Source organism: Notamacropus eugenii, chromosome 2 (assembly GCF_028372415.1).
Source record: "Notamacropus eugenii isolate mMacEug1 chromosome 2, mMacEug1.pri_v2, whole genome shotgun sequence".
Lineage (NCBI taxonomy): Eukaryota > Metazoa > Chordata > Mammalia > Diprotodontia > Macropodidae > Notamacropus > Notamacropus eugenii.
The window spans coordinates 181,610,959-181,755,137 of record NC_092873.1 but is presented as its reverse complement, the minus strand read 5'-3'; the positions used below and the strand labels follow the sequence as shown (position 1 = coordinate 181,755,137).

At 35.8% G+C, this 144,179-nt stretch overlaps 2 pseudogenes; both read left to right on the top strand.

Annotated features, from left to right (window-relative positions):
* The first annotated feature begins 66,550 nt into the window (after positions 1-66,550).
* Positions 66,551-66,939, top strand: LOC140523763 (activated RNA polymerase II transcriptional coactivator p15 pseudogene; annotated as a pseudogene).
* A 1,589-nt stretch (positions 66,940-68,528) lies between these two features.
* On the top strand, positions 68,529-69,420 carry LOC140526588 (coiled-coil domain-containing protein 124 pseudogene; annotated as a pseudogene).
* Positions 69,421-144,179: the final 74,759 nt, after the last annotated feature.

The following is a 144,179-nucleotide window of genomic DNA, read 5'->3' as shown; positions in this document are numbered from 1 at the left end:
GAGAGAATAGAGTCCAGGGAAGCTAATAAGTATGAGATAAACCAAAAAGTTAGAAAACAGAACCAAAAGTTTGAAAAAATAGAAGGTAATGTGAAACATTTCATTGGAAAAACAACTGACATGGAAAATAGATCCAGGAGAGACAATTAAAAAAAATGGGACTACCTGAAAGTCATGATCAAAAAAGAGCCTAGACATTATCTTCCATGAAATTATCAAGGAGAACTACCCTGATATTCTAGAACCACAGGGCAAAATAAATATTGAAGGAATCCACTGATCACTTCCTGAAAGAGACCCTAAAAGAGAAACTCCTAGGAATATTGTGGACAAATTTCATAGTTCCCAGGTCAAGGAGAAAATATTGCAAGGAGCTAGAAAGAAGCAATTCAAGTGTTGTGGAAATACAATCAGGACCACAAAAGATCTGGCAGCTTCTACATTAAGGGATCAAAGGGCTTGGAATAGGATATTCCAGAAGTCAAAGGTAGGATTAAAAACAAGAATCACCATCCAGAAAAATTGAATATAATACTTTGAGGGAATAAATGATCATTCAAAAACATAGAGGACTTTCAAGCATTCATGATGAAAAGACCAGAACTGAATGGAAAATTTGACTTTCAAACATAAGAATCAAGAGAAGCATGAAAAGGTAAACAGGAAAGAGAAAGCATAAAAGACTTTCTAAAGCTGAACTGTTTGCATTCACACATGGAAAGATAATAATTGTATCTCATGAGACTTTTCTCAGTATTTAGGTAGGTGGAGGGATTATACACACACACACAGAGTACAGGTTGAGTTGTTGAATCAGAAGAGATGATATACATAAAAAACTTATAAAATAAAAATTAACGGGTGAGGGAGGAAAATGCTGGGAGGAGAAATGAAGAAATAGAATGGGGCATGCTGTAACTTATAAAAGAGATAATAAAAATCTTTTTCAATGGAGGAGGAAAGGGAGAAGGTAAGAGGTGAAGAGTGATGCTTACCCTCTTCATATATGGCTTAAGGACGGAACAACATGTTCAATAAATTTGGTATGAAAATCTGTCTTACACTACAAGAAAGTAGGGGAGGAGAGGACAAGTGAGGTGAGGGGGATGATAGAAGGGAGGGCAAATGGGAGAAGGGAGTAATGAGAAGTAAACACTTTTGGGAAGGGGCAAAATCAAGTGAGAGAATAAAAATGAGGGGGACAGGGTAGGATAGATGGCAATAGAGCTAATATTATACAACATGATTATTATGGAAGTCTTTTGCAAAATGACACATATATAGCTTATATTGAATTGCTTGCCTTCTCAGTGGGGATGGGTAGGGAGGGAGATAGGGAGAGAAGTTGGAATTCAAAATGTTAGAAATGAATGTTGAGAATTATTATTGCATATAACTGGAAAATGCAAAACACAGGTAATAGAGTATAGAAATTTATCTTGCCCTACAAGGAAAGAGAGAAGATGGGAATAAGGGAAGGGTGAGGTGTGATAGAAGGGAGGGTACATTGAGGGAAGGAGTAATCAGAATGCAAGGTATTATGGGTTGGGGAGTGGCGAAAGATGGAGAGAAAAATTGGAACTCAAAATTTTGTGGAAGTGCCGAAATCTAAAAAAAACCAAATATAATAAAAAATAAAATAAAAACAAATAAAGGAAAACAAAAACAAAAAATAAGTATGCAGTTTCCTTGAGATCAGGGACTGTTTACCATTTGTATTTGTACCTGCAGCATATACCCCAGAATTTCACTTGTAGTTATGATTTATGAAATATTTTTTAGTTTGCAAAATATTTTACAATTATTATCTGATTTTTTTTCAAAACAATCCTACATAATCGGTGCTATTCTTATCTTCATTTTATAGATGAAGAAACTGAATCTGACAGAAGTGAAGTGAATTGTGAAGGGTTACACAGCTAATAAGTGTCTGCTACTGGATTTGAATTCAGTTCTTCACCACTCCCATTCCATGACTGTATGTACTGTATCATTTGCCTATCTGTGAGTTTGATGGGGCAACTTTCATAATTTTGGTTTTAAACTCTGGTGAATTTAAGTTAACAGATATTCTTGATATATTACCCAGCAATAGAAGAAATAGAACCAGTATACTTAACCCAAGTCCACTTCTCTCCAACACGGTGGCTGAGGTAGCATAACATTCATATTTGGATTCTGAGTTAATTATAAATAATAATCATAAGTTCTATAAATAAGAAGGTATAAGTATCCCCTTTCTTCCCCCTCCAAAAGAAGTGCCGTGTTTTATTTATTTTCTATAATAAAATGATATGGTCTCATGAAGTAGTGGGTTCTTAATTATGTGAAACAAGAGATAATTCTGGGGAATCATCTCTGTTCTATAGATACATTTATAGGCAATACTAATAAAACAAACAAGAAGCAGCTATGCATTTAATATATGCTCTTCCACAATCTATATTTATGTCCACTGGAAATTCAAGCAACTCTGTTAAATTAAGGGGAGTATAAATCTCTCTTCCTCTGAACAACTTGCTGGTGTTTGTGATCAGTCTTAATAGACCATTGAACTGTATTTACCATTGTAAATCAATTTGTAGTATAGTTTGAGTATAAAATCAGTTGCCAACACCCTACTTATGCTTGGCACATAGTATCTGTTCAACAAATTTCCATCTATTTGAAAGAATCAGAATCTCTGAAACCTTAAAATATGTGATTTTTGTGCAATTATCGAATTATATAAAAATGTGAGAAAACATTCAGATTAATCTTGAAGTTGCAAATATCTAAGAGTCAACAAACATTTGTTAAGTTAAATTGCATTCCTGTCGTGATCCAAATACCAACATTCAAATAATGCACTTTCCTTTTTTAAGTCCTTCCAAATACATTATCCAAGCTTGAATTCAGTATATAATTAATAGTTTGTACTGTCATTAATGGGTAAACCTGGGATTCAATTCAACAATTCCATTCAAGAAAGATTTATTCAACATTCAGCAATCACAGGGCCTTGTCCTAGGTACTAGGTGTACAGAAACAGTAAGAACAAAAACATAAATATCTTTGCCTTCAAGGAATTTACATTTTTTAATTAAATTTATTTATTTAACTTTTAACATTCATTTTTATAAAATTTTGGGTTACAAATTTTCTCCCCTTTTATCCCCTCCCCCCCAAACACCAAGCATTCTAATTGCCCCTATGACCAATCTGCTCTCTGTTTTATCATCCCTCTCTGCCCTTGTCTCCGTCTTCTCTTTTGTGCTGTAGGGCCAGATAGCTTTCTATACCCCTTTACCTGTATTTCTTATTTCCTAGTGGCAAGAACATTACTCGACAGTTGATCCTAACACTTTGAGTTCCAACTTCTTTACCTCCCTCCATCCCTACCCCTTGCCTTTGGAAGGCAGGCAATTCAATATAGGCCAAATCTGTGTAGTTTTGCAAATGACTTCCATAATAGTTGTGTTGTATAGGACTAACTATATTTCCCTCCATCCTATCCTGTCCCCCATTACTTCTATTCTCTTTTGATCCTATCCCTCCCCATGAGTGTCGACCTCAAATTGCACTCTCCTTCCCATGCCCTCCCTTCTATCATCCCCCCCACCCTGCTTGTCCCCTTATCCCCCACTTTCCTGTATTGTGAGATAGGTTTTCCTACCAAAATGAGTGTGCATTTAATTCTTTCCTTTAGTGGAATGTGATGAGAGTAGACTTCATGTTTTTCTCTCACCTCCCCTCATTATCCCTCCACTAATGAGTCTTTTGCTTGCCTCTTTTATGAGAGATAATTTGCCCCATTCAATTTCTCCCTTTCTCCTCCCAATATATTTCTCTCTCACGGCTTGATTTCATTTTTTTTTAAGATATGATTCCATCCTCTTCAATTCACTCTGTGCGCTCTGTCTCTATGTATGTGTGTGTGTGTGCATGTGTGTGTGTGTAATCCCACCCAGTACCCAGATACTGAAATATTTCAAGAGTTACAAATATTGTCTTTCCATGTAAGAATGTAAACAGTTCAGCTTTAGTAAGTCCCTTAGGAGTTCTCTTTGCTGTTCACCTTTTCATGGTTCTCTTCATTCTTGTGTTTGAAAGTCAAATTTTCTTTTCAGCTCTGGTCTTTTCATCAAGAATACTTGAAAATCCTCTATTTCATTGAAAGACCAATTTTTCCCCTGAAGTATTATACTCAGTTTTGCTGGGTAGGTGATTCTTGGTTTTAGTCCTAGTTCCTTTGACTTCTGGAATATCCTATTCCATGCCCTTCGATCCCTTAATGTAGAGGCTGCTAGATCTTGTGTTATCCTGATTGTATTTCCACAATACTTGAATTGTTTCTTTCTAGCTGCTTGCAATATTTTCTCCTTGACCTGGGAACTCTGGAATTTGGCCACAATGTTCCTAGGAGTTTCTCTTTTTGGATCTCTTTCAGGTGGTGTTCTGTGGATTCCTTGAATATTTATTTTGCCCTCTGGTTCTAGAATCTTGGGGCAGTTTTCCTTGATAATTTCATGAAAGATGATGTTTAGGCTCTTCTTTTGATCATGGCTTTCAGGTAGTCCCATAATTTTTAAATTGTCTCTCCTGGATCTATTTTCCAGGTCAGTTGTTTTCCCAATGAGATATTTCACATTATCTTCCATTTTTCCATTCTTCTGACTTTGTTCTGTGATTTCTTGCTTTCTCATAAAGTCCTTAGCCTCCATCTGTGCCATTCTAATTTTGAAAGAACTATTTTCTTCAGCGAGCTTTTGAATCTCCTTTTCCATTTGGTAATTCTGCTTTTGAAAGCATTCTTCTCCTCATTGGCTTTTTGAACCTCTTTTGCCAATTGAGTTAGGCTAGTTTTCAAGGTGTTAATTTCTTCAACATTTTTTTGGGTCTCCTTTAGCAGGGAGCTGATCTGCTGTTCATGCTTTGACTTCATGTCTCTCATTTCTCTTCCCAGCTTTTCCTCTACCTCTCTAACTTGATTTTCAAAATTCTTTTTGAGCTCTTCCATGGTCTGAGCCCATTTAGTGGGCTGGGACACAGAAGCCTTGATTTCTGTGTCTTTGCCTGATGGTAAGCATTGTTCTTCCTCATCAGAAAGGAAGGGAGGAAATGCCTGTCCTCCAAGAAAGTAGCCTTCAATAGTTTTATTTCTTTTCCCTTTTCTGGGCATTTTTCCAGCCAGTGACTTGACCTCTGAATATTTTCCTCACAGCCACTTCGCCTCCTGATCCTCCCAGCCGGTGTTTGGGGTCTGAGATTTAAATGCTGCTTCCAACCTTAGGGCTTTTGGCGGGGGCAGGGCTGCTATTCAGTGTCAGATTAAGTTCAGGTGGTCAGGTGAGGGGGGGCCGCCTCTCAGGCTCAGTTCCCTCAGGGGGTTTATGCACAGACCTTCCACAATGGATCCAGGTTCCCGCCCTCTTGGGGAGCCCCAGTCTGCAGCAGCCTCTCAGCTTCTACCTCCCAGGGGGGCCTGAATTATGGGGGCACCCCACTCCCCTCTCGACCCACCACAGAGACTCTCTCGCCGACCCTGTCACCTGTGAGTGGAGGGACTTGTGTGGCCTGGAGATCCCGTCCCTGACGCCTGCTGGGATCTGTATCTCTCGGTGCTGTGGCCATGGCCATGGCCACAGCGGGTCTGGGCTGGGCTCCGCGTCTGCAGTGCAACGGACCTTTTGCAAGAGGTTTGCAGGTCCCTCTGTGGGTGGAGGGACCCGTGTGGCCACTGGAGATCCCGTCCCTGAAGCCCCCTGGGATCTTTTCCTCTCGGTGCCATGGCCGAGGCAGGGCTGCACTCAGCTCCCAGTCCCGGGCCCGGTCCGCAGCGCTAAGGACCCCCCGCGAGAGGTTTGCAGGTGTCTCCGGAACAGAAATCTCCCTCGCTCCAATATTCTGTGGCCTCTGGGTGCAGAATTCGCCGTGAGTTACTTCCCTGTAGCTGTTCTATGGGTTGTGGGTTCTGAGCTATGTGTATGTGCGTCTTTCTACTCCGCCATCTTGGCTCTGCCAGCAGGAATTTACATTTTAGGGACAAATGAGGAGGGGATATTCAAGATATGCATATAAATTACATGTCAAATATGTAAAAAAATATATGGAGTCACTGGACTGGAGAGTGTTACTGAGAACTGAAAGTGGGGCCAGGGAATATCTGCTTTGGAAAAGGTTGAACCTTGAATCAACAGGATGAGGAGAAGGGAGAGAGCATTCTAGAAATTAGAGAGAGTCTGTGCAAAGACAGAAAGATACTAAATGGCTCCCTTATAGCCTGATATTAATGATATTTTTTTGAGGCAAATACATGTTTGCTTCCCTCTGTGTGAGCTTTCAATCTCAGTCTAACTAGAGATCTAATGAGTTGTTATCCAGTCATTTTTTTATCAGTCATGTATAACCCTTCATGATGCTATTTTGGTTTTCTTGGCAAAGATGTTAGAGTTCTTTGTCATTTCTTTCTCTACTTCATTTTACAGATGAAGAAACTGAGGTTTGTACATGTTTAAGGCCAGATTTGAACTCTGATTCTCCTGACTGCATGGCCACCCCACCTTATTAATAGCTATATAAGCACTAGAGCTTAGTAACCGACTTCAATGTTCTTTCCAGGAAGGTTAGCATAGGGATTTGAGTTTTCAGTTTCCTATAAATTCTATGAATAATAAGAAATACCATCTTCTTTGATCCCTCCCAAAAATTACTTCTTCCATTTCCTATCATCTGCATCATTCCCCTCACCCCACCTCCACACACATAACAAGATCAAGAAGAGAGATTGGACATAGATCTTGATCCTCATAGCAGCTCCCATTCTGTTCTTCTACCACTATTCCTCTACTACCTTTCTGCCACTCAGGACTGTGACCTAGATCCAAGCATGGGCAAAAGCCTGCCCCTGGTTTTCTGTGGCTGATCAAATGCTGGGACCAGTACTGGACTGTATTCCCTTCTCACCAAGGTCCGACATCCCTTTCCTACTGTCCTTCTAAGTTGTCTTTGGCATTTGTGAGTTGAGAATTATGAAAACTAGCACAACTGCTAGTGATTCAGTTCCCAGAGGCCTGCTCTGGAGCTTGATCTATGTTGGTATGGCCTGTGCTGGACTGCACTTCTTTCTCAGTCTGGTGCAACAGACCTTTCCCATCCACCTTCCTGGTAGTTTTGGGTTGGAAATTTGTTTCACTATGTCTTTTTGTGTGCTCTTCTGTTTTAGTATTTGTTTAGAGTTGTATTTTGCAGGTATGTGGAAGAGCTTGGAGGAGAACTCAAGCACATCCCTGCCTTCACTCGACCAACTTGACCTTACCACTCCCTTGTTTTGTTTCTGAATAATCTACTCCAGGATGATATTCCATACATCATTGCAACTCTTGTAATACAACTCTCATAATACCTTAATGACTGGATACTTTCTTTCCATCTGTCAACATACTTGGATTTTTCTTATTTTTAATATATTTTTTTCTAAAATCAGAGCTAATATGACTTTTTTAAAAAAATTCAAATTGAAGAATGGCTATCAGAATTTAATTATGTTTTAAAAGCTTTACAGCACATGTTTATTCTAATTTTTGTAATTTCTTTTCAGTGTATATGTTACTCGAAGTTATATAGTCTTTTAAAGTTTTACACACATAATACACATATATACCACATATACATACACACACAAACAATGTGGTTTAATAGGCAGAATAGAGGACTTGAAATTGAGATCTCTATTGTAATCCTACCTCTGATAAAAGGCTATGTGGTCCATTCAATTACTTGCCCTTTCTGAGACTGTTTCCTTATGTAAGAAGGGCATTCCATGCTCTGCCTCAGTTAATATAGTCAAAGAAGGACCAAAATGTAATCCCAAGGTGCCAATGAAGTATGTGATTAACTACAAAGCTATGTCTAGTTTCAATGAATAAAAAAGGGAATGGCTAAAAACCAAATTAGCCACTTTTCTGGGCCCTTAAATAGCAAAACAACTATATTAATTTCAGAATTCAAAAAGCTGGAGAAATTTCAGGCAGGTGCTCCTTGGGTAAGGGATAGGGTAATAATGGAATTTCTCTTTCTCATATACCACCATCACCCATGTAACTTTTTTTTATTTCTTTAAATATTTTTATTTTCTGTTTTCAACATTCACTTCCACAAAATTTTGAATTTCAAATTTGTTCCCATTTTCTCCTTCCCCCCAACCCAGGACAGCATGTATTCTGACTATTCTTTCCTTCAATCTGCCTTCCCTTCTCTCACCCCGCCCACCTTTATCTCCTTCCCTTCTATTTTCCTGTAAGGCAAAATAGATTTCTATACCACATCACCTATATATCTTATTTCCTAGTTGCATGTGAAAATGATTTCTAAAACTCATTTTTAAAGCTTTGAGCTCCACATTCTCTCCTTTTCCCACTCTCTGCTGACCCTCATTGAGAAGGCAAGTAATTTAAAATAGATTATATATGTGTAGTCATGCAAAGCACTTCCATACCCATCTTGTTTTAAAGACTAGATGTATTTCCTTCTATCTTGTCCCACTCTCCATTCATTCTATTTTCTCCTTTGATTTGTCCCCCTACCAAAGTGTTTGCTTCTGATTACCCTTTCTCCCAACTCCCATTCCTTTTATTATTACTCCTTCTCTTATCCTTTTCCCACCTGCTTTCCAGTAAGGTCTGATCAACTTCCTTACACAATTGATACTCTGTGTTATTCATCTTGAAACCAAATCCCATGAAAGGAATGCTCACTTGTTACCCTCATCTTACCTTTCTTCCCCTGCATTGTAAAATCTCTTTATTGCCTCTTTTACATGAGATTTATTTCATTTTGCCCCTCCCTTTTTCTTTCTCCAAGTACATTCCTTTCAACACTTAATTTTCTTTGTTAGATATCATCCCTTCGTATTCAGCTTGCCCTGTGCACTCTCACTCTCTCTCTCTTCTTGCATATGAATATATATATGTATATATACATATATATAAACATGCACACATATATGTATATATGTACATACACGCATACACAAATGCACACACACACATACACACATACATACATTCCCTTCAGCTGTCCTAATATTGAGAAAGGTCTCATAAATTCCAAATATCATCTGTCCTTTTAGGAATGTAAACAGGTCAACTTTAATATGTCTCTTTTGGTGTCTCTTTCCTGTTTACCTTTTCATGCTTCTCTGGATCATTGTATATGACAGTGAAATTTTCTATTCAGCTTTGATCTTTTCAACAAGAATGATTGAAAGCCCTCTATTTCATTGAAGTTCTTCTTTTTTCCCTGAAGTATGATACTCAGTTTTCCTAGGTAGGTGATTCTTGGTTTTAATCCTATCTCCTTTGACGTCTAGAACATCATATTCCAAGTCCTCTAATCCATTAATAAAATAGCAGCTAAATTTTGTGTTCCCCTGATTATTTTTTCCTTAATATTTGAATTGTTTCTTTTTCTGGCTGCTTAGAATTTTTCTCCTTGACCTGAGAACTCAGGAATTTGGCTACAGTATTCATAGAAGTTTTCCTTTTGGAAACTCATTCAGGAGGTGATTGGTGGATTCTTCCCATTTCTATTTTACCCCCTGGTTCTTGAATATCAGGGCACCATGATAATTTCTTGAAAGATGATGCCTAGGCTCTTTTTTTGATCATGATATTTATGTACTTCAATAATTTTAAAATTATCTCCCTTTGACTTGCTTTCCAGGTTAGTTGTTTTTACAATGAAATACTTCACATTGTCTTCTTTTTTTTTTCTTATTTTCTTATTTTTTAATGTTTAACAATCACTGCCATACAATTGAGATTTTATCCCCCCCCCACACCTACCCCCTACTACCACCCTCCCTCCCCTCGACTGCATACAATTCTGTATAGGTTCTACATATACTTTCCTATTGAGTATATTTTCACTATAGTCATGCTATGTAGTCAGACTAAAATAAATGAAAGAAATCATACAACAAATCAAAACATGATACACAAACACATACACATACACAAACATGATCTGCTACATTTTGCGAATGACTTCCATATTTCTTTCTCTCAGTGTGGAAGGCATTTTGCCTTCAGAACCATCATTGGGATTTTTTTTTTTATAAGAAGTTCTTGCGTTATTACAAAATTCCAAGTCTACCAGAAAAAAACTCTCGCTCACTGTGGTCGTTGCTGTGCACAAAGTTCTCCTGGTTCTGCTCCTTTCACTCAGCATCAGGTCATACAAGTCCTTCCAGGCCTCTCTGAAGTCTTCTTGTTCATCATTTCTTATGGCACAATAGTACTCCATTACATTCATATACCCTAATTTATTCAGCCATTCCCCAATTGATGGACATCCCCTTGACTTCCAGTTTTTGGCAACTACATAGAGAGCTGCTATAAATATTTTTGTACATGTGGGACCCTTTCCCATTTTTATGATCTCTTGGGGATATAGTCCTAGTACCGATATTGCTGGGTCAAAGGGTATGCACATTTTTGTAGCCCTTTGGGCATAGTTCCAAATTGCTCTCCAGAATGGCTGGATGCGCTCACAGCTCCACCAACAATGAATTAGCGTTCCAACTCTCCCACATCTTCTCCAGCATTTATCATTTTCTTGTTCTGTCATGTTTGCCAATCTTATAGGTGTGATGTGGTACCTCAGAGTTGTTTTGATTTGCAACTCTCTAATCACTAGTGATTTAGAGCATTTTTTCATATGATTATAGATATCTTTAATTTCTTCCTCTGAAAATTGCCTGTTCATATCCTTTGACCATTTATCAATTGGGGAATGACTTGTATGATTATACATATGAGTCAGTTCTCTATATATTCTAGAAATGAGGCCTTTATCCCCGAACTTAGCTGTAAAAATTCTTTCCCAATTTATTACATCCCTCCGGATTTTGGTTGCATTGGGTTTGGTTGTGCAAAAACTTCTCAGTTTAATGTAATCAAAGTTATCCATTTTGCATTTCATAATGCTTTCTATCTCTCCTTTAGTAAAGAATTCTTCCCTTCTCCATAGATCTGATAAATGCACTATTCCTTGCTTCTCCAGTTTATTCATGGTATCAATCTTTATACCTAAATCATGTACCCATTTGGACTTTATTCTTGTGCACGGTATCAGGTATGGGTCTATGCCTAATTTCTGCCACACTGTTATCCAGTTTTCCCAGCAATTTTTGTCAAACAATGAGTTCTTATCCCAGAAGCTGGGGTCCTTGGGTTTATCAAACAGAAGGTTGCTATATTCCTTGCCTACTGCATCTTGAGTGCCAAGTCTATTCCACTTGTCTACCTCTCTGTTTCTTAGCCAATACCAAGTGGTTTTGATAATTGCTGCTTTATAGTACAGTTTGAGGTCTGGTAGCGCTAGGCCACCTTTCCAAGCATTTCTTTTCATTAGTCCCTTTGATATTCTGGACCTTTTGTTTTTCCAAATGAATTTTGATATTATTTTATCCAGCTCTAGAAAATAATTGTCTGATAGTTTAATTGGTATGGCACTAAATAAGTATATTAATTTAGGTAGAATTGTTATTTTTATTATATTAACATGGCCTACCCATGAACAACTAATGTTTTTCCACTTACTTAAATCTGACTTTATTTGTGCAAAAAGTGTCTTGTAATTGTGTTCATATAATCCCTGGGTTTGTTTTGGCAGGTTGACTCCTAAGTATTTTATGCTGTCTACCCTAGCTTGAAATGGGATTTCTCTTTCTATCTCTTGCTGTTGTACTTTGTTGCTAATATATAGGAACGCAGAGATTTGTGTGGGTTTATTTTGTAACCTGCAACTTTGCCAAAGTTGTTTATTATTTCAAGTAATTTTTTACTTGAATCTCTGGGATTCTCTAGGTAAATCATCATATCATCTGCAAAGAGTGATAACTTAGTTTCTTCTTTGGCTATTCTTATTCCTTGAATATCTTTATCTTGTCTAATTGCTACAGCTAACATTTCTAGTACCATATTGAATAGTAGTGGTGATAATGGACATCCTTGTTTCACCCCTGATCTTATTGGGAATTCATCTAGCTTATCCCCATTGCATATAATGCTTGCTGAAGGTTTTAGATAGATACTGCTTATTATTGTATGGAAAGTTCCCTTTATTCCTACGTTCTCCAGTGTTTTTACTAGGAATGGGTGTTGTATTTTGTCAAAAGCTTTTTCTGCATCTATTGAGATAATCATGTGGTTTTTGTTAGCTTTGTTGTTGATGTGATCGATAATGCTAATAGTTTTCTTAATATTGAAAAAGCCCTGTAATCCTGATACGAATCCTACCTGATCATAATGTATTAATCTCGTGATAAGATGCTGTATTCGTTTTGCTAAAATCTTATTCAAAATTTTTGCATCTATATTTATTAGGGAAATTGGTCTATAATTTTCTTTCTCTGTTTTGTCTCTTCCTGGTTTGGGTATCAAAACCATATTTGTATCATAGAAAGAATTTGGGAGGGCTCCTTCTTCCCCAATTTTCAAAAATAGTCCATATAGTATTGGAATTAACTGTTCTTTAAATGTTTGATAGAATTCATTTCTCAATCCATCTGGCCCTGGAGATTTTTTCCTAGGGAGTTCATTGATGGCTTGTTCAATTTCTTTTTCTAAGATGGGTTTGTTTAAGTATTCAACTTCCTCTTCTGTTAATCTGGGCAATTTGTATTTTTTAAATCATTCATCCATCTCGTTTAGATTATCGAATTTGTGGGCATAAAGTTGGGCAAAGTAGTGAGTTCACCCCTTTCATTTATAATATTAGTAATTTGAGTTTCTTCTTTCTTTTTTTTAATCAGTTTGACCAAAGGTTTATCAATTTTATTAGTTTTTTCATAAAACCAACTATTGGTTTTATTTATTAATTAAATAGTTTTCTTAATTTCAATTTTATCAATCTCTCCTTTGGTTTTCAGTACTTCTAATTTGGTATTTATTTGGGGATTTTCAATTTGTTCTTTTTCTAGCTTTTTCAACCTCAAGCCTAAGTTGTTTATCTTCTCTTTCTCTATTTTATTTATGTAAGCATTCAAAGACATGAAACTTCCCCTAATAACTGCTTTTGCAGTATCCCATAAGATTTGGTATGTTGTCTCACTATTGTCATTCTCTTGAATGAAATTGTTGATTGTTTCTATGATTTCTTCTTTAACCCAACCCTTCTTTAGAATTATATTATTTAGTTTCCAATTGATTTTTGGTTTCTCTTTCCATGGCCTTTTATTACATGTAATTTTTAATGCATTATGATCTGAAAAGGATGCATTGATTATCTCTACCTTTCTGCACTGGATTGTGAGATTTTTATGTCCTAGTACAGGGTCAATTTTTGTAAATGTTCCATGTACCTCTGAGAAAAAGGTATATTCCTTTCTATTCCCATTTAATTTTCTCCAAAGATCTATCATATCTACCTTATCCAGAGTTTTATTTACCTGCTTAACCTCTTTCTTGTTTATTTTGAGGTTAGATTTATTGAGTTCAGAGAGGGGGAGGTTGAGGTCCCCCACTAGAATAGTTTTGCTATCAATTTCTTCCTTCAACTCCCCCAACGTCTCCTCTAAGAATGTGGATGCTATACCACTTGGAGCATACATGTTTAGTTATGATATTGCTTCATTGTCTATGGTGCCTTTTAGCAGGATATAGTTTCCATCCTTATCCCTTTTGATTAGATCTATTTCTGCTTTTGCTTTGTCTGAGATTAGGATTGCTACTCCTGCCTTTCTTACATGAGCTGAAGCACAATATATTCTGATCCATCCTTTGACCTTTATCCTATGTGTGTCCCCCTGTTTCAAATGTGTTTCTTGTAAGCAGCATATTGTTGGATTATGGCTTTTAATCCATTCTGCTATCCGTCTCCGTTTTATGGGAGAGTTCATTCCATTCACATTCACAGTTATGATTACAATCTGTGTATTTCCCTCCATCCTCTTTCCCACCATTTGTGCTTTTAGCTCTCCCGTCTCCCTTCCCCTCCTCAATAGTATTCACTTTTCTCCCCCTCCTCCTGCAGCCTTCCCCTCCTTCTTTTAGCCCCCCTCCCTTTTACTCCCCTTTACTCTTATTGCTTCTTCCCTCCCTTTTAGCCACCCTCCCCTTTCTTCCCCCTTCCCCTCCTACTACCTATAGAGCTAGTTAGTATTATCTACTTAAGATTATTGTTCCGTCCTTTAAACAAATCACATGAGAGTACCTCTCAAACAATGCTCATCTCCCTCCCCTCCTTCCCTCTACTATAGTTTTGTACTTCTTCCTGTGATGTAATTTGCCATTTTCTGCTTCCACCTTTTCACACCTCCTATTACAATCCCTTCTCATACTTAAATCATATTTTTGACATGACATCATTTACTTTATACCCTTTCCCTCTACATGTATCCCTTTTATCATAATAGCTGCACAGTTCTCAAGATTAACAGGTATCATCTTCCCTTATAGGGAGGTAAACAGTTTGCCCTAATTGAGTAGCAAGTTTTTGTTTTTGTTTTTCCCCCCTGTTTACATTTTTATGATTCTCTGGAGACCTGCATTTAAAGATCAAATTGTCTATTGAGTTTTGGTGTTTTGGTCAATATTGTCTTCTTTTTAAAAATGTTTTTTATTTTGTTTTATAATTTCTTGATCTCATAAAGTCATTGGTTTCTATCTGTTTCATTCTACTTCTTAAGAAATTATTTACTTCTGTGAGCTTTAGGACCTCTTTTTCAATTTGACCCATTCTGCTTTTTAGGGCATTCTTCTCATTGACTTTTTGGACCTCTTTTGCTATTTGGGTTAGTCTAATTTTAAAGGTGTTGTTTACTTCAGCATTTTGGGGGTTTCCATTAGCAAGCTGTTGAAATGTTTTTCATGAATTTCTTGCATCACTTTCATTTCTCTTCCAAATTTTTCTTCTATGTCTCTTACTTGATTTTCAAAGCCATTTTTGAGCTCTTCCATGGGCTGAGGCCAATTTATATTTTTCTTGGAGGCTTTGAATGTAGGAACCTTTGCTTTGTTGTCTTCTTCTGGTTGTATGTTTTGATCTTCCTTGTCACCAATGATGTAAGAAAATACCTTTTTGAGGATGAAAAGATAGAAGGACTACCTGTGGAAGCTCTCCCTCCATAGCCCATAAAACATCTGTAAAAAAAATACCTCTAAACAATTTCAAAGTCATCAGAAGCCACAAAGCGACAGAGAGAAAGAGATTTCCAGCCCAAGATAGCCCAGAAGGCTGACAGGAAAAGTCTTTCACACTGGGATCAAAGCGGAGCACAGCCTGGCCTTGGCTAAGAGGCATGGCAGGGACAGGATATGAGCAGGTTTCAGAGCACCACTGGCAGCAGCTGAGGTTCCCAGATTCTCTCACCCACAAATGCCAGAGACAGCTTCAAAGGTCTGTGAGAAAGCTCTCTCACCTGGATGAGAAGGGAATAGGGTCCTCTCCTAACCCTGGCCCTAGGCTGCAGCAGGGTCTATTTTTGAAGCTCATGGCCCAAAGACACTGGAAGTATGAAGCCCCTGATCGTTATCTCAGTCTTGAGTGGTAGTCCTGGGGTGAGAAGAAGCACTGGCAAGGTGGACCTGGTGGAGGTTCTGGAGAGGGAATTCTACTCACAGATCCTGGACAAAAAAGCTTGCAGTGGCTCCCAGACCCGAGTTCAGACCAGGAGAGGAGTAATTCCTCTCCTTTGATTGTGCCACCTTGGAGGAACTGAGAACTTACAGTTCCCCAGAGTGTATCCTCCTCTTGACAAAGAACTCAAAAGTAACTGGCTGGGAAAATGTCCAAAAAAGGGAAAAAATAAGACTACAATAGGTTTCTTTCTTGGAGAAGAGTTATTGTCTTCCATCCTTTTGGATGAGGAGAAAAAATGTATACCATCAGAGGAAGACAAAAAACTCAAGGCTTCTGCATCCAAAACCTCAAAAATAAATATGCAAAGGTCTCAAGCCATGGAAGAGCTCAAAAAGAATTTTGAAAATCAAATAAGAGAGGTGGAGGAAAAATTAGGAAAGAGAAATGAGAGTGATACACGAAAATCATGACAAATGAGTCAACAGCTTGCTAAAGGAGACCCAAAGATGTGCTGAAGAAAATAACACCTTAAAAAATAGACTACCAAATGGCAAAAGAGGCCCAAAAAGTCAATGAGGAGAAGAATGCTTTAAAAAGTAGCATTAGTTAAATGGAAAAGGAAGTTCAAAGCTCACTGAAGAAATAGTTCTTTAAAAATTATAATGGAGCAGATGGAAGCTAATGACTTTATGGGAAAGCAAGAGATTACGAAACAAAACCAAAAGAATGAAAAAATAGAAGATAATGTGAAACATCTCACTGGAAAAACAACTGACCTGAAAAATAGATCCAGGAGAGACAATTTATAAATTATGGGACTACCTGAAAGTCATGATCAAAAAAAGAACCTAGAAATCATCTTTCACGAAATTATCAAGGAAACCTATTCTGATATTCTTGAACCAGAGGGCAAAAGAAGCATTGAAAGAATCCATCAATCAACTGATGAAAGAGATCTGAATATAAAAACTCCTAGCAATATTGCAGACAAATTTCAGAGTTCCCAGGTCAAGGAGAAAATATTGCAAGTAGCTAGAAAGAAACAATTCTAGTATTGTGGAAATACAATCAGGATAACACAAGATCTAGCAGCTTCCACATTAAGGGACTGAAGGGCTTGGAATATGATATTCCAGAAGTCAAAGGAACTAGGATTAAAACCAAGAATCATTTACCCAGCAAAACTTAGTATAATACTTCAGGGGATAAAATGACCATTGAATGAAATAGAAGACTTTCAAGCATTCTTGATGAAAAGACCAGAGATACAAAAAAAATTGACTTTCAGACACAAGAATAAAGAGAAGCATGGAAAGGTAAAGGGGAAAGAGAAGTCATAAGAGACTTGCTAAAGTTAAACTGTTTACATTCCTACATGCAAAGATAATATTTGTACCTCTTGAAAATGTTCTCAGTAGGAAGGGATGATATGTAAAAAATAAAATTAAGGCATGAAAGAGGAACATATTGGGAACAGAAAGGAAGAAATTGAATGGGGTAAATGATCTCTCATAAAAGAGAGAAGAAAAAACTATTTCAATGGAGGGAAAAAGAGGGGACATGAGAGGGAAAAAGTGAAGTTTACTCTCATCACATTTGGCTTAAGGAGGAAATAACATGCATACACAATTTGGTATGAAAATCTATCTTACACTAAAGAAAAAGAGGGGAGAAGGGGGAAGTGGGGTGGGGGATGATAGAAAGGAGAGCAAATGTGAAGACAGAGTAATTAGAAGTAAACACTTTAGGGGAGGGGCAAGGTGTAAAGAGAGAGTAGAATAAATAGGGGGCAAGATAGGATGGAGGGAAATATTGTTAGTCTTTCACAGCATGACAACATGTAGTTTAGCTAAACTACACATATATAGCCTATATTAAATTGCTTCCCTTCTCAGGGGAGATGGGTGGGGAAGGAGGAAGGGAGAGAAGTTGGAACTCAGAGTTTAAGGAATGAATGTTGAGAATTGTTTTTTTCATGCAACTGAAAATAAGAAATACAGGTAATGGGGTATAGAAATCTATCTTGCCCCACAAGAAAAGAGAGAAGAAGGGGATAAGGGAAGGGAGGTGTGTGATTGAAGGGAGGTCATATTGGGATAAGGGGTAATCAAAATGCACACCATTTGGCAGTGGGGGAGTAGAGAGGTGGGGAGAAAATTTGGGACTCAAAATCTTATGGAAATGAATGTTGCAAACTAAAAATAAATGTTAATTAAAAAAAGAAAATTCCTCTTCACTGAGAAAGTAAGAATCTATAATCTATTCCTTGTCCCCTATTTGCTCATTTTCCCATTCAACTACTTGACTTTTGAGCTATTTGTTAAGTGTAAGCCTGCAGAAACACCCTCCTCTTCAGCAGTGGCTGCCACCACCTTGGGCCTTTGACCAGAGCTCTCGCTGGATCTGGGGCTGGAGCCAGGCCATGCTCTCCTCTCAGTCAGGTGAGAGACATTTCCTACCGACCCTAGAAACTATCTTTGGCATTTGTGAGTTGTGAGGTCTTGAAACTGCTGCGACCTTCAGCGACATAGTCCCTAAGGCCTGCTCCAGCTCCACTGGTGCCTGGGGCACAGCCCACACAGAATTTCACCCTTCTCCCAGCCTGCTGTGATCCACTTTTCTTGTTGATCTTCCTTATTGTCTTGGGGTGGATATTTGCTTCAGTGTGTCTTTTTGTGGCATCTGCTGCTGTAGAATTTGTTTAGAGTCATTTTTACAGGTTTTTTGAGGAGTGTAGGGGGAGAGTTCATATAGGTCCCTCCTTTTATGCTGTCATTTAATATGACATTAAAAACTCCATTTCAGAGATGAATTTCTTGAAAAAGTTGTATATAAACACTAGGTTCAATTCATTACTATCCATTCACATTTCTTTTAAATTTTATTTCAGTAAATATTTTCTAATTATATGTAAAAATAAATTAACAAACTTTCAAAAATTGAGTTCACATTGTTCCTTTCCCTCCTCCTTGAAAAGGCAAGCAATTTGATATCAATTTTACATGCAAAATCATGAAAAACATTTGCATATAAGCAATGCTGCAAAAGAAAACACACCCCAAGAAATAAAACAATGAAAGTAAACTTTAAAAAATGTGCTTTAAACTACCTCGCAAGTTCATCAGTTATTTTTCTGGTGGTAGGTAACATTTTTCATCTTGAATTCTTTGGAATTGTCTTTGGATCACTCAGAGCAGCAAAGTTTTTCACAATTTTTCCTCCTTATAATATTACTGGTATTGTCTACAGTGTTTTACTGGTTGTGTTCACTTATTTTGCATGAATTCATATGAGTCTTCCCAGGTTATTAAAAACTATTCTATTCATCATTTATTATAGCACAGTATTATTTCATCACAGTCATATTCCACAATTTGTGAAGTCATTCCCCAATTGATGGGCATCCAATGGATTTTCAATTCTTCGCCCCCACAAAAATACTATAGATATTTTTTGTGTAAATAGGGTCACTTCTTTTTTCTGTGATCTCTATGATATACAGACATAACGGCAATATTGGTGGATCAAAGGTAAGCATAGCTTTGTAGCCCTTTGAGTGTAGTTCCAAATTGTTCTCCAAAATGATTGTAATAACTCACAACTTCACCAGCTTTAAATTAGTGTCTCATTGTTTCCCTACTTTCTCTCCAGCATTAAGGATTTTCCTTTTCTATTATGTTAAAAAAAAGTGATGAGGATGATGTAATATTTCAGAGTTATTTTAATTTGAATTTCTCTACACAACAGCTATTTAGAACATTTGATGTGAGTATTGTTATCTTTTCATAATCTCTGATCAGTAATTACATAAGAACTAGATAGTTTCTCAAAATTCTTTTTGTGCTGGCATATTATTTTGTACATAGGTCTTTTTGGACTCTGATTGGTATTTATTTCCATCCCAATCTAAAGTTTTCTTTAGAAAAAAGCATGTATATACTGCTTTTTCAGGTTTTGGAATTCTATCATAATTTGTTATTAGATTCTGTAGTACTATTATTCTATGATCACTGATATTGTGAATATTCTTGCTAGATCACTAATATGATTTCTCATTGTGTCTGAAATTTTTGCCCTTTTACTCCTTCTATGAAGGAGGACTACAGGTTAGGAGAAGTTTTGAATCATTAGAATATGTGAAGAAGCCTGATACTTAGCTGAAATTAGAGTAGAAATGCAAAATGATGATACAGTAATGGAAGAAGTTGTCAGCTGTCAGTCATACTTCATATATCTAGAAAATGTTTTAAAATATCGTTTGCCACACAGATTGCATTCACTTTAACCATATTTCACTTTCTAGCTTCTGGCATGCCCATATGTTTCTTTCCATGTAACTCTATTATAAAACTATAATTAGCATATTGAAAGTAAATTCTCTAAAAATTGGTATGAACAATATGAAAGCTCCACTAAATAATTTTTCTAAGAGAATAAAATAATGGTGCATGTTTTTCAATTGAAGAAGCTTCATAGAAATAAATCTTTTACCTTTAAAAACTTTGACCCAGCCATCTGTCTTAAAATTCATACTATGTATCATGGAAATTAGGAACAGATTAGGTGATTAATAAATGCTAGTAGAATAGAATGAAATTACATTTGTGGAGCAATTCAGAGTGTTGATATCTCAGTGAAATCCACCATCTTCAAATGGGAAAACAGGTCAAATATATACCCTAGTTTAGACATTACAAAACACTATCTGTTAACAAGGTGTCTCAGAGTTTTCTAATGAAGTGACCTACCAAATAATTAGATGGTGAGCTCAGTGGGGGTAGGTACTGTCGTTTGCCTCTCTTTGTATCTACAGTGTCTAGCACAGTGCCTCAGTCATAGTAGATACTTAGGAAAAGCTTGCTGATTGATTGAAATTCTGGTAAATAGGGCTATTTAGCAAGGAATTGAGCCAGTCAAGATTGTAGAAAATTGACCAATGAGAAAGATGCTATCAATTTATCTCTTTCGACCAGAACTAAGATTTTATCAGGGTAGGGAGCACTTTGTTAATAATGTATAGACTTAGAGAATAGACTGGGACATAAAGGGCTAAATGATTTGACCAGGATCATAGAGTCAATGTGAATCAAAAGTAGGACTTGAACTATGATAACCCCAATTCCAAGCCCAGCACTTTATCTTTTATGTCATACTGATCCTCATCAATAACAGAATCCATTAAAATCACTTCATTTGTTTTAGCTGAGCCCAATCAATGAGTGCGCCTGTCAGACAATCTACAATAGTTGAGGAAAAAGTTTTCTATGGAGCCTATTGCATTTTCTTCTTTCACAAGACTTCTTCTACTATGCTATTTGACCTCAAGGAACAAAGATGCCATGGTTAGTGCCTCACTGAACTAAAAATACCACTTTCAAATGTTCTTTGAATGGCTGAAAAGTCAAAGCAAAAAATGAAGTGGTCACAAGTACTCAGTCCACAGCAAAAAAAATCAATTAAGGGAAAACAGTCCATTTTTACCTCATTCATTATCTGAGGTAGGCTGTTTTAGCCTCATCAATTCCTTTTTACAATACTCAATGACTTGAACTCATATGTTCAACAGGGGTTGTATTTTTCACTTCTATGCCTTCTATTTCAAGAGTTCCGTACTTCCAGGTATTCGTGTTTCACTTGTCACCATGAAAACTTTATCAAAGATCTAGTAACTTAAAAACAATGAAAAAGAAGGTCTTTATAGTTATTACATTAACAAATTTGTTCTGTAATTTACATTTTCTCCTGTTACGATTTATCTTAAACTTTGTTCATATGGATTATAGCATTACAGATTCAGAGCTGGAAATGATCTGAGAGGTCATCTAGACCAAACCTCTCTAAGGAGAGAAGTTTATAAATATAATAAACGATATGATAGCCAAAGTCACTTTATACCTATGTTAACTGTATCCATATCCAATGGATTTTCAGTTTCATTTGCCTATATCTTCTGTATGTTTTCCACTGTTCTACTATGTTATGATGGTGATGGTGATGATGTTCATGCTTATTTTGATTGCTATTATTATTAGTTCCAATTCATTTTTTTAGGATTTGAGAACATACTCATATCAATGTTTTGACAAATATTTCATCAGTGTAGGTATATCTTCAGATGATAAAGATTATAGCTTTTTCACTAATTCTGAATACATCATTTTTTTCACAAATACTTTATGATGCATTCACACTGTCCACTGAAGGCATTCCTTTTTCTTTTTAAATATGCACATGTTAATAATGAATTTTTCTAGCTATCTAGCTGTTACTTCTCATTTCCTCTACATTCATTTCCACATGACTTTCCAATTACATGTTGTCTTGGCATTTTTAATGCTATTTTCTTATACAAAATATCTTTGGTGAATGATAACCTTACTTTTGAACACCACGAACCTTTTCATTGCTTGTTGAATTTGTTGTAACGTTGTTTGTTTTATTTTGTTGGAAAATACATATATATATATATATACACACACATACACACACACATATGTCTTTGAAGATGCTAAAAACATCTAACAGACTAAGATCATTGATATTCTGTGATGTCAGCAAACAGATATTATAGTTCAGTTCCTTTTTCATCTGCTATTATAGTTCCAGGACACTGTTCATCTACCTGTCCATGGTAAACACAAACACACACACGCATTCATGCATGCATCCTTGCATACCCATGCATGTACAAAAGTATATGTTTATGTGTATCTTTATATATATACGTAAGTCTGTGTACACATATCGATATAGGTATGTGGGTGTACTACACATGTACATATACACATATATTTAACATGATATCCATGTAGTTTCATGTTACAGTCAATGAATTTTTTTTTCATCCATTTCATTTTTCCAAACACCTACCCTATGTTGTGTTTGCCACTGGTGACAGAGCACCAAAAAAAGAATTAATCTGTGCCTTCAAAAAGCTTACATTCTTCCAAAGCAGAGAGGGAAAACTCATCCACACAGAAAATAACAAAGTGAGACATGATCTAGGATTTAAAAAGAATGACAAACTGCGCAAATTAAAAAAAAATTGCTTAATTTCTTTTTTCCTAAAATACAGTATATGAAGAGAAAAATGGAAAACAAGGCTCAGTGGATCAAAATCATGAGTTTCAAATGCCACATGGAACTTTTTTGCTTTATCTTTGAGCAAATAGTAACATTTTTAGAATAGTTGGTTAATAAGGTCACATCTAATTTAGAAAGATCAATTTGGAAATTGTGTAAAATTTGAATTGAATAGTTGACAGACTAGGACCCAGGTGACTAATTATGTCTCCATTAGGAAGAATTAATTTGTTTTAGTCTAGATTAATTGAGAACCACTCAATACATCATTGTGTGGAAACTTGGAGTTTCTATTTCCAGCGATGAATGACTAAGAGACTCTTCATGTCTGGTGACAAAATATCTTCTAGTTAGCTTAGGAACCAGAAGGACTAATAACTCATTAGTTACTAAGCTGTAACTGAAAGAGAGTATAAAAGGAAAGATAAACCTCTATTTCTGGCTGTAGTTCATTTCCTTCCTGATGGAAAGGCTGGACACCCATGAATTTCCAGATGGGAGAGGAGAAGCAAACCACCTTCTCCCATGCAGGAACTATGTTTTCATAGGCACTTTTTCTCTCATTCTTTTATATTTCTTCTTTCCCAAGATTAGGCAATTCCATATTCAGAGATAATTAACTGGGTTACAACCTTGTGATAATCAAATGGTTGGAGAATCTTCAGAATTCCATCAAAACTAGTTAGTAGCAGAGTCTGTCAGAGCTGGAAGCAGTAGAAGACTACAGAGGAAGAGTCAGGAGATAAAAGCGGAAAGATACAACAGCAGCTTTAAGGATCGTGACTGCTATAAAGATAAACAAGTGGGAAGGGATGACTTGTCTCTAGAAAGTCAATACTTCTCATAAATTACATCTAAATTCAAATTTCATGAGAACTTTGCAAAATGGATGGGGGAAAGAAAGGGGCCCAAGATTTTGAAATACTTCTCTGTCACTTGTTCTCTTTTCTCGTGTCATGTTCTGTACTTTAAATTTGAGTGCAAATTTGACCAAGGGACCTTCTGCATGCAAGGGGAGATTTTTCACCCAGTTTAGGCAGCTTGTTTTTTTCAACAACTTTTTTTTTGCAATATAGTCTTAATATATCATTTTTCTAAAAATTAAAAGAAGATCATTGGTTGTATTACATTCTACAAGAGAACCAAAATGATACCACTATTTTGGCATTAAGGTTCTATGCATCTGGCTGTGGCTGCCCAGACCAATATGAGTTTAGAATTCTTTACCATAAGTCATACACAAATAGTCCATATGAACACTTAGGAAGGAAGTATATTTAAATTTGAGCACCTCATATTTCTTTTGAGCTACTGGGATTCTGCTTCACTCATAGATAGCAGTGCCTTCTTTGGAGCAGACACATCATGCTAGGCAGTCTTTACCAGCATCTCCTAGGTCGTGCAATACATCCCAAATTTCTTCAGAGAAACATTGAAAGTGTCCTTCTACCACTTCTTTTGATCACCATGTGAATTCCTTCTTTGTGTGAGTTTTTCATTAAAATGGTCTTTTGGGAAAATGCAATTTTGGCATTTCAAACAATGTGACCATCTCACAAAAGTTATACTCTCTACAATGGAATTTGAATGCTTCTCAGATTAGCTTGAGAAATGACATCAGTATCTGTTACATTATCTTGCCAGATTATCTTCAGAATCTTTCTAAAACAATTTAAAAGTAAGTGATTTAGTTTCCTGGGGAAAGCACTGTTACTTTGTCTAAGTTTCATAGGCATACAACAATAAAGTCAGCATATCGGCTCTGTAGACTTTCAGCTTGGTAAGCATTATAATACTTCTTCTCTCCCAAACTTTCTTTCAGAATCTCTGAAACACTGACCTAGCCCTGGCAATGTTCACATCAACCTCATTATCAATGAGTACATCCCGGGAAAGCATAGTGCCAAGGTAAGGGAATTTATCCACAGCATTCAAAATTTCTTCATTTGCTGTAATCAATGGCTCCATGTATGAATGGTGCCATGCTTGCTGGTGGAGAAGCTGTATTGTCTTTCTGTTCATTGTTAAACCAAAATTAGTATAAACAGCAAGATATCTGTATTTTGCTGTATCTCAGGTTCAAAGGCTGCAATGAATGAATAATCATTTGTGAATAAAAAGTCATGTACTAATTCTCCCTTTCCTTAAATTTTGGCTTATAACTTTTCAAATTTACCTTCAGTGCAGTAGCTAACCTTGATGTTGTTTTTATCCTTGTAGAAGTTATCTGAAAATGTTATTTTTTGTCTTTTTTTCCCCATCAAACCAATCTTCATGTTTGCAAGTGTTCTGGGCCAGAAGAGTAAATGTTCTGTAATCCAAATCTCTGAAAGCTGCCCACTTCCTTTTTGCTTCCATTTTGCCAAATGCATGTTGCCTTACCTTTTTTCAGGGTTAACAATGTGTTATTCTTGCTTAGAGAAGTGCCCTAATCTATTGACATTATTCTGGTATTTCTGGTAATCATCTTGTCTTGGGACCCTACATTTGTTGAAAGTTAATAGTCAGCTTGGAGACTATATATTTATGATGACTTTAGCACTCTGCAAAACACATTGCCTTCATCACTTTCATTCTCTTTTCTTTACAGTGACAAAGTCCATTTAATGACAGCATTTGCTGTGAGAATGTCTCCACAAGGTTTTTCTGCATTTAGGTAAATGGAAGACAATGTTGGTGATGAGGAAGTCATGTGACAGAACTCTTTAGTAGTAAGTGACCATTTCTGTTGCTGTTTCCACTTTCATTCCTCCCATGTACTCTGTACCATATCTGGTAGTCAATGCCTACTCTAACGTTTAAGTCACCCAGAATTATAACCTTGTCCTCTTTCAGCACACTGATGATGAGGATCAGTAGCTCTTCATAAAATTTTTCTCTGACTTCTCCAACATTTGCCATGGTGGGAGTATATGCACTGATGATGGTGATTTGCTACTTTTCTGCATGTTGCAAATGCATTGTCATGAGTCTGCCATTCACTTCTTTTCATAGGCATACAGGCTTCTTGAGGTTACTTTTGGTTGCAAAACCTTGGTCACTCTTTTTCACTACAGTCACTCCAGTAAAACTTGCATTCAACTCTGATTTCAGTAACTGATCTTCATGTGTTAGTCTTGTTTCACTCAGGGTTATAATTTAGATGTAATAGCTGCTGAATTCTCTTGTCACAGGAACTGTTCATCTCTTTAAGTCTACTGGATTTTATGTTGTCCATAAAGGTGCACCTATCTCATGAACCAATGTTGAATGGAATGATTTTTTTTTAATTTATTTATTTGTTTTCAATTTTCAACAATCACTTACATAAGCTTTAAGTTTCCCCCTTTTCTTCCTCCCTTACCAAGACAGCATGCAATCTTATATGAGCTCTACACATACATTCTTATTAAACACATTTTCACATTAGTCATGCTTCATAGAATTAAAATGAAGGGGAGAAAGTATGAGTAAAACTAAATGAAAACGTAACAGAAGAAAAAATAATCTACTTCATTCTGTGTTCTGACTCCATAGTTATTTCTCTGAATGTGAATTGCATTTCACATCATGAGTCCTTTGAAAACATTTTAGAATTTTGCCTTGCTATGGAGGACTAAGTCTACTCCCTCTTTCTATGTTTATCTCTTTTAAATATAATGATACATGTATAATTCTCAAGAACAGAGACTATCATCTTCTCTCATAGGTATGTAAACAGTCTGCCAATATTGAAGAACCCGTTATTTTTTATTACTCCCATTTACCTTTTTATGCCTTTCTTGAGATTTTTATTTGAAGATCAAATTTTCCATTGAGTCTTTTCATCAGGGAGTTTGGAAATTCCTTATTTCACTGAATACCCATCTCCTTGCCTGGAATATGCTCAATTTTTGATTGTAGTCCAAGCTCCTTTGCCTTAGGTAATATCATAGTCCATTCCCTCTGATCTTTTAATGTAGAAGCTGCTAGGACATTTGTGATCCTAACTGTACTTCCTAGATACTAGAATTGATTCTTTCTGCCTATTTACAATATTTTCTCCTTAACTTGCTAGTTCTGGAATTTGGCAACTATATTCCTTGGTGGTTTTAGTTTGGGATCTCTTTCAGGAGGTGATTGGTAGACTCTTTCAATGACTATTTTGTCCTCTGAATATAGGATCTCTGGAGAGTTTTCCTTCATGATTGCTTGTAAAATATTGTTCAGGCTCTTTCTTTCACCATGACTTTCTAGTAGACTAATAATCCTCATATTTTTCTCTCTTAGATCTATTTTCCGGGTCACATGTTTTTCCAGTGCAATATTTTACATTCTCTTATGTTTTTTTTTCATTCTTCAGATTCTGATTGACTGATCCTTGATGTCTCTGAGAGTCATTAGTTTCTATTTGCACAATTCTAGTTTTTAATAGATTGTTTTCTTCAGTTAACTTTGGTATCTCCTTTTCCATTTGTCCTATTTCAATTAGTTTTTTTTTCTTTATTCATTTGTCCAATTTTCTTTTTAATTTCTTCCCTGAATTTTTTTCATATTTTAAAAATCATTTACCAGTTTTTCTTCTACCTCTTTAATTTGGCTTTTAAAATCCTTCTTGAGCTCTTTCAAGAACGTTTTTGGGCTTAAGACCAGTTCATCTTCCCTTCTGAGGTTTCAGATGGGAGTACAATCTCAATTCTGACCACTTCAGCATCCATGTTTTGGTCTTTGTCCCAATAGTAAGATTCTATGATTTTGTCTTTTCTGATTGCTTCCTGCTCTTGAATATAGGCTTTTTCCTGGCTTTTACAGTGGATTTCTGCTTCTGGAGCATAGGGGATTCTGTCCCACAGTTCCTGTGCTCGGAACCTGAGACTTTGTGTATTGTGTCCTTTGGTTCTTTCAGCTAGAATGCTACTGCTTACCTGGTGTTGAGCTGGCTGGTGTGCCAAAGCAGAGGCCAGGAAAAATCTTTCTGAATTTCCCTGGAGTTACCTTAGAACTTGTTCCAGGAAGTATGGGGGAGGGATTGTTTGACTGCAGGACGTATCCTCTTCTGAACTAGAGTGCAGACAGGTTTAGTAGTTGGTGAACCCTGTCTGTACTGGTGTCTTCCTAATTCCCTTGGTTGTTCTAAGGCACACTTGGGGTACTGGTGTTGGTGTTCAAGGGCTCCACCCTCTTGCAGTTCAGGATCTCCTAATGGTTCACTGAGGTGGGGCTGTCTGGGAGAGTTCTGATCCTGTACTGGTCCCCTTCAACCACAGCAAGAGGGACCCCATCCCTTGCCATTTTACTGGCCTCTAAGGCTAAGAGACGGTTACCCCTTTAACAGATTCCACTATTTCAGGATTTTTTCCAGGGAAATATTCTCTGGGTTTTTCAAAGTTAGCAAGAGGAGGAGGAGAACTTTTAGAGATCAGTCTGCCATATTGGCTCCCATACATTCAAGTAGGTGACATATAGACATTTAATCTTCAGGCTGATTATCTCAGTAGCTGTTCTTGCTGTTACTTGGGGTTCTGTGCTTCTCTCTCACTCTCTTCCACTGGACTGTTATCCTGGGATGATATGTTTGAGAGTTAGCACTACTACTTCTGATTCAGATTGCCTGGCGTTTCCTGCTTTTCTTTGCTATGGTAGGATCTGCACTGGTACATCCTGTGCACTGTACGTTCTGCACTCCTCCAGCCCAGTGCAACAGCTCCTTCCTGTCGACCTTCCCAGGTGTCCTGGGCTGGAAATCTGCCACACTCTGTCTTCTAGTGGATCCTGCCACTGTAAACTTTGTTCTTTGAAGAGCTATCTGAAGGAGTTTATCTTAGAGCTTAGATGAGTACATATTCTCACTCTGCCATCTTGGCTCTGCCCCACTTTGACTCACTTCCTAAAGAGACCGATTTACTGAATGGGTGTTGCCTAACTCAAAGTGAGGATTTGAAAAGACCATAGCTTAAAAAGCCCAGGATCTCTTACTGCATCCTCGGCCACTGGCAATAATTCTTTTCTACATCTGGTCACTGGACTCAGATGGCTCTTGAGGAAAAAGTGAGGCTGGTGATTTTGCAAAGCCCTCCCTCCCACAAATCCAATTCAAAGCAATCTTGTTATTATCTCCTTGTTGTCATGGTCTTCTTTAAGAACAAAGAACAAGACACAACCTGTTGAAATTTTTTAATAGACTTCATGTATTCCAGAATTTGATACAGTTATTAGAATATGATGTGATGTGAAATATTTGGAGAACTAGACATCAATAGGAAGTTTATTGTAAAACAATTTCCATTATACTGATATGCATCTTAAGTGGCCATATGTCTTAATGTTTGCAAATTGTATGCCATCAAATAAAGACTTATCCTTAGCAATTTTATTTTACTATACATACCAAATATGAATCAGAATTTGTTATATATGGAAGACTTTAAATCTAAATGAAGATAAGTCTATGATAAGGTCAATTACTTAATGCCTTTCAGATGCTTACCTTCTAGTAGAATCAGTTAATATCTCCAAATGCTTATTTTTAAAAAATAAGTTGGGAGGGCACTTTAATTGCACTTTCATTATATTCGGAGGTATAGATATCTGTAAAATATTAATGGAAATTATTCAACTTTTATTTTAACACCTACCCTCAAATCCAGTAAGAATTTATGTCTATGAATTCAATTAGCAAAATTTGTGTTGATAAAAATGTTATTATTTTATTATTTTTAACTAGAAAATATATAAAATTGGGGTATCAAGTTATTTTTCCAAAAATGATATTTTCTCCAAAAATAGTTAAAAGCCACAGAGCCAAGATGGTGGAGCAGAAGGATGCAACTCTAGAAGTTCTCCTCCCAGAGTCCATAAAATACCTGTAAAATGACTCTAAAGAAATTCTACAGTAGAAGCCACAAAAAGACAGAGATTTCCAGCACAATGCAACCTGGAAGACTGACAGGAAAGGTCTATGGCAGCACACATGGAGTGGAGCCCAGGTTGGCCTTGGCTGCACTGTGGCAAGGACAGGACTGAAGAGGGCTTCAAGGTGTCACTAGCAGCACCTTCAGATCTCAGATTCCTCAACTTACAAATGCCAAAGACAGGTTCAAAGGTCAGTGAGAAAGCTCCTTAACCTGAGTAAAAAGGGAGTGCATCTGTTTAGCTCCAGACCCAGGCAGCAGCAGCTTCCATTGTTGGAGTCCTGGTCTAAAGACACTAAAGGAATTGAGCCACTGATCTGAATCTCAGTCCTGAGCAGTGGTGCTGGGGTGAGGAGGAGCACTGGCTGGTACAGCTAGTAGGGATTTTGTAGAGGGAGTTCTACTCAAAGAAAAGAAAGCCTGTAGATCTCCCAGACCAGAGTGCAGGTCAGGAGAGGAGTAACTCCTCTCTCTTGATTGTACCACCTTGGAACAGAGAACTTACAAGTCCCCAGAGTATGCCCTGCTCTTGACAAAGAACTCAAAATTAAAGAACTGACTGGGAAAATGCCCCAAAATAGGGGGCAAAATATTAAGACTATAGAAGGTTACATTCTTGGTGAGCAGGTATTTTCTTCCATCTTTTCAGATGAGAAAGAACAATGTATTCCATCAGAGGAAGACCAAAAGTCAAGGTTTCTGCATACAAAACGTCCAAAATAGGTATGCAATGATCTCAGACCATGGAAAAGTTCAAAAAGGATTTTGAAAATCAATTAAGAGAGGTGGAGGAAAAAATGGGAAGAGAAATGAGAGCAATGGAAAAAAATCATGGAAATCAATTCAACAGCTTGCTAAAGGAGACCCAAAAACTGCCGAAGAAATTAACACCTTTAAAAATGAACTAACTCAAATGACAAAAGAAGTCCAAAAAGCCAATAAGGAGAATAATGTATTAAAAAGCAGAGTTAGCCAAATGGTAAAGGAGGTTTGAAAGTTCACTGAAGAAAATAATTCTTTAAAAAAATAGAAAAGAACAGATGGAAGCTAATGACTTATGAGAAACCAAGCTATTGCAAAACAAAACAAAAATAAAGAAAAAAATAGAAGACAATGTGAAAAATCTCACTGGAAAAACAACTAATCCAGAAAATAGGTTCAGGAGAGACAATAAAAATTATGGGGCTACCTGAAAACCATGGTAAAAAAAAGAACCTAGACATCATCTTTCATGAAATTATCAAGGAAAACTGCCCTGATATTCTGAAACCAGTGGGTAAAATAAATAATGGAAGAATTCACTGATGACCTCCTGAAAGACATCCCCTTCCCCCCAAAAAACTGTTAGGATATTAAAGCCAAATTTCAGGTTTCTCAGCTCAAGCAGAAAATGTTGCAAGCATTCAGAAAGAAACAATTCAAGAACTGTGGAAATACAATAAGGATAACACAGGATCTGGCAGCTTTTACATTAAGGGTGTGAAGGACTTGGAATATGATACTGCAGAAGTCAAAGGAACTAGGATAAAAGCAAGAAGCAATTACCCTCCCTTTGACCCAGCAATATTGCTCTTAGGACTGTATCTGCAAGAGATCATAAAAATGGGAAAAGGTCTCACATGTAGAAAAGTATTTATATCAGTCCTCTTTGTTGTGGCCCAAAACTGGAAATCAAGGGGATGCTCATCAACTGGGGAATGGCTGAATAAATTATGGTATGTGAATGTAATGAAATACTATTGCACTATAGGAAATGATGAACAGGAAGACTTCGGAGAAGCCTGGAAAGACTAACATGATCTAATGCTGAGCAAAAGGAGCAGAACCAGGAGAACCTTGTGCACAGCAATTACTACAGTGTGTGGGTTTTTTTTTTCTTCTGGTAGACTTGGAACTTCATTGAAATACAAGGACTTAAAAAAAATTCCCAATGGTCTTTTAAGGCAAAATGCCTTCCATACCCAGAGAAAGAATTTTGGAATTAATTGAAGAATGTAGCAGATCATTTTGTTTTGTTTTATGTTTTGGTTTGTTTTCTGATTTCTCCCATTCATTTTAATTCTTCTACATAACATGACTATAGTGAAAATGTATTTAATAGGAATGTATATATGGAACCTATATAAAATTGTATGCTGTCTTGGGGAGGGAAGAGGGTGGTAGAAGGGAGGGAGGGGAAATAATCTAAGTTATAAGGTAGTCATTTTAGAACACTGAAAAAAATAAAATTAATATAAAAAAAGAATCATCTACCCAGCAGAACTAATTATTATACTTCAGGGGAAAAATGGTCAATCAATGAAAGAGAACTTTCAACCATTCTTGATTAAAAGACAAGATCTGAATAGAAAATTTGATTTTCAAGCACAAGCACAAGCACAAGAATCAAGAGAAGTATTTTCCTGTTTAGGAAAGAGAAATCGTAAGAGATTTACTAAAGTTGAACTGTTTGCATTCCTCTTCGGAAAAAAAGAAAAATATTTGTAACTTGAAATTTTTCTCAGTATTTGGGTATTTGGAGGGATTGCACATACATACACACACCTATACATGCACATAAACACACACACACACACACACACAGAGGGCATCAGCTGTTGAATAGGAAGGGATGATATAAAAATATAAAATTAAGTGGAGAAAGAGGAATATAGCGAGAGGAGAAAGAGAGAAGTAGAATGGGGCAAATTATGTCTCATAAGAAAGGGAAGAAAAAGGGGAGGAGCCAAGATGGCAGAGTAGAAAGACACACATATGCTAGCTCTGAACCCAAAGCCAATAAAATATCTGTAAAGAAGAACTCCCAACAAATTCTGGAGCAGCAGAAGCCATGGAACAATGGAGTGGAGGAGATTTCTGTTCCAGAGAGCCTTGAAAACAGACACCAAAGGTCCATCGTGCACCAGAACTGGAGCAGAACCCAGCCCTGCCTTGGCCACGTAGCACCGAGAGGAGCAGATCCAAGCAGGCTTCAGGGACAGAATCTCCAGCAGCCTCACAGGTCCCTCCACCCATAGGTGACAAGGGTTGGTGAGAGGGTCTCTTTGGCTGGTCAAGAGGGGAGTGGGGTGTCCCCATAACTCAGGCCCCCTCTGGAGGCAGTAGCAGGGGCAGTGGTGGACAGGGGCTCGCCAAGCAGGCAGGAGTCCCGATCCATTGTTGAAGGTCTCTGCATGAACCCCCTGAGGGAACTGAGCCCTGTGTGGCGACCCTGCTCCCACCTCAGCACCTGAACTTAATCTCACACTGAATAGCAGCCCTGCCCCACCAAAGCCCTAAGACTGGGAAGAAACACTTGAATCTCAGCCCCTAAGTTCTACCTGGGCAGATCTGGAGGCAAAGTGGGTGTGGAGAGGAAACTCAGAAGTCAACTCACTGGCTGGGAAAATGCCCAGAAAATGGAAAAAAAAAATAAGACCATAGAAGGCTATTTTCTTGGTGAACAGATATCTCCTCCCATCCTTTCAGATGAGGAAGAACAATGTTTATCATCAGGGAAAGATATAGAAGTCAAGGCTTCTGTATCCCAAACATCCAAAATAAATATTCAATGGGCTGAGGCCATAGAAGAGCTCAAAAAGGATTTTGAAAATCAAGTTGGAGAGGTGGAGGAAAAACTGGGAAGAGAAATGAGAGAGATTCAAGAAAAACATGAAAAGCAGGTCAACACCTTGCTAAAGGAGACCCAAAAAATGCTGAAGAAAATAACACCTTGAAAAATAGGCTAACAATTGGCAAAAGAGGTTCAAAAAACCAATGAGGAGAAGAATGCTTTCAAAAGCAGAATTAGCCAAATGGAAAAGGAGGTTCAAAAGCTCACAGAAGAAAATAGTTCTTTCAAAATTAGAATGGAACAGATGGAGGCTAATGACTTTATAAGAAACCAAGAAATCACAAAACAAAACCAAAAGAATGAAAAAATGGAAGAGAATGTGAAATATCTCATTGGAAGAACAACTGACCTGGAAAAGAGATCCAGGAGAGACCATTTAAAAATTATGGGACTACCTGAAAGCCATGATCAAAAAAAGAGCCTAGACATCATCTTTCATGAAATTATCAAGGAAAACTGCCCCAAGATTCTAGAACCAGAGGGCAAAATAAGTATTCAAGGAATCCACAGATCACTGCCTGAAAGAGATCCAAAAACAGAAATTCCTAGGAACATTGTGGCCAAATTCCAGAGTTCCCTGGTCAAGGAGAAAATATTGCAAGCAGCTAGCAAGAAACAATTCAAGTATTGTGGAAATACAATCAGGATAACATAAGATCTAGCAGCTTCTACATTAAGGGATCGAAGGACGTGGAATAGGATATTCCAGAAGTCAAAGGAACTGGGACTAAAACCAAGAATCACCTACCCAGCAAAACTGAGTATAATACTTCAGGGGAAAAATTGGTCTTTCAGTGAAACTGGGGACTTTCAAGCATTCTTGATGAAAAGACCAGAGCTGAAAAGAAAATTTGACTTTCAAACACAAGAATGAAGCGAAGCATGAAAAGGTGAATAGCAAAGAGAAGTCATGAGGGACTTACTAAAGTTGAACTGTTTACATTCCTACATGGAAAGACAATATTTGTAACTCTTGAAACTTTTCAGTATCTGGGTACTGGGTGGGATTACACACACACACACACACACACACACACACACACACATACACAGAGACAGAGAGCACAGAGTGAATTGAATAAGATGGAATCATATCTTAAAAAAACTGAAATTAAGCGGTGAGAGAGAAATTTATCGGGAGGAGAAAGGGAGAAATGGAATGGGGCAAATTATCTCTCATAAAAGAGGCAAGCAAAAGACTTTTTGGTGGAGGGAAAAAGAAGGGAGGTGAGAGAAAAACATGAAGTTTACTCTCATCACATTCGACTAAAGGAAGGAATAAAATGCACTCTCATTTTGGTATGAAAACCTATCTTACAATACAGGAAAGTGGGGGAGAAGGGGATAAGCAGGGTGGGGGGGAGGATGGAAGGGAGCGCAATGGGAGGAGGGAGCAATCTGAAGTCAACACTCTTGGGGAGATTCAGGATCAAAAGAGAGAATAGAAGCAATGGGGGGGCAGGATAGGATGGAGGGAAATATAGTTAGTCTTACACAACACGACTATTATGGAAGTCATTTGCAAAACTACACAGATATGGCCTATATTGAATTGCTTGCCTCCCAAAGGGATGGGGTGGGGACGGAGGGAGGAAGAGAAGTTGGAACTCAAAGTTTTAGGAACAACTGTCGAGTACTGTTCTTGCTACTAGGAAATAAGAAATACAGGCAATGGGGTATAGAAAGTGATCTGGCCCTACAGGACAAAAGAGAAGATGGGGATAAGGGAAGGGAGGGATGATAGAAGAGAGGGCAGATTGGTGATAGGGGTAATTAGAATGCTTGGTGTTTTGGGGTGGGGGGAGGGGACAAATGGGGAGAGAATTTGGAAGCCAAAATTTTGTGAAAATGAATGTTAAAAGTTAAATAAATTAATTTAAAAAAAAGAAAGGTAAGAAAAAGCTTTTACAGTGGAGGGGAAAAGGGTGAGGTGAGAGGGAAAAAGTGAAGCTTACTCCCATCATATTCCACTTAAGGAGGCGATAATATACACACTCAACTTGATATGAAAATCCAGCTTACACTCTAGGAAAGTAGGCTAGAAAGGAATACGTGTGGTGTGAGTAGGGGGCGGGCGATGATACAATGGAGGACAAATGAGAGGAGGGGGTAATTAGAAGTAAATACTTTTGGGGAGGGATAAGGTCAAAAGGGAAAATAGAATAAATGGGAGACCAGGATAGGATAGAGGGATGTATAGTTAGTTTTTCACAACATGATTATTATGGAAGTATTTAGCAAAACTACACATATATAGCCTATATTGAATTGCTTGCCTTCTCAGTGGCAATGTGTGGGGAGGGAGGAAGGGAGAGAAGTTGTAACTCAAAGTTTTAGGAACGAATGTTGAGAATTGTTTTTGCATGTAACTAGGAAATAAAAAATACATGTAATGGGGTATAGAAATCTATCTTGCCCTACAAGAAAAGAGTGCATATTGGATAAGGGAAGGAAGGGGGTGTTATAGAAGGGAGGGCACATAGGGGAAGGGGTAATCAGAATGCATGGTGTTTTGGGATGTGGGGAGGTTAGAGAATTCGAAACTGAAAATTTGGTGGAAATGAATGTTGAAAACTAAAAATAAATAAATGAATTGAAAAAACAAATAAAAATAGTTAAAAGGCAATACAACTTAATACTTAATGTGCTCTCTTAGTAATCAGAAAGACCTGTGTCAACTTCCCACAAATATCAGCCATATGAATATGGACACATTGCTGAACCTCTCAGTGCCCCAGACTATTACTTTCTAAGGCAATGAAATTCAATAAGGTTGCAGATCACTTGAGTTTAAAGTATTTTCTCAGTCATTAGCTCCCCATATGATCTGGATCCCTTGGTGGGGTGAGTTTTTGGGATTGCACAGGGTGGTCTTCAATTTAAGATCAATTTATATCTACAAAAGCTAAAAAAATTACATCAAGGCTTTGGACTACCCAGCCTTTTCAGAGTTCTGCTTAAACATGGTGAAAATAACATATACCTCTGAATGAAAGTTGTGTAAAAATGTTTAGAATTATCATTAGAATATCATATGGCAGATTACTGACATCTTTCTCCATCCTTCATTTTTTTTACTATCCCAAGATTCTCAACAGTACAGTCTGACAGGATAAATAGATAACTTATTTTAGTAAAAAAAAAGTCCTGAGAAATAATTTCTTAGGGAATTTTAAAGCTTTAATGAAGCTGGTATCATAAGCGATATCAGCCAAATATATTGTATATTTTTAATGAATATTTTAGCTTAAAGTATTGATCATGAGTTAAATATACAATGTTGGGAATCTATAAATGTCTTTCAATTATTATAGTTATTAAATAAGATTTTTTTCTAAATTGATTCTCCTATTATAGGTGGTATTGAAATAATTTCACTTTACTACAAAAATGTGTAAAGAGTTTCATATTTAGTTAATGATATCTTACCAAAGCAGTTTTATTTTTAGTACCATGCTGAGGTTTTATTATGTCAAAAATCAATTCTCTGATGCCATTTTGTGTCTGGACCACCTCTTTGATTTTATGGCATTTTATTTCACAGAATATTTATGGATTTAAATACATTTTCCTATTCTTTGATTTGTATGCTCCTTAAAGGGAAGGGATGTTTCCTATCTCATTTTGTGCTCTTGAAAACCTGGAAAAATAATCAGGATAGAATGGGTATTTAATAACTAGTCAGAGGTGAAATGGACTTCTTACCTTTGGACAGGTTTCCTCCCAGACTTGGACTTGTCTTGCATAATCACACCTCTGCCTTTTAGAACTTATAAATACATCCAAGTCTCAGTTATTTGCAAAAGGTGAGCTTATTAAGCACTGTGCTTAATAAGCACTGCATTAAGTATTGTACCTGGGAAGATAAATTAAAAAAAAAATCAGTTCCTGCCCTTAAGGAGCTTACAGACTAATGGGGAAACACAATACACAAAAGAAAATTGAACATGAGTAGAGAGGGCACTCCCAGAATAATGAAGTAATGTGAAACATGAGAATTTGAGTTGAGTTCCCTCTAAGAAAGGAGATTTAGGAGTTATGGCTCTACACTCCAAAAAGAGGAGCAGCAAATAGTAATAAGATAGAATAAGTAGGCTGATGGAACCCTGCAGGATGATGAGGTTTTCCAAATAATGAACTTCTTGGGTCATGATAGAGAAGTCAGTAAATTTTTATAGTAATGTTAGAAGAGAAATTATATAAAATCCTATAGAGTTATTCCAGGAAATTAGCCAGAATTTCCTTAAAAGAGGATATATTGAAGAGAACATGGATCTGAGATAGTATAGTTTAAACATTTCACAAACTATAGCTGTTCTCTCAGAGCAACCACAGTGTGACGACACTGAGGGATACTTCAGATGAAGGGCCTCCTGCCTACAATGTCCAATCTTTAATGATTTATTACATATCAGAACAATTTCTGGATTCTTTTTTCTATTGTAATTTTATCTTGAATGCTACAAATCTCTCCTTGCTGTGAACTAAAAATTCAAAATGCTCAAACTAAGAATCTTTTAGGGATTGTAGTTTCCAGTTGAATTCTATTGAAATATTATGAACTGACTTGCATAGCCATGCTACAGTGTTGTGGGTGAGGGGATGCTAAGTGAATGTGTTAAAGATTAGATGCTAGTTTTCCTTTCTGTTGTCTCGTATTATTACATTTTTAGTGATCTCAGTGTATTAGACCATGAAGACAGATGAAATTGTTTACTTTTTGGGCATAATTCCTACTTTGAAGAAGTCTGAGAGGTAGTGAAGTTTGGAGAAAATGCATAGTCCTCCATCTTGTTGGTCATATAGTCTAGAAGAGCTCTTACGAAGGAACAATCTTTATAAAGATTTTATATTAGTATAAAAAATCCTGTAAAGTAGTAGTATGTACTTAATCTGCCATTGTCATATTTTGAAGTTACAATTATGTAAAATATGATATTTTCAGAATAATAGCAAAATTATCAAAACAGAATAATGTAATCACTTTACAAGATTCTTTATTCACACTAATTGGGAACTACCTAAAGTGTGAGTTCTCCTAAAATGTATATTTCTGTAATTTTAAGATCATGTTATTTGCATGGAGTTCAATACCTGTAAAGTTGGGAACTCAATAAAATTATGGTAAACAAAGCATAAAATGTAAATTATGTGATAAAAATGAAAATTAAGCACTATGATTTAATGAAGTTAATGATATTTTACTTCAGTGAATAGCACTAGATACTGTTGATATCTACAAATCAGTCTTCTGTTATGGTTGTGTTCCTATCACAAAAGGATTTTTAAATTTTTATTTAAATATATAGCTGAATGAAAACATTGATTACCATATTTTATTTTAGTGCGATAAAGCATTTAAAAATTCCATGAAATGAATAAAACTTCCTAAACTTAAAATAAGTGTGGGGGAGGGCATTAAAAGATAAACATGATAAAAAGAAGCAGAGTCATTGATTCATTATTATCACCCAGTGAGTACATAAATATTAAAGAAGGGTGAATATTAATGAACTGTTGGTTTTATTATGGATTTCTCAATCCACACATCTTTGGTCAGGAAGTAATGTAGTATATCATGATTAATAAATTCAGTATTTAAACAACTGGACATTTATGTTGGTCATTACACTCTCCTCAAGTTTTATGAGTTAATTTATAGCTTGGTTCACTAAAATAGATGCTAAATTCATTTTCATCTCTAAAGTGAAATGTAGGAAATTAAAAAGGAATAGCAGAAGTGTGCATAGAATCACAATTAGTGTGTAAGCAATGCTCTGAATTTTTCATGTGTCCACATAACTATAGAGAACATGTAAGTTGTTGACTTTCCTTCTCTTCTTCATTAACAAACTCTGGAAATTACAAAATGTTCTAAGATATATTAATTTAATGGATAATTTTCTTTTTGTAAATAAACCTTAAAATGAACAACAGCAACCACAGTAACAGCAAAAACCAATATTACCCACACCAACCACTACTAATTCTAACACCAATACATGACATTAACAACTCATTATTCATTTTTTGCTTGTTTCTTTTCATTCATTTAATCTTAATGTTCTATATAAAGGATATTATAGCCATTATTTGTAGTTTCATCTCCTTGGGTTACTCCCCACAAGCTTTCTTACATTTTTATCATTGAGTTTGAGGTTCAAGTCCAAGATTTGTAGTAATTGCCCATCTGATTGTGGAAGGTCATTTCAGCATGCAGAATCTCAGTCGCTTTTTCTAAAAAGACTTCTTGGATAAAATAATGTTTAACCTGTGACACCTGATGCATAGTCCATGACCCAGGCCAGTCTCCTCATAATTGAGATATCATACTGGAATAAAAATGACACACTCCTAAGTCATTTAATAATTAATCAAAGAGTGATTATTTTTTAGCTATAGTTAAAAGGATATTTGAGAACAGTAGGCATAGAAGATGATTCAGTTGCTTCACTTGAATGAGTCTCCCTTGCCACAGTTTTTCATTGTTTCACCAGCTTAGAATAAATGGAATCTTAAGGCTCTTTCTAGATCCTTTGCACTCAGGCAAACAGAAAGCTATGTTGACAGTTTGAGTCTTTAGTTTCTTGAGCCAGTATTTTCTTACAGATCATTTCAATATCTTCTAATAACAAATGAATTTAATTTACCTAACAGAAGAGGTTAGAGTCCAGGGGTGAGGAAGTGGCAGCCTCGAGGCCACATGCATTCCTCTAGGTCCTCAAACACTTGAGAACCTAGAGGGTCACATGTGGCTTCCATGCTGCATGTTCTCCACTCCTGGGTTAGGCTGTGGCTCCTAAAACACTCCACATTTTGCTGATAAAATCTTTAAGGTCGTCTATAGCAGAGGTGTCAGACTCATGGGCCAGGGCAACACGAGGCCTGCAAAACTACTAAATATAGTCCATAATTTATCAAAATGTAATTGCAAGTCATGTCATCACCTACCCAATGTCACTGGTCATCTTCAAGAACCAAGAAACGGCAATACTGTGATAACGGGGGTGCTGTACGGAAAGGAATATGAAAGTATCTTTTTTTGACACTATAGGGAGCAATGGGTTGCAGAACATCTTTTGACACCACACATGCCAGTGCTCACTCTTCTCACTGGGATGCCATTGTCCCAGGAAGTGCACCTGAGGCCCACATCAGCATTACTACCTGCTGTACTAAAATTAGTTGGGTGGGAGCAGCATAATTTAAAGAGCTAGGTTTTGAACTACTCTGCCTTAGGCTGGGATAGATTGTTGTCATATGACTGAACACAGGCTTGTGCCCTATTTTCTGACTGCTGGGGAAGACTGCCCTCCTCTGCTAGGGCTTCAGTCCAGAGTGTAACTGCCTTTGACTGGTCTACTACAATCGATAAGGTCAGAAACAGCCACACAGGGTGAATTCGGGAACTCCAAAAGATTTTTTGCCAAACGTGTGAGAGCACGGTTCTTTTTCATTCTGGTGGTCATATTGCCAAAAGCAGAAATTCCTCTTGATTTCAGCTTACCCTTGATTAAGGATCCAAGAGTTCTTTTTATCTTAATTTTACAATATTGCTACCAAGCTGCTATCTGGCTGAGAATTGCCACCTATACTCAAAGAAAACCAAAAAGGAAAAAAAAAAAAGCACCAAGCTAAAGAATTCTGGGCTAGTACTTATATTCTATTTGCCATGTTTGGTCAGTAACTGTTCATGCTGTGGTAGGAGAGTGTGCTTTGGGCCTCAACTCAGTTAGGGTTGTCCCTGGAAATTCTTGAGGGAAAGATTTACAGTTCATAGTTAGGAGTCCTGAGTAGGTTGTTTTTAAACTGATGTCTCTCTTCTGAATGTCCTCAATAAATTTTCTAGGATATAATATGTTAGTCATATCCCCAATTCAAGAATATCTCAGGGATTCTGGAGAGAATTAAACTGTCTTTTCAGTGATCTCTCCTGATGGCTTATGCCAAAGAATCTCAATAAAGTTAATGAGGACGTTCTGGATGGTCTCTTAAATGTAAAATTACAACCAAAAAGCTCTAACAATTTGTTAATTACAGTTGTTTGATAATCTCAAAATCCTAATGATATGGTTAATTTGCAATCTGTCAATATTGCGAACTTTCATGCCATTCATTATATTACCATCTATGTCCACATATAATTACAATTCTTAAGGACAGCTTATTCAGGTGTGCTGTCATTTCAAAAAACCCATTAAAAACCAAACAGGAATTTTAATCTAGAAAGGTTTTTTTTCACTAGGTCTCATAATAGCCAATTGGGTAATGATGACAAAGACACTTAGTACAACAAAGGGAATTGTAGAACTCTTCCACCATTAAGAGATAGTATGCAAATGACTTTCCATTCATCATATTCAACCGCTTCTGAATGAGTTAAAGGTAAACTTCATTCCGAGCATAACTTCTATTAAAAATTAAAGGAGACATAAAAAGGACAATTTATCAAAACTATCTTCAGGGTGCCTCTTTTAAAATATAAGAGATTCTCAGAGCAACTTTTCCTTGGTGGATGGCCACTGGTGTTTACTCTGTTAAGTCCTCGGAGGAGAATGTTTTGATGGGTTTGTGAACCCTTACTCAAAGAACTAGAAGCACAAGGACAAATCCAGGCACATCCTCATTTGTGTTCTTCATTTCCCAATTTCAGTCATCATTATGTTTCAATCTTGAATGATGAAGAGAAATCCCTTGATAATTCAGACATAATGCTAAAAATTGCTAGAAAATGAGACATTCATAGATCATTCAGCAGTTATCAAAAAGTGATTTACTAAGCCATGACAAGAGAGGGATAATTAAAAAAGGATTGCCATTGAGAACGTCAAGTCAATTCACTTGAGTGAGATTCCCTTATCTATATTGCTTATCAAAGATTAGAGAACACTATAACGGTAATTTAATGGGGTGATCTTCCCCATTCATTAATAGGTCTATGTGACCTGCTTGGGTCACATAGAAGCCTGAGTTACATGAGTCTATGTCACATGGAGCCTGTAGTGAAAGGAGTTTGCTGAATGGGTGGAACAGGAAGGATGGGACAGGAAGAGGTGAGAGAGCTGAGAGCTGAGCAGAGCTGAGAGCAAATTTGGTGAGAGCACTCAGAACTGAAAGATGCAGGCAAGCAGGCAACTGGCTAGTGTAAGCAAAAGAGCTCATTTGTGATTGTGTTTAAGAGAACCTGCTTGTGATTTGTTTAATGGATTTGGTTTGTGGAAAGTCTAGCAGGGGTAACACTTGGGCATCATGTTATTGTGTATAAATTTTTGTTACTATGATGGATTTGGTTTTCTTGTGTCTGAATAAATATTTTGGTTTTGTCTTCCAGGTGAAGTCTGTTGTATTTCTGGAGCAGAATTGCACTGAGGTATTCATGGCTCTTACAGGCACTGTGAATATCACATTGGCACTACAAACACACCTGGATCTTTTAATGATTTCTTTGTGCTGATGTGACTGAGAAGTGATATTAACAGCTTACACCCTTAAGGCTTAAAGTCCACTACATCATGGAGATAGTTTCAATGCCATCTCTAAGGAAAAATTAGCCAAACTTATGTGGGGGAATTTGGGGGATATTGTCCCTACCACAATATTCTTTTTGGACTTGATAATACTTTGTTCCACTTGACTTCCCACTGCATGATTTCTCATCCTCTTTTTCTTCACACTTAGCTAGTCAGCTCAGTTTGCACCTGCCATTTTCCCCAAAGTGTATTTTATTCAGCTTGTGTACCTTGCCTTTTCCTCTGTTTTCTGTCTTGTGCCTTCAGCAGTAACCAAGTGTCATCAATAAATCTGTCATATTCATTAATCTTATCATACTCCTGTGGCAATGTTAGTTTTAGAATTAAATAATTAAGTAGTTTGGCATAAAAAAGACTAAATGCCATGTGAGCAGAGAATTTAGAACTACCAATAATGTATATGATGAAAACAAATTAGACTAAAATTCCCTATTGGGTTCTTTTTTAAAAAAGTTTATGAATATTTTTCTTAAATATCAAATGGAATGTGAAATACTCTAAAGAATATTCAAGATACATTACTATATGTGTATTAAACATTTCCTTTGAATATGAAGCAATATCCTTTGTATATTTTTTATTGTTTTTCAATTATTTCAATTATGTCTGACTCTTCATGCCCCCATTTGGGGTTTTCTTGGCAAAGATATTGGAGTAGTTTGCCATCTACTTCTCCAGGCAAACAGGGTTATGAGACTTGTTCAGGGTCACACAGCTAATAAATGTTGGAAGCCAAATTTAAATTCATGAGGATGAGTATTCCTGATTGCAGGACAGGTGCTCTATCCATTGTACCACCTAGCTGCCTTTCTTTGTACATTAGCTACTGTTAAATATTTTATCATAGTTCCTTTGTATTTTGTGCAGCTATGGAAAACTAATAAAGCTAAAACATCATTATAAATTTGCTCTGTTTCTCAATGGATAATTCTGAATTAATAAAACATATCTTTTTATACTTTATATCTTGCAATCTCTTGGTAATTATCCTTCTTTAAGGATCATTGCTCATCTTTGTGTATTTGAACATATGAAAATAGGGAGAAAATTACAACTTCAAAACTGAACTGTTGTTATTTTGTCTCAGAAATAAAACTTAAGAAAATGAAATATATAAATTTACCAAAAAGTATAAAATTTGCTCAACAGCACAAAACTTTCAAATCTTCTCAATAAAATATCAATGTGTAAAGACAATCAAATAAAAGGGTTGACACTTTTGAACTGTGGTTGTTACATTGGAGACATTATATAATATTATCAGTTGTGAATTTTAAAGCCAATGACAACTGTTAAGAATGAAATAATAAAATTATTTGCACTGAGAATTTTAAGCATATTTATGTCTGAAGCCAGAGAATGTACATTATTTGTGGCAATGAACCTTTTCTTCCCCCCAGCAAATCCTGTTTCCTTTAACTTAACAATTGGTGTGCATATGTACTGAGAGAGAATGTATCTTCTCCTCCCTGGACTTACGAGAAAAAGAAATGATTCAAAGATGAAGAGGAGACCAAAAAAGAAATACATATATACTAGAATGAGAGAAAAGATTACTGCTTACCAAGAGAAAGAGAGAGAGAGAGAGAGAGAGAGAGAGAGAGAGAGAGAGAGAGAGAGAGAGAGAGAGAGAGAGAGAGAGAGAGAGAGACTTTAAAGAAGGTGCATGTTATGAAAAGCAATGAGGACTAACATGATCTGTATGTTCCTGGTAATATGCTTATTTCTCTTCTTTCTACTTAGGATGGTCAGGACAAACAATAATGCCAGGGGATAAGATAAAAACTTCAGGTTCATGAGAAATAAGACTGAAGACTACACAAGCTATTGACCAGTGTGGGATAGTGTTGCCACCAGCTTTTACTAGAATCAATTTGAATCTGGGATCTGTTATGCTAAGCCTTTTGTCTACCATCACACTGCTGAGCTTGAATACATTTTGATTTCTTTCCTCTTTCTTTTAGTTCATGAGGTTGAGGCAAAGGGAATTTAATGTCCTCCACCCTTCCTGAAAATTCATACATTCACATGAAATTATGGTATTTTAAATATTCACAAGAGTTTATCTATTTTAATGATATATTCTTGTAACATTAACAAATAGGAAAAATTCAGTATGCAAAAAGAAGAATAGATTTAGATATGAAACTCTAATTTTATGTTATGTACTTCAAGTGAACAGTAAGTTTGAAACAGTCTCAAAACTTTCCTGCCTGGCTGCATTCCCTCCTGAATTACATTTTTCTCTCTTCTATTTATTTTAAATGAATATTTGAAGACTGATTATACTTCTATTTTTCATGTAAAACATATTTCCATATTAGTAACTTTGCAAAAAATAAGAAGAGCTAAAATGAAAAAAGTATTCTACTCAGAGTTCATTTCTCTCTGTAGAGGTGGCCATCACTTTTTATCTTTTGTATTGTTGCATCATCATGTCAGTTCAGAGTAGCTAAATCTTTCACAATTGATCGCTGTAAAAGTATTGCTGTGACAGTGCACAATGACCAACTTTTTCTACTCTTCATCAATAAATCTGTCGTTTATTGACTTCACTTTATATAAATTCATGTAAGTATTATGTATATATGTGTGTTTGTGCATGTGCCTATATATTTAGATGTATACGTATACAAACTACAAACAATTACATATATAATAATCAATGAAATTGGGAGGAGATTTTATGAAACAAAGCCTTAAACAAAGAAAAAGCTTTTATAATTTGATTTGAAATAGAAAGAAAACAAAAATAATAGTAAAAAAAAAATGAAAAGAGTGAATGCAACACCAGTGAAGACAAGATTAAAGCTATTACTAGGTTTATTTGACCAAATAATATGTTTGTAGAATTGACAATCTAATTGAAATCAATGAATATTTACAAAAATAAATAATAGACTGCAAAGATTATCGGAAGAAGAAATAGAATATTTAAAGGATCTTTTTGCAGGAAAAGAAATTGAATAAATAATCAATTAGTGCCTAAGGGGAGGAAACTCAGTGAACAGATGAATTTATAAGTGAGTTTTACCAAAAATTTAAGGAACAACAAATTCAATATTATATAAACTGCTAAAATAGGTAAAAAGGAAATCCTACCATATTTTTACGACAACAACATAAGTTCAACATCTGAGAAACGTAGTTCAAAAAAGACAAAAATACCTATAGACAATTTTTCTTGGTAAATATTGATAAAATATTTTTAATTATGTAATATTTTCACAAAGAGGTTACAGCAATGTATTCCAAAGATGATACATTATGACCAGGTCAGATTTCTACAAAGAATATAGGAGTGGTTCACTATTATGAAAACTATCAGCAGAATTGACCATAGCAATAACAAAAATGATAAAATTCAAGTGCTTGTGTCAAAAGATGCGGATAAAAACCCTTTCACAAAATATAGCACCCATTCTCAGTGAAAAACAGGAAAGTATGTGAATCTTTCTTAAACTGATAAAAAATATCTATCTAAAACCAAGAGCACGTAATATCTTTAAGAAGAATAGGCTAGAAGGCTTTCAAACAAGATCTGAAGGATTACATATTACCACCATTATTATTAAATATTGTATTAGAAATTCTAGAGACAAGAAAAGCAAATTGGAGAAATAAAAATAGGCAATGAGGAGACACAACTTTTACTCTTTGCTGATGGTGTGATGATATACTCAAAGAACTCAGGAGAATCAACTTAAAAAAAAAACTTATCAAAACAATTTACATCAGGGAAGTTGCGGGATACAACATAAAGTCCCCCCAAATGTTAGAATTTTTATATGCTGGCAACAAAATGAAGCAGCAACAAATAGAGAAATTCCATTTAAAAGAGCTGTAGACAACATAAAGTATTTAGGGGTCTACTTCCAAGACAAGAGCAATTTTTATCTGAGCAGAAATACAAAATACATTTCACACAAATAAAGACAGATCTAAACATGTAGAGACATCATAATTCATCATGGATAGAGTGAGCCAATGCATTGAAAGTGATCATTCTACATAATTTATTTATTCAGTGCCATGTCAACCAAATTACCAGAAGATTCTTTCATAGGGCTAGAAAAAAATAGCAAAACTCAAATGGAGGAAAAAAAAATGTCAAGGGAATCAATTTTTATGGGTATTTCTTATTATTTTTATTTTATTCCAACTTATTTGTTTATTTTTAGTTTTAAACATTCACTTCCACAAAATTTTGCGTTCCAGATTTCCTGCTGTAATCCCACCACAAGACAAAATGAACTCTTACTAACCTTTTCCTCAATCTGCCCTCCCTTCTACCACCCACCTTTCTCTTATCCCCTTCCCTTCTATTTTCTTGTAGGGCAAGATAGATTTCCATACCCTATTGTCTGTATGTCTTATTTCCTAGGTGGATATAAAAACAAATTTTTTTCTTGTTCTGTAATATATTTATATATATATTTGTGTATATATATATGTATATAAATATATACATTATATATATTTCTTTTTCCCTGTTTTTGTTTTATTTTATTAACATAAAATTCACTTATTTTTCAGTTTTCAAAATTCACTTCCACAAGAATTTTAATTCCAAATTTTCTCCCACTTATCCCCACCCCCCACCCCAAGAGAGCATGGAACCCATCCACCCTTTCTTCTGATCTATCCTGCCTTCTAACACTTCCCCCCTACTTCAATCCGCTTCCCCTCTATTTTCCCGTAGGCTAAAATAGACTTCTAAACTCAATTGCCTACACACCTTATTTCCCAGTTGCTGGCAAAAAGAATTTTTAACATTCATTTGTATAGCTTTGAGTTCCACGTTCTTTCTCTTCTTCCCTCCCCTCACACTCTCATTGAGTAAGCAAGCAATTCAGTATAGGTCATACATATGTAACCATGGAAAACACTTCCATAGTATTTATGTTGCAAAAGACTAACCACATTTCCCTCTGTCCTTTCCAGCCCTCTTTTTATTCCATTCTTTCCCTTGGCCTGTCCCCCTAGAATAGTGTCTGTTTCTGATATTCCCTTTCCCCAATTTTCTGTCCCTTCTACTACCTTCACTCTCCTATCCCCTTCCCCTCTGCCTTCCTGCAAGGTAAAATAGATTTCCATACCCAGTTGAGTGTGTGTTATTTCCCTCCTTAAGCCAAATCCCATGAGAGTAAAGCTTACTTATTACTATTCATCTCCTCCCTCTTCCCCTCCATTGTAAAAGATCTTTCTTGCCTCTTTTATGTGAGATGATTTGGTACCTTCTACCTGCTTCTTTCTCTTAATTCTAGTGCATTCCATTATCCCTTCATATTCAGCTCACACAGTGCCCTCTGTATATATAGCTATCTATATCTATACATACAGATATAGATAGATATGTATATGTATGTGCATATGTGTATATATGTTTATACACACATTACATATACATACCTACACATGTACATACATATATAGATAATATACACATACATACATACATACGCATACACACATGCACACACCCATACACACAGACACACATACATATACGTATATATATATATACATGTAATTTTCCCTCTTACTACTTTAATGCTAAAAATGTCTTATGAGTGACAAACATCATCTTTCCATGGAGGAATGTAAACAGTTCACATTTAATGAGTTCCTTATAGCTTCTGTTTCCTTCCACTCTGATTGCATTTCCACAATACCTGAATTGTTTCTTTCTGGCTGCTTGTAGTATTTTCTCCTTGACCTGAGAACTCTATATCTTGACTGCAATATTCCTAGCAGCTTTCCTTTGGGGATTTGTTTCATGAGATGTTTAGTGAATTCTTTCCATTTCTATTTTACCCTCTGGTTCTAGAGTATCAGGACCATTTTTGCTTTATAATTATTTTGATCATGGCTTTCAGGTACACCAATAATTTTTAAATTATCTCTCTTGGATTTATTTTCCATGTCAGTTGTTTTTCCAATGAGATATTTGACATTGACTTTTATTTTTTCATTCTTTTGGTTTCATTTTATAACTTCTTGATTTCTCATAAAGTAATTGCCTTCCATCTGCTTTATTCTAATTTTTAAAGAACTATTTTCTTCAGTGAGCTGTTGGACCTCCTTTTTCATTTCACTTATTCTGATTTATAAGACACTCATCATTGGATTTTTGCACCTTTTTTGATGTTTCAGTTAGTCTATTTCTCAAGATGTCATTTTTTTTCAATATTTTTGGGAATCTCCTTGAGGAATACATTGACTCATTTTTCACAATTTTCTTTCTTTGCTCTCATTTCTCTTCCCTATTTTTTCTTCACTTCACTCACTTGATTTTCAAAATACTTTTTGAGCTCTTCCATGGTCTGAGACCATTTAATATATATTTTGGAGACTTTGTATATAGAAGACTTTTGCTGTTTTCCTCTTGTTGTATGGTTTGGTATTCCTCTGATTATATGCTTTGCTCTTCCTCACAGGAAATAATAGAAGAAAATAACTTTTCACCGAGAAAGTAACCTTTTCTATTCTTACTTTTCCCTTTTTGGGGCATTTTCTGAGCCAGTTTCTTGACTTTTGAGTACTTTATCAAGTGGAGGGTATACTACCCCAGGTTTTGTGCAGCTTTTCTCTGAGATATCTCTAGTGACCTGTAAGGTTTTAGTTCCTCCAAAGTGGCATAATCAAGGGGGAGGTTTTTGCTCCTCTCCTCGCCCATGAGGAACCACAAGCACTCTTTCCTGCCTTAGAATTGTGAGTAGGATTCCCTCTCCACAGCCACCACCTGCTCTGCCATACCAGTTCTCCTCCTCACCCCATGACAGCCACTGAGAACTGAGAGCCAGATAAGCAGCCTGATTTCCCCAGGGTCTGTGGGCATAGAGCTTCAGAAGTCACTGCTGATGCATCAGTGACTGCTGCTTCCCTGGTACTGGGGCTGAGATTGGGCTGGGACCATGCTCCCCTCTCACCCAGATGAAAGAACTTTCTCACTGACCTTTCAAGTTGTTTTTGGAATTTGTGGGTTGAGAAATTTGGAAACCGTGGTGGTTTGCTGTGATTCAGCCTCCTGAATCCTGCTCCAGTACTCTCTATGCTAGCGTGCCCTAATCTGGGCTCTGTTCAACTCTGAGCCCATTGTAATAGGCCTTTCATGTGATTCATCCAGGCTGTCTTGCACTGGAAATCTGCTTCACCTCTCTCATTTTGTGGCACCTGCTGTTCTAAAATTTCTTTAGAATCATTTTTGTAGATATTTTAAGGGTTTTGGGGGGAGAGCTTGAGTAGGTCTGTGCCTTCATCTTGACTGTCTCCTCAAAAACTATTTTAACATTCATTTTTTAAAACTTTGAGTCCCAACTACTCTCCCTTCCTTGCTCTTCACCCATCACCCATTGAAAAGGCAAGAAATTCAATACAGGGAATACATGTATTGCCATGCAAAATATTTCCATATATCATGCTGTGAAAGAGTAACTATATTCCCCTCCATCCTTTCCTGCCCACCATTTATTCTTTTCTCCCCTTTCACTTTATCACTCCTCAAAAGTGTTTACTTCAAACTAACACTTCCTCCAATTTGCCCTCCCTTCTATCATCATGCCCCCACTTATCCCCTTTCCCCCTCCTTTGCTGTATGGTAAGATAAATTTTCATATTCCATTGAGTGTGCCTGTTATTCCCTCATTTAACCAAATCTGATTACAGTAAGATTCACTCTTTCCCTCTCTCCTCATTCCTCTTCTCCACTGCAGAAGGTTTTTCTTTCCTCTTTTATGTGAGAGATAATTAACCCCATTCTATTTCTCCCTTTTTCCTTCTGCTCGTCTATCTGTCTGTCTATCTATATACCTATTTATCTATCTATCTACTGATATAAATGTAGATATATATATATATATCTGCATATATAAATGGATAGATAGATATGTAGATATATCTACATATATGTGTATATATGCATATGCATATATGAGTATATATACAAATGCATATATGCAAGTACATACACATAGCTACATATACATGCATATATGCATATATATACATATACACAATATGCTTATATACTCACATATACACACATGCATATATACATGTATGCATATATATACACATATACATATATACACATAGACATACATACACCAATGAATATGTGTACACATACACATGCATGCATACACATAGACATGCCTACATGCATACATATATGTACATACACACATAAATGCATGTACACATGTGATATAGCTTCCAAGTTCTTAGAGGAGAAGTTAAGGGAGTTACAGGAAGAAGTAGGCAGCAAAATGATATTAATAGGAGACCTCAACCTCTCCCTCTCTGAACTTGATAAAACTAAGCTCAAAATAAACAAGAAAGAAATTAAGAAAGTGACTAGAACTCTGGATAAGGTAAATAAACAAGAAAGAAGTTAAGGAGGTGAATAGAACTCTGGATAAGGTAAATATGATAGATCTCTGAAGAAAAGTGAATGGGGATAGAAAGAAATGTATCTTTTTAACAGCAGTATATACCACATATACAAAAATTGACCATGTGCTAGGCCATAAAAACCTCTCAATCCAGTGCAGAAAGGTTGACATAATCAATGCGTCCTTCTCAGATCATAATGGAGTAAAACTTATATGTAATCAAAGGCCATGGAAATATAAACCAAAAAGTAATTGGAAACTATGTTGTTGCTGGTCAGGTCACACTACTCTTTCATGCAGGTCAGACACATATTTTCTCACTGACCTCCCAAGTTGCCCTCAGCGTTTTGGGTTTGATTAGTCTCGAAACTGCCACAGCTGTCAATGATTCAGCCTTCCGAGGTCTGCTCAAGCCCCATCTTTGCCACATCGCCCTCTCTGGACTGTGCTCCACTCCCAGCCCTGCATAATAGACACTTCCTGTAGATTTTCAATGTTGTCTTGGGCTGGAGACTTACTTCATACTGTTATTCAGTAGACACTGTGACTCTGAAACTTTTTACCATCATTTTTCACAGGTGTTTGGCAAGGTTTGGGAGGAGCACATACAAGTCCCTGCTTTTACTGGGTCATCTTGGCTCCATCCTCAGGTATTAATTTAAAAAAAAAAAAACAAAACGTTAAGAAACGTTGCCTAATAAGTTCAGATTTCCACCTGTATTACAAAGTTGTAGTCATCAAAACAATCTTATAGTTCCTAAGAAATGGAGTGGTGGGTCAGTGGAATAAATTAGGTACAAAATACATTACAGTAAATGACCAGTATAATCTAATGTTTAATTAATTTAAAGATACAGATTTTGGGGGTAAAAACTCACAATTTTACAAAACTTAGTCTGGAAAAAACAAGTTTGCAAAAACTACTGATATACCAACATCTCACACTATATGCTAAGACAATATCAAAGGAAATCATTGATGACAAAATAAGATACATAACATAATGGGAAGTAAAATAGTGAATTTTGATTTCATGAAGTTGAAGAAAAAACTTTTGCACAAACAAAACTCATGAGATCAAAATCAGAAAGAAAAGATGAAGCTAAGTGTGGGAGAGGGGTCTAGCTAATTTCCCTGATAAAGAGTTTGCTTTTCTTTTTTTTTTTTTTTAAGAGTTTGCTTTTCAAATAAAAATGAACTGATGAATATTTATGATGATGATATTTTTGCTTTTCCTCCAATAGGAAACTCCTTTTCTTGACTTGAGGCATATTCATAGAATATGCTTAATGTTCCATATTCATCCCCTCCCCTTAATTAATTTAAGATGCTGAAAATCTCAGAGAATATTTCCCCAAGGACAATCTTGAAATAATGGTATCAAAGGGGCAAGCAGTCTCTTAGTCTGTGAGGTTAGAAAAATCGCAAAGGGGCATCCCTCTTGCTGGGGCTTAAGGGGACCAATGCAGGACTGGAGCTGTCCCAGATAGTCTCACCTCAGTGAACTGGGAGGAGATACTGAGCCCCAGGGGGTGAAGCCCAAAACATCAACACCAGTACCTCAGGAGTGACACAGCACAACCAGGGAAATAGAGAAGACACTAGTGCAAATGGGTTTCACCAACTGCTGAAGCAGCCTATGCTCAGAAGAGGAGACCTCCTGTGGCCAGACCACCCCAACCCCACACTAAATGCAGTTAAGTCCAGGGCAACTTTAAGGAAACTCAGAAAGACTTCACCTGGCCTCTGCATTGACACATCAGCCAGCTCAGCACCAGGTAAGCTACAGTATTCTAGCTTCTAGCTGAAAGAACCAGAGGCCACAATAGAAAAACCTCAAGTTTCAAACACAAGAATGGTGGGACAGAGCCCCCTGTGCCCAAGAAGAAGAGATCCACTTTAAACGGCAGGAAAAGGGTGATCATCATGAGCAAGAAGGAAACCAGGAAAGATAAGACCATAAAATCATTATATGGGGACAAGTACCACAAAATAAATACCAAAGAGGGCAGCATTGACACTGCACTCCCATCTGAAAATTCAGAAGGGAATATGAATTTGTCTCAAGCACAAAGAGCATTAGCGGAAGAAGTCAAGAAGGATTTTAAAAGCTAAGTTAGGGAAGTAGGAGACAAAATGACCAACGATTTAAAAAAAATATGTAAAAAGAAATCATGGAAGAATTTAAAAGTGAAATTGGATTAATGGAAAAGAAAGCACAAAACCTAACTGGGAAAACTAGACAAAGGGAAAAGGAAGCATAAAAGCTAACTGGTAAAATTGTAAAAATGGAAAAAGAAGTACAAAAAAATAACTAGAGAAAATAACTCCTTGAATGGAACAATTGGACAGATGGAAAATGAGATGCAAAAGTTAACTGAAGAAAACAGTTTGATAAAATTTAGAATTTGGCAAGTAGAAACTAATGACTTTATGAAACATCAAGAATCGGTAAAACAGATTCTAAAAAATGAAAAGATGGTAGAAATGTAAAATATCTAAGTGGAAAAACAACTGCCCTGGAAAAGAGACCAAGGAGAGGAAATCTAAGAACTATAGGTGTACCAGAAAGAGAAGATGAAAGAAAAAAAAGCCTGGCCAATATCTTCCAAGAAATCATGAAGGAAAACTATTCAGAAGTACTAGTTGCAGAGGAAAAATAGTCATCAAAAGAATCCACCATTCACCTCCTGAAAGGGTTCCCAAACAGGAAACAGTAAGAATATCATTGCCAAATTCTAGAACTATCAAGTAAAGGAGAAAATACTGCAGACAGCAAGAAAGAAACAGTTCAAATATCAAGGAGCTACAGTCAGAATCACACAGGACCTTGTAGCTTCTTCATTGAAGGATCAAAGAAATTGGAATATGATATTCCATAAGGCTAAGGAGCTGGAACTACAGCCAAAGAGCAATTACCCAGCAAAATTGAGCATAATATTTCTGGGAAGCAGATGGACATTCAATGAAATAAGGGATTTCTAAACATTCCAGATGAAAAGGTGAGAGCTCAACAGAAAATTTTATCCTCAGACACAAGTCTGAAGAGAGGCATCAAAGGCAAACAGGAAAAAAAAAATCTTTTTATTCAGTAAAGGCAAACTGTTTACATATATATGAGGGAACATGATACTTTTCAATCTTGAGAATTGTATATTTATTATGAGATATAAAAGGGATATACATAGATAAAGAAGTGGGTATAAAGTAAATGAAGTGATGCTAAAACTATGATTTAAGGGTGAGAAGGGATTGTAATGGGAGATGTGAAAAGGAGACAGAAAAATGTCGATTACATCACAGAAACAGGCACAAAACCATACTATAATAGAGAGAAAGAGGGGAGATAAATGAGCATTGTTTGAAATTTACTCTTTTCTGATTTGCTTCAAGGAGGGGGCAACAAATTAAGTTGAGAATTCTAAGTAGCTCTAAAGGTAGTAGGAGGGGAAAGCAGAAATAAAAGGGAGGGGAGGCTATAAGGGAGGGAAGAAGTAATAAGGAAAAAGGGGGGTAAAGTGAGGGCTGCTGAAAGTAGGGAGGTAAGCATGAGGGAGGTGGTGCTCAAAAATTAAAACTATTGTGTAGGGGAAGGGAAAGCTAACAGCATAAATGAGGGAAAGAGGATGGAGGAAAAGACACAGATAGTAATCACAACTGTTATTGTGAATCATATGAACTCTCCCAGAAAAGTGAACAGAAAGCAGAATGGATTAAAAACCACAATCCAAAAATATAATGTTTACACGAAACACTTCGGAACTGGGGGGATTCAAACAAGGTACATGTAAAAGGTTGAAGTAGAATACATTGTACTAAGAGAAGATCAATGAATTGATGAGGCAGCTGAAAAAATCAGAAGAAAAAATTTGAAAATTCCCAAGTAAATAACAAATTAGAAAAACTGAAAAACAAAGGAGAGATAAATAAAATTGAAATTAAGAAAACTATTGAACTAACTAGTAAAACTAAGAGTTGGTTTTATGAAAAAGCCAATAAAATGGATAAACTTTTGGTCAATTTGATTAAAAAAAAAAAAGAAAGAAAGAAACCAAATTACCAAACTCAAAAATGAAAAGGGTGAACTAACCTTCTTTGAGGAGGAAATTAAACAATAATTAGAAATTACTATGTTGAACTGTATGCCCATAAATTCTATAATCTAAATGAGATGGATGATTATTTTCAAAAATATAAATTGCCCAGATTAACAGAAGAGGAAGTTGAGTACTTAAATAACCCCATCTCAGAAAAAAAAAATTGAATAAGCCATCAATGAATTCTCTAGGCAAAATTCTCCAAGGTCAGATGGATTTACAAGTGAATTCTATCAAACATTTTAAGAACAATTAAACCCAATATTATATGAACTATTTGGGAAAACCAGGGAAGGACTCCTCCCAAATTCTTTTTATCATACAAATGTGGTTCTGACACCTAAACCAGGAAGAGACAAAACAGAGAACGGCAGTTACAGACCAATTTCTATAATGAATGTAGACGCAAAAATTTTAAATAAAGTATTAGTAAAACTAATACAGCAGCTTATGAAGAGAATAATACATTATGATCGGATAGTATTAATACCTGGAAAGCAGGACTGGTTCAGTATTAGAAAAAACTATTAATACTATAGATTGTATCAACGACAAACCTAACATAAACAACATGAATATATCAAAAGATGCAGAAAAAGTTTTTGATAAAATGCAACATCCATTCCTATTGAAAACACTGGAAAGCATAGGAACAAATGGAACATTTCATAAAATAATAAGCAGTATTTACCTAAATCAACCAGCAAGTATTACATGAAATGGGCACAAACTAGATTCATTTCCAATAAGATCAGGTGTGTAACAAGGATGTCCATTATCACCACTGATATTCATTATGGTATTAGAAATGTTAACTATAGCAATAAGAGAAGAAAAATAAATTTAAGGCATTAGAATAGGCAAGGAAGAAACTAAGTTATCATTTTTTGCAGATGATATGATGATAAATTTAGAGAATCCCAGAGAATCAATAAAAAACTACTTGAAATAATAAACACCTTTGGCAAAGTTGGAAGTTGCAAAATAAACCCACACAAATCATCTGCATTCTATATATTGCTAACAAAGCCCAACACCAAGAGATAGAAAGAGAAAATCTGTTTAAAGCTACGGCAGAAATTATAAAATATCTGGGAGTTTACCTGCCAGAACAAACCCATGGACTATAAGAACACAGTTATAAAACACTTCTCACAGCAACAGTGTCACATCTAATTAAATGAAAAAAATATCAAATTTTCATGGGTAGGACAAGTTAATAAAAATGATAATTCCACCTAAATTAGTTTACTTTTTCATTGCCATACCAATCAAACTATCAGATAATTATCTTCTAGAGCTAGGAAAAATAATATCAAAATTCACCTCAAAGAATAGAAGGTACAGAATATCAAGGAAACTAATGAAAAAAAGTACTAGGGAAAGTTACCTAGCCCTAACAGATATCAAATTGTAACATAAAACAGTAATCATCAAAACCACATAGTATTGACTAAGAAACAGAAGGGTAAACCAGTGAAGTATGTTAAGTACTCCAGAAACAGTAGTTAATGAATATACCAAGCTCCTGTTTGATAAACACAAGTACCCCAGCTTCTGGAATAAGAATTCAGTGTTTGACAAAAATTGCTGGGAAAACTGGATAACAGTGTGGCAGAAAATGGGAATATATCAGTGCCTGATGTACACCAGAATAAAGTCCAAATGGGTACATTATCTAGGCATAAAGATTGATATTATAACAAATTAGTGGAGCAAGCAATAGTGTATTTGTCAGATTTAAGGAGAATGGAGAGACTTATGACTCAACAAGAGACAGAGGATATCATGTAGTGCAAAGTGGAAAATTTTGATTACATTAATTGAAAAGTTTTTGCACAAATAAACTCTCTGCAACCAAGATTAGGAGGGAATCAGAAAACTGGCAGAGATTTTTTGCAACTAGTGTCTGTGATAAAGGCCTCATTTCTAAAATATATAGAGAACTGAGTCAAATATACAAGAATACAAGTAATTCTCTGATTTGTAAATGGTCAAAGGATATGAACAGGCAATTTTCAGAGGAAGAAGTTAAAGCTATCTATACTCACATGAAAAAATGTTCTAAATTGCTATTGATTTGAGAAATGCAAATCCAAACAACTCTGAGGTATCACATCACACCTATCAGATTGGCTAACCTGACAAAACGGGAGGATGATAAATGTTGGAGAATTGTGGGAGTGTTAGAACACTAATTTATTGTTGGTGGAGCTGTCAGCTGATCCAACCATTCTGGAGAGCAATTTGAAACTTTGGCGAAAGGCTACAAAAATGTGCATACCCTTTGACCCAGCAATATTACTTTTGGGATTGTATCCCAAAGAGATCATAAAAATGAGAAAGGGTCTCGCATGCACAACAATGTTTACAGCAGCTCTCTTTGTGGTGAGCAACAAGTGGAAATCAAGGGGATGCCCATCAACTGGGGAATGACTGAAAAAGTTGTGGTATGTGAATGTAATTGGATACTATTGTGCTAAGGGAAATGATATACATGAAGACTTCAGAGAAACCTACAAAGATTTATATGAACTGATACTGAGTGAATGGAGTAGATCCAGAAGAAGTTTGTACATAGCAACAACCACAGTATGTGTTTTTCTGGTAAACTTAGTAATTCATTGAAATGTATGGACTTAAAAAGGTTCCGATAGATGCTTGAGGGAAAACGCCTTCCACATCCAGAAAAAGAACTATGGAATTGGATCACAGATAGAAACAGATCATTTACTTTTATATTATGTTTTATTTTGTTTTATGGTTTCTCCCATTCATTTTAATTCTTCTATGTAACATGTATTTAATAGAAATGTGTGTGTAGAAGAAGCGAGGGAGGGAAAAATCTAGGATATATGAAAGTGATTGTCAAACACTGACAACAAAATATTTTAATTTAAAAAAACAATGTATTTCACTTCAGGTGGTGTAAAAAATCCAGGGGTAGCAATCCTAATCTCACATCAAGCAAAAGCAGAAATCATAATCTAAAGAGATAAGGAAGGAATCTCTATTCTGCTATAAGGCACCACAGACAATGATCAGTGTCATTACTAAACATATAAGCTCCAAGTGGTATAACATCCAAATTCTTAGAGGAGAAATTAAGGAAGTTACAAGAAGATGTAGACAGCAAAACTATACTAGTGGGCGACCTCAACCTCCCCCTGTCTGAACTTGTGGTATGTCTAATCCAAAATAAATAAGAAAGAAGTTAAGGAGGTTAATAAAAGTCTGGGTAATGTAGGTATGATAAAACTCAGCAGAAGATTAAATGGAGATAGAAAGGCATATACCTTTTTTCTCAGTGGTGCATGGCACATATACAAAAACTGACCATGTACTAGGGCATAAAACCCTCACTATCCAGTGCAGAATGGTAGAGGTAGTCAGTGCATCCTTCTCAGATCACAATGCAGTAAAAATTATATGTAGTAAAAGGCCATGGAAAGGGAAACCAAAAATCAGTTGGAAACTAAATAATCTAATCCTAATGAACGAGTTGGTTAAACAACAAATCATAGAAACCATCAACAACTTCATTGAAGGGAATGACAATAATGAGACCATCTCCAACATCTTATGTCATACTACAAAAGCAGTTCTTAGGATAAGTTTTCTATCTTTTAATGCCTACTTTAATGAAACAGAGAGAGGACATCAATAAATTGGGCATATAGCTTAAAAAGCTCAAGAAAGAACAAATTGAAAATCCCCAAGTAAATACCAAATTAGAAACACTGAAAGGCAAAGGAGAGTTTAATAAAAGTGAAATTAAGACAACTATTCAACCAATAAGTAAAATTAACAATTGGTATTATGAAAAAAAAACAATAAAATTAGCAAACCTTTGGTCAATATGATTAAAAAAAGAAAGAAGAAAACTACAACACCATCGTAAAAAAATGAAATGGGTGAATGCATGCCCAAGAAGGAGGAAATTGAAACAATAATTAGAAATTACTTTACCTAACTACATACCCATAATTTTGACCATCTAAATCAGATGGATTAATATTTTAAAAGTTAAAGGTTGCCTAGATTAAGAGAAGAGGATTTGAATACTTAAATATCCCCATCTCAGAAAAAGAAATTGAAAAAGCCATCAATGAACTCCCGAGGAAACATCTCCAGGGTCAGATGGATTTCCAAGTGAATGTTATCAAACATTTAAACAGCAGTTAATTCCAATACTATAAAGAATATGTGGAAAAATTGTTGAAGAAGGAATCCTAGCAAATTCTTTTTTAAGCTACAAATATAGTGTGATACCTAAAGTAGGAAGAGACAAAACAGAGAAAGAAAATTGTAGACCAATTTTTCTAAAGAATATAAATGCAAAATTTTAAAATAAGATATTAGCAAAAAGAATAAATCAACTCATCTACAGAATAATACATTATGATGAGGTAGAATTTATGCCAGGTTCAATATTAGAAAAAATATTAGCGTCACTGATCACATCAACAAAAACATTAAAAGAAACCACATGATTGTCTCAACTGATGCACAAAGAACTTTTGACAAAATACAACATTCATTCTTTTTTTAAAATTATTTATTTATTTATTTATTTAACTTTTAACACTCATTTTCACAAAATTTTGGGTTCCAAATTTTCTCCCCTTTTGTCCCCTCCCCCTAGCCCGAAACACCGAGCATTCTAATTGCCCCCATCACCAATCTGCTCTCTCTTCTTTCATCCCTCTCTGCCCTTGTCTCCATCTTCTCTTTTGTCCTGTAGGGCCAAATAACTTTCTATACCCCTTTACCTGTATTTCTTATTTCTTAGTAGCAAGAACAATACTCAACAGTTGTTCCTAAAACTTTGAGTTCCAACTTCTCTTCCTCCCTCCCTCCCCACCCCTTCCCTTTGGGAGGCAAGCAATTCAATACAGGCCATATCTGTGTAGTTTTGCGAATGACTTCCATAATAGTGGTGTTGTATAAGACTAACTATATTTCCCTCCATCTTATCCTGTCCCCCAATACTTCTATTCTCTCTTTTGATCCTGTCCCTCCCCATGAGTGTTGACCTCAAATTGCTCCCGCCTCCTCATGCCCTCCCTTCCATCATCCCCCCCACCCAGCTTATCCCCTTATCCCCCACTTTCCTGTATTGTAAGGTGGGTTTTGATACCAAAATGAGTGTGCATTTTATTTCTTCCTTTAGTGGAATGTGATGAGGGTAAACTTCATATTTTTCTCTCACCTCCCCTCTTTTTCCCTCCACTAAAAAGTTTTTTGCTTGCCTCTTTTATGAGAGATAATTTGCCCCATTCCATTTCTCCCTTTCTCCTCCCAATATATTTCTCTCTCACTGCTTGATTTGATTTTTTTAAAATATGATCCCATCCTCTTCAGTTCACTCTGTGCACTCTGTCTCTATGTGTGTGTGCGTGTGCATGTGCACGTGTGTGTGTATAATCCCACCCAGTACCCAGATACTGAAAAGTCTCAAGAGTTACAAATATTGTCTTTCCATGTAGGAAAGTAAACAGTTCAACTTTAGTAAGTCCCTTATGACTTCTCTTTGCTGTTCACCTTTTCATGCTTCACTTCATTCTTGTGTTTGAAAGTCAAATTTTCTTTTCAGCTCTGGTCTTTTCATCAAGAATGTTTGAAAGTCCTCTATTTCCTTGAAAGACAAATTTTCCCCCTGAAGTATTATACTCAGTTTTGCTGGGTAGGTGATTCTTGGTTTTAGTCCTAGTTCCTTTGACTTCTGGAATATCCTATTCCATGCCCTTCGATCCCTTAATGTAGAGGCTGCTAGATCTTGTGTTATCCTGATTGTATTTCCACAGTACTTGAATTGTTTCTTTCTAGCTGCTTACAATATTTTCTCCTTGACCTGGGAACTCTGGAATTTGGCCACAATGTTCCTAGGAGTTTCTCTTTTTGGATCTCTTTTAGGCGGTGAACTGTGGATTCCTTGAATATTTATTTTGCCCTCTGGTTCTAGAATCTCAGGGCAGTTTTCCTTGATAATTTCATGACAGGTGATGTCTAGGCTCTTTTTTTGATCATGGCTTTCAGGTAGTCCCATATTTTTTAAATTGTCTCTCCTGGATCTATTTTCCAGATCAGTTGTTTTTCCAATGAGATACTTCACATTATCTTCCATTTTTTCTTTCTTTTGGTTTTGTTTTGTGATTTCTTGGTTTCTCATAAAGTCATTGGCCTCCATCTGTTCCATTCTAATTTTGAAAGAACTATTTTCTTCAGTGAGCTTTTGAATCTCCTTTTCCATTTGGCTAATTATGCTTTTGAAAGCATTCTTCTCCTCATTGGCTTTTTGAACCTCTTTTGCCAATTGAGTTAGCCTATTTTTCAAGGTGTTATTTTCTTCAGCATTTTTTTGGGTCTCCTTTAGCAGGGTGTTTACCTGTTTTTCATGTTTTTCTTTCATCTCTCATTACTCTTCCCAGTTTTTCCTTCTCCACTCTAACTTGATTTTCAAAATCCTTTTTGAGCTCTTCCATGGCCTGAGCCCGTTGAGTGGGCTGGGATACAGAAGCCTTGACTTCTGTGCCTTTCCCTGATGGTAAGCATTGTTCTTCCTCATCAGAAAGGAAGGGAGGAAATGCCTGTTCACCAAGAAAGTAACCTTCTATAGTCTTATTTTTTTTTTTCCCTTTTCTGGGCATTTTCCCAGCCAGTGACTTGACTTCTGAGTTTTCTTTCCACCCTCTCCACACCTCCAGATCCACCTGGCCAGCACTTGGGGTCTCAGATTCAAATGCTGCTTTCCAGCCTCAGGGCTTTGTGTGGGGGCAGGGCTGCTATTCAGTGTGAGATTAAGTTCAGGTGCTCACGTGGGGCCAGGGCCACCACAAGGGCTCACTTCCCTCTTGGGGTTTATGCAAAGACCTTCAACAATGGATCCAGGTTCCTGCCTGCTTGGGGAGCCCCAGTCTGCCCCCACCTCTGCTGCTGCCTCCGGAGGGGGCCTGAGTTATGACGGCACCCCATTCCCCTCTTGGCAAGCGTAGAAAACCCTCTCACCAACCTTTGGGACCCGTGGGTGGAAGGACCCATGTGGCTGCTGGAGATTCCATCCCTGAAGCCTGCTCGGATCCGCTCCTCTTGGTGCCAGCAAAGGCAGGGCTGGGCTCGGCTCCCAGTCTGGGGCGCGATGGACTTTTTGTGTCAGGTCTCTCTGGAACAGAAATCTTGTCCACTCCGTTGTTCTGTGGCTTCTGCTGCTCCAGAACGTGTTGCTCCAGAATCTTTTTTACAGATATTTTATGGGCGGTGGGTTCCGAGCTAGTGTACGTGTGTGTTTCTACTCTGCCATCTTGGCTCCGCCCCCTACAACATTCATTCTTATTGAAAACACTGGAGAGCATAAGAATAAATGGAGCATTCCACAAAATAGTAAGGACTATCTACCTAAAACCACTAGCATGTATTATAAGCAATGAGGATAAGCCAGATGCATTTCTCGCAAGATCAGTGCTGAAACAAGAATGCCTATTATCATCACTGTTGTTCAATATGTACAGACGTTAACTTTAGCACTAAGAGAAGAAAAAGAAATTGAGGGAATGAGAGTATGCAAAAGTTATCACTCTTTGTGGATGATATGATGATATGCTTAGAGAATCAAGTCAAAAACTACTTGAAGTAATAAACAACTTTGGCAAAGTTGCAGGTTCCAAAATAAACCCAGATAAATCATCTTCATTTCTATATATTACTAAGAAAACTCAACAGCAAGAAATAGAAAGAGAAATCCCATTTAAAGCTCAGGTAGATAATATAAAATATCTGGGAGTCTACTTGCCAAAAGCAACCCAGGAACTATATGAACACAACTTCAAAATTATTTTTGTACATATAAATTCATATCTAAGTAAGTGGAAAAATAACATTAGTTTCTTGTGAGTAGGCCAAGGTAGTATAATAAAAATTGGGGTTCTATGTAAATTAATATACTTATTCATTACCATACCAATCAAACTATCAATTATTTTCTAGAGCTAGTAAAAATAAGATCATAATAAATCTGGAAGAGCAAAACATCCAGAATATCAAGGGAATTAATGAACAGAAATGCTAGACAAGTTGGCCTAGCCCTAACAGATCTCAAATTGTGTTATAAGGCAGCAATCATCAAAACAACTTGGTACTAGCTAAAAAACAGAGGGGTAGACTAGTGGAATATGTTAGATACTCAAGACAAAATAGTCAAAGAAAATAACAATTTATTATTTGATAAACCACAGGACCTCACCTTGTGGTATAAGAACTCACTGTTTGCTAAAAATTATTGGGCAAACTGGATAACAGTGTAACAGGAACTGGACATTGACCAATGCCTGACACCTTACAGAAGAACAAAGTCCAAATGGATACATGATCTATGTATAAATACTGATAGTATAAACCAAGTAGTAGAGCATGGAATAGTGTATTTCTCAGACTTAGGGAGAATTGAGAAATTGTTCACCAAACAAGAGACAGAGAAGACTATTATGTGCAAAATGAAAAATTTTGAATACATCGAATTTAAAAGTTTTTCCACAAACAAACCCAATTCAATCAAGATTGGGAGAAACACAGAAAATGGAAAAACAAATTTCAAGCTAGTGTCTGTGATAAAAGCCTCATTTCTGAAATACATAGAGAACTAAGTCAAATGTACCAGAATACAAGAGATTCCCCAATTGATAAAAGGTCAAATGATATGAATATGCAGTTTTCAGAGGAAGAAATTAAAGGTACCTATAGTCATATGAAAAAATTCTCTAAATCACTATTGGTTTGAGAGATGCAAATCAAAACAACTATGAGGTACAACATCATGCCTATCAGATTGGGCCATGTGACAGAAAGATGATAATTGTTGGAGGCGGTTTGGTAGAGTTGAAATACTAAATCATTATTGATGGAGATGTGAGTTGATTCCACCTTTTTGGAGTGTAATTTGGAAATGCAACCAAAGGGCTGCAAAAATGTGCATAGCCATTTACCCAGCAATGTCACTTCTAGAACTGTATCCTCAAGAGATCATAAAAATGGGACAGGGTCCCACATGTTCAAAAACATTTAAATAATCTCTCTTTGTGGTGGCCAAAAAGTGGAAATCAAGGGGATGCCCATCAACTGGGGAATGGTTGACCGAGTTGTGATATACAAATGTAATGGTATACTGTTGTGACATAAGAAGTGATGAATAGGAACACTTCAAAGAGGCCTGGATGGACTTATATGACTTGATGCTTAGTGAAAGGAGCAGAAACAGAACTTATTTTTACACAGCAACAACAACAGTGTGCAAGAAATTTTTCTGGAAGACTTAGTCCTTCATGGCAATGCATGGACTTAAAAAATTTCCAATAGACTCTTGAGGCAAAACACCTTCCACATTCAGAGAAAGAACTATGGAATTTGATCCCAGAATGAAGGAGACAATTTTCTCTTCTGTTATATTTTCTTTTGTTTCATGGTTTCTCCCATTCATTTTGATTCTTCTATGCAATATGACTGAGGTGAAAATGTATTTAATAGGGATGTATGTGTAGAACCTATGTAAGATTGCATGCCATCTCAGGAGGAAGTTGAGAGGGAGGGGGGATCAAGGGGGCTGGAGGGGAGAATATCCATGATATATGGAAGTGATTGTAGAAAACTGAAAGCAAATAATACATTAAGAAAATAACTAATCATAAAGAAATATCTCCTACCCTGTATTTTACCTGCTAGATCTGTGGAAAACGGAAGAATTGATGACCAAACAAGAGATGGAGAATATTATGACATGCAGAATGGGTAATTTCGATTAGATTAAATTTAAAAGGTTTTGTACAAATTAAGGCAAAGCAACCAATATTAGAAGGGGACCTAGAAGTTGAGAAACAAGTTTTACAATGAATGTCTCTGCTAAGGGTCTCATTTCTAAAACAATTAGAGAACTGATTCAGATTTATAAGAATGCATGCAATGTTCCAATTGATAAAGAGGAAGTTTTCAGAGAACGATATTAAAGCTATCTATAGTCATATGAAAAAAATTCTATAAATGGTTATTGATTAGAGAAATTTAAATTTAAAAAATTGCAATAGCACTTCAAATCTATAATACTGGCTAATGTGACAGAAAAGGACAATGATAAATATTATAAATTGGAACACTAATGCATGTTTCATTGGAGTTTTGAACTGATCTAGCTACTCTGGAGAGCAATTTGGAATTTTGCCCAGAGAATTATAAAAATTTGCATACTCTCTGAATGAGCAATGCCACTACTAGATCTTTTCCCTGCATAGATAAAGAAAAGGAAAAAAAATAATATATTTCTACAAAATATTTATTGCAGCTCTTATTGTAGTAGCAAGTAATTGAAAATTGAGATGATATCTTTCAAATTGAGGAATGGCTGAACAAATTGTAGTATATATTTCTAATGGAATAGTATTGTTCCAAAAGAAATAATGAGCAAAATGATTTTAGAAAACTCTGGAAAGGTTGAATTTAACTGATGCAAAGTGAAGTGAGGAGAACCAGGAGAAAATTGTACAATACAGCTATAGCAATATTGTGAGATGATCAAGTGTGAATAAGTAAGGTATTCTCAGCAATGCAGTGATCCAAAACAATTCCAAAGGACTCACGATGAAAAATATTGTCCGCTTCCAGAGAAATACCTGATGGAGTCTGAATGCAGATCAAAATATACTACTTTACATTTAATTTGTTATTTTGTGTTTTGTTTGTCTTTTAACTTATGAAATGACTAACATCCAATATATTTTCATTATTGCACATCTAAAACCTATATCAAATTACTTTCTCTTTCAAGTAGTGTTAAGGGAAAATAAAGGAAAATTTAAATATAAAGCATTAAAAGTAAATGTTAAAATTTTCCACTTGCAATTGGGAAAAGCTTAACGATTTCTCAGATATTTAAAATATTAATTGGACTAGTTGAAGCTAATGTCTCCATGAGACATCAAGAAACAGTAAAACAAATTCAAATAGATAAAACAAAAGTATTTTAAAAAGGTGAAATGCTTCACAGGAAAAAAAGCTGTTTTCAAAAGATGTTTTTGGAAACAATTTAAAAAATTGATGGTTTTCTTGAAATTCATGATATAACATATATTTTAAATCATGTTTCAAGAAAATATAAATGAAAACTGACAAGATAATTTAGATCCACAAGGCAAAATATAATTAAAAGAATTCACCTATCATCTCCTCAAAGTATTCCAAAATATAAAATTTCCAGCAATATTTTAACCAAAATTCAGAGCTACGAGAACAAAGAGAAAATGTTGTCAGTAATCAGAAAGAAAAAATTTAAACAACTTGGAAGCACAGTAACCAACATTTATCATCTGTCAATATAAAGAAACAAAAGGAGAGAGTGTGCAGCTGCAGGAACGGAGTGATGCTGATATCAAAGGAACTTATTCCTTTAAGCTCATCTCGGAGTGATTCTGACAGTGAAACTGACAAAAAGGCAAAGAGGAAAAAGCAAGCTCTTCCAGAAAACACAAAAACCTATAAAGAAGAAAAAGATAGGAAAAAGTTCTAAAGCATCAGCTTTTTCCAAGCAAATCAGCAGCCGAAGATGATCATATGTTCCAGATTGGAAAAATGAGATATGTCAGTGTTCAGGACTCTAAAGGAAAAGTCCTAACTGATATTAGAGCATACTGGAGGGATCAGGAAGGTGAAATGAAACCTGGTAGAAAAGATATTTTTTTAAATCCAGAACAATGGAGCCAGCTGAAGTAACAGAATTCTGATACTGATGATGCAGTAAGAAAACTGTAAAATCAGGGCCATTAGAAACCTGTACTGTTTTAGCTGTTTTAATCAGTCTTTTTATATTGGCTTTTGTTTTCTAAACTATTTGTTTTCCAAGCTATTGTATATTTGGATTGCAAAACAATTTGTGAGATGAATCCTTTTCCCAGCAATATTGCTTCTAGGACTGTATCCCCAAGAGATCATAAAAATGGAAAAGGGCCCCACATATACAAAAATATTTATAGCAGCTCTCTTTGTGGTGGCCAAAAACTGGAAACCAAGGGGATGTGCATCAATTGAAGAATGGCTGAACAAGTTGTGGTATATGAATGTAACCGAATACTATTGTGCTATGAGAAATGATGAATAGGAAGACTTCAGAGAAGCCTGGAAAGACTTATATGAATTTATGCTGAGTGAATGGAATAGAACCAGGAGAAATTTGTACCCAGCAACAACCACAGTGTGCAAGGAATTTTTCTGGTAGACTTAGTAATTCAACAAAATGCATGGACTTAAAAAATTTCCAATGGATTCTTGAAGCAAAACACCTTCCACATCCAGAGAAAGAACTATGGAATTGGATTGAAGACAAAAATAAATCATTTTCATTTGTATTATATTATGTTTTGTTTTGTGGTTTCCCCCATTCATTTTAATTCTTCTATGCAACATGCATTTGACAGGAATGTACATGTAGAACCCATATAAGATTGTATGTCATTGCAAGGAAGAGGGGAGAAGGAAGGGGAAATATGGGGGTGTGAGTGGAAAAAAATCTCAGATATATGGAAGTGATTATCGAACATTGAAAAGAAATAAAATGATTCAATTTAAAGAAAGAAACAAAAAAATAAAAAGGCAAAAATATTTGCATTAGAAGTGTATTCTGAGTGAAGCTAATTGTCTATACTTTAACAAAAAGAAATGCTTTGCAATACACCACCTAGCGTAAAATAAAATCAAGTAATAAAATCTAACTCTTGTGACCTTTTTGATCAGAAGTGTTGGTTACTGGTAAGGCAAATATTAAAAATTTGTAGATCTTTTAGTTTCAGCTCAACTAATGTTAAAGAATCATTGAACAGCATTGAATTTAAAAATAAACCTTTGATTTGTGAAAACTAGAGCTTATCATCTTTTCTCTTCAAAGTATATAAAACTGATTTTTCATTATAATAGTTTTACCCCTTTCCCTCTTTATTTCTTTCATTTTTCCTTATGGTGGCTTCTCTTTTGAAACTAAAATTTCACTTCCTTCCCGTAATGATGTAATATTAATTTTAGAGATTTCAGTGGTGTTGAGATACTAAGGTATCACTCACTAGCGAATTGATTGTCAATTTAAATACGGTATATGGAAGGCTTAGAATTAATTCTAGTGTAATAAATATTGCATTATACTTAAAAATGAACATTGCTTGTATTTACTCTAAGCATGTGTATGTTAATTACTCCAGAGTTCTATGTAGTTGCCAAGTCACCTTGTTTAGTCTGCAGAAGATCAAGATATAAAAACCTTAATTTGCCTTTAGTTTTGAAAGATGTTTAGCGCTTTTGGGATGCTGTCTGTGAAAGCAGATACTATTGTTAAATTATCTCAGATTAGGCGGTCCTGAGCTCGGGGAAGGAGTCCATGCTGAGGGATGCCCAAGAAGTTCCAGGGCGAGAACACCAAGTCGGCCGCTGCTCGAGCGAGGAAGGCCGAGGCCAAAGCAGCAGCTGATGCCAAGCGGCAGCAGGAACTGGAGGATGCCTATTGGAAGGATGATGACAAACACGTCATGAGGAAGGAGCAGAGGAAGGAGGAGAAGGAGAAGCCCCGTCTAGAGCAACTGGAACGGAAGAAAGAGTTGCAGAGGCTGCTGGAAGAAGAAGACTCCAAGCTGAAGGGGAAGTCGCCCAAGCCCCTGACCCCCGGCAAAGTGACCCGGACCCAAATAAAGGAGACGCTCCGCCGAGACCAGCAACAGAAGGAAAATGAGGAGACAGTGGACAAACCAAAAAGTCCCCTTGAAGTACCTTTAGAGGAGAATGTCAACCGCCGCATCCCTGAGGAGGAGAGTGTGGAAGCCAGAACGATTGAAGATGCCATAGCTGTCCTCAGTGTTAATGACGACTCTGACCGCCACCCTGAGCGCCGCATGAAAGCTGCTTTAACTGCCTTTGAGGAACTGCACCTGCCAAGACTGAAGAAGGAGAACCCCAACATGCGTCTGTCCCAGCTGAAACAGCTGTTGAAGAAGGAGTGGATGAGGTCCCCTGACAACCCCATGAACCAGCGGACCATGGCCTATAATGCCCAGAAATAGAACTTGGGGAATGGAAACAGGCAGGGGAAGAGAGGGGACCCATCCTACTCTGTACCACTGGCTCCCAGACCCTCAAATTCAGGGTTTGGGGGACAGAGAAGAACAGCCCCAGATAGAACCAGTGGAATTTTTTTTTTAAACACATTTCCCTCCCCTGTTTTCAGCACTACTGATTAAAAGAGCAGTCACCACCCGTCCAAGGTTCCTGCTATCTGGCCTCTCCTGCTGCCTCCCTAGAAACGAGGCCCTGCCCTTCTCTGACTTCAAGGCAGAAAGTCCCCATCCCAGCTTCCCTGACCCAGCATGGCAGCACTGGTCACACACACACACACACACACACACACACACACACACACACACACACAGAGTCTCTCCCTCTCTCTCTCTTCCCCTCCCTCTCTCTCTCTCTCTCTCTCTCTCTCTCTCTCTCTCTCCTCCCCATCCCCCATTTTGGGAGTGGAGTGGGAATATACAGCTTTAGCTTTCATCTGCAGGGCCCTACAACTCAGCATCAATTTCTCAGGCCTCAATGACTTTGGCAAGGCAGTTAAGGGGCCTTCTTCCTCTCTTCTTAAACTGGGAGGTTGAGTCTGTCCCAGGTGATCAGGGCCTTTACCAGAGCTGAGGTCTAGATCCTAATTCTCCCTCTCAGCAGTTGGGCACCTGCTCCTCCTCCATAAGGCCCCTTCAAGCTAGTTGGATGGACCAGTTACCAGCACACCCCACATCCCCTTCACTCTGGTCATCCACTTTCCACAGGATTTCTGCCAACTTGACTCATGCCCAATTCCTCCTGAGCAGGTTCAGTAATAGGTGAAGCTTGCCTCCAAAGACCTTCATCGTGGGGCTCACTTATTCCCACTGTGGGGTTGTGAGCTGAACTACTCTAGCCAAGAAAAGATTTGGGGGGGTATTTTAATTTAATTTTTTTCATAACAAGTGATTTTAACTTAATTTTGCATAATTCCCACTCCAATATCAGTAACCAGAGACTAAAATCTTAGAGGTAAAAGTATGTCCTCTACCCAACCCCCCTACCACCCCTAGTGATGGTCCAAAATTCCCAGTTCTTGGCAGCACTGAGTTACTGACTTAACTGACTGCCTTCTCCTTCCACCTCCCACCTCCCCACCAAAACCTAAGGGACACAGTCCTGGGCATAGTCCAGTGTCCACCACTTGCCAAGGGATAGCCCCCACCTAGAGTTTTCCTGTTCTGGTTTGGGCCTAGGTAGTACCAGGACCTCCCTGGCACTAGAGAGATCCTGCTCCCAGCAAGAGCTTCCTCCTTTCTCAAGGGCTTGGTGTGTGTGTTTGGGGCTGTAGAAGGCTATGTCTGCTGCTTCTAAAAAGCATTTGCACTTTGGGATCCTCAAGTTTTTAAGGGCATCAGACTCTCTCACTCTTCTTGCAAGGTCACCTCCAGCAGCAGCAGAAGGCCACTAGGGAGCTAAGCAAGTAGGTAAAGGTGGGGTGACCACTCTGCATAGCCCTCAGACTCCATCTCAACTTTTCTCCCTTTCCCCTCATCAGAGGCATAAAAACGTTTGTCTTTTTGGTTTTAACTTGCAGACAATTGAACACCACTAAAGGACAAGGCCGAAGCCTACCCTGCTTAGTGTCAGGAGACTCCTCCCCTTTTGGCTCCCACTGAGAAGGACGTAGACTGTTTGGAGGCTTAACCCTGAAAGAACCAGGGAATTTGGAGCAAACCTTTTACTCCCCAGGCTGAGAGGGACTAGAGGGTCCCCAGGGGAAACTGGAAGGGTAGAAGGGGTAAAAAAAAATTTTTTAAAGCCTTTTGGTTTGAGTGGGGAAACCTGTTCTCCACACCCAGGAGATTTCTTTCTTCCATGCTGAAATCCTATCCATCCTGCAAGGTACATGCCTAGGAAGTTCTCCAATTACCCCACTCCCCAACAAGAAGTAAACTAGATCCCCAGCTCATGTCTTGCCCTTCCTGTGATCTTTATCCCATCTTTGTTGTAGTTTTTACATGGGCCCCTGTCTTTTCCCAACTAGTTTGGGTGCTCACCCGAGGACTCACGGTGGAGGGTCATCCATTCTCTCTCTCTTCCCCTCACTATGTAGCCCGTAACAGGTCCCCGCACACAGTAGGTGCTCAGTGTGCAATCTATTCGTTAAATAAACAACTGGGTCCAAAAAAAAAAAAAAAATTATCTCAGATTAGGATTTAATAAAAATACAGAAAGTAACTGGTCCTAACTTTTTGTTATAGATATGGAGAATTTGATATGTACGATAGTATATTAACTTTGTCATCAGAGAAGTAGTTATGCTTAACCATGGTGCTATATTATTATGGTAAACTTTTATAAAAATAGGCTGACACTTGTTTTCTATAGTTTCTCCCACAGTAGTCTGTTAGGAATGACACTATTTTGGTCATGTACTTAAGTGCCAACATGCAGCTAAGTGGATTTGATTGGCCTACACTTAGCTTTCTGCTCTTTTACCATATTGTGTCTAAAGAGGGAGGCACAGAAATGGTGACATAGAAAATGCATGAACACTTTGGTAGCAGGCATAATAGAATAAGATCTGAAGAGGGCATTAATAGAGGTGTTTGTGGAACCATGCAATGCTTGTGAAACTGTTGTGTGTGTTAAAGGGAAATGTAACTGAGTAGTCAGAAAAAATGAGAAGACTAATAGTCATACAGCTTTAGATCAAAGGCAAGTAGGGATAAGAATACTTATATTTTGAATGATCCAAACTTGATTACATTTTTATAATAGAATATACATTCAGGTAGGACTATGAAAAATGTGATTCTTTAAATGTGGTGGCACTTTAAGATCAATTCACATAACTATGTGATTATGATTTACTCATATATATTGTTTCTTTAAGACCTTTTATTGATAAATTCTTGTAACGAAGTGGATTTGAATTTGGTAGCAAACGACAAATGCTTACTGCTATCAGTCAGCTCAGATTTTTGATAGTGTTTCATTAGTTCCCTGCCTAAGAACTCCGCCCTTTCAATTAAATGTATTCATTTCATTTGCAGCCCAGAAAACATTTAATAATAGAATAGTCAGAAATTAAATTTTAAGATTATCTGGCAAATGATTATAGTTACTAATTCTTAACTGAAAGTTACTCTTTTTAAGTAAGAATTTTTTCCTTTTTTAAATGAATTCTTATAGTACGCTTCATTGTATTTTGATTAAGTAAATACTTTGGGGGAATAAGGAAATTTTGGTATATAATAGTATCTATGATATAGACCAAAATATTCAAATTGTAGTCCTCTAGATTGAAATTTTGCCCAATTTTTGAGGGAAGCATTTTACCCTTTGAACTTACATGATAGATGATTTAAAAGCAGTATTCCTTTCTAAATAACAGGAATGAGTTGAAGCAAAGGACTTCAGTTTGGTTGGTAGGGAATAATGAAATGATGTGTTTCAAATCTTTAAATGGATTAAGCTAGCATATTAATATACTTTGCTATGATGAAGGTGGTGCTGAAATCCATCAGTAATCTAGATGTTGAGTAGTTTGTTAAAATACTTATAAGTATACTTATAAGTATAAGTATAAGTAACATCAATATTAGTAACAACTTGTTATCTTTTAAAATGACACATCAAGTATCCCAACTTAGTTTTCAGTACATAGTTAATTTTTATTATTGTTTGTATGGGTTAGGCTGTTGGGTCAAATTAAAGGGACATGTTACCTTATTCTCATTCTTCAATTTAAAATCTCTTGACAAGTAAAATTTTGCCCTGGAAGTAAGCATGATAGTTAAAGAACTGATGTATTGACATTTAGGCCTCAGTAAATTGCGCTATTACTCCAGTGTGAAAACCTGTTATTAATGACCAAAAAATTCTCTGATGCATTGTTATTTTATGCTTTACAAGTACAAAATATCTTCTAGAGAAAAGCATGTACTTTGTCAGCTCTTAAAGATGTTGTGATGATGTTCAACCTTTTTTTAAATAGAAGAATTTGGGAGCCAGAGCCAAGATGGCAGAGTAGAAAGACAGACCTGAAAAAGCCCCCCCCCCCCCAACCATAGCCCATCAGATACCTGTAAAAATGACTGTAAAAAAATTATAGAGCAGTAGAAGCCACAAAACGACAGAGTGAAAGAGATTTCCATACCAAGACAGCCTGGAAGGTCAACAGGAAAGGTCTATCCCACTGGGTGCAGAGTAGAACACAACTCAATGTGGGCCATGCATCATAGATAGCACCTGAGTAGACCCTTGGGGGCAGAATCCCCTGCATCAACTGCCTGTTCCCAGATTGCTCAACCTATAAACATCAAAGACAGCTTCAAAGGTCAGTGAGAAACATCTTTCACCTGCCTGAGAAGGGAACACAGTCTGGAGCTGACAGCAGCAGCCATTGCAACAGCAGCATCCATTTTTGGAACTCTCCACGTAAAGCACTTGGGGGAATTGAGCCACTGAACTGGATCTCAGCTTTGAGTGGTTCGCCTGAGATGAGAAAAAGTGCTCACAGTGGAGCTTGGAGTAGCTCTGGAGAGGGAGCCCTGCTGGAATATCCTGGGCAAAACAGAGTACTTCCATTTGCTCCTACACCAGAGTGCAGGCTAGATAGGAAAGAGTAAACTCCTCTCCCTTTATTGTGTCACCGCAGAGGACCTGAAAACTTACAGACACCCAGAGTATGTCTTCCTGTGGACAAAGGACTCAAAAGTCAAGTAACTGGGAAAAAAATAAAATTATAGAAGGCTACATTCTTGGTGAACAGGTGTCTTCTTCCATCCTTTTGGGTGAGGAAAAACAATGAATAACATCAGAGGAAGATTTAAAAGTCATGGCTTGCAAAGTAAATATGCACTCCTCTCAGGCCATTGAAGAGTTAAAAAAAGGATTTTGATAATCAAGTAAGAGAGTTGGGAAGAGAAATGAGAGCGATGCAAGAAAATCATGAAAAGTGATTCAACAGTTTGCTAAAGGAGACTCAAAAAAACACTGCAGAAAATAGCTCCTTTATAAATAGGCTAACTCAATAGGCAAAAGAGGTCTAAAAAGCAAATGAGGAGAATAATGCCTTAAAAAGCAGAATAAGTCAAATGGAAAAGGAGGTTCAAAAGATCACTGAACAAAATAGTCTTTAAAAATTAGAATGGAGCAGATGGAAGCTAATGATTTTAAGAGAAATCAAGAAATTACAAAACAAAACCAAAAGAATGAAAAAAATAGGAGATAATGTGAAAAATCTCACTAGAGAAACAACTGACCTAGAAAACAGATCCAAGAGAAACAATTTAAAATTTATGGGACTACAAGAAAACCATGAACAAAAAAGAGCCTAGACATTACCTTTCATGAAATTGTCAAGGTAGATTGCCCTGATATTCTAGAACCAGAGGGCAAAATAAATATTGAAAGAATCCACTGATCACATGCTGAAATGCGTTAAAAAAGATAAACATCTGGAAACATTGTAGCCAAATTCTAGAGTTCACAAGTCAAGGAGAAAATATTGCAGACAGCTAGAAAGAAACAATTCAAGCATTGTGGCAATACAATCAGTATAACCCAAAGATCTAGCAGTTTCTACATTAAGGTTCTGAAGGGCTTGAAATATGGTATTCCAGAAATCAAAAGAACTAGGATTAAAATCAAGAATCACCTACCCAGATAAACTGAGTATAATAATTCAGGGGAAGAATGGCCATTCAATTGAATAGAGGTCTTTCTTGATGAAACATTCTTGATGAAAATGCCAGAGCTGAGTAGAAAATCTGACTTTCAAACACAAGAAACAAGTGCAGCATGAAAAGGTAAACCAGAAGAAGAAATAATAAGGGACTTTTTAAAGTTGAACTGTTTACATTCTTACATGGAAAGATAATATTTGTAAATCTTGTAATTTTTCTCAGTGTTTGGGTAGTTGGAGGGATTACACACACACACATTGACACAGAGCACAGGGTGAGTTGAAAAGGAAGGGATGATATCTAAAAATAAAATTAAGAGGTGAGAATATATTGGGAGAAGGGATGAAGAAATAGATTGGGGTAAATTATCTCTCATTAAAGAGGCAAGAAAAAGTTTTTCAGTGGAGGAAAAAATGAATGAGGTGAGAGGCAAAAAGTGAAGCTTACTCTCATCACATTTGACCTAAGAAGGGAATAACATGCTCACTCAATTTGATATGAAAATCTATCTTACACTACAGGAAAGAAGGGAAGAAGGGGATAAGTGGGGGTGGGGGGATGATAGAAGGGAGGGCAAATGGGAGGAGAGAGTAATTAGAAGTAAACATTTTGGGGGAAGGACAAGGTCAAAAGAGACAATAGAATGAAGGGGGACAAGATAAGATGGAGGCAAATATAGTTAGTTTTACACAACATGACTGTTATAGAAGTCTTTTGCAAACCTACAATTATATAGCTTATATTGAATTGCTTGCCTTGTCAGTAGAGATGGGTGGGGAGGGAGAAAATTGGAGCTCAAGTTTTAGGAATGAAGGCTGAAAATTGTTTTTGCATACAACTGGTAAATAAGAAATACAGGTAATGGGATATAGAAACCTATCTGGCCCTACAAGAAAAGAGAGAAGTTGGGAATAAGGGAAGAGAGGGTTGTGATAGAAAGGAGGACAAACTGGAGGAGAGGGTAATCAGAATGCATGCCTTTTTTGGGTGGGTGGAGGGAAGAAATGGGGAGAAAATTTGGAACTCAAAATTTTGTGGAAATAAATGTTGAAACTAGAAATAAATAAATAAACATTAAACAATAAATAGAAGCAGTAGCGTGTAATGGAGGACATGTTAAACGTTACTTTTCTCATTCATAAAATTAGGGAGTTGGGCTAGATGATGACATATTAAATCCTTCTAAATTTATGATCTAAATCTATAATCCTATAGATTTTTGGCTGACACTTACCATGGGCAAGTCACATATTTGTATATCAGTTTACTAGTCTGTGAAATGGAGATTATAATAGTTCACTTCTGGTTGTGAGGAAAGTGCTATGTAAGTCTTAAAGGTGTATTTATATAAAAGAACTAAGGATATTTAGAAAAAAATAGAAGCTATTTGACTGATGAGGAAGGACAGAAATATCTTTGTCACTTTATTCCAAGGTGGAAGAGGTTATATGCAATTTTAAGCAAATTTCTGAAGTGTTCCTTGCAGTCTGGAAGACATGTTTGAATAGCTCCAAAAAACTAAAAACAAATATGCTGCAGGTGACTAATGCACATTGTCTATTTTACTGAGTTTTTAGGCAATGTTGTTCCTTGATAGCTGTGCATTGTATTTGATGGTTTAAGATTTGATATGTAATCATAAAAATTAAAGCTTATCAATATTAATAAAATTCAGTGTTCAAAAGGATCAAGAGTTGACTAAATCAGTGTAGTGGATTGACAACTTAGAAACCATATTTGGAATTTGGTGATACAGAATAAAGTCTTTGAATAAAATATTTAAGTCCATTGACTGGTTCAATATACTACTTGATGTCGTTAATGGTTCACACTGGTCCAATTGCTTATCATTGATGTATACAGTATGATTTATATCTATGTCAATAGGGTGAAAAATCATTAGTGCAAAATGTAAATACAATTGAGTATGCCTGTACCATATACTCCTTTTAAGCTATTTCTTCTAATGAAAATGAGGCCAGCACAATAATCAAAACTGAAAATTTTTTTTGGATAAAACGTGATGAGAATGCTATCTCTGGAGAGTAAAAATTCACAAATTATTAATGCATAATTCTGGTAACTAAAATCAGTTTGTTAAACATTGTGAAATGTCTGTATTCTTTGGTACTGTCTGCCATGGAGAATATAATGCTCCATCTGAGAATATTTTAAATGTTGAAGTAACAATTAGAAATGTGCAGTTTTGCAGGTGGGAAAGGAATTGAGATTACAAGAAAGAATAACCTATCCAAGAAAGATAAGTATAATTCTAAGGGGGAAAAAATGAACATTTAACGAAAAAGAAAAATTTCAATCCTTCTTGATGCAAAAGCCAAGATGAAATAAAAATTCGGCATTCAAGTACAAGAGTAAATACAATTATACAAAGGTAAATATAAGTGAGAAATCATAAAGGATTTGATAATTGCAAACTGCATGGGAAAAATGATTCATGAGTCTCCTGTTAATATTATTATCATGGGTTCATCTATAGCAAATAATTTGGTTTTTACTTTGGTTATCAGGAAGCTGATATTATCAAAAATTATGTAGCATATCAAGAAGGCAAGCAAAAGCATTATACATCCTCACAGTATGATGTTATAAACAGACAGAGGTTCTACCCAACTGCAAGAAAATCACCTCTCATGAGAATGAAGGAAATATGTCAGGGAGCAGATATGCTCATATTTGGGATTTAGGTGCAAATTATATATCCTAAGATTGACTATGGTTGAGAACATGTAATGGGTAAAAACTATAATAAGGGGATTCCTAATCAGAACCAGACATGATACTAAAATTTTCTGTGTCACTTACTAATAGCAGGCTTGAATGATAATTGGTTAAGGGGGATTTCCGTTTTGGGAACTCAACCTGGGGGAATTATCTAATGCTATGTAAAGAAATAGTAAAAAAGAAAAAGTCTAGCTCAGAACCTTGCAGTCAATCAAGAATTTCATTCCATCAAAATGCTGCAAATCTTATCTGACATAGACTTATAAATATAAAACTGCAAGCTGTCTTTTTTTATTTGAAATTATGGATATTAGGACTACTTAGCTTATGGGTATCCATGTTTGAGTTCTTCTGTAACTACATATCAAACAATAACCATCCCATCCAATAATAACTATACCGTCAAACAATAGAAAATTTATGATTATATTTTAAAGAGGCATTACTTGGCTTTCTCTTACACCACAGAAATTCTTCTTTATATTCAGAAGTTGTAAATTATACCTTGATATGTGCTTTGTTCTATTTGGTTTTCTTTTATTTTGCTTTTGTTTATTATAAGTTCAGATTCAATTCCTAGGTTGGTACTTTCTGTCAGCAGCAATCTCTGCTTTAACCCCCAATTGGATGGATTGGGAAGGTCTTTACAGGTCCTATCCCTTCTACAGACTGGATACTACTTTCATTGCCTTGAGAAAATTCTGTCTAATAAAAAAATATATTAATTTAAATTGAAACTTCACTATTTAGAATGTAAGCTCCTTGAGTACAGGGCCCAAATCAATTATGTCCTTTTTCCCAGTGCCTAACACTTTGTCTGACATAGAAAATACTCAATAAATTCTTATTTAATTGAAATGAATTACATAAATGAATTGAATTTCAGTTGAGTTGAATTACAGAAAAGAACAGTGAACATAGATTTGGAAGGGAATACAAAATAAGGAAATTTAAGAATCTCATGGCAACTGAAAAGAGATATTTTAAATTTAGATCATTTGTAAACTGATGAATATACCAGTGAGATAAAATGAGACTAATTCTCATTCATGTGCTGAAAAAAGGGTGTGTGTAAATAAATTCAGTTAATGTTATACTAACAGGAAACTATTTTGGAAATGTTGTATACAGCTAAAAAACAAACGTAGGCCAACCCCCGGAAACAAAACTTCTGATGGAAATGTCAACTATTAAAGCAATTGGAAGATGTCATTGAGAGAATAACACAGACATTTCTGGTAGTGCAGACAATTCTGGTGCTGAAACTGGCTATCAGCCAAAAGGAACAGGTACGATATTAACTAGATTAAAAAGAAAGCAGAATATTAAGAACAGAAATGAAAGGTAATAGGTGATGCATTTCCTCTAAGAAAATGGGTCAGAAGGGTCATTAAAACTATTACTATAGGAATTAAGGAAACAGAAAAAATAAGTCCTGCTCCGCACTTTCAAAGATAGTAGCTGAGATTGAAACAAGAGATAAAAGAGGGAAGACCTAGAATGAATGCCAGGTAGTCAATCACTAAATAATATTGGCTGAGTCGAAAGAAATATTCAAAATAATTTGTTCAAGTAAATAGGAATTTCATGAAGTGGTCAAGATGCTCAAACACTCTCCAAACCGGTATTTTAATTCTATAAGTTGGTAAAATAAGAAAGATTGGTTCGTAAGTCTGCCAATAGTACGTTATATTACCGTCTACTAGTATCCACACAATCCAGGGGAAAGTGTGTTTAGGTTTAGAGAAAACATGCTGAAAAGGTGTAACCCAGTTCTCAGAAGTCTCATCTTAATTTAGTGTTGCTCTTCTACATGAAATCTTTTAGAATCTTTAAACTTTGCCCAATCCATCTTTAGCTCTTGACGCCGCCATCAATTGGTCTGGTGATCTAAGTAGGACAGTGAAGGGAATCTGAGAAGTCCTTTCAACTTTTAAAATTTATGAGGCCTCACACTAGACAAAGGTTAAGGAAGGAACTAGACCAAGATAGAGTCCTTATCTTCTGCCTCTTTCCATTTACAATTTATTCCTTATCGTGGAGAGTAGCTGGAATATCATCTCCTCTTCATTGGCTCAAAACTCATCAGCCTGATCTGACTTCATAGTTTGTAGAATTTCATGGGAGTTTTAAAGCAAATTTGAACAAACTGCTTGTGAAATATCTCTCCAGTTTATCCAAGTCATTTTTCTACTTCTTCTAAAAGCTATTATTTATTACTTCAATAGACAAGTGTTCTCATCTGGTTAAGATAGCAAGGATTAGAATTTACGTAATATTTAACTTGATATTTGCTACAAAACTGAAATCGTGACTTGCTTCATTTACTTATTTATATTCTACTTTAAGTCATAGGGCAATGGGAGAATTTCAGTGTCCCAGTCATACATTCAGATTTTGCCCCTACAACTTTTATAATTACTGATACTCCTCAGGCTATACTAGTCAATCACTTATTCTTTGTGTACTCCCATGCAGCACCCTATATTCTGGTCACATTTAAGGATTTATATATTCCTGTTACTGGAGCAAGATTCAGTCCAGTTATATAGAACCATTTCTCAAAGAATGTGTGCTTATAATGTACAAACAAGTACCTATATAAACTATCCATGTGGTAGAAATTCTACACAGAAGGCACTCCATCTCCAATATCTGGACCTTTGTATCTGGTATCTCACATATCTGAAATAAGCTTCCTATTTTCCCTCTCCTCTTTGAATACCTCTGTATGAAGCCTTTCCTATTTGCCTTATTTGCATTTGCCTCTTCTTCCAAGGTTACCTTGTATTCATTGAATTTATTTTGTATGTAGTCGTATATACTTTTCTCTCCCTTTTTCTGTCTCCAGTGATAATTATAATAGTCAAGTACATAGTAGGTGATTAATAAATTTTGGTGGTTGTTTTTTTCTGCTAATTAATGAAATTGCACAATAGGAAAAAAGTCACATCTAATTTTGTTTTTTACCATATCATCCTCGATAACATATTGTTACCCTAAATGATATATAATGCAGTATTTAAAAGTGAGATTTTCTCAAGTTCCTTTATAGACTCCTTAAATAGGTTTTTGTTATTGCTTCATTCACTATTCTCCTTCATTGGAAAATTAAGATCATCTCACCAATGGAAAACTTATTTATGACAAACTAAGAATGTAATAAAAATAGCAACTCATTTATATAGCACTTGACAATTTCAAGAGTACTTACGTCAATTTTTGCAAATGCTGTTAACCACGTTTCACTAATGATAAAATGGAGGAAAAGAGTCAGTGTTGAGAGAAATATTTGAAACAAAATTTCAGCTTCAAGTCTGGACTACAATTCTACTACATTTTTCTATTTAACCAGGCTTCCTTTTCAGATAGTATAAATGAAGAGTTGTTCCAGGTTAGAAATGGCACAGTGAATATATCCATGTCCATTAGTGGAGGTTTGGGGGGAAAGGAGATTGGTACATGAATAGTTGCTGAAATACCAATATTAAAAATAGGGAGATTTAATCTCAAAACAAAACAAATTAGAATATATCATAAATTTTTATTAAAAAAAAATTGTCCAAACCCTTTAGTTTCTACTTTCGTAAGTATGTTATCATTTAAATGCTACTGTTTCTAAAATCTTTGTTTTTGTTCATAGGTTATGTGGTGGCCTAAAAAATTCTGAAAGGTGAAATTGTGTTTGATAAATTTATGTGACAGGGTTTTTTTTTAATTGTAAACCTAGTCTGCAACTTGAATTTATTTTCTCTTTGTTTCCTTTAAATTGACAGGGGTTGAGATGTTAAGTCATGAAGACACAAGTTCAATGGAAAACCTATTTCTCTTCTTGAGAGGCAGCAATATGTATTAAATACAGTGTTATATTTGTAGTCATGAAGACCTTGTTTTGAAATCTGCCACTAACTTTTAATAGACATATTTAAACTGAGTAAATCATTTAGGTACTTTTAGTATCAGTTTTCATATGAATAAAATGAGTGTAATAATAGCATCTATCTCACAGGACTGTTCTGAGAATCATGAGATAATGTCTATAACTTGCTTTGCAAAATTAAAATGGCATTTAAATATAAAGTTTATGATGGTGGCAACTTGTTTTAAGCATAATATTTTCATGGATTTATGTCCTTGCTTGGACAATTGTTAGCTATGTAACCATGAGCCAATTACTTGCCTCTTCTCTCTTATTTCACTTATTGGTTCTTTTATTGTGATAAAGGCATGAACATCTCATAGAGATTGTTTGTTTGTTTGTTTGTTAGCTTTTGGAATTTGTATCCTCAACAATTAACAGAAGGTTTGTTGAATGAAAGTCACTTAATCAATGTTTGTTGGTAGAGTGATTCACTTTTTTGAGCTTCTTTTCGTTATAAAAGATAATCATTAAACAACATGATAAAAATATTAGTTATTATGAAAGATAATAATTGTGAAACTTCATCATTTTATTCTTGTGAGGAATATCCCTTCAGAATTTTTAAACTATAGAAATATAAATTAGCATTACTCCATTTGAGACACTTTCTACTATTATATTTGTTTAAAAATGAAAATGTGATAGTATAATTACATATTATTAAATGTTCTTTATTAGTCTTCTGTGTGTTTGAGTAGGTACATATATCTGTGGTGTCTTTCTCTTCAAACTTGAAAAGAGGTTAAATGAAAATAGGATGTCAGATATTTGCTCTCTTCCTGCCCTTATTGCTTCTTGTGTCATTCAGTGAATTCAAGTGTACCAAGGAAACATAGTTTTGGTCTGGAAACAGATTATTTTTTCTGGTGAACTGATATTTCTACATGGCAGCTCTTTGAAATTATAGCTGGTTAAGCAATGTAAAAGGAACAAGGTTTTTTTTTTGTTTGTTTTTTGATATATACAATGAAGAGAAATTTCTTCAAAATATTTTATGTGTTCCAACTTGTTCCATACAGTCATTGAGTGTGTTATCAGTTTCCAAATCATAAATACTTGAAAGTAGATTGATGCCTGAAATGAAATATGCACTCATTTACATTTTGGCTGAATTTCAAGCTATAACATGAAATTATAATTTTATTCAAGATCATTTTAAATCACCTCAAGGAAATAAAAGAAAATACACTAAAAGATTTTTTAAAGGTTTTTACTATACTTAGCCACAGAACCTTTTGCTCTTTTTAATGAATGAGGAGTCATACTTTCTGATACAGATGAAGAAACTCAGGGTAATAGAGCAAAATTTTCAGTAACAGAAGGGTGCAAATTGCAATCTTATATTCAGTAAACTAAATATAGAATGTGGAAAATAACAGAGGAAACTACATCTAATTATTATACAATTTCTGTTTATCAGGATCTATTCCTGTCTGAGGCCTTAATTTAGCTAATCATTTTGAATTTGTCATTAGTTATAAAAATACATAGCAAGGGAATAGCTACCAGTTACTTCCTAAGGAAATAACTATTTTTTAGAAAGAAAGGAAAGGGGCAGACCCAAGATGGGAGAGTAAGGCAGAGACTTCACCTGAGTTATCCCAAATCTCCTTTAAAAAAACAAACATTAAAATAATACCTCACAAATGAAGTTCAGAGCAGTATAACCTAGAAAAACATGGAGTAAAACAATTTCCCAGCACAAAACAACTTATAAAGTAAGCAGAAAATATTTAACTCACTGAGTAAGAATGGAGTTCAGTTCAGCACAGTCTAAATCCATTAAAAGCCAGCAGCAGGCACTGGGGAAGACTGAATTCACAGCAACAGAGGGTTCTGGAGCTCTCAGACCACAAAGTGATCAATATACTGGTCAGAAGGAGATTACAGGGGATTCTTTGCTGGCACTTGGAGCAAGACTCAGTTGCACTGCTCATATGTGGTTTTGATTGCAGTCCCAGTGAAAGAAGTAGTACTAACATGATCAAGGATCCTGGTAACACTTCAAAATAAATGAGTGCTCATGGTCACTCATACACCAGAACACAGGCCAAGATAGCAATGGCAACATACTTCCTTAGATTATTTCACCTGGGAATAACAGAAAACTTCTAGATCCCCCAAACTAGCTCTAAAAATAGCTGCATGCAAAAGTTTGAATCTTGGAAAGTGTCTCTCCACCTCAAAGTGAGCAGAACACAACTTCAATTTTAATTCAAAGTAAAAAAAATAAGCTAGAAAAAATAAGCAAAACCTAAAATAGAAACTGATTATAAAAATAGCTGTGATACTGACAGGGAAAATGAAGAGACAAATTCAGAAGAAAAGAATTTGAAAACAGCTATAAACAAAGTTTCAAAGAAAAATGCAAATTAGACACAAACTGAATAAGGATTCCTGGAGGAAAGAGACAGAGAGAGAGACAGAGACAGAGACAGAGACAGACAGAGACAGAGACAGAGACAGAGATAGAGACAGAGAGAAGAGGGAGGGGAAAATGGAAAAAAAGAAATGAGTGATAGAAGAACTTATGAAAAGATAATTAACAGCTTGATAAAAGAGCCAGAAAAATACATAATAAATTAACAACTTAAAAAATAGCATTAGAACTAGGACTTATGGGAGTCAAGGAATAAGTGCTAGAACATTGTCCCTCTCTCGTTCTCATCCCTGACCAACCATAAAACAATACTCCAGAACAGATCCTGGAATAGTGGAGTCAATGGAAAGATGGAGTGGAACAATCTTTTGATCCACAAGACTTAGAAGATATGCAAAAAGGTCCATATCACTTGACTAAAAGAAGAGTGCAGTCCAGGACAAGAAGCATTTCAGCAAGCCAGAATCAGGCTCCACCTCAACAAAACAGTGAGAGATTATAAGCCTCAGATGAGTAATGCATGCAAAAGCCAACACCATGACAACGCCCACAAGCCCACATGCCTTAGTACAGCCAGGGAAACCAACAGCCTCCAATTCCAAAAACTATGATGTACACAAGTAGAGCACTGGGTGCACAGTTGTCTTCCAGCAGCTGACCTCCTTGTGTTTCAGTGCAGCTCTGGGAAGGCAGGTTTCCTCCAGCTGCCTAACATCCCCATACTTCAGCACAGCCCATTGAAAATGCAGAAAAACATCACCTGGCCTCACCACATGCCAGACATCACCACCAGGAGATTACATCAGCTCCAGGTAAGCTCGAAGACATGCACAGCTCCTAGTGGCCAACACCTGAGACCCATGGGCAAAAAGCTAGTGACCAGGCTCCTGAAATCCAACACAAAAAGTCTGGGATAGTGCTCACCTGTAGGAGAGCTCAACTTCAAAAAACCTCAAAACAGGCAAACAAAATGAGAAAAAAGAAAAAGAGAACACTAATTGCAGACTGTTTCTATGGGGACAGGGAAGATAAAAACACAAACTCAGAAAAGGATGACATTGCCAATATACACAAATCTGAAATCTCAAAAGGGAATATCAGTTAGTCAGGAACCCAAAAAGTGTTTTGGGGAAAGCTCAAGAAGGACTGGAAAAATAGCTCACCAGAAAAGCAACTGACCCAGAAAATAGATCCAGGACAGATAATTAAAGAATTATTGGACTACCTGAAAGGCAAAATAAAAACAAAAAAAAGAGTCTAGACATTATGTTTCAAGAAATTATTAAGGAAAACTGCCCTGTTGTTCTAGAACCAGAGTGTTAAATAGAAATGGAAAGAATATACCAATCATATCCTGAAAGAGATACCAAAAACAAAACTCCTAGGAATATTGTAGCCAAGTTTCAGAGTTCCCAGGCCAAAGAGAAAATATTACAAGAAGCCAGGAAGAAATATTTCAACTATTGTGCAAGCACAATCAGGGCAACATGAAATTTAGCAGCTTCTACACTAAGGGATTGGAGGGCTTGGAATACGATACTTCAAAGGGCAAAGGAGCTAGGATTAAAACAAAGAATCATCTACCTAGCAAAACTGAATATATTACTTCAGAGAAAAAAAGTGGAATTTCAATGAAATAGAGGACTTCCAAGCATTCTTGCTGAAAAGACCAGAACTGAATAGAAAATGTGACTTTCAAATACAAGAACCAAGAAAAGTATAAAAAGATAAACAAGACAGACATACCATAAAGGACTTATTAAAGTTGAACTTCTTACAGTCCTACATGAAAAGATGGTATTTGTAGCTTATGAAACTTTTTCAGTATTTAGGGTAGTTGAAGGAAATATATTTATGAGTATGTGTATACACACATATACATATATGTATGCATGTATATGAATATGTGTATATATGTATGTAGGTATATATGTGCATATATGTATTTATATATGTATTCATATATATATGTATATATGTGTGTGTATCTGTGGGTGTTTGCATACATAGAGAGAGAAAGAGACAGAAGACACAGGGTGAATTGAGTATGAAGGGATGATATCTAAAACAATAAAATTAAGTGTTGAGAGAAATATACTGGGAGACAGAGAAAGGGAAAGGTAGAATATGGTGAATCATCTCACATGAAAGAGTCAAGAAAGAACTTTTACAGAAAGACAAGAGGGGGAAGGTGAGAGAGAATAGATGAGCCTTATTTCATTGGATTTGGCTTCAGGAGGGAATAATATACATACTCAATTAGGTATGGAACTCTATCTTAACAACAGGAAAGCAGGGTGAAGGGAATAAGAGGGGGGATAATATAAGGGAAGACAGCTTGGGGGAAGGGATAATCAGAAGAAAATACTTTTTTAGAGGGACAAGTCAAAGAAGAGAATAGAATAAATGGACAATGGGAAAGGATAGAGGGAAATATATACATATAGTCTTTCACAAAATGACAGTTTTGAGAGTGTTTTCCATGACTACATATGTATAGCCTATATAGTCCTGTTTGGCCTCTCAATGAAGGGAGGTGGTGAAGAGGGAAGGGAAAGATTGTGGAACTCAAAGGAAGGAAAGATTGGAGGAATGGGTAATCAGTATAAACACTTTCCTACAGTGGGTAAAGGGGGAGATAGTTAGAAAATGTGATATTAAAAATTTGGTGGAAGAGAATGTTGAAAACTGAAATAAATTAAAAATAATAAAGTGAGGCTGACACTATAAATATATTAGGGGAGCAAAGAGTAGTTTATTTGCCAGATTTATGAGGAATGGAGGAATTTATGCCCAAACAAGAGATAGAGAACATTATAAAACGTAAAATGGATAATTTTGATTACCTTAAATTGAAAAGTATTTGCAGAAACAAAACAAATGCAACCAAGATCAGGAAGGAAGAAAAAACTGGGAAAGAATTTTTGCAACTAGTTTCTGTGATAAAGACCTCATTTCTAAAATATGTAGGGAACTGAGGCAAATTTACAAGAATACAAGTCATTATCCAATTGGTAAATAGTCAAAGGATATGAGCAGGCAGTTTTCAGAGGAAGAAATTAAAGCTATCCATAGTCATATGAAGAAATACTCTAAATCACAATTACAGAGATGCAAATCAAAATAAGTCTGAGGTACCACATCACACCATCAGATTGGCTAACATGACAAAACAGGAAGATGATAAATGTGACAAGGCAATGGGGGAGATTTGGAACACTAAGACATTGTTGGTGGAACTGTGAACTGATTCCACCATTTTGGAGAAAAATTTGGAACTATGTGAAAAGAACTATCAAAACATGCATACACTTTAACACAGAAATATTGCTTTTAGGGCTGTATCCCAAAGAGACCATAAAAATGGAAAAGGGTCCCACATATGCAAAATTATTTATAACAGCTCATTTTTGTGGTATCCAAGAACTGGAAATTAAGAGATACCCACTAATGGGGAATGGCAGAAAAGTTTTGGTATATGAATCCAATGGAATACTATGATGTTATAAGAAATGATAAAGAGGCCGAGTTCAGAAAATCCTGGAAAGATTAATATGGACTGTGGCTGATTGAAGCGAGCAGATCCAGAAGAACATTATACAAAGTAACAGCCACAGTGTGCGAGGACTTTTTTTGAGATACTTAGCCCTTCACAGCAATGCAAATACCTAGAACTTTTCCAGAGGAATCATGATGCATAATGCCATCCACATCCAGAGAACCATACAGTTAGAATGCATAATGAAGCAGACTATTTTCTCTTTTACTGTGTTTTGTTTTATTTTTCTCATGGTTTCTCTCATTCATTTTAATTCTCCTATCCATCTATCTATTTATCTATCTATCTCTATATAAATATCTATATAGATAGAGAGATATTGATATATACTGACAATTATAGAGAAGGATTAGAGTGTCACTATGCTCTGTGCATAATGGTACAAAAAGCTTCCTGTGATTCTTTGACTCATAATATACTTATCAACTTTATCCCTAGCATAGGGATTTGATTTTTCCTACATTAAAATGAAATAAAAGTAGCTCTCTAAATATAAGATTTTCTTTCTTTTTCATATTTGAATACCACATGATAAAATGTTGACTACCACACTAAAATTTTTAGATGCCCAGATAAGTAATAAGCATAAATGCTTATTTAAGTTCTATTTGATGAGCTCTAGTTCTCTGTCATAATATATTAGAACATCATGTTAGAAAGCACTATTCTAATGTATCAAGTCTCATGCTCTTTCTTCTTTTCCTTTTCAGATTCCATAGAAAATTCACATGAAGCCTAGTGAATTTGGATACACTGAAGGAACATTAAAACAAATAAACAATACCAGCAATTATTTCGAGTGCTACTCCACATTTTATTAAAGGGTAAATTGGTAGCGCTCTTTCTTTGTCTCTTTTTCTCCCCTTGCATGTATCAGTCTTGTATTCTTTCTACCTAGCAACCATAAAATTATTGTTTTTCAGAATTGGAAATACCCTTAGGTATCATCTAGTTCAGCCTCGTAATTTTAAAGATGAGGAAACCAAGGTCTTCAATGGTTAAGTGACATGCTTAAAGTCCCACAGTGATTTCAACCTTATTCCTTAAAACCTGCTCTCAATTCTATTTCCTCTCAATTCCCATAATATCAACCCAATCATTTCTTATCATGACATTTACAGTTTTTCAAAAGAAAATGGTTCAGTTGCTATAAATAATTTAAGAGACAACATTTGCAATCTAAGAAGAGAAATCGCTTATAATGAATAAGATATTGTTTGTCCTTATTTATCTCTACTTTGAATGCAAAGTGTGAGAGAGGTGAACAAAAGTCAGCAGATGGAAAAGAATCAGATTAGAGAATTTGAATGGTAAGTTTCAGTCAAGTTTAAAAAAATCCTTAAACAATGACAATTGTAATGAAACCATTAAGAGACCTTTTGCTAAGTAAGATAGCAGTGGTAACAAAGTTAACTTTGATGTTTCTAAACAGTCAGGAATTGATTTATAAATGGCACTGTGATATTTCTAATTGAAATGGCTAAGATGTATGAATTTATTAAAATAGTCTATGAAAATTGCATTTATTAAACATCATTTGTCACCTTCTGCGGAATTAAAGTGAAAAACTGGATAAGTTTTGCTGTTGATAATGATGATGATGATGATGATGATGATGATGATGATGATGATGATGATGATGATATTTAAAATCCAGTTATTTTATAAGTTCTTACTTCAGTTCAGGAAATAGCCCATCAGTTGTTTCTATATGAACTTCCTATTCACTGTGAGTGAGAAGCTTGCTACTCACAGTAAGAAAAAATTATTGATTTTGTATGGTTTTACTGACCCTATTCATAACTGATTTTTGTCCTATTACTGGTTAAGTCATGGCTTTTTTATCTGCACATAATTCATAAATTCAGCTGGCCTGTAATGATTGAAGCTTAGAAATCCAGTTCTCCTAGTAATCACTGACCTATTCTTGTCTCAAGGAAATCTATCCTTGAGGGAAGCATATGGATGGTAGGGAGTCTAATCTACCATTTGGTTCCTTGTAGGTTGACTGAAACAATGAACATTTCATAGCCACAGCAGTTCAGCTACCCTTCCGAGTTAATTAAAAGAAAATTTTGTTATCCCTCATAATGTAAAATCCTGAAAAACTTTATGACATCTGTTTGCTGCAAGCTCACCTAGTAAATTTCTATGAGATATAATGTCCATCTCTGCCTAATTAGAGAGAGTCTTATCTCCTTTCTAGGAACCTGGAAGCCCATTTTCCACTATCAATATCTCTCCTATATGCACTGCTTCTTTTATAGCCCTCCCTCCTCCTCCCTAAATTAGTCCCTTATCAAATCTTGACTTGATTAGTATAACTGTTGACAAATTGAAAATTATGTGCCTTTTCCCTTAAATTAACCATATTATTCTTCTTAAATAACTACTCTCATTGTTACTTCTATGATAAAAAAAAACAAACAAAAAAAAACAAAACAGACAAACAAAACTGAATAGCTCCCATTTTCTAAAAAAAAAAAAAAAAAAAAAAAAAAGCCCAGAAGATTTAGCCTAACATTCATACTTTACTACCAGGTTTCAATTTCTTTCAGCTTTACTCTCAGCCTTTCTAATAACATTAACTCATAAACATATATAAATTTAAAAATGGATTCCCTCAAAACAGTCATGTGCAAGAAGTGTTGAAAATATAGTAGAGTTAGAGTCAATAATGCCCCAGTTAAATAGAGCCACTGAGTTTTACTTAAACTTTTTTGTCCCACAAAGGGAATGTAGGGAGACCTAGATAGGAAGAAATAAAATGAGGGAAGGTAAAGAAGAGCAAAAATAGATCCAAAGATGCATTCCAATTTGAGCTGGTTGGCAGAAGTTCTCACATGAGCAAGTCCTCATATAAACAAAAATAAAATTCCTTGAAATTGAGAAATTTAGCACAAGTGCAGGGTCATATACTTTTAAATATCGGCGCTAAGATCAGAACCCATAATTTCTCAAATGAAGTGTTCTCCACTTCGCTTGGCTGCTTTTCTTGAATGCCACGTTCTTCATATATTAAGTGATTAAACATTCCCTGACCTTGGTTAAAGTTTCTTGACTTTGGGTTTTATTTTGTTTTTACTATTCATCTTATTTTCCCTATCTGGAATACTTTCCCACTCTACTATCTAAATAATTCCTACTTTTCTAGTAGGGTCTAATTCAAATGCTGTCCCATCCATGGATTTGACACTTCAGAGCTAAATCAATTCTATGTCTTATGAATTTAATTGAATTATCACTACAGTCCTAATTTGCCATTTGTTTTATAGTCATAGTGTTCTTTTCATGTGTATATTCAACTTCTAGAATGTAAGCTCTTTGTAGCAGTGACTAAAGTCTTAAAACTGGCACTCAGACCTATTGAGGGATATACATAATTGTCAGCTTAAGGCTTCATTTTAAGCTTTTTAAAAATATGTGTTTTTTTCTCCTAATTTCCATTCCAAATAGCATATAATAATTTCCTAATAAATATATCAAGATAATTTATCTGGTCTGCAATATTGTCCAGGTTTTAAATATCTACAGTCATTAAAGTATTTTCCTCTGCATATAGTAGATATTTAATAAAATATTTTACTAAGCAAAAATGAATATTATCTCATAATCTCCAGCAGTTTTAATTTTTATATAAAAACTTTCACACACACATATGCATATGTGTTTATATATATGTATGTATGTGTGTATATGTATGTATATGTATATGTATACATACACATATACAGTTTTGGTCCATCTATGGTCATTTAAAATAATTGAGATAATTAATTTGGAGCTATTATGTCACCTGAGTGACCCCTGATTCTAATCCCTTCTTTTTATATATGAGGTCCAAAGAAAAAGAAATAATTTGTCCAAAGGAATAGATTGGTGAGTACCTACACCACACTACTTCAAGCTTTTCTTGTACTAAACTCCAGTACATGACAGTGAGACAAAAACTTTTATTAGGTAGGCCCCTAAAACTAGATTCTCTTCATGCAAACCCAGAATCTTTTGGCCACTGATTAGAATAGCATATGGATTGCAGTCTCTCAGACAAAAGATGATATCTATGTGCTAACAAGGTACATATTAAGCTTAAATCCCATATGAGGGAGTAAGCTTCCCCTACTTGAGAAATGGCCACTTTGAATTATTGTAGTTTCATAAAGATTATATAATATCCATATATATATATATATACATATATATATACATATAGATGTGGATGTGTGTGTATTCAGTATTGAGCAGAATTTGGTTGCAAGACTGCTTAAAATGAATTATGAAAGGAGATGAAAGATGTTTCCTTAGATTACCCTGCTTAATGCTATTTAATGTAGCAAAAATTATCATAAACTTAAGTCAGTATCAGATATATGTAGAAAGAGGTTAAAAATTGTTGGGGGAAGGGGGAAGGGGAGAACTCTAACTTCAAGTGTAGGAAGGAAATGTATCCCAAAGACATCCTAATCTAGCAAAAAAGTTATGGCATGATTTTGACTATAAAAATATGAGAGTTCTTCTGAGCTAATTTGACCATTACACCACATTACTACTAGTTTAAGACAGCCAAGTTTAGACATTTGTTGTTTTGAAATGTCAAACTTCAAATTCAAAGAAGAGTAAACTGCTGTTGTTGCAGAAGTTAAATTAGATTGCTTGAGATTTAAGGTGAAGTAGATTAAAGCAACTGGAATTTTGGAGCTGAAAATAATCCTCTAAATTTTTCCCAGAAAAAGGCATCTAATGACCGTAGAATCATGGGTTTAGAGGTTGAAAAAATTGCAAAAGAAATTTAATCCAATGGTCTCATTTCATATATGGGGAAAGTTAGTCTTGAATTGTCATGGTTTCAAGGTAGTGTAGATGATCTCAGAGTTGGAATTTGGACTTGGATCCTCCAGCTCTAAAGTCACTCCACACCATGTCATGCTTGTTAGATGCTATACAAAAATATATATATATATATATGCTGATCAGAAGGTGCAGTACCTAAGAGTCTGACTTGGGTAGTCAGAATAATAGTTGACATTTATGTTGTTTTTGTTAAAGAATTTAAAAACTTTTATGTACATGTATCATAGCCTGTGCCCATAAACTCTCTATGTGTTTTTATCCCAGTATACATCTGAGAAAACCGAAGCTTAGAGAGTTTAGGTAGGATTTATCAAGGTAACACAGTTAAAAAATGTGTAAAGGAAAGTTCAAATCTAGGTCTTCTTGACTCCAGTTCAAATATCTTATCCCTTATGCCATAATCTTTCATACATACAAATCTACATGTAATATATAGGTTGGTAAATAGAAATTAGATAGAACAATGCACAGCTGTAATTTTCTTCACATCAGACTTCCCTTTTCCTTAAACTCTTACAAAAACAATTTAGTTTTAGCTTCTTACCTTTTCTAATACCAACAAGTTTCTGAAAAACTTTAGTAGGTACTATTTTCAAAAGCTGCAAATGCTTCCTGAAAGATTCCTCCCATCAAGCTGAATTCAGTATATTCACACCAGAGATCACTTTTGAGGACTAAGTAAGAATTTGGTTATATTTTTATAGAGAAATATTGTGTTGAAGGAAACTAGTATTCACTCAGCAATTTGTTTTAATTCAGAATTATTGAAGTACAGTTATTTGGGGCTCAGGCCCAATAATATCAACCAAAACTATGGAATATATTGAAGTCTGTGTGGAAAAAAAATGATTTTAAATCAGACACAGAGAAGAGAGTTTTATAAAACCTTCACAAAAAATGCTGTCCTTGCAACTTGTTTTAGCTTGCCTACGAGAGCAATTTCAAATCATTAAAAGTGTACAAATATTAACAAACGTAAAAAGCAAACAATGCTTAAATCTGAATCATAATTTTCTAATGATTGAAACAATTTTCTGCCTTTTAAGTGACTGTCCTGAGTAAGGAGGAAGTGAAGTCCTGTATCGGTAAGTGTTGTATTGGAAACTGGAAGAGGTTTCACTTTTGAGGGGATAAGAGATAGGAAAGATAGGTAAATAATTTGTTGCATCTACAGATCTCCTTCTTTAACATTTGGAAATTGGAGATCTGTGATTCACCTAATAAAAATGGGAAAACTAATTTGGAAACTCTGCTGTTGCACAACAGTTATATTTAAGTACAAGGTTCTTTTAGAGTATTACTTTAGTATAATGACAATCTAATAGGCTTGCCCAAGGACACACAGTCGGAATGCCTCAGAGGCAGGTCTTGAACCAAGATTTTTCTAAGTTGAAAGCCAGACATTTTTATTCACTAAACCCTTTTTATTTTATTTCACATTTAATTTTTAGGCTTAAATACTAAAAGTTAAATACACAATAAAGAAAAACAAAAGAAGCATTATAAACATAAGTAATGAAAGAAATACAAAACTAGAAAAAAAAAGCGTGTTCTGTGCACAGCAGAAGATAAGAGAGTATTCAAAACACATGACAATAAATTTCCATTTAAGGAAAGCTTATATAATAAATGCTATGCAGTATGTTGAGAGCTATCCATCTTTACTTCTCTTGTAAATTTTCTTTTATTCTCTCCTGTGCACTTTTTACTTAGTTCCTTTTCCCCACTTCCTCCCTTACCATCCCCAGAAGGCTATAACTAAGCATGAATACATTTACATATAGATGTATACATACATTTATACATAAATACAAATACATACAGGGACATATACTTTCCCTGACAAATTCTACTCTCAATTTTTGTTTTCATGTTTCTGTTCTATTACCTATCCCCCATTACTCCTCTATTTTATTTCTATCTACTATCTTGCTCCCCATTACTTAATTGATGCCCCCCCTTCCAGGGATCCCTCCTTTATCCTCTCATTCCCACAAATCTAAATACCCTTTCATACCCACCTTTAAAGTATTCTTTCACCCTCTCCTCTGAAGAATCATCCCTTATCCTCCCAGGGATTCACTGCTTATCCTTCCATTCTGATTAATCTAAACACACTTCCATACCCAATTTAATCTATACCTCTCCCTCCCCTCTAGAGATCCCTCACTTATCCTCTCCCCCCCAATCCCCTTAGCATTTTATTTCTTTCTGAATTTAGAAGACATTTGTTCTTTTCTAGATATATATGTATTGCTCACTCTTGAACTCATTCCCAATGAAAGTAGGTTTGCAGAGCAGCCCTCTGCCCCCATCTATTTCATCTGTATATGTTCTTTCTGTCAGACATCATTTGTATAAAATAATTGCTCCTTTTAACTTCTCTTATAAGATTTTACTTTCTGAATTAATATCATACTCAGGTCTACCCCAGTCTTTCTTATGAACTACTCAATTGCTAATAATAATCTTAAATATAGGTTTTACACATCACATACATTGAAGTTAAATAGTTTATTCTTATTGAGTCCCTTGCAATTAGTCTTCGATAGGTACCTTATATTTTTCTTCTCTCTTATATGTGAAATGTTCTATTTAACTACGATTTTATTTCTAAACAAAGTCCTGGAAGTCTGACAATTCATTGAACATTTATTTATTTTCATTCAGATTATGTTTGAAACCTTGGTTCTCTAAATCTTTGCTATATAGTGTTCCAAAACCTGTGGTCTTTCAATGTGGCCGCTGCTAGGTTTTGTGTGATTCTAGTTGTGGTACCACCATATTTAATTTTTTTTTTCGTTTCTCATAACATTTTATCCTTGAGATAAGGCTTTCAGAACTTGACTATAAAATTTTTGCAAATTTTCCTCATAGCATCTCAGTCAAGTGGTGATTGGTGGATTTTTTCTGTTTGCGTTTTTCTGTCTTGTTCTATTGCTTCAGGACAGTTTTCTCCAAGTATTTCCTATATTGTTGCATCTAGATTCTTTTTTATCATAGCTTTCAGATAGTCTGAATATTCTTATGTTTTCTCTTCTTGCACTGTTCTCTTGATCTGCTGTTTTTCTTATGAGATGTTTCATGTTCCCTTTTATTTTCTCATTCTTTGTATTTTGTTTTATTACTTCTTGATCATTTATAACTGCTGGCTTCCCCTTGTCCAACTCTGGTTTTCAAAGAGTCATTTTCTTTTTTAAGATTCTGTATCTCCTTTTTGAATTTATTGACTTTCTATTCATAATCATCCCCCCCCTTTGGATTGTTTTCTTTTCTTTTTTAGTTTTTCTTCAATCCCTCTCATTTGATTTTTGAAGTCTTTTTAAAGTTCTTCTATGAATTTGTTGTGAGCAGGTGAAGATTTGATGTTACTCTTTGGGTAGAAGAGGGTTGCTTTGCTTCAGTAACCTCCTCTGCAAATGAACCCTGGTATTCTCTACTTCCATAGTAACTCTCAGTGGTTACATATTTTTTTTATTTGTGGAAGCTTATTTTTTGTAATGATCTCTAATCCTGGGGTATGGGGGAATGGTCCCTCTAACCTTAGAAACTCCTTCAGTTCTCCCCTCTGTCCTGGAACTGAAACCAAGTCTTCCAGATCCCTGTAAGTAATCACAGCTAGTGGCATCCTACCCCACATTTTCTGCACTGATCAGGTGTGTGCTGGTTCCTGTTCAACCCTGGCCATGGCAAAACTGTATCTGGCATCCCTTGATCTTTTCCAGCTCATACACCCAAATCTTCTCACTATGAGGAGGGAGAGTTAAAAATTCTTGTGGCTGGGGCTAAGGCAGCCTCCTAATACAGCTAAACTCAAGGCTTGTTGCTTGTTGTTTAAGCAGACCATGATCTGGAGGTGACTATTCTACACAGGGACAAAAACTCATCCTGGAATTGTTTTTCATACCTACTCCTGGTTGTCCTAGGAGGACTGTTGTTTTTATCACTACTTTTACTTATTTTCACTAATTTATGTTTGCTTTGAGGCACTATTTAATCACTTTTGTGATGGAAAATCTTGAAAGCTTAGAATTTTCTGACCTGTTCAACCGTCTTCTCAGAACTCCCTCCTCCTATTGTCTATTTGAAAAGGGAAACTAGAATTATAACTTTTTTTAAATTATAAAGATCTTTGAAGAAAAAAGAACATTTCCATTAAAATAACCCTGTGAATTAGATAGGAAAATTTTTAACCCAGTTTTGCCATGAGGAAACTAAGGTTTGGAGAGGTTATGATTTACCCAAAATCACTGAAATGGTTTCTGAACCATGATTCAGTCAACTCTCTCTGTATCCCAAGTCCAGCAATATTTCAACTATATCTCCAAGATTCTTGTCACTCCATAGACTCTGAAACTTGAGTTCATTATCATAGAATTCCTATTTTCTCCTTGATCACCATGCATTGTTATAAAATGTAGTGAACTTCCTAAATAAATTCATGGGAGTATACACATTAAGTCAGCAAAGGTTATTATTTATTGATGAATTGTAACCTTCACTTTTGGAGGGCATCCCAATACTGATGAAGTTACATGTCTACTGAAATACAGAAATATTTCTGCAGCAATGAAAGCTTGACAAAGGGAAGATGCAATGTTTTATAAAACTTGAGTATGAAAGGTAGCATTCATCTTTTCAAGACATATATAATTAACTTTTCCCTTTCTTCTTAAAAATCAGCATGGATGACTTCTGGTTCAGGAAGCCAAGATTGTGGAGTGATTGGAAACTGCCATCTCCTTTCCCTTGTTGACCTTGACCAGCTCAGAGATTATTTCTCCAGAAATGAACCCTGGAACGAGGGAGGTGGAAGCAGAAGGGGCAAATGTACTCTCAGAATGGGAAGCTAGAAATATTGCTAAGGAGGGTTCTTCCTGCTGTGACAAAAGGCAACCAGTGCAGGAACAGAGCTGTCCCAGATAGTCCCACTTCAACAAAGCAGGTAAAGATCCTGAACCTCATGGGAGTGAAGCCAGCAACTGCCAACACTAGGACTGCAGGCAGGGATCAATGCCCCAGTGGAATTGAAAAGACACTAGCACAGAAAGCTGAGCTTGTCAATGCTCTAGCTCAGTAGAGGAGACTCAAGCACCCCTCTCCCACACTTAACAAGCTAACTCAAGGGAAAATATTAGGAAACCCAAAAAGACCTAACCAGCCTCTGCTTTCACACACCAGTGAGCTCAGCACTAGGTAAACTGCAGCACTTAATTTCTAGGTGAAAGAACCAGAAGCCACAACACATAATGCCTCAAATTTTAGGCACAAGAACTGTAGGACGGAGCTCCTTGTGCCACAGATGCAGAGATCTACCTTAAAAGCCAGGAAAGGGGTTATTATTATGAGTAAAAATCAAAGCAGAAAAGAAAAGACAATGCAATCTTCTATGGGGACAAGGACCAAAACACAAATACCAAAGAGGTCACCATTGAGATTATATTCCCATCTGAAACTTCAGAATGGAATATGAACTGCTCAGAAGCATAAAGAGCCTTCTTGGAAGAGCTCTGGAAGGATTAAAAAACCCAAATTAGGGAAATGAAAGAAAAATTGACCAATGATTTTAAAAATAAAAAAATAGAATTTACTGAAAAGAAAATCTCCTTAAAAAGGAAAACTGGACCAATGGAAAAGGAAGTACAATACCTAACTTGGGAAAATAACTCCTTAAAAGGAACAATTGAACACATGGAAAAGGAGATGAAAAAGTTAACTGAAGAAAACAATTTCATAGAAAATAGTACCAGCAAGTAGAAGCTAACGAATCTATGAGGCATCAAGAATCAGTCAAAGAGAATCTAAAGAATGAAAAGATAGATGAAAATGTAAAATATGTAATTGGAAAAACAACTGACCTGGAAAATACATGCAGGAGAGAAGAATCTAAGGATTATTGGTCTACCAGAAAGCCTTGATGAAAAAAAGAGGCTGGTTAATACCATCGAAGAAATCATCAAGGGAAATTGCCCAGATGTCCTAGATCCAGAGGGCAAAACAGTGATCGAAAGATTCACCTGCTGAAAGGGACCCCAAGCTCAAAACACCAAGGAATATCATTGCCAAACTTCAGAACTACCAAGTGAAGGAGAAAATACTGCAGACAGCCAGAAAGAAACAATTCAAATTTCAAGGAGCTACAGTCAGGATGAACTTGCATCTTCTACACTAAAAGACTGAAGGAACTAGAATAAGATAATTCATAAAGCAAAGGAGTTGGGATTACAAACAAGGATTAATTATCCAGCAAAACTGAACATATTTCAGTCAAGGAGATGGCCACTCAATGAAAGAAAAGATTTCCAGACCTTTTTGATGAAAAGTCCAGAAATCAACAGAAAATTTGATCTTGAAATGCAGGTCTCAAAAAGGCATAAAAAGGTAAATAGGGGGGAAAAAAACTTGTTACACAATATAGGCAAATTGTTTGCATCCCTATAAGGGAAGATGATACTTGTTAATTTTGGAAATTGTATATTTAGTATGAAAAGTATAAGTGATATACATAGATACAGGGAGTAGGCATAAATTAAATGATGTGATGATAACAAATGTGATTTAAGGGTGTGAAGGTATTGTAATGGAAGATGTGAAAAGGAGGAGGCAGAAAAATAATAAATTCCATTACAAAAATTGACACAAAAACATATTACAGGAGAATGAAAGAGAGGAGGGAGATGAATATTGTTTGAGAAGAACTCTCATCTGATTGGATTCAAGGAGGATACACCAAATTCAGTTAAGTATACAACTTCAACCAGATCTACAGGCAATAGGAGGAGATGGGGAAAGAAAAAGGAGGGGAGGCTAAAATGGAGGGATGAAATAGTAAGGGAAAAGGGGATTAAAAGGGAGAGGGTTGAAAGAAGAGAGGGAAGACTGAGGCAGGAGATGTCAAAAATTAAAACTCTATTGGAGAGGGGAAAGGAGAAGGGAGAACTCAAAGCATAAACAAGGGAAAGGGATGGAGGGAAAGATAAAAATAGTAATCATAACTGTGAATGTGAATGGGATAAACTCTCCCATAAAAGGGAGACTGATAGCGGAATGGAATAAAAACCATAATCCAACAATATGTTGCTTACAAGAAACACATTTGAAAAGGGGAGATACATGTTGAGCAAAGGTAGAAGATTGGAGCAGAGTTCATTGTGCTTAAGCTGATGTTAAAAAAAAAGCACGGATAGCAATCTTAATCTCAGACAAAGCAAAAGCAGAAACAGATCTAATCAAAAGAGATAAGGAAGGAAACTATATCCTACTGAAAGGCACCATAGACAATGAAGCAATTTTGTTACAAAACATATATGCTCCAAGTGGTATAACATCCAAATTCTTAGAGGAGAATTTAAGGGACTGACAGGAAGAAACAGAGAGCAAAATCATACTAGTGGGGGCCTTAAACTCCCCCTCTCTGAACTTGATAAATCTAACCTCAAAATAAGCAAGAAAGAAGTTGAGGAAGTGCATAGAGCTCTGGATAAGGTAGATATGATAGATATTTGGAGAAAACTGAATGGGCATAGAAAGGAATACATATTTTTCTCAGTGGTCCATGGCACATATGCAAAAATTGACCATGTACTAGGCCATAAAAACCTCACAATCCAGTGCAGAAAAGCAGAGACAGTCAATGCACCATTCTTAGACCATAATACAATCAAATTTATATGTAATCAAAGGCCATGGAAACATAAACCAAAAACTAATTGGAAACTAAACAATCTAATTCTAAAGAATGAGTGGGTTAAACAACAAATTATAGAAACAATCAGCAACTTCATTCAAAAGAATGACATTAATGAGACAGCCTATTGCATTTTATGGGATACTGAAAAAGCAGTTCTTAGGGGAAGTTTTATATCTCTGAGAGCCTACCATGAATAAAATAGAAAAAGAGGAGATCAATGAATTGGGCATGTAACTGAAAAAGTTAGAAAAAGAACAAATTGAAAATTCTCAAGTAAATACCAATTTAGGAATACTGAAAACCAAAGGAGAGATTAATAAAATTGAAATTAAGAAAGCTATTGAATTAATAAATAAAACCAATAGTTGGCTTTATGAATAAACCAAAAAAATTGATAAATCTTTAGTCAATTTGATTAAAGAAAAGGAGAAAACCAAATTACCAATATCAAAAATGAAAAGGCTGAACTCACCTCAAATCAGGAGGAAATTAAAACAATAAGAAATCACTTTCCCCAACTGTATGCCCACGTATTCCACAATCTAAATGAGATGGATGATTATTTTAAAAGATTTAAATTCCTCAGACTAACAGAAGAAGAAGTTGAATACATAAACAACCCCATCTCAAAAAAAGAAATTGAACAAGCCATCAATGAACTCTCTAGGAAAAAATCTCCAGGTCCAGATGGATTCACAAGTGAATTCTATCAAACATTTAAAGAACAGTTAATTCCAATACTATATAGATTAATTTGGAAAATTTGGAAAGTCCTTCCAAATTCTTTTTATGATACAAGTGTGGTTTTCATACCTAAACCAAGAAGAGCCAACATAGAGAAAGAAAATTATAGACTAATTTCCCTAATATTAAATAAAAATATTTTAATAAAATATTTAATAAATATTGAATAAAATTTTAGCAAAAAGAATACAGAAACTAATCGTGAGAATACCATATTATGATCAGGTAGGATTTATACCAGGAATGTAGAGTTAGTTCAATATTAGAAAGATTATTATTATTGACCATATCAACAACAAAACTAACAGAAAGCACATGATTATCTCAATAGATACAGAAAAAGCTTTTGACAAAATACAACACCCATTCCTATTGAAAACACTGGAGAACAGAGGAATAAATGGAACTTTCCACAAAACAATAAGCAGTTTCTACCTAAAACCTTCAGACAGCATTATATGCAATGGAGACAAGCTAGATGCATTCTGAGTATGATCAGTGGTGAAACAAGGCTGTCTATTATCACCACTATTGTGCAGTATGGTCCTAGAAATGTTAGCTGTAGCAATAAGAGAAGAAAAAGAAATGGAAAGAATTAGAACAAGCAAAGAAGAAACTAAATTGTCACTCTTTGTAGATGATATAATGACATGCTTAGAGACTCCCAGAGAATCAAATAAAAAACTACTTGAAATAATAAACAACTTTCGCAAAGTTGCAGGTTACAAAATAAAAGCAAACAAATTTTCTGCATTTCTGCATATTACTAACAAAGCCCAACAGCAAGAGATAGAAAGAGAAATTCGCTTAAAAGCTACAGTAGACACTGTAAAGTATTTGGGAGTCTTCCTGCCAAAACACACTCAGGGACTATATGAACAAAATTATAAAACACTTTTCACAAAAATAAAGTCAGATCTAAGTAAGTGAAAAAACTTCAGCTTCTGGTTTTTAAGTTGAGTCAATATAATATAAATGACAATTTTACCCAAATAAATTTACTTATTCAATTCCATAGCTTTCAAACTATGAGATAATTATTTTGTAGACCTACAAAAAATAACATCAAAATTCATCTGGAGGAACAAAATGTCAGAATATCAAAGGAACTAATAAAAAGAAATGCTAAGGAAGATGGCCTATCTCTACCAGATCTCAAATTGTATTATAAAGCAGCAATTATCCAAACCACTTGGTACTGACTAAGAAACAGAACGTAGAGCAGTGGAATAGTTTGAGTACCCAAGACACATTAGTCAATGAATATCGCAATCTATTTGCTAAATGCATGAACTCCAGTTTCTGGTATAAGTACTCACTGTTTGACAAAAATTGCTGGGGAAACTGGATAACACTATGGTGGAAACTAGGAATAGACCAATGCCTGACACTGTACACCAGAATAAAGTCCGAATGGGTACATGATCTATATATAAAGACTGATACTATAAACAAATTAGTGCAGTGAGGAATAATGTATTTATTAGATTTATGGAAAAGGGAATAATTTTTGACTAAACAAGGTTAGAAAACATTATGAAGTGCAAAATGGATAATTGTGATTACATTAAATTGAAAAGATTTTTCGCAAACAAACCAAATGCAGCTAAGATTAGGAAGGAAGCAGAAAACTGAGAAAGAATTTTTGCAAGTAATGTCTGTGATAAAGGCTTCATTTCTAAAATGTATAGAGAACTGAGTCAAATATACAAGAAAACAAGTCATTCCCCAACTGATAAATGTTCAAAGGATATGAAGAGGCAGTTTTCGGAGGAAAAAATCAAAGCTATCTAGAGTTGCATTAAAAAATGTTTTCAATTACTGTTAATTAGAGAGATAAAAATCAAAACAATTCTGAGATACCACATCACACCTATCAGATTGGCTAACATGACAAAATAGGCAAATGACAAGTGTTGGAGAAGATGTGGGAGAGTTTGAACACTAATTCATTCTTGGAGGAGCTATGAGCTGATCCAGCCATTCTGTAGAGCAATTTGGAACTATGCCCAATGGGTTACAAAGATGTACATACCTTTTGACCCAGCAATACTGCTGCTAGTACTATATTCCCAAGAGATCATAAAGGAAAGGGTCCCAAATGTACAAAAATATTTATAGCAGCACTCTTCGTGGTGGTCAAAAACTGGAAATCAAGGGGATACCCATTAATGGGGGAATGGTTTAATAAATTGTGGTATATGAATGTAATGGAATACTATTGTGCTGTAAGAAAGGATGAACAAGAAGACTTCAGATAGGCCTGGAAAGACTTATATGAACTGATGCTGTGGGAAAGGAGCAGAACCAGGAGAACTTTGTACAGAGTAACAACCACAGTGTGCGAGAATTTTTTTGGTAGACTTAGAAATCCGTTGCAATGAAAGGACTTAAAAAATTGGGCACAGACCAATACCTGACACCATACACAAGAAGAAAGTCCAAATGGATACATGATCTATGTGTAAAGATGGATTCTATAAACATATTAGTGGAAAAATGAATAGTGTATTTGTCAGATTTGTGGAGAATGGAGAAATTTATGATCCAACCAGAGACAGAGGACATTATGAAGTGCAAAATGGATAATTTTTTACATTAAATTGAAAAGTTTTTGTACAAACAAACTCAATGCAGCCACAATTAGGAGGGAAACAGAAAACTGAGAAAGAATTTTTGCAAATAGTGTCTGTGAAAATGACCTCAGTTCTAAAATATATGGAGAACTGAGTCAAATGTACAAGAATAAATGTCTTTTCCCAACTGATAAATGGAGGGAGAAATTAAAGCCATCTATAGTTATATAAAAAATGCTCCAAATCACTATGGGTTAGTGTGATTCAAATCAAAGCAACCCTATCAGATTGGCTAACATGACAAAACAGGAAGATTATAGGTGTTTGAGAAGATATGGGAGAGTTGGAACACTAATTCATTGTTGGTGGAACTGTGAGCTGATTCAACTATTCTGAAGAGCAATTGGAACTATGCCCAAAAGCTTACAAAAATGTGCATACCCTGTGGCCCAGCAATACTGCCTCTAGTATTGTATTCCCAAGAGATCATAAAAATGGGAAAGGGTCCCACATGCACAAAAATATTTACAGCAGCATTCTTTGTGGTGGCCAAAAAGTAGAAAGCAAGGGGATGTCCATCAATTGGGGAATGACTGAACAAGTTGTAATATATGAATGTAATAGAATACTATTGTGCTATGAGAAATGATGAACAGGAAGACTTCAGAGAATCCTGGAAAGACTTATACTTATCTGGACTGATGCTGAGTGAAAGGAACAGAACCAGGAGAATTTTGTGTACAGCAACAAACACAGTGTGCGAGGAATTTTTTTGGTAGACTTAGTACTTTATTGCAATGCATGAATTTAAAAAAATTTCCAATACACTTGAGGCAAAAGGCCTTCCACAACCTGAGAAAGAAGTATGGAATTGGATTGCAGATAGAAACAGACCATTGTTTTTGTATTTAGTTTAGTTTCGGTTTATGGTTTCTACATTCATTTCAATTCTTCTGTGCAACATGTATTTAATAGAAATGTACATGAAGAACCTGTATAAGATTGTATTCTGTCTCAGGGAGGGAATGGGGAGGAAGGGAATACTGAAGGAGAGGGATTTGCAAAAATCTAAGGTAAATGGAAGTGACTGTGGAGCACTGAAAACAAATAAAATAATTTAATTAAAAATAAACTAACTTAATAAATAATTAAAAATAATAAATTATTTTAAATTATAATAAATTAATATTTAATGAAATTAAATAATAAATTGAATTTAAAATAAATTAATTATGGTAAATTTTATTTTTGTATTTTTATTTTGTAAATGGATTGGATTTCAGGCTTCACAGCCTCTTTATAAACTCAAAATTTATTATTTTTTTTGTATGAAACAATTTCCATAGATGTAACTCTTTTTAAGATGGTAATCTTCATGTAGATTGAAAATTACACTTATAATAGTTGACACTTAAAACTCTTTCTCTTTTTCCATATTTTATCATTTTAAACCTTCAAAACAAAATAAAATATAATGAATCTCCATCCATTTTCTCCCATCCAAAACCACAACTCAGCTAAGTCTATAAACCTTTAGTAATAAAAAAAAATACAATAATGCATTTTCAAATATAAATTTAGAAACATATACTTATTTATTTGAATGTCTTTTCAGTTTACACTCCCATTAGATCTTTGGATTATACCAAGAAGCCATGCCTTTGAATGTATCTAGGAATAAATCTTTTCTCTCTCTTAAAAATGAGTCATCACTTTTCTCTAACTTAACCCCACTAAATCTTAGGCCTAGTCTACAGTGATACAACTCTAATTAGCTTCTAAAATCCTTTTATATCTTCACTCTAGTCTGTGGGTGGGAAAACCACATGTAATCATCTAGGTCCTTAAGGGTGGCCTGGAGGCCACAGGTTCCCCACCCCTGGCCTCTAGCTTCTCCTATTATGTAAATAGATTAATTTGTTCTTAGAAGATATTGAAATGATCTGTAGGAAAGGTTGAATCAGGAACATAAAGACTCAGGCTGTTAACATAACTTCCTAATAGTATGAGTACAAAGGAGGCAGAAAAAACCACATTATATGTTGAATCTACACCAGTGTAACAGGTAGGATGCTAAGCATCATTTCCTCACTTTCCTATGATGCTTTTTAGCTACCTCATTTGATTAGTGTTAGCTTCAATGACTTTAAAATGTGTGTATGTATGTGTGTGTATATATGTAAGAAAATTCATATATATATATATAAATACACATACATACATACATACATACATACACAAAGTTTATATATATATATACACACACATATTTATATGTATATATGTGTGTGTGTGGGTGTATATGTGGGTGCATTTGTGCATACATGTATATATACATACATATATGCATACATGTTTACATACACATACAAATATATAATATTTATATCAATATTTAAATAGACACTAATTGGCATATAAACACATTCTTGGGGCCATAAATGTTTGAATTAGTCACAACTCCACCAACAACGTATTTATATAATTTTTCCCATATTCCCTTCACAATTGTTATTTTTACATTTTATATCATCTCTTCTTAGAAGTATGAAATGATACCTCAGAGTTGCTTTTGCTATTGTTCCTTTTCTTCTTCTTCCAGTATGTTCCTGTCTCACCCTTTAGTTTTATTTTTTTCACATATCATCCCCTTTATATTCAACTTTCCTTGTGCCTTCTCTCTCTGTCTTTCTACACACACACACACACACACACACACACACACACACACACACACGTATATGGATAGATAGTAGACAGATAGATAGATAGATAGACAGATAGACAGATAGATAGATAGATAGATAGATAGATAGATAGATAGATAGATAGATAGATAGATAGGTAGATAGGTAGATAGACAGATAGATCGATGGATATGGATATATATACAATCCCTCCAACTACCCTAATACTGAGAAAAGTCTCAAGAGTTATAAATATTATCTTTCCCTTTAGAAATGAAGAGATTCAACTCTAGTAACTTTATCATTTCTCTTTCCTGTTTACTTTTTATGCTTCTCTTGAGTCTTGTATTTTATGGTCAGTTTTTTTTGTTCAGCTCTTGTCTTTTTCTCAAGACTGCTTGAGAGTCCTCTATTTCTTTGAATGAGCATTTTTCCCCTGAAGTATTATATTCGCTTTTCCTGGGTAGATAATTCTGTAACAACAGTGACCTCAACATACATGGGAGGGCTTCCTGTTTTTAGATATACTTTTATAAAAAGAAAGCAACTTTTGAGAGATCAACAATCTACTTTGACCAAGCACATAAAATTATTTGCTTAGTTCAGGGGAGAAAGTCAGAACCTGGGACTTCTGAGAAAAACAGAGAATTAAAAATGAACAAACAGGGTTTCCAACTGCCTGATCATAAGCAATGCATACATCACATATCAACAGACAGATCCAACTATCTGACTATACATACATAGTTAGTTACCAGAGAGAGAAGCACCAACATCTGGGTTTTCAAACCAGGGGGGTAAGGAACTCCTTAGCAGCTTCCCAGGGTCTTGTCTGGCCAAACACTTCCAGTGGATAAGTCTCAAAATAAGACCTCACCTCAGGGTATTTATATAATTTTCAGAGCCAGAGGGCATCAGAACTGTTGAGAACTAGTGTCTTATTAGGAATGAACAAAAGGCATGCATCTTCCTGTAAAAAAATCTTCCCTAATCAAATTCCCCTTAGTGGGCAGGCCCATTAATTGGTGGGGAAGATCTTTAACTCTCATTAACATTGCAGATTCTTAGTTATAATCCTACCTCCTTTCATCTCTTGAATATCGTATTCCAAGTCCTCTTATCCCTGAATGTAGAAACTCCTAGGTCTTGTGTACTCCTGATCATGTTTCCACAATACTTGAATTGCTTCTTTTTGGGTACTTGCAGTATCTTATCCTTCACCTGGAAGCTTTGGATTACAGCTATAATATCCCTAGAAGTTTTCCTTTTGGGATCTCTTTCAGGAGGTGATAGGTGGATTCTTTCAATATTTATTTTACTTTCTGCTTATGGAATATCAGTGTAGTTTTCCTTGATAACTTATTGGAAGATAGTATCTAGGTTCTTTATTGATCATGTCTGTCAGGTAGTCCAATAATTTTTAAATTGTCATTTTCAGGTCAGTTGTTTTTTCAATGAGATATTTCACATTGTCCGCTATTTTTTCATTCCTTTGGTTTTGCTTGTTTTATAAAGTCATTAGCTTTCATCTGGTCCATCCTAATTTTTAAGGAATTATTTTCTTCAATCAGCTTTTGTACTTCCTTTTGCATTTGGCCAAATCTGCTTTTTAAAGCATTCTTCCCCTCACTGGCTTTTTGGATCTCTTTTGCTATTTGGGTTAGGCTGTTTTTAAGGTGTTATTTTCTTCAGCATTTTTTTTAGATTTCTTTTAGCAAAATGTTGATTCATTTTTCATGATTTTCTTGCCTCACTCTCATTTCTCCTACCAATATTTCTTCTATTTCTCTTACTTGGTTTTCAAAATCCTTTTTGAGCTTTTCCATGACCTGCAACCAATTCGTATTTTTCTTGAAAGTTTTGGCTGTAAGAGTTTTGACTTTTTTGCCTCCTTCTGGTTGTATGTTTTGATCTTCCTTGTCACCAATTTAAGAATCTGTAGTTAAATATTTGACTTTTGAGCTCTTTGTCAAGGTAGTACTCTGTTCCAGTGGAAGGAGTGGTGTGTACTGTAATCTGCTCAATCCATCAACAATTTGTGGGCCTAGAGTTCCAGAAACAGTTGCTGCTTCTGCTCCTGCTGTTATGGCTACTATAGGCACCTGTGCCCCCTCTGCCACCCTGAGGCTGGGGCCCAAACAATCTGTTCTCTCACACACATCTGACAATCTTTTTTCTATTCAGCTTCCAATTTTTCCTTGGCTTTTGGGATCAAGAAGAATGGAAACCACCACAGGTGCCAGTGATTCAGTCCCACTGAGGCCTGCTCAGGTCCTGTCTGTGCTGGTGTGGCTCACACTATACTTTTCTCTGGTCCCATCCAGGTGCCATAGATCCTCCCTCTCAACCTTTCAGGCTGTCTGGAATTGGAGATTTGTTTCACTCTCTCATTCTGTGGGCTATGCAGCTTCAGAGTCTATTTAGCTTCATTTTACAGGTATTTGGCTGGGTTTATGGGAGAGTTTTAGCAAGTCCCTGCTTTTACTCCACCATCTTGGCTCTGCCCCCAAGAACTCCTCATTTTGAAGGAAAACCTGTTAAATTCTAAAAGAAACCAACCTGATATAAAAAAATCTCACAGTCTTTTGTAGCATAGGACTGTCATAAAAATAGACTAAGACAGGTTATTTCATATAAAGACCTCCAAATTTCTGCCCAATAGTTTCCTTTTTGGAAGCCTCAAGATATTTAACAAAGTCAATGAAAATCTGGTCTCTTGTCTTTTACATGGTTTGAAAACATTTCAGTTGACCCTTATAGCAACCCAGGAGGATGGTGCTATTATTGTTTGCATTTTAAAACTGTGTAAAGAGAGACAAATACAGATTAAATGATTTGTCCTGATCACAAGGCCAGTGTCTAGTTTCATATTTCAACTCAGGTCTTCCTGACTACAACCCCAACACTTAAACTTGTTGCCTAATTTACCTTGTCATACAGCTGTATCCAGGCAAGAGAATGTTAGAGTTCACCTTCACCCTCTTATGGGATATTTTTTTGGGGTTGAGGAAGATAAAGGGAGCTTAAGCATTTCACCAATATTCATATCTTAGTGTTACTCCACATTCAGGAGTTACATTGCTGTTCATTTGTTTCAGTCATGTCCAGATCTTGATGACCCCGTTTTGAGGTTTTTCTTGGCAAAGATGTTTGCATACTCTGTCATTTCCTTCTCTAGCTCATTTTACAAATAAGAAACTGAGAAAAATAGTAGGAAATGATTTGGCCAGGGTGACACAATTATTAAGTACATGAGCACAGATTTGAATGAATGAAGATAAGCCTCCCTAATTCCAAGTACAGTGCTCTATTCACTGCACCACCTAGTTGCTCTCATGAGTTATTGTATGTTAAAATAAAAATCATAAATATGTAGGTTGGTGGAATTTCTTTAGTTTAGAGCTTCATTTATAGATAGTCATCATTTGCTCTAACTCTTCTTATCTGAATGTTCCTCCCTTTCTATGAGTAAAATGATGCAATGGAAATGATCATGTTGGATTATTTGAGCTTAACTAATTTAAGTACAGATTACAAAGACTCTAGAAAACACTGTACTACATATTATAACAAATATATCAGCTAAATTCTATAAGTGTCTTAGAACTGATTTGCTGATACGCATTTCTTGACAGTTCTTAATTTATTTTTTAGGGTAAATTGCTGATATATCCACGTTCTAGATTGGGGAATATAAAGGAGCATTGAAAACAAAGTAAAACAGGAGCAAGAGATCCCAGTAATTATACTGTCAGTTATAAATAAAAAAAGAGTCATCCATTTTCCACTTTAAAAAGGATTATTGATATTAATTTTCTTTTTTTAGTGTCTGTTATTCTATTTGTTTCTAGTGTTCTACAATCACTTCTATTTAACTTAGATTTTTCCTTCCCTCCCTCTTCCTTCCCCCTCCCTCCCCCTTCCCTCTCTGTGATGGCATATAATTTTATACAGATTCCACATATGCATTCCTATTAAATACTTTTTCACCTTAGTCAAGTTGCACAGAAGAATTACAATGAAGAGGAGAAATCATAAAACAAAGCAAAATGTAACACAAAAGAAAATGACCTGCTACCTTCTATGATTGAATTCCATAGTTTTTTCTCTGGATGTGGAAGGCGTTTTGCCTTAAGAGATCATTAGGACTTTTTAAAGTTCTTGCATTACAATGAAGTACTAAGTCTACCAGAAAAAATCCTCAGACATTGTGGTTATTGCTGCGTACAAAGTTCTCCTGATTCTGCTCCTTTCACTCAGGATCAGTTCATATAAGCCTTTCCAGGCCTCTGTGAAGTCTTCCTGCTCATCATCTCTTATAGCACAATAGTATTCTATTATATTTATATACCAAAATTTATTCTGCCAGTCCCCAATTGATGGGCATCCCCTTTGTTTCCAGTTTTTGGCCACCACAAAGAGTGTTGCTATACATAGTTTTGTACATTTTTATGATCTCTTGGGTATACAGTCCTAGAAGCAGTATTGGTGGGTCAAAGAGTATTCATATTTTTGCAACCCTTGGAGTATAGCTCCAAACTGCTCTCCAGAATGGTTGGATCAGCTCACAGCTCCACAAACAATGGATTAGTGTTCCAACTCTCACGCATCTTCTCCAACATTTGTCATCATCCTGTTTTGTCACGTTAGCCAATTTGTGATGTGGTATCTCAGGGTCATTTTGATTTGCATCTCTCTAATCAGTAGTGATTTAGAGTATTTTTCATATGACTATAGATATCTTTAACTTCTTCTTCTGAAAACTGCCTATTCATATCCTTTGATCATGTACCAATTGGAGAATGACTTGTTTTCTTTTACATTTGACTTACTTCTCTATATATTTTAGAAATGAAGCCTTTATTACAGACAATAGCTGCAAAATTCTTTCCCTGTTTTCTATCTCAGCCTAATCTTGGTTGCATTGGGTTTGTTTGTACAAAAACTTTTCAATTTAATGTAATCAAAATTATCCATTTTGCACTTCATAATGTTTTCTGTCTCTTGTTTAGTCAAAAATTGTTACCTTCTCCATAAATTTGATAAATATACTGTTCCTTGCTCCACTAATTTTTTATAGTATCAATCTTTATACCTAGATCATGTACCCATTTGGAATTTATTCTTGTGTACGATGTTTGACATTTTTCCATGCCTAGTCTCCACCACACAGTTTTCCTAGCAATTTTTGTCAAAGAGTGAATTCTTATCCCAGAAGCTGTGGTCCTTGCGTATATCAAAGAGTAACAAGCTATATTCATTTGCTACTTTGTCTTGAGTACCTAACTTATTCCACTGGTCTACCCTTCTGTTTCTTAGCTGGTACCAGGCAGTTTTGGTAATTGCTGCTTTATAATACAATTTGAGATCTGGTAGAGCTAGGTCACCTTACTTAGCATTTCTTTTCATTAATTCCCTTCATATTTTGAACCATTTGTCCCTCCAGATGAATTTTGTTATTATTTTTTCTAGCTCTGCAATATAATTATCTGAGAGTTTGATATGGCACTGAATAAGTAAATTAATTTAGTTAGAAATGTCATTTTTGTTATATTAGCTTGCTCCACCCACAGGCAAATGAAATTTTTCCAGTTACTTGGATCTGACTTTATTCATGCGAAAATTGTTTTGTAATTGTGTTCATACAGTTTCTTGATTTGTTTAGGCAGGTAAACTCACAAATATTTTTAAGTGTCTACTGTGGCTTTAAATGGGATTTCTCTCTCTATGTGTTGCTGTTGGGTTTTGTTAGTAACATACAGAAATGCAGAAGATTTGTATGGGTTTATTTTGTAACTGGCAACTTTGCTAAAGTACTTTATTATCTCAAATAGATTTTTCCTTGTTTCTCTGGGATTCTCTAAGCATATTGTCATATGATCTGCAAAGAAGAATAACTTAGTTTCTTCTTTGTCTCTTCCAATTCTTTCAATTTCGTTTTCTTCTCTTATTGCTGCAGCCAGCATTTCTAGTACCATATTGAATAGTACTGGAAATAATGGACATCCTTGTTTCACTCCTGATCTTATTGGAAACGCATCTAGCTTATCCTCATTACATATAATGCTTGCTGAAGGTTTTAGGTAGGTACTGCTTATTATTTTATGGAAAGTTCCATTTATTTCTATGTTTTCTAGTGTTTTATACACACACACACACATATATACATACTATATATATATATATATATATATATTTCATTTTTAATACAGTTCATATCACATAAAAAAATTCCAAATTTTGGTCAGTTGAAACTTCTTTGAAAGCATTTACAATATAGACAGCAAACGAATTTTTTTTTAACATTGACCAACCGAGACACAAATAATAAATATGCGTGCTAACTTCACAAGCCCTTGACCAAACTGTCTCCACACTATTACTAAGAATTAAAGGACCTTAACTTATTGTTGTTGGTCTAAAGTTCTAAGCCTAATAGCTTAATTTTAGACTTAACCTGGGATATTCCTCTACCAACAATCTATAATTTAATGGATCGGGTATTAAACTTACAAACCTTTTGACTATAGGAAATTGCAACTAAGAATAGAGACATTGCAGGAAAACAATATCTCTCCAACTTCATGTCAGTTCTAGGCAGGAGTAGATTGTCAACTTGCATTCAGTCAGGCTTAAAGTCTGCCAAATGTCGGTGGAGAAATTGAGTCAGGAGAATCCTACCTCATGTTGGGCTGAAGAGCTGATCTCCCACATTTCCCATGAGATCACCTTTTGTAGTTCATACCAGCATCTCACAAGCTTACTGACATCATGGATTGGAGGCTCAGACCACCTTTTTTGCTATCCATACCTGGAGTAAGACCCAGAAGAACAATCAGTTCATAGTCCCATAGCATCTTAAAATAGCAAGTTCCAATAACCAGGTTTCAGATATGACTATAATTTCATATTGGCTAAGGGATATCTTTTGAGGCAAGTCTTAATTGGCTTGTATGCCTTTCTATAAACGTTCTAGTTCCTGATTAAATAACAAACATAAAATCAAATTTACCATTTAAATCTTAACTTTTCCATCAATGCCAAATTTTACCCGAGGTTATTTACCTCTAGGAAACTTAGACTAAAATTCTTTCCCCCAAGCTAAAGATATCTCTGATTGACTCTCAGTAATTAATTCAGTCAATTGTTTTAATACTAACTGCTTTTACATCACTTTGTAACATGTCCAAGTTTTCTCCCCATCTCTCCCCTCCCCCCCATAGTGCCTTGCATTTTTATTACTCCTTCCCTCAATGTACCCTCCCTTCTATCACACTCCAACCTTCCCTTATCCCCATCTTCTCTCTTTTCTTGTATGGCAAGATAAATGTCTATACCCCATTACCTGTGTTTCTTATGTACCAGCTTATATACAATAATAATTCTCAACATTCATTTCTAATGCTTTGAATTTCCACTTCTCTTCACCCTTCCCTCCCTACTCATCCCAACTGAGAAGGGAAGCAATTCAATACTGACGAAATATGTGGCATCTTGCAAAAGACTTCCATAATAATCATGTTGTGTAATACTAACTATATTGCCTTCTATCTTACTCTATCCACTCTTATTTTTGTTATTCCCTCATTTGACCTTGTCCCTTCCGAAAAGTGTTTATTTCTAGTTACTCCCTTTTCCCATTTGCCCTTCCTTCTATCATTCCCCTCACCCCACTTGTTGCCTCCTCTCCTACTTTCTTGTAGTGTAAGATAGATCTTCATACCAAATTTAGTGAGCACATTGTTCTCTCCTTTAGCCATATGTGGAGAGAGTTGCTTCACTTTTTCCCTCTCCCTTTCTCTTTTTTCTCCTCCTTGAATAAAATTTATCTTATCACTTTTATGAGTTATAGCCTGCCCCATTCCATTTCTCCCTTTCTCCTCCCAGTATTTTCCTCCCTCATCCCTTATTTTATTTTTTTATGGATATCATGTCTTCTGATTCAGCACAACTTGTACTCTGTGTGTGTGTGTGTGTGTGTGTGTCTGTGTACAATCCCTCCAACTACCCAAATACTGAGGAAATTCTCCAGACTTAACAAATATTTTCTTTCCATGTAGGAATGTAAACAGTTCAGCTTTAGAATGTCTTTTATGATTTCTCTTTCCTGTTTACCTTTTTATGCTTCTCTTGATTCTTGTGTTTGAAAATCATATTTTCTATTCAGTTCTGTTTTTTTCATTAGAAATGCTTGAAAGTCCTCTATATCATTGTATTACCATTTATTTCCTTGAAGTATCATATTCAGTTTTGCTGGGTAGGTGATTCTTGGTTTAATCCCAGTTCTTTTGACTTCCAAGCCCTTTGATCCCTTAATGTAGAAGCTGCCAGATCCTGTGTTATCCTTATTTTATTTCCACTAGAAGTGTTTCTTTCTAGCTGCTTGCAATATTTTTCCTTAACCTGGGAACTCTGAAATTTGTCTACAATATTCCTTGTAATTTTTCCCTTCATGTCTTTTTCAGGAGGTGATCAGTGGACTTTTTCAAAATTTATTTTGCCTGCTGGTTCTAGAATATCAGGACAGTTTTCCTTGATAATTTCATGGAAGATAATGTCTAGGCTTTTTTTGATCATGGCTTTCAGGTAGTCCCATAATCTTTAAATTTTCTCTCATGGATGTATTTTCCAGGTCAGTTGTTTTTCCAAAGAGATGTTTCACATTATCTTCTATTTTTTCAAAGTTTTGGGGTTTTTTTTTAACTACTTGGTTTATCTCATAGTCATTCATTTTCCTGAACTCAGTTCTCTCTTTCAAAAACTAGTTTGTTCAGTGAACTTTTGAACCTTCTCCTCCATTTGACTAATTCTGCTTTATAAAGCCTCCTTCTCCACATTAGCTTTTTAGGCCTTTTTTTTTTCAACTGAGCTAGCCTCTCTTTAAAGGTGTTGTTTCCCTCAGCATTTTTTTTTTTTTTTTTTGGTTTTCCTTTACCAAACTACTATCTTGCTTTTCAAACTCTTCTATTACTTGAGGCCAGTTTAAGTCCACTTTGGAGGTCCTGGAGGTAGGGACCTTGACTTCCTGTGACAGTATGCCTCACCTGAAAGGATGAGAGGAGACATCTGTTCACTAAGAAAGTAACCTTGTATGGTCTTATTTTTTTCACCTTTTTTGGACACTTACCCAGCCAGTTACTTGACTTCTGAATTCTTTCTCAAGAGGAAGGTCCTATTGCCCCTCCTTTTCCCAGTATCCTGTCCAAGGCTGAGATTTGACTCAGCTGCTAGATTCCCCTGGGTTTTGGGTGGGGGTGGGGTCTTCACTCAGAATTGAGGTTTAGATCCCTGGCTCCCTACCTCCAGAGGCTTTAAGCTGAGTTGCCTGGACTACGGATCCAGGTTGCTTCCTGACCATAGTGGCTGCCTGCAGTCAACTGCTGCTGTTGCTGCTATCACTTGGGGCTATTGCTGGAGGAACCTATTTCCCTCTCTCCCAGCTAGGAAAGCCCTCCCACACTGACCTTTGAAGTTTTCTTTGTCACTTGTGGGTGGAGGTATCCGGAACCCTCCTTGCTGAGAACTGCCCAGGAGGTCTGTTCAGGTCCTGTTCCTCCCAGTGTCATGTGGCCAGGGATGGGCCCTGCTCTGCTCAGCATCCCATGAGATGGACCTTTACTCTCAGTCTTCTAAGTTACCTTTGGGTGGAAACCTCTTTCGCTCTGTTGTTCTGTGGCTTCTGCTGCTCTAGAATTTGTTGAAAGGCATTTTTAAAGGTATTTTGTGGGCTGTGGGTGAAGCACTAGAGAATATGTGTCTTTCTACTCAGCCATCTTGGCTCTGTCCCCCCAAGGTTTTCAATAAAAATGGGTGTTGAATTTTTTCAAAATAATTTTCTGCATCTATTGAGATATCTATTGAGATAATCGTGGGGTTTCTCTGAGTTTTGTTGTTGATATTATCACTAATGTAATTTCACTAATTGGACTAGCCCTGCATTCCTGGTATTAATCCTACCTCATCTAAATGTATTACTCTCATGATAAGTAGCTGTATTCTTTTTTCTAAAATCTTACTTAAAATTTTTGCATCTATATTCATTAGAGAAATTCCTCTATAATTTTCTTCCTCTGTTTTGGCTCTTTCTGGTTTAGGTATGAAATCATATTTGTATCATAAAAAGAATTTGGAAGGACTCCTTCCTCAATTTTCTGAAATAATCTGTGTAATATTGGAATTAAATGTTCTTTAAATGTTTGAAAAAATAAACTTGTGAATCCATTTGGCCCTGAAGATTTTCTCCTAGGGAGTTTATTGATGGCTTGTTTAATTTGTTTTTCTGAGATGGGACTATTTAAGTATTCAGCTTCCTCTTCTGTAATCTGGGCATTTTGTATATTTTAACATAATCATCCATCTTATTTATGTTGTCAAATTTATAGCCATACATTTGTGCAAAGTTGTTTCTTATTGTTGTTTTAATTTCATCCTCATTAGAGGTGAGTTCACTCTTTTCCTTTCTGACATTATTAATTTGGTTTGCTTCTTTGTTTTTTTCAATCAAATGACTAAAATTTATCAATTTTATTGTTTTTTTCATAAAACCAACTTTCAGTATTTCTAATTTGATATTTATTTGGGGATTTTTCAATTTGTTCTTTTTAGAGGATTTTCAGCTGCCTATCCAGTTCATTGATCTCCTCTTTCTCTATTTCATTCATTTAGACATTCAAAGATATAAAACTTCCCCTAACTACTACTTTTGCAATATTCCATAAGATTTTGTAGATTATATTGATTATAGATATATAATTATATTATATTTTATATCATGTAAAATTTTCTGTTGAGTGAAATGTACTAAGAATAAGAGAAAGGGAAAGTCGGAATGCAGCAAATCATCTCACATAAAAAAAGGCAAGAAAGGGCTTTTACAATGGAGGGGAAGAGGACACAGATTAATGGGAATAAATGAGCTTTACTCTCATGGAATTTTGCTTAAGAAGGGAATAACACACACTCAGTTTTGTGTGGAAATCTATTTTACCCTACATTTAGGCACGAGTGGGGAGGTGATGGAGGAAGGAAGACAATAAAAGGAACAGCAAATTGGGGAAAGTGATAATCAGTAGGAAATACTGTTGTGGGGGGACAGCACTCTGATGACAAACAAATTAGCACATTTGGATGTTTTTTAATGTATATTTATTTATTTATTTATAGTTTTCAACATTCATTTTCATAAAATTTTGAGTTCCACTCCCACTACCCCATAATGCCTTGCATTCTGATTACCCCTTCCCTCAGTATGCCCTCCCTTCTATCTCCCCCATCTCTTCCTTTATCCCCTTCTTCTCTCTTTTCTTGTAGGTCAAGATAGGTTTCTATACCCCATTATCTGTATTTTTTATTTCCCAGTTGCATGCAATATCAGTTTTCAACATTCATTCTTAATACTTTGAATTCCAACTTCTCTCCCATCCTTCCTCCCCACCCATCCCCACTGAGAAGGTAGACAATTCAATATAAGCTGTACATGTATAGTTTTGCAAAGACTTCTGTAACAGTCATGTTCTATAAGACTGATTATATTTCCCTCCATTCTCTCCTGCCCTCCCCCATTTATTCTATTCTCTCTTTTGACCTTGTCCCTCCACAAAAGAGTTTACTTCTGATTACTCTCTTCTCCCATTTGCCCTCCCTTCTATCATCTCCCTCACTTCACTTGTCCCATTTCTCCTCTACCCTTCTGGAGTGCAAGATATACTTTCATACTAAAATGAATGAGCATGTCATTCCTTCAAGCCAAATATGAAGAGAGTAAGTTCTCTTTTTCCCCTCTCACATCCTCCCTTTTCTCCTTCACTGAAAAAGCTTTTTCTTACCTCCTTGATGAGTGACAATTAACCCCATTCTATTTCTCCTACCGATATATTCCTCTCTCACCACTCAATTTTATTTTTTTTAGCTATAATCCCTTCTTATCCAACTCTCCCTGTGTTCTCTCTCTCCCTCCCTCCCTCCCTCTCTCTCTCTCTCTCTCTCTCTCTCTCTCTCTCTCTCTCTCTCGCTCTCTCTCTCTTTCTGTGTGTGTGTGTGTGTGTGTGTGTGTGTGTGTGTGTAATCCCTCCAACTATCCAAATAGTGAGAAAAGTCTCAGGACTTACAAATATTATCTTTACATGTAGGAATGTAAACAGTTCAACTTTAGAAAATTCTTTATGTTTACTCTTTCCTGTTTACCTTTTCATGCTTCTCTTGTTTCTTGTGTTTGAAAGTCAAATTTTCTATTCAGTTCTGGTCTTTTTATCAAGAATGTCTGAAAGTTCCCTGTTGCATTGAATGATCGTTTTTTCCCCTGAAGTATTATACTCAGTTGTTCTAGGTAGGTGATTCTTGTTTTTAATCCCAATTCCTTTGACTTCTGGAATATCATATTCCAAGCCCTTTTATCCCTTAATGTATAGGTTACCAGGTCCTCTGATATCCTGACTGTATTTCCACAATGGTCAAACTGTTTCTTTCTGGCTGCTTTCAATATTTTCTCCTTAACCTGGGAACTCTGGAATTTGACGACAATATTTTTAGGAGTTTCTCTTTTCAGATCTCTTTCAGGAGTTGATCTGTGGATTCTTTCAATATTTACTTGCCCTCTGGTTCTAGAATATCAGGGCAGTTTTCCTTGATAATTTCATGAAAGATGATGTCTAGGCTCTTTTTTTGATCATGGCTTTCAGGTAGTCCCATAATTTTTACATTGTTTCTCCTGGATGTATTTTCCAGGTCAGTTGTTTTTCCAAAGAGATGTTTCACATTTTCTCCTATTTTTTTTCATTCTTTTGGCTTTGTTTTGCAATTTCTTGGTTTCTCATTAAGTCATTAGCTTCAATCTTTTGCATTCTAATTTTTAAAGCATTATTTTCTTCAATGACCTTTTGAATCTTTTTTTCCATTTGGCTATTTCTTCTTTTGGAAGCATTCTTCTCCTCATTGGCTTTATGGATCTCTTTTTCTAATTGAGTTAGCCTACTTTTAAAGGTGTTATTTTCTTCAGAAATTTTTTTGGGTCTCCTATAGCAAGTTGTTCACTCACTTTTCATCATTTTCCTGCATCTCTCTCATTTCTCTTCCCAACTTTTCCTCCACCTTTTACTTGATTTTTAAAATACTTTTTGAGCTCTTCCATCACTTGAGAACACTGCATAGTTTTTGCAGGTTTTGGATGCAGAGGTCTTGACTTTTATATCTTTGTCTGATGGTATGCTTTGTTCCTCCTCATCTGAAAGGATGGAAGAAAATATTTGTTCACCAAAAAGTAACCTTCTATGGTCTTATTTATTTCTCCTTTTTTAATGCATTTTCCCAGCCAGTTACTTGACTTTTAAGACCTTTGTCATGAGTAGGGTATATTCTGGGGACCTTTAAGTTCTCAGTTCTTCCAAGGTGGCACAATCAAGGGAGAGGTGTTTACTCCTCTCCTGACCTGCATCCCAGTCTGAGAGCAGCCAAAAACTTTCATGTCCAGAATCTCCAATTGAATTCCCTTTTCAGAGCCTCCACCAGTTCCATCACCAGTGCTCCTCCTCACCCCTGTTTGAAACTCAGGGCTGAGAATCCAATCAGTGGCTCAATTCCCCCAAGGGTTTTTGTTGGAGGTCTCCCACGGCTGTCACTCAGGGCTGAGATTTGATTAGCCCTTCAATTCCCCCAGGGGTTCTGAGTGGAGGGCTCCAAAAATGGCAGCTGCTACTTCAGTGCCTGCTGGATGTCCAGACCATGCTGCCCTCTTCTGGGTTAAGAAGCCTTTTTGCTGACCTTTGAACCTCTAGGTGGCATTTGTGGGTTGAGGAATCAGGGAACTGCAGCTGGGGGTGCCCTCAATCCTGTTTTGAGTCCTGTCCCTGCTGCTCTGTGCTGGTCTGCACTCCACACTGGTCTGTGCTTCACACTGGTCTGTGCTCTGCGCACTGGTTTGCACTCCACATGCTGGTCTGGTCTGTGCCTGTTAAATTTTTTCCTTGGCTGTTCTTGTTTTACTAAATGTCCTTCTTATTGAATAATGAGATAGGAGAGGATCTTCCCCACCAATTGATATGCTTGCCCATTGTGGGAATCTTGATTAAGGGAGTTATTTTGTAAGAGGGCCCCAAGTAACTTTTGTTTTTTCAATTGAGGCACTGAGTCAGAGATTTATGCCCTCTGGTTCTAAAAAGTACATACATGATCTGAGGGTGAGGTTTTACTTTTGGGCTTAATTTTTGTAATAAGATTTAAGTTCCACATAGTGACTCTGGGAGTCCACTAAGAAACCTATTGGCTTTGAGAGCCCAGATGTCATGCTTCCCTCTCTGGTAACTATGATCACACAGCTGGACCAGTCCGCTGAAGTATGATCAGGCAGAAAAAGCTATGTCTGCTGATTACTTTGGGGCTTACTGACTGGAAGTGTTTCTTTGGCCACATGAGTATTCTGGGAAGGTGCTAGAGGAGCCCCCTGGCTTTGATAACCCAGATACCATGCTTCCCTCTCTTGTAACTATGATGAGACAGTTGGGGTCCAACTCTCTGTTAAATTCAGCCAGAGGAAGTCATGTCTGCTGACTTTTAATTTCTCTGTATATTCTTTGAAATTCAGAGTGCTGACTCCCCCAAGTCACGTGAGTGATATATGTGCTTGGTTAAAGAAATGATGCATGTATTTGGTTAAAGTGATTGTTAACCCCTCAAATGTGGCCTTTACGTTTATGAACACAGATTTAAGAACCTGTGGCAGCAAGCCCCTATTTGTATGTTGGGTTGGTTACTGATATATTATGGCAAAGAGGATGGGATCTGCATAAATAAAAAGGAAAGTATGTTGACAGGGAAAATTGTCCCACTTTTCCCTGTTGTGGTGCCTATGATATTGTGATACTCTGGGAGATGGGAGGTGGACAGAGCGAAGGCTCAGATAAATAGCCCTGCTTGGGAGTGTGCTGGAGGAGTGAAAGTCTTTAAAGTGTATTGTATTCAGAAACCAGACCAGAGTCGGGAGAATTTGAAATGGTGCCCTGGAACCCAAGGAAAGAACTACCCATTAGACCTTGGTGAGGTGAGAAGAACAGGAGCACAGAGGGTTTTTTTGTTTGTTTTTTTGCTTTATTTTTCACACAGACACAGGCTGGAGCTGGGAGCAGTTGACTCCTGTTGGAGAAGGAGGAACCCAGGAGTTCGGAGTTCAGCCCTGGAGCAAGATGGGTACTGTGCAGCAAAGCAATGAGTGTGCTGTTTTGGAGTGTTTTCCTGGGACAGTTTGTGAACCAGGGGGTAGAATTGCCTATGGTGGGTGGGGGAAGTGCCATGTACCCCCAAGGACTCCACTCTGATGGTTTTGTTATGTAATCGTCCCTCAGGACTTGGAAGCAGGGCTTATTGGAGCTTACCCTGAGTATGCAAGGTTGGTGTGACATGCCCGCAAGAGGACTTTGCTTGGGCATATCTGTTTGGGATCGAGAAAGGAAGAGTTGGTTGCTCTTTCCTCAAAGAATGATGTTATGTCATGACTATGCTTTTGTGTTTGTTTAAAGTCATATGGCCACCCTTGTAATAAGTTGCTATGTTATGTATTCTGCAAATGTGAATCATGTTGTATTTACTGTGAATGTTAATGTTAATGGAATGTTACTATCTATTCAGATAAATTTGGGCTTACAAAGAGTAATGCCTATTTGTTCCTGGATCCATGGCCATTTAGGTTTGTAAGACCAAGGATCCTGTAAGGGTGGTGTATGAAGGCAATCAAATTAGGATCTTTTGCTGTTTTTGTTGTACTAAAAATGCCTCTGATTGAATAATGTGATTGGGGAAGATTTTTCCCACCCATTGATGGGCAAGCCCATTGTGGGAAGCTTTGATTAAGGGAGTTGTGTTGTAAGAGGGTCCCAAGTATCTTTTTTTTTTTTTTTTTTGTAGGGCAGAGGGTTATTATGCCTTATGACTCCAAAAAGTGTGTAAATACTCTGAGAGTGAGGTTTTACTTTAGGATGGTGTTTTTGTAATAAGGTTTGAGTGCCAGACAGCGATTCTGGGAAGCCACTAAGGAGATCACCAACTTTGAGTACCCAGATGTCTTATTTTACTGTCTGTAACTATGGTCACAAAGCTCTACCTGTAGGCTGAATTATGGTCAGGCAGAAGAAGACTTGTCAATTTCTCCGTACTTTCTTTGAAGTTCTTTGAATTACATAAATAATATACGTGCTTGCTTAAAGGAATGATTAAAGTGCTTGATTAAATTCATTGCTACCTCGTTAAAAATTGCCTTTCCTTTTATGAATACAGATCTAAGAACTTGTGGTAGCAGCCTCTCCCCCAACCCTCCCTGTGTATGTTGGGTTGTTTGCTGATACAAAGTCAAGGGAGAGAATGGAATAAATACAGGGCAGGCCAGGGCAGAGGGGAATGTGGTTAGTCTTTCACAACAAAACTGTTTTGGAAGTGTTTTGCATGGCTACACATGTAAGACCTACACAGAGTTATTTGCTCAATGAGGGTGGGTGGGGAAGGAGGAAGGGAGAGAATATGGAACTCAAAACTTTAAAAATGAATGTCAAAAATTGTTTTTGTATGCAACTGGGAAATAGGATGTACAGGCAATGGGGTACAGGAATTTCTTTTCCCCTACAGGAAAATAGAGTGGATGGGATAGAAGAAGCGGGTGTGATAGAAGGGAAGAAAGACTGGGGAAAGAGATGGATGAGATGCATACTGTCCTCGTGTGGAGAGTAGGGAAAGATGGGGAGAAATTTAGAATTCAAATTCTTGTGGAAGTGAATGTTGAAAACTGAAAACTGAATTAATTCCATGTTAAAATAAAGAAAATAAAGGTCCTTCTTTTCTCTTTCTAAATTTCAATATTAAGTGAGCTTTTGTGCAAAACTTTCCAAACATGAAATTGTGGGTGAATACATGGAATGTAAACTTATTTATCTGTTCTTTGCTCATGGGAATGTCGAAATAGTGAAAGAATGCATTGGTAATTGCTCTGTAAAGATGAAACTTTGGGTTTCAAGAGTACATGAGGAAATTTTATGGCAGTTGAAATCATTAGGAAGTAGTAAAAATTCCTACAGTTCTTTACAGCATCATGATGTGGCTCTCAGCATGTTAATGTTTCCTTAAAGAAATGAAAAACAGCTTAAATATAATATGGAAAATCTGTACTTTAAAATGCAATAGTGAAAGCTTCATGAAGTTTAATGCTACTTTAATTATATGTGGTTTTACACTATATTTTTAAGAGACTTGATTAAAGTTGGATAAAGCCTTTTTAAAAGAAGAATGTTCAAGTTAAATAATTACCCCAAGCCTTGTTTATTTCCTCAAAGAAGTGTCAGTAACTGAAAAGTTTTACTTAAGGGTCCAGGCTTAATAATCTTTAAAATGATCTCTACATGATTGACTAGAAATCCAAATGAGTTAAGATTTTGAACTTTAAAAGTGACCTGCTAAAATGACCCATGTGTAATGATGTTCTGCAACTATTTGCATATATATTCCAGTGCTTATTATAAAGTTTTGTCAAGTATGATGTAAATATAGCTAATTAAAATGCAATTGGCTGATTATGAAGTTACAAGAATATTCTGAGTTCCATACTGGAAATGAGGTATTTGATGTTATCATTTTTTTAGTAGGCTCTGGTAATGGTAGATAACTCTGTAAAGAATTATTAAAGAGTGTTTCTAAGACATTTATAGTGCCTTCCTAACTCTTTGAAAGTAGTATAAGGGCATAACTTCATACAAATCATCATTCAATAACACCTGCAGGAATAGAAATTATGATTCTAATTCATTAATGTCTTACTTATATAATGTCTTTTTATCTTGTAAAAGTTTTATTAATAACTTTAATTTTTGCCTTAATCATTTCTGAATTTACATACCTCTACTTTCACCTACTTTCCTAATGAGGCTCCCCTTTTAAATAAAAAAAATAATGAAACCTAAATTCCATTCAAAAGGAGCACAAAATGCATGCTCAAAAGTCAATTTTCCAAAACACATTGATGATATTAAGATACCAAAATTGTGTGCCTGTAATAATTTTTTAATTATGTAATATATGTGTTTAATCCACACATACATAGATCTAGATCTGTGTTTATACACCAATATCTATACATCCAAACCTTTATGTATATCTATCTATACGTGCATATATTTCAATAAATTGGAAATAATATTTTACACTAAAATATCAATAGTACTTAAATTAATTTGTAGGTTTAGGGTCATGATAATGTAACTATCAAAGGATAATTTTAAAAGGCTAGGTCCAAAAAGTAGTTTTAATTATTTAGAAAAACAAAATGTCCATAAACTCAAGCAAAATTTTGAACAAAAAATTAAGCAGGAAAAAAGGGGGAAATGGAAGTTTCAAGAAAATATATTAAAGAATTGTGTTCTACTTTAATTGAACCTGTGACTGGAGTTTTGTGATATTATTAAGTTAACTAACTCCTGAACTCTTAGTAAGAAAACTTCCCCTACTAATGCATATAGGCACCTTCTCTCCAATTCAGAATTATGAAGCTGTCTGGGTCACTGACAATATAAGCCAATTACTCTTATTCAGAAATCCAGGTGATTTTAAAGATGGGGACTTAAACGCAGGTCCTTCTGATTTTGAAAGCAACCTCTATGCATCGTGCCATGCCCCCTTTAATATTACAAAATGATACTAATCTCAACTATTTGGCACTGGTTTAAAGCAGAACAATTCACAAGTGTAATACACTATATATTCAAGATTCAGAAATGAATCAACATTTAATATGTTTGAGGAAAAGGGATAATTAAATTCTGGGGAAAGATTCATGGATTTGAAAGGAAACTCATTTTTAAAAAGGAGAGCATTTTGGCTTAATTACTTTGTGAAAAGAAATGTACATCTTTTTGCAATTTAAGTTTAAAGCACTGATGTGTGATGTAAAACATTATGTAAGGTAACCATACAGTTTTAAAAGAATTTCAAAATGATAAAATACAATTTGAATGCATAGATTTAGATTTGAAAGGAGTCTTAGAGTTCATATGGTTTAACTTCTTCCTTTTATATTAATATTGAGACACAATTCTATTCCACAAGATGAGCCAAGCAGGTGGAAAAGACAGAGACTCATCTGGGCTCTCCCACAAACTTCTCAATATATATTTAAATAATGCCACAAAAATATTCTGGTAAATAATACCAGTTGTAAAACCCACAAAAGGGATGGGGTGAAACATTTTTACAGCAAAAGACAACTTTGAATGTTGGTAGAAAAAGTCTCGCCAGAGTAAGAGTGGAATGCGTTCCAGCACAGGCTATACCAGTAGAGATTGGGCCCTAGCAAACCAGGAACAGGCCTTAGGAGTGATTGAATTTGTAGCAGCAGCTTCTGCTTCAAGATCTCTCAGCCCACGGATAAGGGGGTAGAACAACTGATCAGAAGCAGGGGTCTTTTTGCTGGGACTGAGGGCAGTACAATATTGCTTTGGTTATACTCTGATCCAGTCCGTAGTCCTGGGTGTCAGTCCTAGAGTAAGGAAGAACACTAGTACACAAAAGCTTGAGGCCACAGTAGAACAGGGACCCTCCTCACAGTTCCAGGGCAGAAATGAGTACTTGTGGCGGCTCACAGACTAGAGCACAGGGTAGGATAGTAGCAAACATACCTTTCCTTATATCATACCACCGTGAAAGAACAAAAAATCTACAGGTCCCTACACATATCTGTGGAAACAGCTGCATCAAACCTCTGGAGCTTGGGACAATGTATCCTCCATCCTAGAAGCAGAGCCCTAGGTAAACAAAGAATTAAAATTCAAGTAATAGGTTGGAAAAACTGAGCAAACAAAAGAAATTGAGGTACACAAAGGTTAAGTTAATTACTTAAAGTTTTCCAAAATGTCAACCTATGCCCTCTGACTCCAAATCCAGCATTGTTTTTTCAACCTCATAAGTTTGTTACAACTAAAAAATAGCTTTTAAGTTAGATGACCTAGGTTCAAATCTCATTTCTGAAGATCAGTACTTTTATGATTTGAGAAAGTCATTTAACTATTCAGGGGCTCAGTTTCATCTTCTTTAAAATGAGGGGCTTGTATAAAATAATTGCTAAGATTCCTTCTGATTCTATATATAGGGTTCAAATAGTGCTTTCTAAGCAGTCATACCAGAAAGTGATGTGCAAAATGAAAATAATATAGTTTATAGTTTCATATTGCTTAACAATATGAAGTTTAGTCTATAACTCATACTTGCCCTATCCACATAGCCAGTGAAATGGAAACTTGGTGAACCAGGTATTTACCTGATGTATAGATAGATTTCCTATAGTTATTTGCTTTTGGCCTGGTCTATGATTCTGAATGAATTTCTGGAAAGAAGCTAAGGAGTCTTCTGAAGAAAGTGCAGTAAAATGGGGTGATGGAGGTTTGGGAAAAACTATTCCAAGTTCTGCATTCTGGGCTATTCAAGCATGGGAAGAAAGCAGTGAAATGGAGTGAAACACAGTGAGAGAGATTAGATTAAAAGAATGAGACTTTTTCAGTTGTTAGCCTTATATGAAAAATGAGAAGACAACTACAGAAGAACTCTGTGACTAAAGAAAAGCATCAGACTGGTTAATGTATCTTCCTTTTTTTCTAATCCTCATTCTTAGAGGAAATAGATAGATAGATAGATAGAGAGATAGATAGATAGATAGATAGATAGATAGATAGATAGATAGATAGATAGATAGACAGATAGATATAGATAGATAGATAGATAGATAGATAGATAGATACATACATACATACATACATACATACATACATACATATGAAGGTAGGTAGGTAGATAGAGAGGTGACAATTTTTTTTTTAAATTTTCCTAACAACCCAATTTATTTTTCCCTTTACTTTCATGTCTGATATTTAAATTTGATATTTATCAACCCTGAGAGTACTTGGTTGCTAAATGCTTACAGACTGAGAAAACCAAATTCCTTAAAGAAGCTTTATTCTCCTTAGCACAACCTATGAAAGGAGGTCAAAGTTAGGAGAAAGATACAGGAGAGAGGGATGGGAGAAGGAGGGAGATAAAGACAGAGAGACAGAGACAGGCAGACAGGGAGAAGAAACAGAAACAGAGACTATGATACAATGATACAGACAGGAACAAAGGCAGAGACAGAGAGACAGGTGATTTCTGCAATATATTGGTAATGTATTGCACCTGTTTTAAAAACTGCACCCCCCCCCCCTTTTAAACAAATCTGAGAGGAGTAGGTCAATGAGAAAAGCCAGAGGACAAATAGCTGCTGTTTCCTGTAGGTACTTGTCCTGTTACTTGTCCTGGCCATCTTCCTTGCCTGAAAAAATAGCTTTTTGAAATGGGTTGGAATATTGTACTATAGTTTTAGCTTTGTATAGTTCTAATAGTACTAGAACACTTTTATTCCAGCTGTTAACTTTTGGAGTCAGAGGATTTTTGGCCTCAGCAATGTTCTCATCCTGGTGGTTAGACTATGTTTCCTTTCCTTTTCTTTTTATTCTTTTAATTGTAGATTGATTGTGAAAAGAAAGAATGTGTTTTGTGAAAATAAGAACTGAATGAGAGAGTGTTAAAATGTCACCAAAATAGGGAACCATTAGCTTCTTACCTTAATACTCTTCTTGCTATTGTACATAATGATTAAAACAAATTTGCTAGTTGACATATTTATTGCTGTGATCAAAGAGACCTATAGCTATAGTCAAGTGTTCTTACATCTCCAAATATTTGGAAATCTTAGTAACAAGCTGCTTAATTACTAATTAATAAAACAGGGGAAAATGATCAATTTTCTTTGTTTTGTGTACTACAGTTTTGGCAAACTAGATCCTGATAATTAATTGCTCTTCTCCTGCCACACTGCCATTCTACCTCAATGACTTCTCCATATTCACCTCCTTCGTTGCAATGAAATCCCTAGCTCTCTATTCTGTGTAGGTGAGAAAAGATGACTTCTCCAAAAGTCATAATGGATGCCTTTGGATGTTCGTGGTATCACCAAATGCTTCTTTCTTCTCCCCTGCAAATGTTCTCCCAGAGCATGATGCCTAGCTGTTTCAGTTGGAAGGTGCTATTTTTTTTTACACATTGAAATAACAGATCTAGCTATAAAAGGTAAAAAAATATTCACATAATAGTTTTGTTTCAAATTACAAATTATGGCATGGTTTTATTTTCTATCACATACATATATTACATATGTGTATGTTTGTGTGTGTGTTCTTTATAATGTGTGTATAGTTGTCCTTTTCTTTTATTTTTATTTCAATCTGGGCTTTCTGGGATTTCAATCTGTGATGCCATGAAGAGCATTCCAGGACTATAAATTAGTTGCCCATATAAATTATCACTTGTCTCATACATTTTGTGAATTTTCTAGGTCATAAAGTATATATCAGAGGCACTTCTTCAACCCAGGTTTTCATGTCTCTAAAACTGGTATTCCATGTACTACTACACACTTACCTTCCAAATATATATTTTTTCATTTTAATTGTAGCATTATCATAGTATAAAAATCATTTCATGTAATATTTAATTATAAACTCAAATTTAATATATTTAACAGATATTATTTACTACAGTCTAAATTAAAGTAAGCATGTTAGAATTTAAGGCTATATAACCAAATATAACAAAGTATAACAAAATTAAATCTGATTTAATTGGATATAATATAATATAATTACCATATATTGACATGTATGGATTTTACTTGCTTCAGTTGAAGAAAACAAGAAAATCATAATTAATTTAAGAAAATTAATTCTGTCTCTTGAAACAAATCAAAGGAAACTAGTGGTAAGTCAAACTTGAAAAGTAAGCTCAGATAAGTAGATATTTAAAGGACTGGAAAAAAATTAGAAATCTGAAAGTGTAATATCAAAGTGAAGTGCTAAGTGGGAGTACTGGAGTTTCTAACTCATTATGTCTCTGAGTGCTACTGCAGTACTGAGGATGTTCCTATAAATTGAATTGTAAGAGAAGTCAGGATCCTTAACTATAACAGAAGATTTTCTAATGGGCCAGCTTCAGCTGCTTGTTATGTAATAAATTACCAATCAATTATTTATAAAACATAATTAAGTTGCTTCAGAAAAGAAGAAGGATAATCACTAATTTTCATCAACCAATTTTCTGTTGCTTAGTTTCTGCACCAAAATATTTCCAAGAGAAGACAAAATTTTTCTTTCCTCCTGCAATTAAAAAAAAATCCCTATGTGACTACTAACTGGAAAATCTGTCAGTATTAAACATTAATCTCCCTCACATTTTCCACAAGTATCTGTAAGCAAAAGAATGCTTGGAATGATAATGATAAATAAAATGTGGTTAAAATAACAACATAGAAGACAATTGTGTAAATAGGAAGGACATTTTAAGCCCTAAGGCTGTGTTGAATTTGCATTTTTTCTCCTTTATAAGTGAGATAGTTACCAATGAAACCCAACTGAGTTTTTGTCATATAGATGACTGAGCCAGACATAAATGCCTTTCAGGAATAGTTATAGCACATGACAATGATAAATGAAAGATAAAATTGCTATTTAAATTTGACCTCTTCTGTCTTAAGAAAGGCTGTCTTAACTGAGTTAGATAAGTACCTAAATTAGTCATCATTAGAGTCCAGTAAACCCTGAAAATTTTGACTTTAAGCTATTTGATGAAAAGGAATCATTGTTTTCTAAGGAAGGTTGAAACTCATATAGGAGAATAAGTTCTTTTTATCTAATATTTGAACCAGCTGATTTGATAATAATGTAATGTATTAGAAGATATGAAATAATTTATTATGAACAACAGTATCATACAGTCATCCCATCCCCTCTAGTCAGTGACAAAAGATTTGGAAAATTGTTTGTAGTCTACTATAATGTTTATTATGCATGTTCCTGGAATTTAAAAAGAGATGAATACAAAAGAACCATCTGATTCAATGGGAAATTTTGGAAAAGGGAGAGAATAAAAGGAATCCAATCAAGTTGTTGGTGGTCTGAAACTTTTACTGTATGTGCATAGTTTAGAAATATCATGTTTCCAACAGAAAGTCAAAGATTTGACTGCTTACAAGACCTATCACTTCCTTAGTTTATCTTCTGTGGTCTGTTGCCATTCCAGTGATTCAGAAATCCCAGCTTCTAAGTGACAATTTCTTTCAAACTTTAGTTATTTGTTCCCACATATCCATCTGCTTCAAGTCTGTCATCTCAGTATCACATTCTAGTCACTTTTTCTCTACCCCGTAGAAATAATTCTTTACAAGGAAATTCTTTAATTTTAGAACTTTTGTTCCTTCCATGTCCTGACACTCACTGGCACCTGAGTGTAATCCCTCAAGTCTGTTAAAGACTACCAATCTTATTTTGTCATTTACATAATTTATGGGGTAATGACTAGGGTCCAATTACCAATTTCTGTTGGAAAAAGATAGCTGGTACAGGTACAGAAACTAGACTATCTTATTAGCATAACTGTAAGAAAATGATGATGGTAGTGATGGAACACAGATTAAGTAATAAAATTCTCTATGGGTGATCAATAAGGGATGTGTGTGTGTGCACATACACATGCACACACCCCTTATTGATCACCTATGAAGAATTTTATTATATATGGGCATATGTTCATTTTCTAGAAAAAGAAAGTTTTGTTTATGTGCCATTATTTTGCAATCATGTTTGACTCTTTATGACTCTGCTGGGGGTTTTCTTGTCAAGAATACTAAAGAGGTTTACAATTTCTTTCTACAACTCATTTTATAAATGAGGAACTATGGAAAACAAGATTAAATGACTTGTCCAAGGTGACACAGTTTGTGAGTTTCTGAGACCAAATTTGAAAGTAGGAAGTTGAGTCCTCTTGATTCGTCTGATTAAACAATAACAACAAGGATGTATATATTTAAGTATACATGTATGCATGTGCATATACATGTATTTGTAAAGGACATATTTTTGATCTTTTTGCTATGAGGACTTTTAAAACAATCAATGTCCACTTTACAGTAATAAGTATTTAATAATAAAGAAATATTACATTCAAGTTGAAAGATACAGAATAAAGCAATATATATTTTCATATAGTATTTTCATGGATATAGTGATACATTGATGTTGTTGTTACTCTTATTTGATGTTGAGAGCAAACGCTTGTTTCTTTTTTCTATTTATATACCCAACGTTGATCATAGAATTATGTTTTTAAAATAAAGTAATTAAAAATTCCAAATATTAATATAGAAAGAGAAGAACAAATTGAATGCTCTCAGATTTCCACCAAATATACTTCCTTGGAAACTTTTGTGGTAAACACATTTGTAGTTGATGGAAAAAGAAAAAAAAAAAATTTGAATTAAAAATAACACTTCAAAAGTTATTTTGTACATACACATACTTTTGTATATATATACAAATATGCATATGTGCTTACATACATTCTAATACAGGCTTACATGAAAATTTATACTCAGAACACACTTGCATATGTATATATATATTATACATATATTATATGTATATATTATACGCATATGTATATACACAAACTAGAAAGACAAGCTAATGCTTCAAGGACATGTGTTTCTAAAACATAAAATAAACTTTCATGCCCATTACCAGGAAAATAATTGAATATGTCAATAATACTTTTAGTAACAAATGCTCATAATACATGAAACATTGTGTCTGATCTCCTAAGTCAGTTTCAATGTCCTTGAATGTGCAAAGCAAATAGCAAAAGTAAATCTTGTCATGTTTGGTTTCATAGCCTTATAAAAATTGAATCAGATGTCAGCAAAACAGCTTGAAAGTTAACAATATCAAATTTCAATAAACTGCAGTACCATATTAAATTATCAGGTGATTTCTATCTGACTTGATTCATTCTTCCAGAGATTTGATAGACTCATCAGACACAGTCATATTTATTAGCCTCAATTCAAGAGCCCTATGTTCATTTGGCTTATATATAGGTTCAAATATCAGAGCAAACAAAAAATGGTGATAAGCATACAATTTCAAAGATGTCCTTTTTATTTATTTCTTTCTCTTTAATAGTTGTTCAATAGACTATATCTGGTAAAGTATATAGACCTTTACTGATATCTCAGTATGTGCCAGCAGAGGAGATTTTTAATTTTGAATGGATAGACCAGCAAGACAAATGTTTCTAGCATGTCCATTAAACACAGACAAAATTTAAATAGATTCTGGGATAGTTTGAATGTCTTTTGCTTAAAGGCAAACCTAGCTAAATTTGGGATGACATTGCTGGAGTATTAACAACATAATTATTTTTTTAATTTCATTTTCAAATATAGTAATTCATGAACATCCGCTGATATATAAATGAGTTTTGGATCAGGATCCACAGAGGAGACACCCATATGAAGGAAACCAAGGGATCCTTCAAGTTATAATCCTATAGAAAAAAATGCTGATAACAATAAAAATTAACATTCATAGAATGTACTAGGTTGGCAAAGCACTTTCGTGATGTTACATCATTTTATTATCACACACACACAAAAAAAAACATGGGACCATTGATGGTTTTACAGAAGATGAAACTGAGGCAAAAAGAGATTAAGAGATTTGCCCAGTTAGTAAGTGTCTAAGGCAGAATTTGGACTCAGTCTTTCTGACTTCATATCCAGGTCCACATATATTTTTTGCCAGTTTGGTTGTCAGTAGCAGGTCAAATTTTCATCCTCTTATATACACTATTTAGAAACCTTAAATAAAATTCAATCAAATATTTATTAAGTACCTTCTATGGAACTGAAACTATGATAGGCTCTGCGGATAAAAATACAAAAATGGGGCAGTTCTTGCTTTCAAGGAACTTACATTTTGCCAGGAGAATATATAGTGTAGTCACAAACAAGCAAATAAGATATATAAAAATAAATATAAAGGAATTGTCAATGGAGGATGCATGAGATTGAACAATTAGGTAAGTAGAAAAGGCCTCTTTATGTAATTGGAACTTGAGCTGAGCCTTAATGGGAGTTGCAATTTCTAAGAGACATAGATGTTGAAAGAGGAAAGTTTAACCTTATGGGAGCACCTTTCGGTGTCAGGAAGGTTAGAGGTGGATTATCATGTATAAGGGATAACCAGCAGGCTAATTTGGCTACATCATATCCTTTGTGAGGAACAATAAATAACAATCAACCTGGAAAGATAATCTGTAGTCAGGTTTAGAAGGGCTTTAAATGTCCAATGGAAATTATGAATTGGCAATATGCAATGGGGAATGGATAATTCTTGAGCAGAGGAGTGACATGCTCAGGACTATTGCATTGAACTATCAATTAGCCAGCTGTATAAAGGATAGATTAGAAAGGGGTGAATCCATATGTAAAGAGACTATGAGTGAGAAGCTTGGGATCAATTGGATATTCAGTGGTAATTGTACAAGTGCAATAATCTCCTTTTTCTATTATAAAAGACAGGGAAAGGGCAAAGGGAAGGGGACAAACATTTATTGACTATCTATTTATGAAATGCTAGACTTTGTGCTAAGCCCTTTATAATTATCATCTTGCCCGATCCACATAACAATTTTGTGAGCTAAATGCAATTAATGTCTCAGTTTCACAACTGAATAAACAGGTAAACAATAGTTAAATGACTTGTCCAGAGTCACATAGCTAGAAAGTATGTTAAACTGGATTTTATTTAAGGTCTCCCTGATTCTGAGTTCAAAGCTCTATCCAATGTACCACATACTTGCTTTAAACATATTTTACCTCTTAGTAGAACTGCACCATTAAAGTTAAGTTCTTTATTTCTCTACTGCTCATTCCTCCTTCCCTGTACTGATGTTCCTACCTCCTTATTAGATAATTAAGAGAATAATTTTGTTTAATTCAGTGAAATTTATTTCCCTCTCTCCTTTTACCCTGTTCTTCTTCAATAGGATTTTGCTCCTGACCAGCCACTACTCCAATCTGCCCTCCCTTCCATCACCCCACCTTTCTCTATCCCTTTCCCCTCCTACTTTGCTGTAGGGCAAGATAGATTTCTAAGCCCAAGTGAATGTACAAATTATTACCTCTTTTAGTATATTCTAATGAAAAAACAATGAGGTTCACTTACTCTTCCTCACCTCCCTGCCCTTTTCCTCCACTGTAAAAGCTTTTTCTTGCCTCTTTTATGTGAGAAAATTTGCAGTCTTCTACCTCTCCCTTTCACTTTCTGCCACTATATCCTTCTCTCACTCTTTAGTTTTATTTTTTAGATACCAACTTTTAATATTCAGCTCATAGCTGTGCCATCTCTCTTTCTATCTCTATGTTTCTGTCTCTCTGTCTCTCTCTCTGTCTCTGTCTCTTTCTCACTCTCTCCCTCTCTGTATAATTTATATATATATATATATATATGTGTATATATATATATGTGTGTATATATATATATATATATATATATATATATATATATATATATATATATATATATATATATATATATATATATGTATATATATATATTCCTTCTAACTAACCAAAAAATAAGAAAGGTATTATGAGTTACACATATACAGTTTTGTAACTATAAAATATACAAGGTTAGATTCCTATGTAGGAATGTACTCAGTTTATCCTTATTAAGTCATCATTTCCCTTTCCTGTGTACCTCTTTATGTTCTTCTTGAGTCTTATATTTGAAATTTTTTTTTTTTCACTCTGGTCATTTCATAAAGAATGCTTGAAAATCCTCTTTTTTGAAGCAGAGCCAAGATGGCAGAGTAGAAAGACATACATACTTTAGCTCTTCCCCCACAGCCCATAAAATACCTGCAAAGAAAAACTCTCAACAAATTCTAGAGCAGCAGAAACCACAGAAAGATGGAGTGGAGGAGATTTCCAGCCCAGGGTGACCAGGAAGGCCAACAGAAAAGGTTGGTTGCAGTGGATGTGGAGCAGAGCCCAGCTCAGTCTCGGGCATGGCAACTCTGGGAGGAGCAGGACCAGAGCAGGCTTCAGGGACTAAATCCCTGGAAGCAGCAGCAGTTTGCACATCCCTCAACCCACAGTCTCCAAAGGTCAGTGAGAGGGTTTTTTCAACCTGAGCGAGAAGAGAGGAGAGTCCAGCTCCAGCCCAAGGCAGCACAAGCTGGGCAGAGGAGGCTTCTGGAGGCTGTGGCAGGCAGGAAGCAGCCAGGGTCCATTGTTCCATTGTTGGAGCACTGAGCATAAAGCCTCTGGGGAAATTGAGCAGCTGATCTGAATCTCAGCCTTAAGTGGAGTCCCTGCCCCGACCTAAAACCCCTGGGGGAATTGAGTAACTGATCTGAATCTCAGCCCTGAGCAAGGTCCTGGAGTAAGCAGGAGCACTAGGACCCTCCTCTTGACAAAGGATTCAGAAGTTAAGTAACTGGCTGGGTAAATGCCCCCAAAAAGGGGAAAAAAAACAGTATGATAGAAGGTTACTTTCTTGGTGAACAGATATTTCCTTCCATCCTTTTCAATGAGGAAGAACAAATCATACTATCAGAGGACTTCATGGCTTCTGCATCCATTACCTCCAAAACGAATATACAATGGGATCAGGCCATGGAAGAGCTTGGAAAGCAAGTCAGCAATATGCTAAAAGAGACCAAAAAAGTGTTGAGGAAAACAAAAACCTTTAAAAATAGGCTAACTCAATTGGAAAAAGAGGTCCAAAGAACCAATGAAGAGAAGAAGGCTTTAGAAAGCAGAATTAGTCTAATAGAAAGGAGGTTCAAAAGCTCACTGAAAAAAATAGTTCTTTAAAAATGAAAGTGGAGTTCAAGGAACCTAATGACTACATGATAAACCAAAAAGTTATAAAACAAAACCAAAGGAATGAAAATGATAGAAGATAATATGAAATATTTCATTGGAAAAACTGACCTGAAAAATAGATACAGGAGAGACGATTTTAAAATTATGGGACTACTTGAAAGCTGTGATACAAAAAAAAAAAGAGCCTAACCATTATCTTTCATGAAATTATCAAGAAAAACTTCCCTGATATTCTAGGACCATAAGGCAAGATAAATATTCAAACTCTCCACTGATCATCCCCTGAAAGAAACCCGAAAAGAGAAACTCCTAGGAATGTTGTAGCCAAATTTCAGAGTTCCCAGGTCAAGGAGAAAATATTTCAAGCAGGTAGAAAGAAACAACATGAGTATTGTGGAAATGCAATCAGGATAACACAGGCTTTGGCAGCTTCTACGTTAAGGGATCAAAGGGCTTGGAATAGGATGTTCCAGAAATCAAAGGAACTGGGATTAAAACCAAGAATTACCTACCAAGCAAAACTGAGTATAATCCTTTAGGGGAAAAATGGTCATTCAGTGATATAGAGGGATTTCAAGAATTCCTGATGGAAAGACCAGAACTGAAGAGAAAATTTGACTTTGAAACACAAGAATCAAGAGAAGCATGAAAAGGTAAACAGAAAAGAGAAATCATAAAGGACTTTCTAAAGCTAAACTGTTTACATTCCTACATGAAAAGATAATATGATTAAGTCTTGAGGCTCTTCTAAGCATTTGAGTAGGTGGAGGGATCACACACACACACAGACACACACAGACAGAGAGCACAGGTTGAGTTGAATCAGAAGGAATGATATCTATCAAAAATAAAAATAAGGGGTGAGAGAGGGATATATTGGGAGGAGAAAGTGAGAAATGGAATGGGGCAAATGATCACTCATAAAAGAGATAAGAAAAGCTTTTTCAATGACGGAGAAAAGGGAGGAGGTGAGAGGGGAAAAGTGAAGCTTACTGTCATCACATATAGCTTATAGAGGGAAAAACATGCTCGCTCAAGTTGATATGAAAATCTAGTTTACACTACAGAAAAGTAGAGGAGAAGGGGACAAGTCAGGTTAGGGGGGTGATAGAAGGAAGGGCAAATGGGAGAAGGGAGTAACTAGAAGTAAACACTTTAGGGAAGAGACAAGGTCAAAAGAGACAATAGAATAAATGGGGGACAAGGTAGGATGGAGGAAAATATAGTTAGTCTTACACCATAAGGCTATTATGGGAGTCTTGTGCAAAACGACACATATATAGCCTGTATTGAATTACTTGCCTTCTCATTGGGAAAGTGTGGGGAGGGAGGAAGGGAGACAAGTTAGAATCCAAAGTATCAGAAGTGAATGTTGAGAATTTTTATTGTATATAACTGGAAATTAAGAAATACAGATAATGGAGTATAGAAATCTATCTTGTCCTTCAAGAAAAGAGAGAAGATGAGGATAAGGGAAGAGTGGCATGTGATAGAAGTGAGGGCATATTGAGGGAAAGGGTAATCAGAATGCAAGGTATTATGGGGTGCAGGGAAGGGAGAGAGGGGAGAAAAATTAGAACTCAAAATTTTGTGGAAATGAATGTCAAAATCTAAAAATAATTAAAAGAAAAAAAAAAGGAAATCCTCTATTGCACTGAATATCCATTCTTTCCCACCCTGTGCTGGAAGAATTATACTCATTTTTACTGGGTATGTTTTTCTTCTTGTAATCCTAGCTCTTTCGCTTTGCAGAATATTATATTCCAAGCATTCTGATTACTTAATGTAGAAGCTGCCAAATCTTGGGTTATTCTGAGTATAGCTCCACCATACTTGATTTTTTTTCTTTCTGGATGCTTGCAATATTTTCTCCTTGACCTGGGGACTCTGGAATTAGGCTATAATATTTCTGCTAGCTTTCATTTAGAGACCTCTTTCACGAGCTAATCAGTGCACTCTTTATTTTACTCTCTCATTCTAGAATATCATGGCAATTTTTCTTGGTAATTTCATGAAAAAATGATGTCTAGGCTCTTTTTTTATCATGGTTTTCATGTAATCTAATGATTTTTAATTTTCTCCTGGATCTATTTCTCAGGTCAGTTATTATTCCAATGAGGAATGTAACATTAGTTTCTTTTTTTTTTATTTTCCATTTTTTTGGTTCTGTTTTATTGTTTGTTTGTTTTATTTCTCATAAAGTCATTAGCTTCCATTAGCTCCATTGTAATTGTTAAAGAATTATTTTCTTCAGTGATCTTTTGGACCTCCTTTTCCGTTTGGCCAATTCTGCTCTTCAAGTTATCTTTTTCTTCATTGGCTTTTTGAACCTCTTTTTTTACCATTTGGTCTAGTCTAGTTTTGGGGTTTTATTTACTTCAGTATTTTGGGGGGTGTCCTTTACCATTTTTCATAATTTTCTTGCATCACTTTCATTTCTCTACCCAATTTCCTCTATCTCTCTTACTTAATTTTCAGAATCTTTTTTTGTGCTCTTCCATGGCGTGAGACCACTTCATATTTTTTCTTGGAGGCTTTCAATGTAAGGATTTTGACTGTTGACCTCTTCTAATTGTGTTTCAATCTTCCTTGTCACCATATTAATTTTCTATAGTCAGACGTTTTTTTCCCTCTTGTTTACTTATTCCCTCAGTCTATCACTTGATTTTTAACTCTCTGTGAAAGTTTGGCTCTGCTTTCAGGGTGGAGGGTGCACTACTCCAAGCTTCATGGGTATTGTATAGCTGTTTTCAGAAATACTTATAGGACCTGTGGGTTTTCAGTTCTTCCAAAATGGTATGATCTGAGGAGAAATGTTTACTCTTCTTTCTGGACTATTCTCTGGTCTGTGTTTTACTATAAGTATTTTTTTCTACCCTGGAACTGTGAGGAGAGCCCCTGTCCACTGCGACCACAAGTTCTGCTTAGCAGTGTTGCTTTTCATCCTAGGACTGCCACTTATAATTGTAACCCAGGTGAAAGTACTGGGAAAGCAAAAGAGTCCTGCCTCAGTGCTAGTGTAAAGACCCCTGTAATCTCCTTCTGACTAGTTGTTTAACCCCTTTACTATATGTGGGTTGGTGGCTCTGGAAGCAGCCACTACCACTGCCACTGCTGATTCAGTCAATCACCAGGCCTGTTTCTGTTTTGCTGCAGCTGAGACTATACTGGCGCATAACCAACCAAGCATAAACAACCAGTGTTGTTATTGATTCAGTTGCCCTGAAGCTGATTCTGGATTTGCTGAGACCTGGTCTACACAGGTGCAGCCTGTTTTAGACTGCAGTCCTCTCTCATCCTAGTGAAATAAACCTTTCTTCCTGACCTTTCAATTTTTCTTGAGATCGAAATTTGTTTCACCCTGTTTCTTGTGGGCTCTATGGTTTGTTTAAAGTTATTTTAATGGTATTTGGAGGGCTTTGGGAGAAAGCATTAGTGAGTTCCTGCCTTTACTCTGCCCTCTTACCTCTGTCTTTTCCCAATCAATTAGATCTGACTTTATTTATGTTAAAAGAGTTTTATAATTGTGTTCATGTAATTCCTGGGTTTGTCTTGGCTGGTAGACTCCAAGATATCTAATATTCTCTGAGGTTACTTTAAATGAAATTACTCTTTCTATCTCTTCTATCTCTATCTTTTTGCTGGGCTTTGTTGGTAATATATAGAAATATCATTGTTTTATGTGGGATTATTTTATATCCTGAAATGTTGCTAAAGATTTTAATTATTTCAATTAATGTTTTAGTTGATTCTTTCAGTATACCAACAAATTATTTGCAAAGAGTCATAGTTTTATTTCCTCATTGCCTCTTTTAGTTCTTTCAATTCCCTTTCGTTCCTCTTCTAGAGCAGTATTGAATAATAGTGGTGGTAATGGGAATCCTTGTTTCACCTTTGATTTTCCTGGAAAATTTTCTAGGTTATCCCCAAAATATATAATGGTTCCTGATGTTTTAAGTAGATGCTACTTATCATTTTAAGGAAAACTCAATTTATTTTGATGGTTTGTAGTGTTTTTAATAGGAATGGTTGGTGTATTTTGTCAAAAGCTTTTACAGCATCTATGGAAATAATCATATGATTTCCCTTGGTTTTCTATTTGATATGGTGAATTTTGTTGATAGTTTTCCTAGTATTGCACCAGCTCTGCATTTGTGATATCAGTTCTACCTGGTTGTAGGATATCATCCTGGTGATAAATTGCTGTAATCCTCTTGCTAATATTAGTTCAAAATGCTTACATCGATGTTCATTAGGGAAATTGGTCCACAAATTTCTTGCTCTTTTTTGACTCTTATTTGTTTATGTGTCAGCACCATATTTGTATTGTAAATATAATTTTGTGGGATTCCTACTTTGTCTATTTTTTCACTGTCTCCCTCAATCTTCCCTCCCTTCTGTTAGGCTCCATCTCTTTTCTTCCACCTTTTCCCGTCCTACTTGTGCTTTCCCTCTGTCCACTCCCAACCCTTTTCTTTCCCTTTTCCTGCCCAACTTCCCGAGAGAGAGAGATAAATTTCTATTCCTGAATGTATATGCTATTCCTTCTTTTAGTTGAATCTGATAATAGTAAAATTCAAACTGCTCAAGCCCCTCCCTTTTTTCCCTCTACTGTAATAGGTCTTTGGTGCCTCTTCATTTAACATAATTTACTTTTTTTTGTCACCTCCTTTTCTCTTCACCCAGTATAATCCTTTACCCCTGTAAAATTATGGTAATCCTTTCCCCCAAGATGGCTCCAAAGGCAAAGAAGTAACCCATTACCCTCCTCCTCCAAGACAGAAGCAAAGTCTAAGGCCTTCAAGGCCAAGAAGGTAGTGTTGAAGAGTTTCTATAGCTACAAAAAGAGGATCTAAATATCCTAAAGAAAGACCGAAGCTAGAAGCTTCTGATATAATGTCAATATTCTTATACCCATCCATAAATATATTCTTTTCTGTTACATTTATAATTTCTACAGGAATGCCAGCTTCAGACTTCAATTCATAAAATGAACTGTCATTATTGGTAACTACTCTCCTTTTGAGTCCAGTCATCCTGGCCATATTCTCTTGGCAACTAAGTTCATCAATGATTTCATCCAGTATGTCAAGAGGAAGATCACCAATTTGTCCAGCAAATCTTTTTATTTTGGGCCCTTTCAACAGCATTCTAACTGATGCTATTATTGATGCTATTTCAATGCTCACAAGGCTGATGTTATTACTACTATTTTGTGTATAAATAAGAGTAGTGACTAGAGACATAAAAGAAAATCTTTATCATTTTAATCCCAGACCAATTGCTATTTATGCAATTTGAATAGAATCTGAACCCATACTTTTTTTTCTTTGCTTTCTTATTGTTTTTTTTTTTTTTCTGATTAACTTAGGAACATCCTCACCAGATTGTTCCTGAAATGGGTGGAAGTTATCATCATCTCCAGAATTCATGTTTTTGTTGAGTTCTCATAATGTTTCCTCATTATTATAATCATCATGTTCATTTTCATTATCATCAGAACTCCTTCAAGTAAGGCTACAACTTTCTTTTTATTCTCCCCTAATTTCTTCTCCTATACTTTTAAAAAACTATTATTCTTCTTACAAAGATTATTTCTAGGTAAGCTATTGTTTGTTGTTACTTTGAGCAGTCAAATAAATTCTGAGCAAACTAAAATGTTGTTTTTTTTTTCTTGTCTGTCACTGGATCGCGTTTTTCAAAGAGTTAATGTAATATCCTTTTGTCTGAAATGAAATCTTTTAATTCCCCTAGACATTCTTTGAAGCATCTAAAGTTTGATCTACTCCTATTTACTGCAGAGTGGTGACAACACATTCTTAATTTCTTCTAATTTTAGTTGTATGACTCTTTCAAATTTGAATGCTATACATACGTATTTGAAAAACCTTTAATGAGTGGACCAGAACTGTCCCTACATAGATTTCTTCAGTCACTGCTCTATGTCTATAAGATCAGGTGCTAACTGAAATCTCACTCTGCCATTTACTCATAGGATCATTATTTTCTTATATTTTTTAAATGTATCCCTAGGAAAGGAGAATTTCTTCAATTTTGAAAATTACCAACAAAACTCAATTGCCTAGTGACATACGTCTCTCATCTATATATCCATAGACACTATTTCCGTACCATTGATAACTCTTCCTTCTATAACTCAAATGAAACCACTGAACTCTTTAAATGGACCTCTTCACCCCATATTCAAAGTCACTTCATACAGGCCATGTTCTTTGGTTCAGAAGCCCAAATGACACTATAATACACTGCACTGCTCCTTAGCAGCTGATTGTCTAGTTTCAGAATGTTTAATCTTGTCTTGGTCAGTTTTGAAGAAGCAGCAGGATTTGCTTTGTGACACTCATTAAATACTATAATTTTTTTCAAAGTCATCACTCCACCAGTATCAAGTTGCTTTAATTTTATTTTGCATTTCCTAGTAGACCGACTTTCAACAATGAGAAACTAGGGGGTACAATTGCTCCCTTTTCACAACCTCATTATATTTTGAAGATTTTTTTCCATATTTAAAATTGGTTATTTAATGAACTGAATTTTTTTCTCTAATGTCCATAAAATTTACTTCAGCATCAAATTTTAAACTGCTTTATATGCTAAACGACAATGCTCTTTTTTCTACTCAATAGGTAATTCTCATAGATTATTCTAGCTCTTTTCCTCCCTTTTTCTACATCTCTACAATTACCAATCAAGAATCCAGCTGGTTCCCCATTACCTAGAAATGTTTCATGTTTCTGGGTGCATAAGTAATAGCTTTCAGTTGTAATACTGATAACCAGCCATTATCAAAGCTTTATTAACATAAACATGTTTTCTACCAAATATCAGGGAGTGTCACAACAGAGACACTGATGAACTTCTGCATCAGGATGCCTGAAGCAAGTTTTTAATTATTTTGGTGTGTATTCTGCATAACTTTCTGTATGTCTCATTTCTTCTTCATTTTCTTTTCCTGGTTGTTCTTCATCTTTAGCTACTGGTACTTCCATACAATGAAAAACTTCATTTTGATGTCATTTATTCATTTCCTTACAACTCAGTTGTTAAAGACTTTGTTCTTGACTGTTTCATTACAGATATCAGTGACTTCTGTTTCCACCGACTGATGTTGGCAGGTGGCTTCAGTATCATAAGTTCATTAAAGCTGTTATTTTTCAGCAAATCCTGCCGTTTTATCCGTTTCCTTGAAGTCATGATGGGGAAGAAATTATGAACTTCTGGTGCTGAAACCAACAGGTGATGATTTTTGTTAAAATAAATGGTTTGTTCAGCACAGGATGGGAGTCTGGCAGAGTTGGGTGAGAGAGAGGTGCAGGGCCCGTGGCAGTAACAGCAGTTCCTCCTGGGACTATCAGACCACAGACTAAATGTTTGAAAGTCATCTACTTGAACTGTTGGGAGCCAAGATGTCAGAGCCAACCTTAAGTGCTCTCATTCCCCCTTGTTGATCTTGAAAAACCCAGAGAATATTACCCCAGGAAAAATCCTGTGAGGCCAGCAGAAGAGGTACAGCAATCTTTTAGCTCAGGAGGCAAAGGAGATCAACAATAAGGGTGCCTCTTGCTGTAGATGAAGGGAGCAAGTGCAGGACTGGATGCATTTCATCAAGTCACACCTCAGTACACCAGCAGGAGATCCTGAGCTCTAGAGGGTTAGAGCTGGCAAGCACCAACATGTGGATTCCAGGTCTGCATTATCACAAGGAGGAGATTCAGGCAGACACCAACATAGAAGGGAATCCAACAGCGGCTAAGGCCTGGCCATTCTCTCACACTACCCTAGAGAAAGAGGAGACCTCCAGCAGCCATACCAGCCTTCCCGTACACGTCACTCCATGAGCTTCAGTGTAACCCCTGGGAAGTTCAGAATGACTTCATCTGACCTCTGCCTTGGCACACAATAGTCAGAGTCAACTCAGCACCAAGCAAGCTACAGTGTTTTATAGCTTCTGGCTCAAAGAACCAGAGACCACAGCATTCAAAGCCAGTAACCAGGTCCCCAGCTCCCTACAGAAGAAACATGGGACAATGTCCCCTGTCCTCCAGAAACAAAGATCCCCTTTAAAAGCGAGGAAAAAGGAAATTACCCTATGGTGATTTGATTCGAACTTGGAAGAAGCAAATTAGGAAAGCAAAGACCACAGAATCTTATTATGGTGACAGGGAAAATAAAATACAAATTCATAAGAAGACAACACTGACCCTATACTCACATTTGAAACCTTAAAAGGGAATATGAACTGATCTCAGTCCCAAAAAGCATTCTTGGAAGAGATCAAGAAGGATTTTAAAAATTAAGGTAGAGAGACAGAAGAAAAAAATGGCCAGTGATTTT